This window comes from Citrus sinensis, chromosome 4 (genome assembly GCF_022201045.2).
Source record: "Citrus sinensis cultivar Valencia sweet orange chromosome 4, DVS_A1.0, whole genome shotgun sequence".
NCBI classification, from domain to species: domain Eukaryota; kingdom Viridiplantae; phylum Streptophyta; class Magnoliopsida; order Sapindales; family Rutaceae; genus Citrus; species Citrus sinensis.
This window is the reverse complement of record NC_068559.1, coordinates 18,968,460-19,110,693: the sequence shown is the minus strand read 5'-3', so window position 1 is coordinate 19,110,693 and position 142,234 is coordinate 18,968,460. Positions and strand designations below refer to the sequence as shown.

The 142,234-nt window shown below is 34.5% G+C and overlaps 13 protein-coding genes and 1 long non-coding RNA gene across 18 annotated transcripts in view; 6 read left to right on the top strand and 8 right to left on the bottom strand.

The window, feature by feature from the left end:
• The window catches only part of LOC102617002 (uncharacterized), a 1,597-nt gene extending 520 nt beyond the window's left edge, over window positions 1-1,077 (top strand). Inside the window, exons 2-3 of the mRNA XM_006484835.4 lie at window positions 538-609; window positions 742-1,077. Coding sequence (XP_006484898.1) covers window positions 538-609; window positions 742-1,037 — 368 coding nt within the window. The 3' untranslated portion in view covers window positions 1,038-1,077. The remainder of the gene's footprint in view (window positions 1-537; window positions 610-741) is intronic.
• Window positions 1,078-2,371: 1,294 nt separating this feature from the next.
• LOC107177778 (cytochrome b561 domain-containing protein At4g18260) lies at window positions 2,372-4,570 on the bottom strand. Its single transcript, XM_015532196.3, has 4 exons — window positions 4,425-4,570; window positions 4,160-4,321; window positions 3,380-3,528; window positions 2,372-3,017 (listed from the first exon to the last, which is right to left on the bottom strand). The coding sequence occupies exons 1-4, from the start codon at window positions 4,536-4,538 to the stop codon at window positions 2,726-2,728; spliced, it is 717 nt and encodes a 238-aa protein (XP_015387682.1). The 5' UTR covers window positions 4,539-4,570; the 3' UTR covers window positions 2,372-2,725.
• Window positions 4,571-11,131: 6,561 nt separating this feature from the next.
• Window positions 11,132-20,617, top strand: LOC102617306 (protein VACUOLELESS1). The gene is made up of 15 exons (XM_006484836.4): window positions 11,132-12,142; window positions 12,231-12,521; window positions 13,066-13,205; window positions 14,297-14,402; window positions 14,480-14,572; window positions 15,423-15,512; window positions 15,624-15,737; window positions 16,306-16,413; window positions 16,554-16,627; window positions 17,290-17,344; window positions 18,133-18,314; window positions 19,092-19,221; window positions 19,401-19,503; window positions 19,625-19,722; window positions 20,137-20,617. Exons 1-15 carry the CDS (start codon window positions 11,372-11,374, stop codon window positions 20,299-20,301), a joined length of 2,520 nt encoding a protein of 839 aa, XP_006484899.1. The 5' UTR covers window positions 11,132-11,371; the 3' UTR covers window positions 20,302-20,617.
• An 8,770-nt stretch (window positions 20,618-29,387) lies between these two features.
• On the bottom strand, window positions 29,388-34,117 carry LOC102617592 (3-hydroxyisobutyryl-CoA hydrolase-like protein 5). Its single transcript, XM_006484837.4, has 17 exons — window positions 33,927-34,117; window positions 33,697-33,771; window positions 33,469-33,552; window positions 33,292-33,360; window positions 33,046-33,109; window positions 32,868-32,941; window positions 32,697-32,780; window positions 32,501-32,585; window positions 32,042-32,127; window positions 31,440-31,561; window positions 30,988-31,048; window positions 30,769-30,867; window positions 30,393-30,494; window positions 30,265-30,306; window positions 30,063-30,169; window positions 29,937-29,979; window positions 29,388-29,578 (listed from the first exon to the last, which is right to left on the bottom strand). The coding sequence occupies exons 2-17, from the start codon at window positions 33,730-33,732 to the stop codon at window positions 29,546-29,548; spliced, it is 1,191 nt and encodes a 396-aa protein (XP_006484900.1). The 5' UTR covers window positions 33,733-33,771; window positions 33,927-34,117; the 3' UTR covers window positions 29,388-29,545.
• Window positions 34,118-36,197: 2,080 nt separating this feature from the next.
• On the bottom strand, window positions 36,198-43,614 carry LOC102625748 (aspartyl protease family protein At5g10770). The gene is given in 6 exon segments (XM_052439902.1): window positions 36,198-36,750; window positions 37,546-37,609; window positions 37,737-37,852; window positions 37,994-38,105; window positions 39,495-39,774; window positions 41,464-43,614. Coding segments are annotated over 6 exon segments (2,616 nt in total). The 5' UTR covers window positions 43,166-43,614; the 3' UTR covers window positions 36,198-36,408.
• Window positions 43,615-50,718: 7,104 nt separating this feature from the next.
• LOC102618071 (rRNA (cytosine-C(5))-methyltransferase NOP2C) lies at window positions 50,719-59,865 on the top strand. Of its 2 annotated transcripts, XM_006484839.4 has the most exons (14): window positions 50,720-51,269; window positions 51,341-51,459; window positions 51,628-51,722; window positions 51,813-52,021; window positions 52,985-53,132; window positions 53,594-53,731; window positions 54,085-54,147; window positions 54,643-54,764; window positions 55,662-55,899; window positions 56,158-56,369; window positions 56,954-57,054; window positions 57,720-57,801; window positions 58,013-58,074; window positions 59,485-59,865. In XM_006484839.4, exons 1-14 carry the CDS (start codon window positions 51,183-51,185, stop codon window positions 59,591-59,593), a joined length of 1,785 nt encoding a protein of 594 aa, XP_006484902.1. In that variant the 5' UTR covers window positions 50,720-51,182; the 3' UTR covers window positions 59,594-59,865. The 2 variants fall into 2 exon arrangements, with proteins under 2 accessions (XP_006484903.1, XP_006484902.1); XM_006484840.4 differs by lacking the exon at window positions 53,594-53,731 and having other exon boundaries at window positions 50,719-51,269.
• Window positions 59,866-64,921: 5,056 nt separating this feature from the next.
• LOC107176464 (uncharacterized) lies at window positions 64,922-72,637 on the top strand. The gene has a single exon (XM_015528984.3). It carries the CDS (start codon window positions 65,950-65,952, stop codon window positions 71,866-71,868), a length of 5,919 nt encoding a protein of 1,972 aa, XP_015384470.2. The 5' UTR covers window positions 64,922-65,949; the 3' UTR covers window positions 71,869-72,637.
• A 152-nt stretch (window positions 72,638-72,789) lies between these two features.
• On the bottom strand, window positions 72,790-76,567 carry LOC102615108 (uncharacterized). The gene is made up of 6 exons (XM_052439652.1): window positions 76,129-76,567; window positions 75,568-75,684; window positions 74,493-75,333; window positions 74,215-74,388; window positions 73,625-73,998; window positions 72,790-73,539 (listed from the first exon to the last, which is right to left on the bottom strand). Exons 3-6 carry the CDS (start codon window positions 75,322-75,324, stop codon window positions 72,994-72,996), a joined length of 1,926 nt encoding a protein of 641 aa, XP_052295612.1. The 5' UTR covers window positions 75,325-75,333; window positions 75,568-75,684; window positions 76,129-76,567; the 3' UTR covers window positions 72,790-72,993.
• Window positions 76,568-84,709: 8,142 nt separating this feature from the next.
• On the top strand, window positions 84,710-86,228 carry LOC102618547 (GDSL esterase/lipase At2g42990). Its single transcript, XM_006484841.4, has 3 exons — window positions 84,710-85,190; window positions 85,285-85,780; window positions 85,879-86,228. Exons 1-3 carry the CDS (start codon window positions 84,825-84,827, stop codon window positions 86,064-86,066), a joined length of 1,050 nt encoding a protein of 349 aa, XP_006484904.1. The 5' UTR covers window positions 84,710-84,824; the 3' UTR covers window positions 86,067-86,228.
• A 1,169-nt stretch (window positions 86,229-87,397) lies between these two features.
• LOC102618830 (4-hydroxyphenylpyruvate dioxygenase) lies at window positions 87,398-89,840 on the bottom strand. The gene is made up of 2 exons (XM_006484842.4): window positions 88,291-89,840; window positions 87,398-87,884 (listed from the first exon to the last, which is right to left on the bottom strand). The coding sequence occupies exons 1-2, from the start codon at window positions 89,406-89,408 to the stop codon at window positions 87,698-87,700; spliced, it is 1,305 nt and encodes a 434-aa protein (XP_006484905.1). The 5' UTR covers window positions 89,409-89,840; the 3' UTR covers window positions 87,398-87,697.
• Window positions 89,841-90,546: 706 nt separating this feature from the next.
• LOC112498855 (uncharacterized) lies at window positions 90,547-91,603 on the bottom strand. The gene is made up of 2 exons (XR_003066277.2): window positions 91,458-91,603; window positions 90,547-91,132 (listed from the first exon to the last, which is right to left on the bottom strand). It is a non-coding gene; the product is annotated as an uncharacterized LOC112498855 (long non-coding RNA).
• Window positions 91,604-95,468: 3,865 nt separating this feature from the next.
• Window positions 95,469-110,656, bottom strand: LOC102619130 (anaphase-promoting complex subunit 5). Of its 2 annotated transcripts, XM_006484843.4 has the most exons (21): window positions 110,287-110,656; window positions 110,040-110,199; window positions 109,814-109,935; window positions 109,016-109,265; window positions 107,479-107,656; window positions 107,311-107,389; window positions 107,037-107,122; window positions 106,568-106,697; window positions 106,428-106,460; window positions 104,171-104,419; window positions 102,645-102,722; window positions 102,275-102,537; window positions 100,813-100,872; window positions 100,612-100,679; window positions 99,724-99,829; window positions 99,480-99,621; window positions 98,496-98,594; window positions 97,915-98,179; window positions 97,155-97,222; window positions 96,466-96,606; window positions 95,469-95,969 (listed from the first exon to the last, which is right to left on the bottom strand). In XM_006484843.4, the coding sequence occupies exons 1-21, from the start codon at window positions 110,455-110,457 to the stop codon at window positions 95,946-95,948; spliced, it is 2,772 nt and encodes a 923-aa protein (XP_006484906.1). In that variant the 5' UTR covers window positions 110,458-110,656; the 3' UTR covers window positions 95,469-95,945. The 2 variants fall into 2 exon arrangements, with proteins under 2 accessions (XP_006484906.1, XP_015387693.1); XM_015532207.3 differs by lacking the exon at window positions 95,469-95,969 and having other exon boundaries at window positions 96,364-96,606.
• Window positions 110,657-122,161: 11,505 nt separating this feature from the next.
• LOC102619420 (uncharacterized) lies at window positions 122,162-129,500 on the top strand. 2 transcript variants are annotated; one of them, XM_006484844.3, is made up of 10 exons: window positions 122,162-122,328; window positions 122,425-122,529; window positions 122,837-122,898; window positions 122,998-123,081; window positions 123,195-123,226; window positions 123,352-123,433; window positions 124,141-124,369; window positions 125,040-125,267; window positions 127,201-127,493; window positions 128,894-129,500. In XM_006484844.3, the coding sequence occupies exons 1-10, from the start codon at window positions 122,302-122,304 to the stop codon at window positions 129,252-129,254; spliced, it is 1,503 nt and encodes a 500-aa protein (XP_006484907.1). In that variant the 5' UTR covers window positions 122,162-122,301; the 3' UTR covers window positions 129,255-129,500. The 2 variants fall into 2 exon arrangements, with proteins under 2 accessions (XP_006484907.1, XP_006484908.1); XM_006484845.4 differs by having other exon boundaries at window positions 122,405-122,529.
• An 11,366-nt stretch (window positions 129,501-140,866) lies between these two features.
• The window catches only part of LOC102620096 (transcription factor JUNGBRUNNEN 1), a 3,189-nt gene continuing 1,821 nt past the window's right edge, over window positions 140,867-142,234 (bottom strand). For both annotated transcript variants that reach the window (XM_006484847.4, XM_006484846.4), the window contains exon 3: window positions 140,867-141,427. In XM_006484847.4, the coding sequence (XP_006484910.1) occupies window positions 141,020-141,427 (408 nt within the window). In that variant the 3' untranslated portion in view covers window positions 140,867-141,019. The remainder of the gene's footprint in view (window positions 141,428-142,234) is intronic.

Here is a 142,234-nt window from a genome sequence, read left to right as displayed (position 1 = left end):
CGCCAGAGCTTACATCAAACATCTGATAGGCATACAAATATGAAAATTTTGCATTGGGATTGAGATAAATTACATTCAAAAGCTTTCAGCTTCTGAGCTATTTACACGTCGGGGCAGTAATGATCAATATCTTGTAAAATTTAGCGTGTGTTGTTGGTGGAGAGGGAATTATCCCACATTGCTTTGAGTTGAGGATGGTCTTGTGCCTTGTTTTGGGATGCTATGAGGCTCTTTTTGTGGGAAAAATCATAAACGGACAGTGCCTCATGGCGACAGAGCAAACTGTTTTCATCAACAGTTGTCATACTAGATTAAATTGCTTGAAGCGTTTGATTCATTGTGCTTGAAAATTGACAGTGACATCCTTATCTTTTACATGTCTTTTGCACGCCTTTCATAACGAACCAGATTCTATGACAACAATCATAATATATTGTGTGATGCAAGTGATTTGTAGCTTCGGCTGTATATTGATTATGCAATTTTTTTTTTTAAATTACAGAATCTAATTGTCTTTAAACTTTTTTTTTATCATAGGGTCTTCATCTTCAGCACAGACACAGCTGGATCTCTTGGAACAACTCACTTCCACTAGCTCATCGCTAGAGGGTATGTAAATATTATTCATGCCTTACTTCGAAAGTATTATACATTTCCCTCTTGAGACAATAACAATAATAATAATTGAAATGAGTGAAGCCCCTTTTTACATAGCTGAGCCAAGGTCTACTTGATGAATAGGTTATGAGAGTGATGGCAGCTCTCGGAAACTTACAATTCGTGATCAGCTTGCCCAGTTGATTGGGGATAGAGATGATGAATTCAGTATTCCATTGGGTAAAAATTTAAAGAAGGTTAGTGAAAAGTTCTTAACTATCTCACAGAAGCGAAACATCAGAAGACAAGCTTACTTGAACGAGGTGTCTGAGAGGAATGATTCAGTTTTCTTCGCCACTATTGGGGCATTTGTTATTCTTCCACCTTTTATTATACTAGGAATTGCTGTATTAACTGGTTATGTTCAACTTTTTCCATGACAGATCTTTTTATTTATTGTATAGAATTTGCGTTTACTTATGACTTATGAGCTGCTAAATATTAGATAGCAAGTAGGATACTTTTCTCCCAAAATTTGCCATACACTTTGTCTGTGTGAGTTAATTACACTTGATGGCAAGTTGGCAGCATAATGACTTTTCTGAGATTGCTCCAAAAGAATTATGCTCTTCGAAGTGTCGTTTTCCAAGTAATTCACAACAGTTGAGAACTTAATCTCTTTGAGCTGTTGATCTTATGTGAAAGGTCATCAGACTATACAAATGGGTCTTTTCCTTTTTCCCAATATTAGATCTACTTCTCTAGGTTTCCCCGAGAGATTCGGATCTACTTCTCAAGGCAATAGTTAGTAGGTTCTGTTTTTAGTATTTACTGCCATGATATAAACATGTCAACCTTCCTCCCTATCGCCATCCCCATCCGTCAAAAACCTACATAGTTGCATCAACAATTGAAGCAATTTATGTATAAAAAATTATGATATTGGTAGTACTATATTGTTTATTATCTACAAGATTTAATAATTAACTAGTATTATTTTCCAACATTTCACCTGCGGCTGAAGTTTGCGGTGTTCTAGAATGTAGGATTGAGGGATTAGTGGGTTGTTGAAGCTAGTAGCTGTAGTGGAAAATGTTGACTTAGGATTGGCTATGTACTGAAACTCTGATACTGTGATACACTTTCAAAACTTTATGATGGGATAGTCTCTTACATATACGAATTTCTTGAGGCAAAATGATTCAATGTAAGTTCAATAATAGAAATCAGAGACCCCCAGAGGTGACTTCCTGGTTGAATCATTCTTCTTATTCCCCAGCACTTGAATCTACAACCGAAAATTTTGACAATATTTTTTGACTACTTTGATTTTACTCACCAATTTACTCTCTCTAGAGCCTCTCCTAGTCAACCATAGGGTGCACTTAGAACAGGATGAAACTATTTATCGTAAACCCATGTTTTGAATAGATTTACTGAGATGTTAAATATTTAAAAAAGCAAGTGCCGTTGTTATTATTTATGAAAGTGACTCTTGCTCTGATAAATGGTTGATTATAGGAAACCCCGTAAACTGATGCATGAATTTTCAATTCAGTTTTCTCTTTTAACTTAAAAGAAAAACATGTTTTGCATTGAGATATGGATTGGTGAGTAAACCAAGAAGCTGAAAGGTTATGCCATAAGTTGAAATCTGTCAAGCTTATTTATGTTTCCTTTTCTAGGCAAAAAAAAAAAAGCTTCGTGGAATCAACATTTCATGAATAAGTTTCTATAAATTGGAAAAATGCAGGTCAAAAATTATATGCACAGCTTTACTACAACAAGATAGAACTTCACTGTCATATATGTTACAAGACACTGAGTTCCTATATGTGCATTTTTTAACCACAAAAATATGATCCAGTTTAATTACAATCTTCAAACAAATAGCTGCTTTACAGAAGACAATAAAAAAAAAGGAAGAAAAAAAGAAATCAGCAAAACACTTTTAACTCATATTATTGATGGTAATCTCAGCCAAAATGCCAATGCCTTGACGAGGTCCTTCTGAAGAATAAAAATTCTGAAAAATAGTAAGTATAAGAAAGGCGAAGGGAGAATCCCATGTTAGTTTAAAGTAGTCTTTAATTCATATGCTTTTTCAACAAGTCGCTGTTGTCAATTCTTATGGCTTGTCTTGTTGTGAAACCTCTTTATCATGGCCATGGGGCCTTCTTGGTTCATTTCCTAAAATCACTCCCTGCTTTTGCATATACACCCACTTGTCTTGCAACAGGTAGAAGAATACAATGAAAGAGATCTCAGTAGTGAAAATTATTGTCCAAAGTCTTATGCTTCTTGATGTCTTTTGATGGTAGGCTTGTAATCCAGTATATATGTTGAGAATTCCCAGCAGTGATACTGCAGTTCCTAGAACCCAGTGTGCAAAGAACCATACACTTCTTCCTTTGGATCCCCTGTAGAGAAAATTTAATTAATAACAATTTTCATGGATACTAAAAAACATTCATACTCGCATCGATGTTTTTCTCTCGCCTCATACACATCACAAATAATTCTGAATGCGGGCAATGCAAAAATTTACCTAAAGTTCTCTCACTAAAGATTGTTTTGACTTCATAGAATTGAAGAAATTGTTGGTAGGATTGTGAAAGGTTCAAAGATGGATGATGGGGATTGTCACAGAACACATGGATTGTACAAGCCAATAATATGTGGTGTCTTAATTGTATTATAGCTGATACAGATTGAAATAAAAAATGAATACAGATTGGAACAGAAAAATGAAGGATCTTATACACAGAGAATATCAATTTACCTTTGTGGCCTTAAGATTCCAATTAGGGCTTGCAGCCATATGATACCGTATAATGCCACACCTATTTTCTGGTGATGATTATTGAAAGTATTGTTGAAGTTTTTGATTGATAGTACAGCTCCTGCTGTCGCTAGAAGTAAGGCAAGTGTCTGTTATAAACAAAGACAAAAACTGATTCAGTACACATTTGAAAAAAAAAAAAAAATGCATATCTATCATGAGGTAAAAGTTTTAGTAAGCTATATTCTCTTATGTTTAATTTATATTTTCATGTTCAGATTTGTGATTTATAAGTGGATAAATGAAACACCTAACGTTATTATTATGTCTCATGATATGAATAGGATAAGATAAAAAAATATGAGTTGCTAATTAATCAGCTATTAGTTTATAATCTGTCTTTTCTTGCCTCTCAAGTATTCATGAATCATGATAATCCCTTTAATCAAACTTCTGTTATAGAGGAGTTACTTAGATATTCAACAAACTATGGGTTATTGGGTTTTATATAAAATAATTGCAAATCAGGGGGCATTTTACTTTATTATCAACCTTAGCTTTATGAAAAGCTAAAGGGTTTTGCAGCGACTTGTACTAAATAATGTTGAAATTTTAAGTGAAATCTTGCACTTACACTGTAGAGATACGATTTATGCCAATGAATGGAAACGGAAGTGTTAATGAACAATTTAAAAAGACTTAATTGTTGTATTATCCGAATTTGTTGAAAATGATAAAGACTGCAACAGGAGACGAACAAGAACAAACAGACAAACTTGCCTGTGAAATTGCATGAGCATAGTAGATGATTCTGAGTCTTCTGCCACACTCCTCTCTGTTTGACATTCTGATAATGAGTATTCCAACAGGCATGAGGAACCCCATTGAAACCCAAAGAAGGAATGCATGGACTGTAATCTGAGACAGCAGTTTAGGACTCATCTGTAATGATCGGGAAATTTCACCAGATCTTTTCATTAGAATCACAGCAACAGAACTTGTTTGTATATGTATACATGTGAAGTAGAATATTTAAACCAAATACCTTCTGATTGTTGCTTTGTTCAGGTTGTAGAGAAGAAGAAAGAGATGGTGGAAGAAGAAACATAATGATACTTGCACAAAAGATGGAAGAAACCGGTTTCTGCAGGACTTGCATAATTCTTCCTTAAGCTTTTCTAGAAGCTTGAAATTTCACTTAACAGGCAATCGGCAAAAGAAATGTAACAGCCTCAGATGGAAGGTACTGTTGTTAAAGGCTCACTATGCTGCATGATCTTTGCTCCAGAACAGCAATACTCAATTGCATTTCTTTCCAACAGCAGGAAAAAGCTAAGCTGAGAACCCACTTGAATACTTGAAGGGTTTTATTTATTTATCTATTTCAACAACATGAAGTCATTAACATTGATTTGAGGAACAAATATATTTATAATCTTTATGTGTTGAAGAAAGCCAAAAATGAGATCATTGCAATGTATGTATGTGTTGCATGAAGCAACTTGATGCTTTAGGTGAAGAGATTAAAGATTTTCAGTAAGAAATTAGAAAGGAAGTGGGGAATGGGCATGGATTACCATTTCAACCAAGTGGGGTTCACTTTTTCAGGCTTTTTCTGGTTGATGGAATGTCAAGAAATGAACAGATTTCAAAGATTTTGAATAAAGAGTTATGGAATTGGAAAGTGGATTTTGGCAGGTTACACACTAGGCCTTGTAAACATTATCTTATGCCTCCCACTACTTTGTACTGGGTACCACTACCATATTTTGGTTTGAAAGAATCCAGATAGACAGGTCAAAAGAAAAACCAAGATGTCTCATTCATACATTATGCAGTATTTAATTGTAGTTTTTGCAAACAGAATTTCAAGGCCCGAAGTGGAGAATATTTTTTTTGGGAAAATAATGAAAAGACAAACTGTTGGATTTCAATGGAGCACAAATTTTATGACAATCAACCATATATATTTCTGTTTGAATGTTACATTAGAGAGTATAATATTAATATCAATCGAGATCTGAAGTTTAGCTCAATGTCTATTGGAATCTACCTAATGTATTAAAGTTAACATTTACAAAGATCTAAAGTTTAACCTGATACTTATAAAGATCTATCTCGATATATCAAAGTTGAAATCTAACTCAAAATATAAAATTAAAGATAATGAATAAATAAATTAGCTCTCTCGCTGAGACTCAAACTCTAAACCTCAAAAATAAGATAAGGAGGCGTCTACCGACTCAACTAAACAGTTTGATGACATAATATCTATAAAATTTGAGAATGTTTTTTTCATGCAGATATCTGCATATAATGTGGATTTAACTTATACACCTCATTTAGCACTTATATACGGTTGTCTAGACTTTAAGAAAAACCCCCATTTCTCTTCAAATGTATTTTCTTTAATGTTTTATATATGATATAATTACTATGATTTTCAAGTTTTTTTTTTAATTTAAAAAATAAATTTTATTCATTGGTTTAATTTCTTCTAGAGATTGAGGGTACAGACAATATAATATCATAGTCTCGTAGACTTCATTTACGTAGTCAATTACATCCAGTCAAAATTTGCAAATCCATTAGTTCGTGTTCATCAAAAGGTGGAATAATACCATCACTATAATGGATTACACAACATCATTTTCAACTTTTTTTCCCCTTTTCCTAATGGTCTTAATTATCATCATCTCATCCAAAAACCCAAAAAAAAAAAAAAAAAAAACTCTTTACAAGCTTTACCCACTTAATGAAATTGGACTCGATTTTCATGGATACTTATAATTTATACACTTGTATATAAGATCCATAAGTAAAGAATATTGGAATATTTTTGCACGGTAAACAAACAAGACAGGTGGATCTATACAACTTTTTAGCTGTGGAAACTTTTTTTCATTTTTATTTTTATTTTTCTTTTTCCCCCCTCGAAAGCTGAATCAACGTGGTCCTTTCTTCCATTATCAAATACAATGATTATCATTTGGAAGAATTTGGTTGGCCTTTTATTTACAAGCCAATGGCTAAACAAAGGTTTTAGTCCAATGGGGTTAAAATGAAGAATCTTTAAATTTAAGGAGGCGAGAATAAAAAGATATTTAAAATAAAGACTCCACTTGTTTCAGCTTCAAAGCCTCGGCCCTTTCAGCTCACAAAATTGGCCCGCCGCATTATTGATTTTGACTGCTAAACCCCTCCCTCCCCCAACTCAGGTGATTTAGTTAAAAATCGCTCTTTAAAAATTACTCGATCAAACTCACGAGAGATATTACCGTCTAGAATTGTCTTGTGTAATATTAATGTGTTTAATGTAGGGGTGGAAGTTGAAAACTTAGATTACAAGGGCCGTGTGAACATTATAAAAATAAAATAAAATTAAGATCGTCGAAGAATGAAATAATACAAATATAGAAATGAGTTAAAAAAAATAAGTCTTTGAATTGATTATTACGTTAGAGAAGAGAATTATGACATGTTATATTTAGAGTGAATTTTAATTGGTTTAGCGATATTTTTAACTTCTATTATAATTTAAGACATATCATGTGTATTAAAAAAAGAAATTGAAATTTTTTTCAGCGAGACATAGGTGGCGTTTGTTTTTTAACTAAATAATTTAAAGTGACTTAACTTATTTAATTAAGTTAATTAGAGGTGTTTGTTTTTATAACTTAATGAGACTTTTTAGATAATTTTGACTTAATAAAATAAGCCAATTTTTTTGGCCTTTTACTTAATGGAAAAATCTAAATTAAGTCAATTACTTACTAATGTAAAAAATATTCCTACTTTATAATTTATTTTTCATGTCTATCCCAAAACTCACCCATAGACATTTACCCCACATAAAAATATCCATGTTTTTTCTTTCTTATATTATATACGATAAAATTTGAAATTTATGGTATTTTATATATTAAAATTCTAAAATAATTATGTATTCACTTGAATATAATTTTACTTATAAATGTTAAAATATTGTGGTATTTAATATATTATTTATTTGACATTCAAATTTAATAAGGATACAAATGTAAAAATACATACTTTCAACTTTTTAAGTTAAAAAAAATAAACAACGTAATACTTATTTTCCGAGATTCAGACGAAAAAATAAATATATTATTCAGATTTAGACATTTAGATATATTCAGAATTCAGACTAATTCATATCTATTCAAATTTCAAATAAAAAAACAAACACCACCATAATATGGTCTCCATGATGTTCCGCCCCTGGTTTAATGCGAATTTGATGTAAAAATAACTATTGTTGATTTTTTATCCAAAAGTCGAAAAAGTAAGGTGCTAGTTTTTAATTAATTCAAATGATTCTAGAAAGATTGACAGTTGGAGGGTAAATTAAATCCGAAAGTGTGTTATATGATTACCACAAATTTTAAAAAAAAGTTTGCAAACAAACAAGGATAAGAAAGTCCCAAAAGCAAAAGGAAATTATTATTCAATTGAATGATTGTGGTTGCCATAATACAATGAGTTCAGTGTAATTATAAGGTTACATTAATTAGGAATTGATCAATTAACTGCCCAAGAGCATAGTCTACGTGGGAAGAATTATCAATAATTATCCCAAAAATTAAGGTCCTCAAATGGGTCCAGAATGTGAGCCAATGATAACGTTTGTTTTTTGGAACGTTTGTTGACATGTCACATGTGATCTAACAGCTGTGTGGCCACAATCTAATTATGGACCATGAAAGGAAATCATGATGCATTAGAAATTATGAATGGAAATTGGTACGATCTCATCTAATTTGGTCGACAAAGTCGTGCTAAAGATGGTAAATGGTGATTATCTACTAGAAATTCTATAATTGGTAGCTGTTTAAATTGATGGAATGAGTAGATATTTTGACACCCCTCAAGATTCTTCTTAGGGTAAGACTATTTAAATCCACAATAGTACTCTTGACAACCATATTTTTATAATTTTTTTATTACTTTAATAGCTTTAAGTGAAATTACTAAAAAGTTAAAAGGACAAATTGATTAAAATAATATATATACCCAACCTATCACAATACATAAATCTGCCTATTTTCTTTTCATAAATTTTTATTTAAAGTAAGATAGAAAGTTTCATGGTATTAAACTTGCTAATTAATTATGTATTCAAGTATAATCTCTGCGTTTCTGGTAACTAGTTATTGATAATCAGTGTCCCTAATTGTGCATTTGGTGTAAAGATATATATACAAGAGGAAAGACTATCCAAATACAGTCCTTTGCTCTTTCCATGCTTTTAAAGTTACAAAATTTATACACGCATTGATAAAGAATGAATTTTTCTCTTTTTTAGTATTTACATCACATCATTGTTGTTTCTTGTCAAATCTTACTATTGTGCAGCTCGACATGAATAATTTTTCCTTTGTTTTTTTCTCTTCAATCAAATGATGGCAAGCAACTCAAAGTTCTGTTGATTTTTCGGATGATTTGGAAGAGTTTTATGGCCATTTTTACTTTGAACTTTTTGTAAACAGCAATTTGTCTTAATGGCAAGGGGAAAAAAATAATTCTTCATGCGTGAGTTTGAGAAGAAAGAAGAAATATGAATAACAGATTAAATTTGAATTACATTTAAAATTTAATGGATCTTAAAAGTAAAAATGTAATTTTTAAAATTTTTGAACTTTTTGTAAACAGCAATTAACGTCAAGATGGAACAGTCCGAATGACTTTTAAACCACCTCCAAGTGCTCCACAAGAGCCTCCTCGGCTCTCCTTTACCTATTCTTCAATGATTACAGCTGTCCAGACAGTCCAAGAAGATCTGCCCATTACAAGGTTCAATTCTGACGGCTACCCTATATATCCAGCAAAGCAAAATGGACATTTCCTATGGGATGTTTCAGGCTCAGGCATGTGTGACCCAAATTGTCCCTGCTGGGATGATTGGGACGAGGACGATGATTATGCCACCAAGGGGAAAAAAGAATTCTTCATGCATGAGTTTGAGAAGAAAGAAGAAATATGAATAACAGAGTAAATTTGAATTACATTTAAAAATTTAATGGATCTTAAAAGTAAAAATGTAATTTTTAAAATTTTACGATGGGTGTATTGAGAAATCGGGTGGAGAGAGTATTTTTTGTGGATTCAAATAACCCCACCCTTCTTCTTAAAGCTCCTGTTCAGTTGAAATTATTTAGATAATCTAATGCAATTTAATTCATTTCTTATTTTGAATGAAAATTCAGTAAAATATAAATTTTTAGTTTGCATTTATATAAATTTTAATTGAAAAACACTATTTTTGGGGGAAAATTATAAGAGTTAAAATTATGAAGATAAAAATTATATAATAATAAGAAGAAAAATGTTTAAGATAAATTTAATATTTTAGGATTTGTATGTAATTTTAAAAAAAAATTTGGGTGAAATTTTATGAGAAAATGGTTATTTTTAATATATAAATCTGTATTTTATCAATTAAATAAGGATATTCCAAGAAATATCATTCGAATGGGGTGTTATAAGGATTCTTGAGGGGTGTTAGAAGTTCGACTCATGTGGATTTGTTAATATCTCAAAGTAGGGGACAAGTAGTGTAGTGACTGTCCAAATGGTTGGCCCAAAAAGGATTAGACCAAATGGCTTCGGCTTAAATTGTGGGCAATAACAGGCCCAAATGTATAAGTTAAATTAGGGACTTATAACACCCCTTTTAAACTCAAATCCCACTTTTTATTTTTCTCTCTTTCTTTTGCGAAATTACAAAAAAGGACGTAAAAATTATATTTTTAATTCAATTTCACTTTCATTTAGAATAAATTTTGTAAACATACTTTTTTCACAATAAAATTATTGTTATTAGATAATTTATTTCTTTATTATTTGATAATTATTTAAATTCCATCAACAAAATTAATTATATCATATATTAGGATTAAAAAATAATTAGGATTCATGATTTGTAAAGATATTTTTAGTGTAATTATGTTCATATTTGCCCTTTTATATAATATTAAGTAACAATAAAACTATGATTACAAAAGTGGAATGATATAAGGATATTGAAGAGATGTGTAAAGCATTATTCTTACTATTTACTAACTAGCTAATTGCAGCAAATAATCCATAATCGCCCATGTGAGTAGGATAAATATACATTCACTCGTGGATAAAACCCATAATTCAATAAACGTTTGTATTTTTTTTTTTTTTTTAAAAAAAACTATGAGTTGGGATAGAAAGCTAATAAAAGTCAACAAATTTTAATTACATGTAATACTTAAACTGTGGATACGAAACCCCCACGATACTATATTCGCTCACTAAAAAATTGTTATGTGACTATAAGAATTTTTTTGAGAATTAACATCAGCTTTGTTCATGTGATTAGGAGTTACAAGAAATCTTGCTAAGAACTAATAAAAGATTTTTTTTTTCAAATATTAATATAATTTTTTATTTATAACAAGGCCTATAAGAAATTTTTGTCATTCAATGTTCATCATCCTTTTTTAATTGTGTGAAGTAGAAGGGAGAATAAAAAACAACTCCAAAATGCATCAAGGGCATTTTTTAAAATTAAGAAGTAGATTATTCTTGAATCAAGTGGTGGGTACTTTAAAAAATTATATATATTTCAGGTTAACAAGCAGATATTTTAATAAATTATTATAATTCTGAAAAACGCTTAATATGTCATAATACAACAACCGTAAAATTTTAAATTAATATAAAATAAATTTCTAATAATAATAATAGAGTCTTGACGAAAATAATAAAAATATTAAACGATGTACAGTTCAGTTGGCAGTCGATCAAAAAATATTTTTACTCGATCGGAATTTCGGAGCTTCTTGTAAACGATAACTGAATCATCATCCTCTTCCCGGCAATTTAGAACAGAAACACAAATACAAATTGGAATGCCAGAGTCTAATCCGAAGTAAAAAGTTTTAGCTTTTCGATTTTTATCGAAGGTTAATCCCTAAATTCAGTCCAACACCAATCGCCATGGCCAACGTTTCGGTGGCCGCGGAGTGGCAGCTCGTCTACAACCGGTACTACCGTAAGCCCGAGCTCTACCAAATGAGATGGAAACACATCGACTTGAGCCGCAACAAAGTCGCCTGCGCCCCGTTCGGCGGTCCGATCGCCGTCATCCGCGACGACTCCAAGATCGTCCAGCTCTACGCCGAATCCGCCCTCCGCAAGCTCCGCATTTTCAACTCTGCCGGCGTCCTCATCTCCGAAACCGTCTGGAAAAACCCCGGCGGACGCCTGATCGGCATGTCCTGGTCCGAGGACCAAACCCTGATCTGCGTCGTCCAGGACGGCACAGTCTACCGCTACAACATCCACGCGGAGCTCATCGAGCCGAACGCGTCCATGGGGAAAGAGTGCTTCGAGGAGAACGTGGTGGAGTGCGTGTTCTGGGGGAACGGCGTCGTTTGCGTGACGGAGGCGAATAGGTACTTCTGCATGGCGGATTTTGCGACGATGAAGGTTTGCGAGCTGGCGAGGCCGGAGGTCGAGGAGCTGCCGCATTGCGTGGCCGTGATCGAGCCCAAGTACACGATGACTGGCAGTGTGGAGGTGCTGATCGGAACTGATGCTGGGATATTGATGCTGGATGAAGACGGCGTGCAGAAAGTCGATGATACGCTGTCGCAAAAGATGGCCGTTTCCCCCAATGGGAATTTCGTAGCTTGTTTCACTCACGATGGTCGCCTTGTCGTTAACAATACCAACTTCAGCTCCCCTGTTATCGACGAGTCTTGTGAGGTTGTATTCATTTACAACAACTCTTTTCAAATTCTAACATTTTTGTTCATTATCAGAAAACTGGTATCTGAAATTTTGTCTATTTCAGTCAGCACTCCCTCCGGAGCAGATAGCGTGGTGTGGGATGGACAGCGTACTTCTTTATTGGAATGATATGTTGGTGATGGTGGCTCCTCAAGCAGAGCCTGTGCAGTACTTTTATGACGAGCCACTAGTTCTCATCCCAGAGTGTGATGGAGTGAGGATATTGTCCAACTCGAGTATGGAATTTCTGCAACGGGTTCCTGCTTCTACCGAACAAATCTTTGCAATTGGAAGCACGTCACCCGCAGCTTTACTTCATGATGCCTTGGATCATTTTGACAGGAGAAGTGCCAAGGTAGTTTGGTCTTCTTTTCCTGTCCCACTTCATCTTTGTGAAATCATAATTTGCAGTATTCACTGGTATATATGTTCAAATTGCATAATTTTTGCTCATTGTTTCGGTCATTGGGTTTTTATGAACAACCTATTGCTGAACGTATGAAGCTTGTGATATTGCGAGCTAATCAAACTATGATCGTATCTTGTTTATCAATTGGCTGCTGTTGCATATCAAGCATAGTATCTGTTGCTACCGTTAGGAATCTGTTATTAATCTTATTTTTTAAAAAAATAAATATCACCGTAGAGCTTTAAGGTGGTCAGAATTCAAGTTCCTTTTCTTTTCATTATTCTTGCTACAGCACTTATTTCAACATGGGGAATCCACATATGCATCTAAAGAAAGGAGACTTCGATTTTGACTGCCGCTACTATGCCTGCCTTAAATTAAAAAGAATCAAACAAAAATATATATCTTATTAGAGCAGTGTGTACTATCTGTAATTTCTCTAAAGGGAGAAAAAAACAATAATAATAATAAATCTGTTGTTGTTTACTAGGCAGATGAAAATTTGAGGTTAATACGTGCGTCCTTGCCCAAGGCCGTTGAAGCATGTATCGATGCTGCTGGTCATGAATTTGATATTTCTCGTCAAAGGACACTGTTGAGAGCCGCAAGCTATGGCCAAGCCTTTTGCAGGTTAGTTTGGCACATATTCTTGACAATAAAATTTAAAATCTCTAGAAGCTATTTGATGAAAGATTAAGATTTGGATTTTGATTCTTTGCTTTGCCTATGGCATTTGTTCTTTGTTGCTAGCTAGTTCATATTGAAGTCCTTATTCTTTGTTTTTCTTATCAATCAAAAGCAGAAGTCCTTATGCCTTACGATCTTTTGAAATGAGACCAAGCCCTTGCTCTTGCTTGTATCTTTTTATGTGGGCCAACATTGTCAATAAAGCTAACTATATTAGGATTCAACTTTTCTACACTATGAAAGTTTAATATCATTTTGGTGAAGAGGAAACCTTCTATAGTAAAACTCAGAAGCTGGATTCATAACATGACGTTTTCTGTGTCTCAAACTATCTAGAGTGCTTACATGCTTACCACTTTTCTTGCCTATTACATGAATAAGTTTGGATGCATAATTGACCTGTATTCTACTAATGAAACCAATAAATAGCAGCCTAACCCAAAATGACCCCAGATGCACTTGACATTTCTTGTTTTTGCTTAATAATTTGTTTGAAAGCCTTGTTGGCATTCGTTTGGTTTTGTATTTTCTTTTTTGTATTATGTTGGGTTTGGAGAAAGCTTTTCTTCTATCTCTTTATATTCCTCATAATTGGTGACATACAACTAAATTTGGATAACATGCAAATGAAGGATGATCATTGGATATAGCTCTCTTGTGGTCACATTCTGTAGAATTGATTGTATTATAGTGCACGGACATCTTCTTAATGTTTTTTCTCCTCAATATTTCCTTGTAAAAATTGAGGTTGGATTTCAGACACATGGTGTACTATTCTAGCAATATTTTGGCCCTAAAATATATACTTTTCTCTCTACATGTTGTTTGAGTTTTGTGGTACATTGGTGGTACTTTCTAGTTGGTTTATCTTATAGACATGTTACAGGTTTCTGTCTATGGTTTAACCATGTACAGCAGTTTGTTTGATGCCATCTAGATGATTGGCTCATATTATTGATGTTTCAGCAGCAAGATTTATCTTTTCTTCTTTCTGATTTTGGCTCTCGTTAATGATATCCAGTTGGCTTTGACAGCAATTTTCAACGCGATCGTATTCAAGAGATGTGCAAAACTTTGCGGGTTTTGAATGCTGCGCGTGACCCGGAGATTGGCATCCCTCTCAGTATCCAGCAGTATAAGGTCTTCAATTTTTGCCTAGATCAATGCTGATTTACATGCTATTTCTTGAATTTGTATTGATGAAATTGTTGCCTCAGTCACTTACAGCATCAGTGTTGATTGGTCGTTTGATTAATGCCAATTGCCACCTCCTTGCACTGCGTATATCAGAGTACCTTGGGATGAACCAAGTAAGTTTGAGTTTACCAAATAATAAGGATTTGCACTAGGCCAATATATTCATTTCTTGCTTTTATTGTTTTTCACCTTGCTATTTGTGTCCCATCTACAGTCACTTTCTGATGTTTGAAGCTTAGCAATGGCCGAGTTTTCTTAGGCTGGCATCTTTGTTGGTTTCTTCTTTGTTCTAAGCCTGTCTAGTAGATAGTTTATGGTGTATACGCATTCAACTCAATAGTCTGTGGCTATTTACAGGCTAGAAATATAATGTTGACGGAAGTAAGGTGTTCAACATAAAACATCGACAATAAAAAATTAGAGAAACTCTAACAGACACTTTGGTGAATAAATGACTTGTGAAATTTAAAAGCCGAACTCCTGTAGAAGCAGTTACAACTGCTGACCTGTCTAGGATGCTTATTTTAGATGTTGACCAAGAACTCGTGGGGTTGTCATCATCAATAGAAAGTCAGCTAATGATGCTCGAAATTTAGTGTTCTACCTCTTTCAATTTTTTGTAATTTTTTTAATTTAATTTTCTTTTTTTGTTTAACAAAAATAACGTATTTTGTTGAATTGAAAATTGGGATCATTCACTACCCTTGCTTACTTGTCTGTCTTCTGGTTGACGTTCTGATATAATATCTCGTTTAAAAATAAAAAATTTGTGTAGGAAATCACATGTCTTGTTTTTTATCTACATCTCCATTCTCTATATATAAGTAATCAGATCCATTTCTAGACTGCTTTTAATGGGGCCCTGACAAAGTTTGTGCTCACTTTTATTATTTTGATGGTTACCACTTCAAATTTCAGGTAGTAGAAGGCCTGACATTTATCTTATCTTTCTGTATATCTCAGGAGGTGGTGATTATGCACTGGGCTTGTTCCAAGATAACAGCTTCATTAGCAATTCCTGATGTCACTCTCCTGGAAATCTTGCTTGACAAGGTTTTATTTTCTTTTTGATTGATGTTTATGTTAGCCCTCAAATTTACAAGTTATTTGGTCATTTAGTTTCACGGAAATGTGATATCTGAAATCATGGTTCTGGAGTTTCAGCTTAAACTATGCAAAGGCATATCCTATGCAGCAGTTGCTGCTCATGCAGATAAGAGTGGTCGCCGGAAGTTAGCTGCTATGCTTGTTGAACATGAACCTCGATCTTCCAAACAGGTTACCTTTGTCCTTATTCTTTTCTAATTTGTGGCTAAAGGTTATTTCCAGTGATGTAAAGTAGACTATCCTAGGTGCAAAGTATGACACGGGACCTTGCAGAGGTTAAACATTTGGGCACAAAAGCACGACAATCGTTATGAAGCAAGGTCCAAGTGAAATACATAATAATTATGATTAAAAAAAGAATAATTGTATGGCATGTGTAGTCAGAAGTGCATTTCGAACTAGTTATTTCAAGCAATTTTAGGAAATTTGATAGTTTTAATGGATCAAGAAATAACAAGTGAAAAAGGCAATGTGGAGCCCTGCCATAAGCCTGTCCCAGCGGAATTCATACAGTGCCTGGCCCATGCCAAGCTTCCATATTGCAAACTAGTCTGGCCAAAAGTGTGGCTTGACATGAAGCACAAAGGTCTTCTTAGCTCAGACTGCCGGATTTACAGCTCTAATTTATTTCTCTGCCATCAAGTTTTCTCGTTCATAGCCTAAATTTTCAACCTTCTCAAAACAAAGTTCTTTTCTATGTTACTTATGGTTGTTTTGCTAATTTTGATTCTTCCTTCAGGTTCCTCTCTTGTTAAGCATAGGAGAGGAAGATACCGCTTTGGTGAAGGCAACTGAAAGTGGAGATACTGATCTTGTATATCTTGTTATATTTCACATTTGGCAAAAGGTACTAGTTTTAGTAATAAATCCTTTATCATATAGGAATATTCAGAAACTATTAGACAATATATAGGCTGCATAAACAAGAGCTCAATGTGATCTGTTAATTAAATAATTCATCTTAATCACATTTTTCTGTTATTGCAGAGGCCTGCCCTGGAGTTTTTTGGGATGATACAAACAAGATCGCTAGCATGCGATTTATTTACAGTTTATGCACGGTAAATGCCATTATTAGTTGAATATAATAAATCTATTTTGTTATAATCTTCAATTAAGCTATCGAATTTTCCAGTAAATATCAAAATAATAATTATTAAAGGCTCAAGTATATTTGTGGAATGTTGCGGTCTCCTAGAGCGTAAAGCCAGGGTGCAATGGAAGGCATACACTTAGTTAAAGAAAGGTACATAATTGAGTGTGATAATATTACATCAAAGAAAAAGGATATAAAAGTGTATATACAAAGTTATATTTGACTTGAAAATTTGATGAAAAAATCCAACATTTCAATGATAAGGAAATCGAGCTGGTGATTGCAGAAAAACTGGAAGTTTCTCAGTGGGAATTTTGAAGATGAAAATTTAGCGGTTTTGGACACTTTTCTCATGTCTTTCATCATGTTAGGCTTAATACAAAAAAGGTGACATTGTGCTGCTGATTAAAAGAAATGTTACTTTAAAGAGTTATGCCTTCTGCCTTGGGGGCTGTGTGTGTGTCAAGTAGAGGAGTCTGAGCTTGATGTCTGATTAAGTGCATAGGCTGCATCTGACATGATTCCGTGCTTAGAGTACTCATTGAATAACAATGGTCAAAATGAAGCTCAATGATTCAGTTTTTTCACTTCATTTCTCCAATGGTATTCATTATCTCTCCATTTCAGGTGTTATAAGCATGAATTCCTCAAGGATTTCTTCCTATCAACAGGACAGCTTCAGGTAGGTTTAAACTATTAGCATTTCTGTTTTTCCATTTTGTCAGTGTGTTCTTGTGGGAGCAGAAAATCAGACTTTCTCATATGCTTTGTGATCTTGTTATTAGATAGTCTATTTTGTTTCTGTAAGTAATCAAATATTAAGTTTTCTCATATTCTCTGACATTTAATATTTTTACTACTTTGATCTTCAAAATATGGCTGGGTTGTAGATGGGACATAAATGCTGTCGTGTATTTCCTATGCATAAAGACATATCTTGGGTGTTTAGGATTTGGGTTGTGTTACAAGTGTTTGTACAGTGCCTGATATGTGCTCAAAGGAGGTGGTTTACAAAGTGTGTGTAGTATGGTCTCCATTACAAGAGTTCGGAGATGTACTGCTTATCAGATAGCCCATGCCCTTTATTTCAACGGTTTTCATTGGAAAAGTGTTATGGCCTTGACTTCTAATGCTTCCCTTAGTAGAGAGTTTTCTATTTTAATGCTTAATATTATATGGCTAATTTTTAGCAGGCCATTAATTTTGTGGATTGTGAAATGTAACAATTATTTCTAAACTTGTATCATAAAGGGATTTCTCTCCTTCTCTCCCTTCATGTGTGCATGTGTGCGCATATGGTGCATGGACATTAAAATTTCGGCAGGTTCTATTTCATAATACTTTATAAAATGTTTTTGCGGTCAACTTGCCTTAGCTTGTCCAAATTTGGATGAATCTTGTGATTTCTTGTTACTGCTCTCCTTTTAATGGTTGAGTTATATTTAATATGAAGTTTATTTGGTTTTGTAGGAGGTGGCTTTTCTTCTCTGGAAAGAATCATGGGAACTCGGAAAAAATCCTATGGCAAGCAATGGATCTGCCCTTCATGGTCCACGCATAAAACGAATTGAGAAGGCGCATAGTCTCTTCTCAGAGACCAAGGAGCACACTTTTGAGTCAAAAGCAGCTGAAGAACATGCAAAATTGTTGAGGTGAGAAATCTTGATTATGGTGCCATCTGTTCATATAAAGTTTCAAAGCGCTCAATGCTTGTTGTTTTAAATGATTTGACGTCCATAGAGGGAGGGGATACTAAAACAAATTGCTGGGATATGTGGTCACCTGTAGATATAAAATAAACTGTTTCCTCTTATGTATCAGTTAACAAATTCTATGTCTTGAACCTTAAATTTTCATGCTCTAATTTTAAGGGTACAAAAGAGTATGCCTTATTTGGAATTCTACGTTTGTGCAGTGTTATTCAAGAAGCAAACAAGAGATGTTGTGTTTTTCTATTTCCCTATTGAAATGCTGAATTTACTGTCTTAGGTAATATATCAAATAATGCTCCTACTTGTCAAAGTAACAGCAGAGAGTTGTCTATCTTAAAATTGGTAACATAAATTGTATGTTGCCATGTATAACATTTGAGTAGCCAAGGATACATACTTTTTTATGATGCTTTATCACATTGGATAGTGGTAGACACAAATACAGTTGTGTTACTCTGATAAGAGTATGAGAGGTGGTCACAGTCAAGTAATGAGATGTCATCTATGATGGAGACGTGGAACGGAACATTCTTTCTGTAAGCTCTAACCCCCTGTCAACCTTCAGTCCTCTCCACACACTCGCACATGTATGCACACACATAAAGAGGGAAAAAAGAAAGGTTAAAATGGAGGTGGATTGTTACCTGTTCCCGTACTTGTTCCTTTATAGATCTATACCGTAATAGATACTTACTATCATTGTATCTATTCTGACAGAATCCAACATGAGTTAGAAGTGTCTACCAAACAAGCAATATTTGTTGATTCAAGCATAAGCGACACTATTCGCACATGTATTGTGCTGGGAAATCATAGAGCTGCCATGAAAGTGAAGACAGAATTCAAGGTCTGTTGTGTTTCCTTTGTGCTCCCTCCCTAGTTAGAAGGAGGTCATTCTTGTGCCTCCTTGAAGAGGCATATCTGCATGGGTGATAGAAGATCAACCTTATTTCAGCATGACTGTTTATGGGCTTATAATTCCTAGTGATTAGGTGACTTGATACTTGCATTTTCAACATGTTCCAGGTTTCTGAGAAGAGATGGTATTGGCTTAAAGTTTTTGCTTTGGCTACAAAAAGAGATTGGGATGCCCTGGAGAGGTTCTCAAAGGAGAAGAGACCACCAATTGGTAAATTTTGATATTTCCTGTTTAGTTTCACTGAACAAGAACTTTGAATGGAGACTTTGTACTTGGCATCTTTGATAGACATGATAATCTAAGTACCTGTATGTTTTCCGGCATCAAATAGGTTACAGGCCATTTGTCGAAGCATGTGTAGATGCAGATGAGAAAGGTGAAGCACTCAAATATATTCCAAAACTTGTAGATCCTCGAGAAAGAGCTGAGGTAAGCTATACTTGGCCAGTCAGTTTTCTGAATTCAGTTATAGGAAGTTTTTGTTCTTCAGCTTGGAAAGACCCATCATTATTTGGTGCCTGTATGATTACTGATTTCTGTGGAGACAAGCTGAGTAGAATTTGTTGTATGCAAAATATTTGGTTAGAATAATAGCTGTGCACTCCATGATTCTTTTGTTTTGCCTGCCATCCAAATGGTTACTGATTGTGACTGTATACTTATTGGGAACTGGGTACTGGTTATGCACACTTTTTTTTTTCATTTTAAGCATAGTGTTGGTCGATAACATAATTGGTAGTTAAATTCTCTCTCCATCCATGTCATGAGAGCTGGTTTCTCTTGTATCAAGTCAAGGGATTTTGCTATGCATTGATGATCATGCCTGTCTCTTACTTTGAGCAGGCTTATGCCCGGATTGGTATGGCCAAAGAAGCTGCTGATGCTGCTTCACAAGCAAAGGATGGTGAATTGCTTGGTCGATTGAAATTGACATTTGCACAAAATGCTGCAGCTTCATCAATTTTTGATACTCTTCGAGATAGATTGTCCTTCCAAGGTGTTTCTTAGCCCTGTCAATTCAATATATTTTTTTTTCTTTTAAATATTTTTTGTTATATATATAAATATTGTAAGTTATTGTCTGTTGTGTGCATAGATCATGTTGAATGAGTGTAAAGGCAGATAGTGATATTGTAATAGTTTGTGATTATTTTGTAAGTTATCTTGTATGAGAGAGAAAGGTTGAATTTTCATTCCCCTCGAAGGGAATGCATAAAACTTATTATTTTCCTTGTTTTGCTTGGACTATAAAATGATAACAATTAAGGAACAGTTATTTAAATTATATGATTACCTTAAATAGGAGAAAAATGTTTCATTCATAGTTAAGTTTGTGGATGATGAATTCATGCTGCGTTTATTTTTTGGATTGTAGTGGGAATCCTGAAGAGTGAGAATCCTTGGATTAGGAGTGTGGAGTGGGAGTGGGAGTAGGGTGTTTACTTAGACTAAATGAAAGCATGAATTGTCAATCAGAATTCTAATTATTTGTTTACTTTATCTTGGATTGGGAGTAAATTTTTTTAAATTACAATTTTATCCTTATGTACAGAATTATAATTTGTAATTAAAAAATTAATAAAAAATATTTGGAAAATAAAATAAATATTTTATTATATTTCTAAATTAATAATAATTACTAATATTCTTAATCATGTAAATCATAATTTTTTATTAATTTTAATTTAAATTATGTGAATAAAAATGATTAATAATAGCAACACAAATGAAATATTATTATTGATAATATAGTACAAAATTAATATTTTTTTAGAATAAAATATTTATTATTATTAATTAAATAAATAATTAATATTTATTAAAATTAATGTTTAATATTATTAATTTAAATATAATATTTATTTATTTTTATTTTATTAAATTTAATAAAATAAATATGATAGAATTATTATTTTTAATAAATATGATATTATTTATTTATTTTATTAAATATTATTTATTTATTTATTTAATTATATGGATAAAATGAGAAGATGGGGGAGTGGATTCCCACTCCCACCTCCCTCCATGGGAGTGGGAATCCCACTTCCCACTCCAAAATGAAGTGGGACTTACGGATTCCCACTCCCACTCTCTCCTTTATTAAGGTAAGTAAACACTGGAGTGGGAGGAATCCACACTCCACACTCCTACTCCAGAAAGTAAACACTACCTCAGTGGAGTCGATCTAGATGAAGGGTTTGGTCTCATGATGGTTTGATCCTCAATTGATTTTTAGTTTCTTGGCAGCCATAGTTCGGCGCGGGATTAGATTCTTTAGACATTCAAAAAGGCTCTACATTTTCTCAACCCAAATCTCGTGTTAAAAAAAGAAAAAAAAAAGACTTGTGTTTAGGGATGGCAAAAACCCTTACGAGGACGGGTACCCTCGGGGATTTTTCCCATTCGGAGAGGGTATGGGGATAATTTCATACCCAATTTCTTATTCGGGGAGGGGACATGGATGAGGTGAAATTCACATTCCCTACTTATTTTTTCATTTTAATTTTTAATTTTATTTTTATTTTTTAAAATTACTAGTAAATAAATAATAAATTTTGAATTATAACATTATAAATATTGGTAAAAATAACAAATATCAAAATATTTATATTATTAAATTTTTAGGTTTAATTAATTAATTAAAGTCCTAAATTTTTATTTAGGACATTAAAAAAACCGAATAAATCCTATTAGCCCAAAAATTTTATTTTAATTTTAATATTCATTAAATGTTTTAAACTTAAATCTATTATTTATTTATTTTTAGATGTTATAATTGACCACAGCAAATCACAATTTTAATATCTAATTTAATCTAATCTAATCTAATCTAATCTAATCTAATATTTGTTCTTGATTTGCTCTGATTTAACTATTGTGCTGTAAAGGGAATAGTCCACATTTATAAAGTGCCCACGCCACCATTGAAAAAGTTAATTTTGAATCTAAATTCGATTTTATTTGTAACAATTTTGTATTAGACTATTGATTTATTCACGATATTTTGTAAAAGAAGTTTGTATCCCTTACATGCTGCGTTACTTACTAATTTAATGTATGTGATTTTTATAATGGATATTAATATAAGATATATTTCAAATTTTACTTTTATTTGAATTTTTTATTTTAATATGATTAACTCAAAATCAAAAATAAAAAATTTATTAGTTATTCAGGGATTGGGGACCCTTGGGGATCCCCTGTTATTATTCGGGGAGGGGATGAGAATTCTCTCAAGTAATTCTGACGGGGACGGGGACATACGCAAAATATCAGGGATAGGTACAGAAAGATTGGTCCCCTCCCCTCCCCTCCCCTCCCCATCCCTACCTGTGTTTGGTTGGAGGTTTATGTAAAAAAAAAAAAATACCCCCAAAACTTTGCTCGAGGAACCTGTGTGGGAAAAGAGATTGTATGAATATTTCTGTAAAAGCAATTGCTAGAAATAGTGCGGTTAATTAAAGAAAAAAAGACACGTACGCTCTCAAGGTTAGGGAAAATAGCGATAAAAATCTGTAAGTTCTTGATAAGGGGCACTAGAAGTTCTTTTTAACTAAAATATATTTGGCTTTATAAATATAAAAAAAATTGACCTCAAAATTTTATAATAAATAAAAATAGGAAAATTATTATTACACTATTTTTATTTTGTCTTATATTCTTTCAATCACTATAAAATTTTAACATGTATTTTACACCACATTTCTTTTCATATTTGTATCAACTAGCTATTTTTATATTAACATTATTAAATAATTTTAATAAAATGATAATTTTACCTTCAAATAAATTAAAAGATTATTTTTTCTTATAAAAACTTTTAAAATAAAAAATTATAATAATAAAAATATCCTTAAATTTAATAAAAATAAATTCCAAATAGAGGTGCTCAACTGATTTTTACTAAATTTAGATTTTATAAAATTTTAATAATTATTTTATTAAAATTAAAATTTTACAAAGTTTTAATAAAAATAAATGAATTTATTTATTAAAAAATAATAATTTTGTAAAATTTTATTAAAATAACTGAATTTATTTCTTAAAATAATAAATCCTAAAATTTTAATAATTTAGAGGATTTTTATTAAATTCCAAAATTTTGTAATTATTTTTATAATTATAAATTTATATTAAAATCATTTTTATTAAAAATAAAAAATTTCTAATTTTGGGATTTATTTTATTAAATTTTGGGATTTTTTATCATTATATATTTTTTATTTTTTAAAGTTTTTATAAAATAAAATGGTCTTTTAATTTATTTGGGGGTAAAATTATCATTTTATTAAAATTATTTAATAGTGTTAATGTAAAAGTGGCTAGTTAATATAAATGTGAAACGAAAGGTGGTGCAAAGTACATTTTAGAATTTTGTAGTGGTTGGATGAACATAAGGCAAAATAAAAGTGGTGCAATGATAATTTTTCATAAAAATATGACATTAAAATAAATATAATAATATATACATTTTAAAATATTTTTAATATTAAAAAATATTTTTTATTTTACAATCTACTAAACTTATTTTATTATATTAAATTAATTTTTAATAATACATAGAAATGTAATATTAAAATAAATAAATTAATTTAAATTATTTTGACTATTATGTAAAAATAATCTTAATATTGTTAATAGTGATATATTTTGTTAATTATAAAATCTATTTAATCCAAAAATTTATATAAATTTTTTTAATAAATACAAATATATTATTAAAATAAATATAATAATTTAAAATTTTATTTTAACTGTAAAATAATTTAATATTGTTAGTTTACTTGATAGATTATATTACTTATATTAAATTTGCACTAATTAAAAATTTAAAGTCAATTTTCTAATTTACTTAATATTGGGCTTCTACTTTTTAAAATTTTTTTAGATTATTGTAAACTTAAAATGAGTTAAAAATTAAAAAATTGTTATAATCAATAATGAATTAAAAGAATAAATATTTCAAAATAAAATAATAAATAAAGAAAATTAAGCACATAAAATGTTAGAGATTTCATTTTTTATTACTAAAATCTCTTATTCAAACAACCTCTTAATTAATAAAAGATTGAGTGAGTGTTTAGTATTATAATTTTAAGTTATTTCAATCATTATTGATTTTCTTTTTCTATTTTTCTTTTATTTTTAAAATTTTGATTCATTACTCTAATCTATAAAATTATTTTTTTAAAAAAATGAGGGTTAGATCTAGCCTGAGCTCTTTTCTTAAACTCTTATTTAAGTCCTCACGTGGAGGGATGGACCAAAAAACCATGAGCTTGGGCTGGGCCGACCTGAACTTTTTGTCTCTAGCCCATCACTAAGAAGTTTTGATATCTTTTTTTAAAACTTAAGAATTTTTATAACTATTTTTTCAAAATTTAGAACTATAAGTGTCTTTTCCCCTTAATTAAATAATGATAACAAGTGTAAATGCTCATGAATCACGCAACAAGTGTAAATGCTCATCAATAATAAGTTTTGATGTCCTTTTTTTAAAACTTAAAGAATTTTTATAACTATTTTTTCAAATTTTAGAAGTATACGCGCCTTTTCCCCTTAATTAAATAATGATAACAAGTGTAAATGTTCATGAATCACGCAACAAGGCTGAACACTTAGAATGTGTTTGGGATTGAGGTTGGGCAGTTGTAACTTTTAAGCTACAATATTAAAGTATTTGATAAACACTATCTGTTGTAGTTTGTAAGCTATGACAATATGGATTTTTACTTGTATAATAAAAAAATTTATTATATCTTTAATAATTTTGTCAAAATTTATATTTACTACATATTATTAACTTTTATTTAATAGTTACATTTTTTTTTCACAGCAACTATATCTTAAAAATTATAGTACCTCAATATCAAACGGTACCTTAGACGCACTTTCCCCAACCCCTCGGTCCCCTCCCCCCTCCAAAAGAAAAGACAAGACAACTTGAATTTCATCGAATCGAGAAAATAATTCTTTAAAATAGACTTTATAAATTAAAAAACTCAAAAACCTATCAAAAGGAGCCTATCAACGGCTCTCAAATCACACGATGAAAGGAAACCTAACAAGCTGAGGTCTCTTATTTATTTATTTCACAAAAACGACAACCTGAATTTGATCAAAACATCAAATAATTCTTTCGAATAGAGTTTATAAAAAAAAATGAAAAATATCAAAAGGAACCTACGTGGGAGGAAGGACTATTTGAACTGTTTTATCAACTGCTCTAAAGCCAAGAATCAAGTAGTTACGCAATAAAACGAAACCCTAAGACGATAAGGTTTCCTTTTTCATTGGCAACTTAATTGAGTTCCTTCAGATCATCAAATCATTCTTCAGAATAGAACTGCCAACGGAATCAACAGTTTCATTATTGCCACCACATTATTCCTTAAGCAGCTTCCCAAAGCAACCGTTAAAAATGGCCCCCACCGCAATTGCCACCGACGATGCCGGCAGCCAACTCTCCGATGCCATTCTTCTTAAGTCAACTCAAGATGACTCGTCGTCCGTCTCTAATCCCCCCTCTGACAATAACAAAGATTCGATAACAAAGGAGTCTAATTGTCATCTTGCGGCTGATCAAAAGAAAGCAACGTCAACGCCATGCAAACGTCCCAGAATCGTGTTAAAGTTCAGTTCGGAGAGCAAAGAGAATACTGATCATAACGTGACGTCAGGAAAAACCCTAGTCCCAGCAAACCGTCAAGAATCAGCAGAAGGCAAGACTTGGGATGAAAAAGACACCACTGATTGTCATGACACTTGGTTAGGGTTGGAGTTTGTTCCTCCGCCAAAAGACAAGGCACAGGAAAAGAAGATAATATTCTCTAATAAATTCTCATTTTCTCTTGCAAGAGACGAGATTGAAGCTGATTTACTAGCCATGTCGCCAGGGTTTGTTCCTCCGCCTAAAGAAAAGGCGCAGAAAAAGAAGATAACGTTCACTAATAAATTATCGGTTTCTCTTACAAGAGACCAGATTAAAGCTGATTTATCAGCCATGTCAATGTGCGGTTCGAGTTCGACAAAACGGAACAACAAGAGATCCAAGAAAAGGATTTTAAGTGTGCGGAGACAACTCGATCATCTGTTTCCAGGTCTGCATTTGAAGTTCATAACGCCTCGTGATTACAAAATTCTGTGATTCATCTTAAGACATAAACGTTACTACCATAGGATTAGTGAATCTTTTGATTACATTTGTTCATCAACTACGATTATTTTCCTTGTAATACATTGAAAATTTCGACAGAACGTTTGAAATATCAATTAAGTGCACAATTTATTTTTTTGGTTGTATCACGAATACAAAATTCTTTTATGATCTGTTAGAATAATTATGAAGTTATTTGTGTCGTAATAAAGTTCAAGTAATTTGGTACGTACGTATAATCCACGTTGCAACGGACAGAGGTGAATGGGACTTCTATTCTAAGTGTTTCAATGTGTATTCGTTGTCTAATCAACTTTTATGCTCAAGAACTTGAAGGCCATAACTTTCAAGGATCTTCTGAAATGGGATTTTAACAATTCATTTTGTTATTGCAATGAAACTTAATATAAGGACTTATGGTTTTCATTGTGCCAAGCAAGATAAAAGCCCTATTACGATGGTATTAATAGTTAATATACGACAGGGAAACAACGGGGCAGTTTAATTTTTCTGTCTCATAAAACTTCAGTTCTGATTATCGTTGATTGGTAAAGAAAATTGCATTCGACAAAGCCAGCTTCATCAACGGGGTTGAGGAGTAGATTACGGAACCTATCGAAAGGAACCCGTATGGGAAAGAGAATGTTTTGAATATTTCTGTCAAAAGCCATTGATAGAAATCGGGCGGTTAATTATTAGAAGCTTGAGAATATATATGTACACAATAAATTAAAACGAAACCTTAACATAGCTAGGTGTACTTTTTTTCATCTTTTAAATCTAAAAGGGCATTCTGAGTTTGTTCAAATTATTCTTCAAAATAAAATCTATTAAAAAAAAATTGAAACCTATCAAAGAAATCTCCTGGAGAATGATTCCGACTTTCTATCGCATCGCTGAAAATCGTGCAGTCTATTAAACGCTTTCGATCCACGCAATAAAATGAAACCCAGACAAGCATAGGTCTCTTTGTTTTTGCTAAAAAGACAGCCTGAATTTGATCAGATCACCAATTAATTCTTCATAATCAGATATATAAAATAAAATGAAAACCTTGAAAATAATAGGAACTTTCCTAGAAGGGAGACTATTTGTATTTTTTTTGTCGATGGGTATTGCTACAAGGATCAGGATCATTGGGTTAGTGTTGATATGAGTATTTGCTGGCACTGAATCAATAGTTGTTAGGCAAAAAAAAAAAAAAAATCAAAATAAATCTTAACCATTGATTCAGTGTTCAGCAAAAACTCAGCTCAACACTGAATTTTAATCCCAAATTCTTACGCATCACGCAGTATAAAATCGTAACATGATTAGGTCTTCTGTTCTCTAAAAGGGTAACCTACACAATGGCGAAGCCATGCGTTGGCTGGGACGGGCTGTAATCCATCCGAAATTTGGGAAAGATTTTCAGTTTCATTTATACCAATGCCATTACATACATAATTGCTGCTATTATATTATATTCACAAGTTTGTCATTCTCGAAATTTATTTAGTTTGAACGAACAAGCCATATAAATTTAATTCAAAACCTAATAACCCATCACACCCACTAAAGGTGCTTTTGATTTCCCACCTTCAATTTTTCTTCTTTTTGATTTATAAATCTGCCGTATCGCATCTTAAACTAAATATTTTAAATCTTAATATCTAAAACCCAATAATTACATGATTACAAAAACAAAATTTGTGACCTTAGTCAAACAGTAATTAAAGTAAATTGAACAAAAATTAGCCGCATTAGAAAATAAAGTACACATTTTTCTTATTAACTATTCAAATAAGTATAACAACACATTATTATTATTATTATTATTATTATTATTATTATTATTATTATGATGATGATGATGATGATGAAAGAAAACCATTTCTAGCTAGGACTAGAAACTTGTGAATCACGCGAAAAAACCAAAATCCTAACAAGCTAAGGTCTCTCTTTATTTCTCTCTAGAAAGGCAACTTGAATATCTATGATCAAGTCATCAGATCATTCTTCTAAGCAGAATTGCGAATGGTATCAACAGTTTTATTATTGCCATCACATTATACTCTTTAAACAGCTGCTCATAGCAGCCGTTAGAATGGCCCCCACTGCCACCGATATTCAACCCAGCATCCAACTCTCCGATATCACTTCTCTTAAATAAACTCAAGCTGACTTATCGTCGGTTTCCAATTCCACCTCTGGCAGTAACAAAGATTCAATGACAAAAGAGTCTCATTGTCATCATAAAGCAACATCAACGACATGCAAACGTCCCAGAATCGTGTCGAAGTTCAGTTCGGAGAGCAAGAACGAGACCGATGATAACGTAGCATCAAGTAAAACCCTAGTCCCAACAAAAGTTGAATCGGCAGAAGGCAAAACTTGGGATGAAAAAGACAGTTCTGATCGTCATGACACTCGGTTAGGGTTAGGGTCGGAATTTGTTCCTCCGCCAAAGGACAAGGCACAGAAAAAGAAGATAATATTCTCTAATAAATTCTCATTTTCTCTTACAAGAGAACAGATTGAAGCTGATTTATTAGCCATGTCAATCTGTGGTTCGAATTCGACAAAACGGAGCAATAAGAGATCCAAAAAGAGGCCTTTGAATGTGCGGAGACAACAAGACCATCTGTTTCCAGATATGCGTTTGAAATTCATAATGCCTTCTGATTATAGAGTTCATGATTCGGCTTAAGCTATGAAAGTTACCGCCACAAGATTTGAGACTCTTTTTTATTTTATTGTTGTCAGAAGCTTTAGGTTTTTGTCTACGATCATTTCTCACTGAAAATTTTGTCGGAAAGTTGAAAATATGTCAATCAACTGTAGAGTTGTTTTTGTTCACAGAATTCTTTTTCTTATTGTTGGAATAGCTGTCAAAGTTGTTTATGTTGTCATAAAGTTCAAGACATTGGTCTGCAATTCACATTTGCAATGGACAGAGGTGAAAGGAATTTCATTCTAAATGTTTGAATGTGCATTCATTCTGCAGTCAACTTCTATGCTCAGGAATTTGAAGGCCATAACTTTCAAGTTTCTTCTGAAATGGGATTTAACTGGTCCTCTGCAAGCATCACTTACCATCTACCTTCATATCCATTAGCCATCACTGGATTGTTGACGGACTAGCTCCTGCACCAATTATTAACCAAGCAACAATTCATCTTGTTGTTGCAATACTTTATGTCAAGGTTTTGGTTTTTATTCTGTCAACCATGTTAAATTCCTTACTACAATGGTTCTAATAGATTAATATATGACAGGGAAACAACATGGTATTAATAGACTGATATATGACGGAACGAACGGGGCAGTTAATTTTTCTATCCCAAGAAACTTCAGTTCTGATTATTGTTGAGTGTAACTACTAGTGACTTTTATTTCAAATGAAAGCATCTAGTACCATGATGATACTACATACTTGGTGTTCATAACATAGAACGCCAGTAGAAACATGCAGACCAAAAATCTATTTAGCTTCGGCTGTCACCTGTGAAGTTGCATATGCTGAATTCTCATATTTTCCATCCCACCTATATATTTGATTCAGAATATATTAGGAAGAAAAACAATGAACTTATGCTAACAATTTGATTAGATCGTAAGGCAAATCAACCTGCAGTTTTCATTCTCTGGAATCTGGAGCTCTAAATCCTCTCCAAATGGCTGGAAAACCAGATCCACTTTGTCATCGTCAACTTTATCAAGCGTCGGTGGATCCCACTGTAACAAGTTGCCCGAATTATTCAGACAGAGAGATAATCTCTATGATTTTTTGTAAAGATACATTCCAATATTCTTTGTGAGAAAGAGTGTACCTTTGGAGCATTATCCTTCTCAATGGTGAGAGCTCTAATACCCTGTTCATATACAAGAGATTCATTTCAAGGGTTAAGCAGCAATTTTGAGTTTCAGATAGAGTTGCCTTTTATTTAACTGATGTTACCTCATAGATATCTGCAGATATTATTGCTCGTAGTATGTTTATTGTCAGCCTAAATTCCTTCTTCAGACATTCAGCCAGTGATTGCTCTCTGCCTTCACGCACCTGCAGATATTTTGAGAACAAAATTTAGGGCCAAAAAGACACATGTCTATAGAGAAAATATGGAGTAAATTATAACCACATTGTAACCTAACTAATCATAATCAATTGTCGTGGTTTAGCTTTATCTCAACAAGTCATTTCTTTGAACATCATTATAGCTAAATTCAATTGACAAAACAGATATCATGTACAAACCCATAGGTACATGGGGGTCAATCATCAATTCATGTAAGAAAATCAATTATGACACACACATGCAACAAAAGTTTATTACCGATCTTAGTGTTATTTTCAATCCTGTTGGCGATGACTTCTTTAATCCCTTCAGCACTGGACCTATCCATCCATTTCCTTCTTTGCCTGCCTCTGCTTCCTGGAAAGTAAAGTATCATCTAATGTAATTTTGCAGGTAATTGAAGACACACATATCAAATAATGGTAAACATTTTCAATGGAAAATTTCAATCTCAAAAAGACAGATAAAGAAACTTACAAATGATTTTATAATCTCGGCTACAGTCTCCTTTGAGAAACACTCATCAATTATAGACTGCCTGAGAAGCAAAGAAATGGGTATAATTTAAAAGGGTAATAGTAACCTCCAACCATTTAGCCACTGAAAAACCTCATTAGCTGAAGTAGCTGGTGATGCAGAACAAGTAATCTAAAACTTATTCTGCATAAGGAAGTATTTTAGTATTAACGATTTTTTTTTTTTAATTTTGATAAAAATAAAATGATTCCAAATTGAAATTCCTTAAAAGAAAAGCATTGCCTAGCATAGACAATAAAGTTTCAGATTCTCACACTAAACACGGCAAGCACACCAAATAACAATAAAGTTTCAGGTTTTCTTATTCAATATCAAACTAAACAACGAAAACACACCAACGCAAAAACTGAAAGAGAGAGAGAATCAATGCATTGATAGTGAAGATTACTTACTTATTTAAGACACTTTGTCCATCAAGCTGAACATCCTCAGAGAACTCTTCAATTGCAGATTTGACTGCAATTTCATCACCAGTGTTTAAGCCTATCAGACGCTTTTCTAGCTCGGGCAATTTCTGATATGGAATGACGTGTAAAATGTTTCATAAGTCAATCTTCCGCTTTGGAAAGTAAAATTGGAAAACGAGGACTGAGCAACAATGAAAATGCAGTCCACATATTTTCTATACCAGTTTACCTCCCTGCCTTCTAGCAATTGTAGACAGTAGATTAAGTCATTTAAACTACTTTAAATATGAGCTCATATTAATTTGATAAAATATGGACATAACAAATGAATTTGGATCAGAAAACTTTTATGACCAAACCTAGCTTGGGAAAAAACAGTAAAAAACCTAGAAACCTTCTCAGCAGTCTTGATTCACTAGCATGCATCACTGCGTATGCAAGCTTTTGGGAGTTTTTAAACAGGAAAACTTGCATCTATCTAGGGAACTAACCAGAAACTCTGTGCTAATCTGGATGCTAATCTTGAGAAAATAGTTTCCAAATAGGGTTTACAGAGGATACTCGTGTTTTACTCTGTTCAAACTCACCTCAGAAGGGACAAAATGGGTAGCTAGCCCAGCTGCAACCAGTTCCTTGCCATTTAGCCTTGCCCCAGTTAAGGCCAGGAATTCCCCTGCATTGTACCCCTATTATGTTAATCATATAACAGGAAACATGACATAAAAGCTTTTTATTATCTATGTAAGAAATATTGAAAAGTTTTCAGATAGGAAACAGGACATTCATCATTTTTATCTTTTCTTATTGGAAACACTTTAACCTAGAGTACAGCCAATCTTCACTTTGGTTATTCACTACATAATCCCAACCAGCAGTAAAAACAATTTCATTTTCACAACAGATGAAACAATTTCCCATGGGATAGAAGTTGAAGAAGGGACACATTATTCTCTTAATTTTTTGAAAAAAATTAAAAAAGAAAGAAAGAAAGACATGGAAACACACGATACATATATGCCAATGCTATTTCGCTTGTACAGGCTTACCTAAATGTCCAGGGAGACGAGAATGGATGAATGAGAAACCACAATCAGTATGAAACCCAATACTTGCTTCTGGAGTGGAAAAAACCTATGAAAAATTTTATACATAATAACCGCCATTTAAGTTCTGCAATAAGGAGTTAAATATCAACCAATTAGATTTGGGCAAATTATTCGAAAAGTGAGAAAGAGAACCCACAGTTTTTTCCGTGACAACTGAGAATTTCAGAGGAACCATCAAAGACGCGCCTCCTCCCATTGTAATTCCATGAGCAAGAGCTACCTATTACCATTAAAAGTTCCTCGTCATTTTGAACCATACGAAAATCTGAAACAATTTTCTTCTCGGAGGTTTACAAGCAAACAGTACCTGGGTTTTCTTATAGGTATGAATGTGATGGCAAAGCCAATACATTCTATAGACCACTTCGAGGCAGGAATCCTCTGCCAAAAGTACTTGATCAATCACTTTGCTAAATACATAAACAGCATATAACTTTATAAAAAGTGAATAAATTCAAATTTCAGAGTATTTATTATTTATTTACTTGAGTTCCTCCCATCATAAAACATTTTCAAATCCCCACCAGCAGAAAAAGCTCGGCCAACTCCCTGCATAAGATATGTTAGCAGTGAGTATTTGACATTTAAAGAGAGTACGCAATCAGAGGAAATAAGAAATCTAAAATTAACTTAATGACTAAGTAACAGTTAATCTGGAACCAGATTAATTGAAAAGAATAGATAAGCAAGATAAATGGCAGCCTAAAACTCCCAAAAGTACTTGAACAAACCTTGACTATTACAAGCTTAGCTCGGTCATCTTTTTCCCATTTTTCCAAGTATTCTGCCAATAGAGACACCTGACTCCAGTAACAAAAAATAATGTTTTAAACTCATAAATGATTTCAAGGACCTGATCAAACAGCAGCTGTAATGCCGAAATTTCAGATTGAATTGGTTGCACAAACCACTTTAGATGAGATGACATTCAATTGGCGAGGCCGGTTTAAGGTGACCAGTCTCACATTGCCTATTTCTTCTCCAAGAACAACCTAAAAGTATATAATTGCAACAACAGCCCATTTAGCTAGTAAGAGACATAATTTAACAATAAGAGAAAAAAAAATTAAATACAATCATAATTTAAGATTTTTAAAACAGATATTAATTACTACAACTGAAGAGCAGAAAGTTACCTGCTCATCTGGGTTCTTAACAACACCTTGCGCCATTTAGTCAATTAGTAGGTTAGCTGATTCAAAGCTAAGAAACTGCACCAGGAATGGATTGAATCATTGTTCATTTACAATGTCACAACACGAAATTGAGTGTACATATAACCAAAATGAATGTATTACATGAAGAAGAATGAAAAAATAATACACTTGGTTTATCTAAAAGATCATAAAAGTAAGAAAGAACTTACAAGAACAGAGAGGAACTTGCAGGTTTTGTTAAACAACAGTCTGTCCAATGAAGAGAGAGACAAGATGAAGTCAACTGGTCAGTTTGCTAGCTTTATTACACATGGCGGGGTATTTCATATTTTGGTCTACCTACCTACCCCTCTCCCTCCGTTATGAGTAGGCTTTTTTTATTTTTTTATTTTTGGCTTCGCTTGCGGCCACCTAACCCCCCATTTCTGAAAATTTAATTCATTTTCCTTTTACAGTTAAACCCATCTTTTTTGGATGGCGATTTTAACTTTTAAGTCAATACATGCATAGCCACTGCTGCCCCCACAAATATATTTTGGGGGTATTTTTTATTTGTGAAAAAATTTTTTAATTAAAAATTAAATAAAGGTAGTCTATTTTTTTGTTTAAGAGTGAAGAGTAGACATCCTTTAAATATTTATGAGAATTAAAATTTAGGCAGAGCTTCATTAATATTGATGTAAGTTGGTCCTAATAATAATCTGATTTATAAATATCGATTATAATATCATGTAATATGAATAAAAAAATAATAAAAAGTCGATACATGCATAGAATTGGGGATTGAGAATTGAGAGAATATGGGGTCATTGGGCACCATGTGGGGTAATTTTTAAAAACCTCCCCTGAAGTTTGAATTTGTTGCAAGTAGATGGCGAAAATTTGTTTATTTGTAAAAAACCTCCTACCGTCAGTTAACTTTAACATTGACCGTTAGTTGACTGTGCAAAGATAATATTACCCTTAACAACAGTTTGTAGACAGAAATAACTAAAAAAAAATTAAAATTGTTGGCGCAAAAAGTACAAACCCTATTTTTTGACAATTTTATCTTTGTCAATTCTAAAGATTTACAATATCATAGGTAAAGATTATAACTATTTCATTTTTAAGTTTTTAATTTTATCTTTTTTGTATGAACGTTAAGAAAATATCAATAATTTAAAGAGAATTTTTTAAATTTTAAATTTTATTTTTTTAGAAACTTTAAGAAAATATCAATAATTTAAAGAGGGTAAAATAGCCAACAATTTTAATTTTTTTTTAGTTATTTCTGTCTACAAACTGTTGTTAAGGGTAATATTATCTTTGTATAGTCAACTAACGGTCAATATTAAAATTAATTGACGGTAGGAGATTTTTTATAAATAAATAAATTCTCACCGTCTACTTGCAACAAGCCCAAACCTCAGGAAAGATTTTTAAAAATTACCCGCAGCATGTGTAAGATGATCACGAAGGATGGGACTTTATAACCACTTATTTTAGAGAAGGAAAATGATGCTTGGGGAGGGGTAATTGAAGGATGCTTGGACTTTATAACCACTTATATTTTACACGAAGGATGCTTGGACTTTATCCACTTATTTATGTGTCAGATGAACTACAATTTTTTTTTCTTTTTCTTTTTCTTTATGAAGTAGTTTATTTATGGGTAATTTGAATATACAATAATACAATCCAAAAAATACTATAAAAATGTAAAATATAAATTATTTTTGCATCTGTATATACGTAATTATTTGCTGGTTTGTAGCAATGGCCATCAATTAAAACATTGAAGAGAAGGGGAAAAAAAAAACATCATCATACTTTGATAGTTTTGACATAAATATATTACGCCACATTGCTTTCAAATTAATTTTTAATTACATTCATTCAGTTTTTACTTTTGATCAAATAAAATAAATTTATGATTATCATTAAATATTATTTTTTATAATTTGATAATTAAAAATCGGACATATTGTGTAAATTATTCTTATTCATGGGAATTTTCTTTTAGGGAGCTTGCAGAGAGAGGGAGAGGATTTTAATAAAGAAAGAAAGAAAGAAAGAAAGAAAATTAAATGTGATCTGGGTCTCTGAAAAGACAAATAATTGATACACCTCTCTTTTAAGTCGTTTTTCAACATTTTATTTTTACCCCTCTATTTTCTTTATTTTTAATTTAAAGTTACATACATGACTGTCTACCAAACATATTTTCTTAATTTTTATTCTTGAAAAACCAAAAAACTCATGAGTAAAGAAGATCACCAAACACGCTTTCATTTCTTTTTTTGACGTTTCTTTCTCTGTTTATTAAGACGCTTTCATTTCTTTTTCTGAACGTTTCTCTCTTTGTTTATTTTTAATTTTGTAGAGTCCGGCAAACCCACATGTAGCAGTTTGAGTTTGTTACTATAATATTAGCCAAAAATGTCGCACCAAATTAGCAATCAAATCCACCAAACTTCTTTTCTTCTTTTTACTTTAAAAAATAAAAAAAGATAATATATCAAAAACACCAAGTTCAACAAGCTCGTCATCAATGAACCAAATCAAACAATCATCAAAATTTGAAAGATTGATTTTGCGGAATGTTTGGGCTCACATGTAAGGTAAAATTTGTCTTGCCTGCTCTCTGCTTAACAAACCAGTCAAAACAACCAGGCTTTCAGATGACAAAACCAGCAGGCAATAAGCCGGTTACATGAACAAGTTAGGCCTGGATGCCTTGTATGTCGTCCTGAGCTTCCTTGTTGGGGGCCTCACCTTCCGGAACACCAAGGGGAATTTGATTTTGGAGTTGTGGAACTGCTTGGTGCTCTCCCTCTTGCAGAGCTTTGCTGGGATGGTAGCGGTCTTAATGATTTGAATGCAAGGAGACCTCACCCTATGGCGGGAGGCCATCTCATTGTACATTTGTTCAACAGCCCCATTAAGAGTTGTGTCCCTGTATTCCTTATACATGTTGTGATAACCAGTTCGGCTCTGATACCGAAGCCAGATCCCGTAATTCTTTATCTTTGTTGGGTTCTTTTCAAAAATCTGCAATAACAGATCCAGTACCATAAGTAGTTAAAATTATAAAATAAATCAATATTCAAAATAAGAATATGCAACATTTAAACATCACAAGGTCACAATAAACTCATTTTCTTTGCTCGGAAGAACTAAATAATTATTAGAACTCCTGAGCCTTGCATCATACAGCAAAATATGTACTTCTTTGTGAAAAAATTCCCAGCTGTGATACAGGACAAAACCTCAGCCTCTTTCATTCTCTTTGTTCGGTTTTTGGAGGGAAGAGGCCTAGTCATTGCTGGTGAAAACAAGTAACAAATAGATTGTTTCCTATCCTATGTACAATTAGCGTAATCTATTCTATCGTACCTTATTCCCCATAAATTTGTTATTTTTTAAAGAATATGACAAGTACAATGTAGCATGAGTTAAATGAGTGACGGCAGGTTGTGCATTCCTAAGTTAATAGCAGCAAGCTGAGACAATTTCTGAAGGAAAAATTTAAGCAACCCCTTGGAAACAAATGGGATATTCTAAGGAAAATTATATAATTTCTATTAACCTATGTACAAAACTTGAACTTCGTAACCATTCTTCTCACATTATAGACTAGAAAGATCCCTAATCAAGGTACATTCACATTTTATCTTTATTAGTTTACTTCACATGAATTTTCACATTAAAAGTTCAAAAAACCTGTTTAGCCCCAGAATTAAACCTATCATTATCAATACAAATTTCAAAACTTATGGCATCTTTATGTCAATCAAATTGGAAGAGAGATACGCAATACAACACAAGGAGATGCAAGAAAATAACCTCATTGATGGCCAAAACCTGCCCATTGCTCTTCTTCACTTTCTTCAGCTTCCTCAAGTAATACCTTCAACAAGTCAACCCAAAAAAAATCCCAACTAAAATTATTCAAAAATAAATAAAAGAGGCACTGAATTTACAAAGTCAAAGATATTTCAAATGAATAAATGAGCAAGAGTAAATTCAACACATACCAGAACTTAGATTTGGCACGGACCTCATTGGTGGCCCAAAGCTTCATGCGGTAGATCTTGGGATGCTCATCCGTCTCCGTCGGCAAAGCTCTTCCCACAACTTGGTACTGGTGAAACTGTTTTATTATTATTAAAAATTAATATTTTTTTTTGGTGGCAATGTCACAGTAACAACGGGAACAACATTATGTTAAAATAACACACATAATTATTAAAAAAAAGAAAAGCAAATGCAGTGAAACCAACTACTCACTCACCCTGAAAGTAACCATTCTCATACGAGATTAGAGAGAGAGGCTGCTGCCGATTGTTGTACAACAATAACAAACAGACAAGAAAACCACTGCTCTCTCACTCCGTCCTTGAACGCTTTACTGGGGATGGTTTGGTTTAAAACCCTAACTCTTCATTATTTGAATGGGCTTTGATGATTCATCTGGGCCCATATAAAGCGGCTCAGCTCAATTGGGTCTTATTTTAAATCTTTGTTGTTCATGTTTAGCCCAACACTAAAACCCTACTAGGATAGAATAACAATAAGGGAAAGGGAAAATATACACCATCCACCTATTTTTTATATTTTTTTAAAAAATATATAATTTTTTTTGGCTGGAATCCACCTAAAATTACATTTTGTTTCACTTTTCCACTTCCATTTGGAATTCATTAAGAAAACTAACGGAAACTTAAAAAAATGATCATTTTACCCCTAAAATAAAAATTACAATTTCACCCTAAAAATGTCAAAAATAATCAGATTTAATGATGAATATCATTATTGGTACGTTAATGAGGTACAATAAAATCTTAACTACTAGAGATTATAACTCAATGAATAATAAAACTCTACTTATCTTAAATTTAATTGATGGTTTGTGAGATTGGGCTATTTTTAATATTACTGTTATAATTTAGCATTCTAATTACAGATATATTTAAAAAAAAAATTTGCATTTGATGGTTGTGGAATTAATTTCTTTATTGACCGATGGGGAAAAAATTAGATTTAATAAGATTATTTTTGGTAATTTTTAAGGTGAAATTGTAATTTTCGTTTTGAGGGGTAAAATAGTCATTTTTTTAAGTTTCCGTTAGTTTTCTTAACGGATTCCAAACGAAAGTGAAACAAAATGTAACTTTAGGTGGATTCCAGCCAAAAAAAGAAAGAAATTGTGTATTTTTAAAAAAATTGAAAAAAAACGAGTGGACGGTGAATATTTTCCCTAAGGGAAAAACCTAAAAAAAAAAAGGACATTATGATTTAATAAAATAGTCAAGTAAGTCCACTTATTTTTATAAATTGTTAAACAGACATCTTTGTGGACCTACAAACTCCTTCCATGTTCATAAGCAGTCACATGAATCCTAAAAGTTTGCCCCAAAAAAGGGGCTCAATATGTGTTATAGAAATAGGGTTTATGAGTGGTCTTGGCCTTCTTTTTCTAATAAGTTTATGCCTTTGCTAGCAGCAAAGTCCTTTGAAAAAGCAACCTGAATTTGATCAAATCATCAAATCATTCTTCAGAATAGAATTTATAAAATAAAAATGAATATAAAAAATTTTGAAAACTATGAAAAAGGAACTTCCCTAGAAGGGAGAATATGAATATTTACAATTTACATCTAATGTTTTTGAATCACGTGATAATAAAAAATTAAAAAAAAACCTAACACGCGTAGGTCTCCTTTGATGTAAACAGTCAACTTGAATTTGATAAAAAATTATCAAACATAGAAGTGTCTTAATGACCGTTTTACCAAAACCGAGGGCCAGTGTACAAATTCCCTAATAATACGACCAACAGTGATAACGACGGAGGCATGATCTGGTCCAAGTTTGTGCCCTTGACGGCAGGGCAAAGTTCAGAGGCGATCACGATTGACCAGTTGACCAAAACTATAACGTGGATCAATGTGACTAAGGACGCAAGCTTAACAGGCTTTGAAAATATATTTGGTCGCATTGTCGTCTTTGAATTCTTTATCCTGACCGAGATCACCCACTCGCTTGCAGGAAAAGCTATTGAAGCCCCATGTACTGCCATTGCAAAATTACGTAAAGAGCATAAATATAATGCACGTTACATACAATAAATTTGATCGTGCGTGCGAGGTGCGCGGCGAGAGGCTTGGGGCGAGTTCCCATTGGCCATTGACGGAGTTGTGTTTTGGGCCCTACAGCAAACCAATGGAGATTCGTCATGGTATGCGACACCAGATCAACCCACCCCCCTACGTAATGTGATCTCTGAAAAGTAAACTTGAAAATGCGGTGATTGAATTGAGCCCACCATCCCTTAATTTACACGTGCATGTGATGGTGTGAACATGCAAAACTTATCGGGAGAACCATATGCTGACTAAATTAAGACATTCAACAATCAACATGCGGTCTGGTCTGTGGTTTGTGTTCTTCCTGAACCAACACGAACTGCCACGGCCGTCTGATCAGCTGCCACGTCAGTGTTCATCAACGATTATAATGCAAGCAGAGGAAGATTCCGAAACGGGTGTTTGTTTGAATTGGAAACTGGCTTATGCTTTTCTGATCATATAAACTGGCTTATGTTTATATCAACACTAAGCCTTTGTAAATTGACCTATAGAAAGAATTAAGAGCCACAGCCCCGCAAAAGCAGGGCTTAGATTATGGATGGCCCCAAGAAACCAGCAAAGGACAGCTGACAGAAGGCAATTTATGTGGCATCCATTAGAATGTCTCATTTGAATCAAGCGCAAGGAATTTTCTGATTATTCAGATTTCATAGAAAGCGTGCTTGATTAATATTATATCAGTTCGTGGGGAGCACTCAAAAGGAAGCAGCAGAGAAAACGCCTTTTTAATTGTATATAGACTTGCAGGCTAATGCCATCCATATAAAAAATCTCAACATCGAAATCAACCTTGTGCCGTCTCTAAAGCTACTTTTTCACACAATACATTCAATGAAAGCCTACCAATACTGATCTTGGTGGGAAAAGAACACAGAAAGAGCAAACAGTACATAGCAAACTCAAATATTGAGGAAGGTATCTGTTAAATGTTGTGACCCTAAAAAAAGTAAATAAGTAAATTAAAAAGTGGTGATGGTGGTAGATGATAAGCATATAAATAAAAGAGAAATTTACAGGGTTATGCACCTAACTGTTGACTCACTCTTTTGGTTATATACACATCATTATCTCAGCACACCTAACAGTTGACCCATTCCTTAATCTGTATGTACAAATTAACATAGATACAATAGGGAACCAGCCAAAATAACATTCCTTAATCTTTGCAATAATGACCCTACATCTGAAACACTTCAGCGAATTGTTAAACTAAAAATGATGGTCCATGGTCAGAGTCTCATAAAGTGAGCAGAAATAATTTATGCTGTAAATGCAGGACACCTGAATGGACCCTGTCAGTATAGACATACCATTACCATAATATGAGTGATTCGTTAATCATACAACACTTTTTGAGTCAGCAAGAGAAAGGCTAACCAAAAAACTGCAAATAAGAGTGTGCAAGAATGTATTGATACATTTCAAAATAAATAGGATGATTGTCCTGAATATGTAATCACATGAACATCAAAAGAAGAAAAAACAATGAACTAATTCTTTTGTATGTTACCTCTATGTTTAAATAAAAAGTAAAAAAAAAAAAATATATGTCACCCCTGATACGCCATGTTTACAGTTCTTCTCCTACCTCTTGAATCGCTAACAAGATGTTATATGTCAGCACACCTCATTGGTGCATACCCCAGCCTAGAATTCTTTGTGTCATACAAAATGTGGAAGTTCTGCTGCTGATAGTTCCCTATTATTGAAAGAGCAGATCGAGGAGTTCCCAAAATGGCCAAGCAAACAACATCCTCCGGATCAAGCCGGATAAAGTAGTTCTCAACTGGAAAGTTCCACACCCCACCATCCGCAAACTGAATCCCGAACTCAGGCAGTTCCATCTTCTCAATTCCAGACACATTGTAACAAGGATCCAAAATCGGAAAGTCTTTGACTAATGGGTAGCCTTTCACCTTCTTCATGAATGCCTGCTTGATTATCTGATAGGCTGGTTCTGCAAAGTAACTTAGTGTGGTCCCCGAATCAATGATTGTACCACCAGCCCCTTCAGGCGATAAACGCCAGGTCTCATCCGGTATACTTAACACCTCTCCTCCAACAATGATTGATTTAATCTGAAGATAATAAAATGTATCCACTGGATTTTCTTTTCCAGAAACCAATGAGGTGAAATTCAAATTGGGGTGGTTCAAGAGGTCCTTGTCCTCACCAAAGATCAACTTGCTGCTAACATTGGTGTCACTATTTCTATCAACAAGACAATATGAAAAGGAGTGACCATATAGAGACTGAAGCTGAGAGGAGAAGGAGAGAGGACCTCTCCCAAGTCCTAACAACCCAGCAGCCCCATGAAATAGGCCTCTATTCCAATGACCACAGCCGAACATCACATTCTCCACCTGCCTAAATTCTGACTTCCCAGTAGGCGTTGAGAGATTAACTGTAAATGTTTCGAGTGCAAAGTCACCGGTAGTATTAGAACTGTCTCCATACCAATAAAAGTAAGGACATGTTTGATTCTCAGCTTGGCAAGGCCTAGGAGGATCGGGAGATGAAACCAAATGACACCTAGGATCATGGCAACTAATATTCTTAAAAGAACTAGAGTCTTTAGGATCATAATGAGGCCCATTTTGCTCAAAACAATCATAACAAGGCACACATTGAATCCAATTAAGGTCACTACCGGTATCAAGAATAAAATAATAGTGTTTAGGAGGTGTACCAACAAACACATCCATGAAGTACTCCCCAGCACCAAGACTCACCCCGGACTCCAAAGTCGCCACCAGCTGGCCCGAAACCCCACTTGCATAAGATTCCGGTGAAGCTGCCGGAGTCAACACCGGCTTAATTTGCTTCTTCGATTTCTGACTCTCTTTCTTTAGCCTTGAAACGGTGTTTTGATTCTTCTTCTCAATGATCCTCCTATGAAGTGCCTGAATTCTTGTCAAGTCCCTTATTGTGGACTCAGACACAGATTTTTTTGGCTCTGTTTCTCGATTCTTCGACCGGTGCTTTAGATGAAGCTTCACCTTTTGTTTACTGAGTTTCAATGTTAACAAATCATCTCCATCATCATCATCAAGAGCAACATCACCATCTTTCTCTTGTGTGTCAATTCTTTCAGGGTGCGTTGGTTTGTTTGACTTTGAGAAGCTGCAGCCAGAGTTTGTTGAAGAAGAAACTGCATTGAAGCTCATGTGATCAGGTAACTTGATGCCGGCAAGAGAAGAGGTATTGGAATTAAAACTGTTGGTGCGACGGTGATCATGAGCTCTGGCTACCGCATCAAAACTGCCAGCAGAGATTGAGAGAAGAACCAAAACTAAAGAAACCTTGAACACCATAGCAATGAACTCTCCTTTTCTTATTATCACAGTTAAAATCCTACATGAAATTGAAATTTCAGCACAAAAAAGAACGAACAACAAATGAGGACAAATCAGAAATGTTTGTGCTTTCCACCCAAGAAACAAAAACTTTGAATAAAGACTGCAGAAGAGGAAAAGGATTCTTGGGAAAATGAAAGACCACAAAATAATGTGAAAATGTGAGAGGTCTTGAGGGGGGTGGATATAAATGTATTAATGAGAGAAAAGACCAAAAACTGTGAATCAAGAAAATATTGTAAACCGTGAAAACAGGTTTTTGATCGAGCTCAGGACTTAAGAGAGTCCTGTGTGCCTTCAACTCTTTTGATTAGAACCCAATAAAAGACTTTGAATCTGGTAAATGGTTTCATGAGAACAGAGAAAATGAAAAGGGGAATCACTATTCAAATACGCGGTTTCATATAAAAAAGAAAAAAAAAAGTGCAGAGAGATAAAGAAGTATAATAAATGCCCAGGTTCAAAGGGATGAAAGTTGACTATTTTTTTTTAAATTATTATTTTTGAGTTTTTACCTGGTCTTGATTTCTGGGACATGACTAGCTTACAGAATCTGTAAGCTACAGACTGCAGCATCAGCCGTTGGATGTGGTTGGATGTGGTGTGAGAAACTAAACAATAGAAAATCGGATGGTGGGATGACGGGAGATGTTTGTTACAGAATCTGTACCATAGACAGGTCCTGATTTCTGTTGTTGGGTTTTGTTCCTTCCTCTCTGTTTACTGTATCATTCTTGGCTCGCGAGTGAGTTGTTTGTTTCTACAGTTTATTTTTTTCATTTTCAACTATTAGATTGGCCATAGCTATTGCTTCACAAGCCTGCAACTAAATGAAGAAAATAACCCACTTAACTTGCAATTATTGCCTTTTTACTGGGCTTTTCTTGGCAAAATTCGCTGCTCTCTGGTCTTGGCTTTTAGCTTTGACATTATTTTGTCAGTTGAACTTTCTAGCTGTGAATCAGCAATAGGATACTAAATTTGACCCCAACTTATATGGAACGTGGAATCTGTAAAAAAAATTCAGAGAAATAATTAAAATATTTTTTTATTAGAAAATAAACTCAAACAAATTAATAACTTTTGTTAAATGATAATATTTTATAGTCTCAATTTAGACTAATAGGTTAAATTAATAATTTTAACGGGTCAAAAATAAAGAAATTACAAATTTGAAAAGCCCAGAATCAAGGATTTGTAAACTAAAGGGGAGAATGTAAAATTTTCAAAGAAACTGACTAAATCTTAGTTAATTCTTTTGTGAGGAAAAAAAAAAAGATTTTTATTCTTGGGGAAACCCTTGAAACCTCAAACCCTTTTACCAATCGTGTGTATCTAAAGTGGAAAAATAACAACTTGGTCATATTTCACGTATTGTTGGCTTGAATTGTCTTCATATTATAAAAGATCAGGTAATTATTTTAAACCAAAATTTTAAATTTAGGGAAGCCCACGTGAATAAAAAAAATTATACGTTTTTTCAAGTCTAATTGATGATGGTTCATTTTTATATAATGTGTTTTTATTTTTATTTTGGTTAAATTTGGTCTCTCCTCTTTGGAGTTGCGGGCAAGAAAGCTTTGGTCAATGACAATGAAGCTGCCAAATCTAATTTAAAATTTTTTTTTCAATATTTCTCTATGTATTTATTTATTTTGCACTTTACAGGTGGCATGACGTATCTCATTTGCTATTGTAAATTGCGCAGCTCATACGACCCCATACAATTTTGCTTGTCGGACCAGTTGTGAAAACACCAATAGTGACTTGAAATTTATTTATTTAAAGTGAAAAAATAACTATATATTATTTTCAAGAATTAAAAGAAAAAAACGACACCTACCGTCCAAGAATTAAAAAATCACACTTGTTTGCAGTTGACAATGGATTTTCTTGTACATAATTAGTAATATGGGTATCCATGCGTCATATATATATATATATATGTTCTAATCTAAAATTTTAAAGTGTAATAATAATTCGAGAAAAGTTTAAAACCACATGATTTTAAAGGCTAATTAACATTGTAACCCTTTAAAACCGTGCGATTTTAAAATTTTTTCAGACTTTTCTGCACTTTAAAATTTCGAACCAAAAAATTATTAATATATATAGATAGTCTTTTTTTTAGTGCAAACACCCTTATTCTTTTTAATTATGAACACCTGATTTAATAGAGTCATTTTAGTTAATTATGAAACTATACAGTTTAATAGCATATCCATACAAAAAAAAAAAGTCATTCACACCTGAGAATGATATATATATATTATAATAAATTAACATATCAATTTCCAAAAAGAAAAGAAACCCACTAAATACATTTTTTTTTTGGTATATTTAAAAGTAAATTTAATCCCTTACACATAAGTTTTATTAAGTTGCTTCCAAACACAAGGTAATGTAGGTCTCAAGACTGGACCGTACATATACTAAATCTGACACAAGAGGTCTGAACCAATACCTAATTTATTGCATATAATGTACTTGTCCTATAAATTTTAATAAATAAAAAAAACCACCACAATTAACTTATAGAAATTCAGCCGCCTGCCATGACTCAAGTTTTGATAAATAAGTTGAGTTTGAATTGGTTTGTTGAATTGGAATGGAGACTGAATGCGCCGAGTATGTAAGCGTGAATCATAATGCAAATATTTATTGATATGTACATTTTAGATGATAAATTAATTATGATACATTAATAATTAAGAAAATAAAGTTGGTGACGACTCGCCTGTGACTCCCTGAATACATATATGAACTTACAAGTCAGTTTGTTTTATAACTTTGACAATTTAGTCTTGCCGCTTGACTTTGACAGATTATTTTTCATAGCTGTTTACTGAGATAACTGTTAACTGATGTTGAAGGGTGACTTTACAAGTAACGTAACAAGGATTAATGATGTTTAATTGAGGCCTATGATTTCAAACCTTTCGATGAATTTATCAAATTTTACTATTTTTAATTAGACGGTCAGTGTTAGCTTTTGCCGACTTTACTATTTTAGACGCCAAATCAGCATTAGAAGTCATTTTCTAGAATTATTCCGAAGTTGATTTTATTTTTGAGCGGTGATAGATATTCTAAATTTTTATAGTCATTAATATGTAATTTATTTACTTGAAATTTGTAAAAATTATAAACCATTTGATGTATGTCATTTTGTAACCGGGCGTCGGGGATTGCTTTTGGTTTATCGAAATCAAATTACTTCCAAAAGCTCGTTTGTAAGGAGTTCGTTCCAAGCAAAACATCTAATTGAGGAGAAAAAAAAGAGAGACACATTTTCAAAATATTTAATTGCTATTGAAGTATGTCATAATATGAAGAGGTAAATTAAAAATATCCCTTGCTTTATTTATCTCCTATTTTTTTTCAAATATTTTATCAATCGAAGGATGAAATCGAAGAAAATAATTTTTTTTTTAAGTATATTGTAACATGCGTATGAAAATTTAAAAACTACAAGGTCAACAAAAGAATGTTAAAATTCTTCTCTGCCGTCCAAATTTAGAGGAACCAAAAAAAATAAAAATAAAAATAAAAACACACACACACATTCTTAATTAACCTACTTTTTTTGGTTGAATAGTCCGAATATCTTAATAATAACATTGAAATAATTATTTTTTGTTGCATAACTTCAATAGTCATGTATAATTGTGTTTTTTCCAGCCTTGCAATGGAATAAATAAGTAAATGAATCAATTTTCTTTCACACCAATCTTAATTAGGATTTTTTTCCTTAAAATTAATTTTTGTGGTGCATAGAGTAGAACAAGAGTAGTAGAGTACATTATGTGAAATAAATACGGTGTACAAGAAAAAAAAATACAAAATTTTGTTTTACTTCACCAAATTTACTTTTAGATTTGTTTTATTACTTGGCAATTAAGTTCCAAAATTTGTAAACACTAAACAATATTTTGAAAGAAAAGGCTTCAACATCTTTCTATTACATAAGAAAAATATTTTTCCCGTCTTTGGTACAAATACTCAGTTGTGTTCATCTAATTATGTAGACTATTATTGTCATTATAATGTGCTAATCAAAACGAGTCTCGATATATCTTTTCATATATCAATTTATAAGAATAGGAAAAAGTCCAAAAAGTCTTCAAAAGAAATTTTTACCCACGGTTTTGAAATTTAATTTATTTAGTATTGTTACCTGCAATATACCATCTAGACGCAGCTAAAAGACAAATAACATATTTTTAGTATTTCTAAAAATAGCACTTATATAACATGTTTTTAATATCTTTTTAAAGAGATTTGCTATGTACTTAGAAGATTCTAATAAAATTTAGTCTAAATGTAACGGTACAATTATGAGAATATACAAATACAACATAATTTTATTGTATGGAAAAAGAGTTGACTTAAACATAACTAATTGGATGACCGATTGTCGTATAAACATGCGTTTTCATGTGTTAAGATCTCAAAATCTAAATTCAACACGATTAGTAAGCTATACACTTATTTAATAAGGCAATGACTATCTTGGAGCTACTCTAAGGTGGAGTACAAATTACATCCACATACGCAAAAAGTAATAAATAATAAAAAAAAACACATTATAATTTTGATTGTGTGGTTATAAGAACGTACTCTACCTTAAAACGGTTCCAACATAGCTAGACTCATTTAATAACCGCGTCATTCTAAATCAATTTAGACATTCTGTGTGTCTAATTAACGAGTGTTGTTAGAATTCATCATCCTTACTCTTCTTCTTCTTATTTTTTTTCCAAAAAAAAAAAAAGAAAAAAAAGAGTTAAGAAGTCGGCTCATTATCTTTATTCTTTGATTTGCCTGTAATTAGAAGAGCAATCAGTATCGCGAAACCTCATTAAGCATAAGAGAGGGTATTGCGTGGAGGAGAGAAAATGTTTGCACAAATGACAAAACCATGAACAAAAGTGTGAATTGAAAATCTGAAATTTCAACTTTCAAAGCTCCTCTTTATCCTCATTCTAATCGTATTACTTCTTGGAGTCAAAAATAATACAAATCCTACGGTAGAAACCAACCAATACTCAACCCATTGCTTTGAAATTAAAACATCTTATTATTATTATTATTATTAGTTTATATTAATACATCATTTTTTAGAAATATAATAAAATAATAATAGTATAGTTGATAATACCAAAAAGTTCATGGCGGCAACGGCATGTATGTCTGCCTCAAATTACTGCCATTTCCCACATTTTCCTCCTTTCTCTATGTTAAATTTTATTTTTTTCCCATATTTCTACGCTGATGGCAGATATTTCCCTTTATTTTATGTCTTTCTTTTTTAGAAAAATTATTTATTTTCATTGACGTGGAAAGAATTTCAAATAAATAGGAAAATTAAGCATCAAGTATACGGAAATTAAAGTGCTTGAGATTCCTTTGAACTGAATTATTTATTGAAAATTTGAAAGAAATTAGTTGCATGTGAGCCAATAAGCCATGCATGTTAAAATCACACGCCGCACAAAAGAGAACAAAAATCTAAGTAAAAGTGATAAAAAAGAGATTTAATTACAATCTTGCTACCAATGACAAAAAAATTGACCAAGCACCGGAATACGAATACTTGATGAAACTTATATTATTTTAACATATTTATAGTACATAAAAATGTATATACTAATATAATCACAATAACTTATATATAGTTAGGGTAAAAGCTCATTTAGTCTCTATAATTTGATATTAGTGTCCGTTTAATCCTTATATTTTTAAAAGTATTTAAAAACATCTCTGTTGTTAAATTATAGACACTTCTGCCATTACTTTTGTTCATTTTGACTTATTTTTATAATGTTATTCTCTTACAATAACGTTTAGTTTTTTTTTTACATTAATAAAAAGAAAATAATTAAATTACCAATTTAATTCTAAAAAATAAAATAAAAACAAAAAGAATATATATTAATTTTTGTGAAATACTTTGTTAAGGAGTTAATATATTAGGTTTTATATTGATGTCCCAAAAAACTGGATATTTATGTCAAAAAAAAATTATTATAATAAGGTAATATTATAAAAGTAAGTCAAAAGTACAGCACGAGTATTAATAATTTAATGGTAAGAATATTTTAAAATAATTTTAAAAATATAAGAACTAAACGGATACTAATCTTAAAATATTAAGACTAAATTAACTTTTACCCCGTATAGTTATTGGCTAGGGCCTAGGGATTTTGGAAAATGAAAATTTGAAGAATTGGGACGAGTAAAGGAGTTTTCGTTTGACACACAAATGAATTAATTAAAGAAAGAGTTAGGTGGTGCGGTGAAATTCCCAACTCGCGATCACGTTAGGTTTGTTCCAACATCAAGAACTTATCTTTAATCCACCCATTTTTTTAAAATATAATATTTCAAGGATTGCTTGTTTCTTCGAGGAAGAAAAAGATTTTGAAGCATGGAAAATCTAGAGAGAACAAATTTTTTTATCTGTCCTTTTGCTTTTGTTTTGTCCCCCTAATATACAATTGCCAAAGCAAATGCATGATCCATGCGCATGCACTTTCGCAAATCGTTTGCTTGGATTGAATAAACTCTTGCACCTTTTTTCAAATATTGTCTTGTCATCCCCCCCATTTTGAAATTTTTATACTCAAACTAATCAATGATGCGTATCATCAGTGTCATCGAACAGCTTCAATCCCTAAGAAATTCTGAACATTTCTCTTCTGAATTCATTCATTTCAATAGGAAGGAAGTGGCATTGGATTTGGTCTAATCTTGTACTGAAGTGACTTTTATAAGATTTGGTTTAATATTAGATTTTTAATAAAACATTCTTTAATATAATATTTATTTGATCAGAGGAATAAAATTTAAGTAGATAACCGATGATTAATAATTCGAAATACCAAAAAAAAAAAAATTATTACCATACTCTACTACTAACAAACACAGGACGTAAGATCTATAAAAATTCATACGCGCTTAGATAATTGTGACACTATTCTTTATCTTTCCTAATTTGTTGCGATCTCAGTGAACAACTTGTTTGCATTGTACTATTTACTATATTAATATGTTCATTGCCTATAAATTTATAATAAATTAAAATTAACATAAATATTCTCGGAATATTGACATAAGGCGGCAACTGAGATGAAGGGAAAATAATATTGAGTACTTATTGGTGTATACTCCATTATTCGTTGATTTGCTAAACACCTGAATTTTTTTCCAGAAGGCAGCATGATGTCGCGGGCTCGCTTGGCACTCAAGGTGGATACACTTAGAAGTGGGGGTTAACTTAGAAATTGGGCCACCAAGACAACTAACTAGCTGGGGTGCACTTAGCAAAACCCCCACCAAGGCCCAAAGGTCTAGAACTCTCTACATATTATCCATTCACTAGAACTTTCTAGGACTCACCACTTGGGTCCCTTAGTGTTTTGCCACTTGTAATAGAATTCTCTAGAATTAGGCATTCCACCCCCTATAAATATGGGTGAGCAACCCTCATTCTCACAACCACCAACACACCCACACAACACACCTAGCACACTAGCTCTCAAGCTCTCTTATACAAATACTCTTGTAATTATTCAAAGTGTAATACAATCATCTTTGACCATTCCACTCTTACTTTCCTTAACATTTTCTCCAAGTGTATGTGCTTGGCTTGTTTAGGGAGTAATCTAGGCTTACTTGGCGACTCACACGCTAAGGTCGCTCAAGTGCCGCACGGGAACTTGCTGCGCAAAACTATCACCCCGTGACAATGAGGTGTTTTTCAATATTTACACTTGCAACTTGTTCCAGAGTGTTTCTATACCCACGTCGTTTTACTTCTTATTCCACCCCATCTTTTGCGAGATCCATTCTCGCTCTTTTAATCCAGTAAAGGGCTCAAACCGAGCCCAGCCCAGCCCAGACCCAACGAAACTTCTCATCGCTAATGAGTCGTCCAACCAAAGCACGGAAAACTGAACCGGCCTCGCTTTGAATGAAGAAAGCGAGGGACTGCCTCTGCCTCTGCCTTCTCAAAACCTTTCGCAGAAGCTTTCTCACTCTCCAAAACCCTACGCCTAAGGTCCCTTCTCTTTCACTCTCCGTATTAAATTTAACGTAATTTTCTTATTTATTATTTATTATTTTGTACAGATGGATCTATCGGGGCGGTACAGTTACAGTCCGCTACTGCGCTGGAATCCTCAAGTGGAAGAATACTTCATCAGAGCTTACGGAGCTGATCACTTCTCTCGCATTTCTAAAGCCCTAACGTACGCTTTCTTTTTGTTTTCTCATTTCTACTTTTGAGTTTAGTTTTTGCTTGCGTAAGTATGAATGAACATTGCTTCTGAACTTATTGTTAAGACCTGCATTTTAGTTGATATCCTTGTTGATTAGACATTGTTATTGAATTAGTTTTAGTTTCATGTTATAATTAGGCGTCCATCGTGTTACTCTTGTATTCGTGTGAACACGCTCAAGACAACTACTGATGATGTTATTCAGAAACTACTGGCAATAATACAGAATTCTGGTAATGCTGTGAAGCTAAAAAGATTTTTTTTTTCAATATTAGTGTGAATTAAGAATGGATAAATTGTAACAACAAAGTGGTGGGTGATAGGGAGCAGTGAAGCAGATGTGGCGAGTTCTGTGAAGGGAAGGTTACAGAATGGAACAATTTCTGAGTCTCAGATTCCTGGCTTAGAATATGTTGTATTTGTTAAAGGTTCAGGGCCGCATACGATAGATTATGGTTATGAACCTGACAAACCGCCAAAGGAGGTGATTGTAAGTAGGAAATGCGCTGAAGCAGTTCTTCGGGGAGCTCAGGTTCGCCGATTTTCAGCTTTTCATCTGCTGTCTCAGGATTTTTATGTTTTTCATTTTTGCTTGTTTTATCACTTCTTTTTGTTCTTACGGGTTCTACCGCGCTTCTTCCACTTTCTGTAGGGATTTTTGCTAGTGTCTATGAATATTATTATTTCTATATATTCTTTACTCTTATTTCCTATCTTACTTTGTTAGATTTCTTCTGCGAAAACTCCGTGCTTCTCTAATTTGTAATTATTGGCTATTTCCTTCTGTGAGAATCATCAAAAATAATCTTTTTTTGAAATATTTGTGTTGGCTGCTAGTCTGCAGACAGTTTCTGTGCATTGTCTAGTGGGAAATGAATAGATTTTAACGGTTGCATAAGAATGCACACGACTCATATATGCCTGCATACTCATTCGCGTTGCCCCCCACCCTGTTGTGGTGTGTTTGGTGTTTGGGTTGATTTTTTTTTTTTTGTTGGGGTTGGGGGGGGGGGGGGGGGGGGGGTTGTGGTGAAGAGGGAGGGAATGGGGAGGAGGATAATAGATAAATTACAATCATCAGTGCGTCAAAAGCATCAATTCTTTACACTTATGAAAGCTGATGAAGTTGTGCAGATGGTGAAGAATTTTGTTAATTCCTCAACTTCTTTCCCTTTCATTATTTCTTTTGTCGTTTTTTGATGCTAAGTTGTAATAGTCACTAGTAATTGGAACCGGGATTTCTGTTTAATCTGGATTCTTTATGCATTGCGGCTTTTGTGATGTTTTATGTTTTATTACTGATGTGTGCGAGCATGTGTTGTTTGTGAGGTTGGGGATTTGTTGGGTTTCATAGAAGTTTCACTGCAATAAGAAGTTAGTTTTAAAGGTCTATTGGTTCTTCTTTATGGGATTACCTCTTATTGTTCTGTAGACAATTGAAGTAATAATGACTATATATTCATTTTTCTCTTTTATTTCGTTAATCTTACTGTAGGTATACGTTCCGGGTGTGATGGCCTGTAGTTCCCATGTTGAGAAAGGAGATGTAGTTGCAGTGTCAGTTGCTGTTGAGCAACCCACACTTGATGGTGGATGGGGTCTTGGTATAACACGCGGGACAGTTTTACAGGGATCACAGACAGGCAAGAAGGATATTTATTCCTCAAAGTTGATTCAGTGTCTTTGAAAAAACTTTTCTGTTTCTATTCTTTGATCTTTAGTTATTGAACAAAACTTTTCATGAAACTTAATATGAAAGCCAGATGAGATTAGTTAACTTCTTTGTTTTATTGGTATAACATTTTGATTCCTTTCTTGTTACTTACGGCATTGGTACATTTTAAATGGCTTTGGTTTCTTACAGTAGTGTCTCTGCCGTATTAATGGGACCTTAGCCATGAGAATCATAAAGAGATAGAGCTTTGATGTTCGGTGCATGACTTAATGCAAAGTGTTAAGTTTGATTTACCATGAATTATCTTTCAACTACAGTGATAATTCTTTTAGATGTGTTTTATGTTTAATTGCTGCTTTCGTTTTCTTTTTTCATTGTAACTCTGTGAAAATCTTTTGAATACTGAGCGATGCTATTATAATGTTACAGATCCTTATTATTTTGAACGTAGTGGCCTGTATATTGGCCAAGGGACAGCAATGATGTCAAGGGCTGGGATCTTCCGTGCTTCAGAAGGAATTGCTGTGGACATGCATAATAGAATATTTCAACTGCTGTCATTTTATGGTATAGTTATGATCAGTGGTAGCTTTTACAACTAAAAATGGAATTATGTTTTCATTTATGTTGTTAGCAGCATAATGTCAAGCAAAGGCATCTTGCTTATGCATATTTTTAAAGTGAATATATAACTTTTTAAGTATTTTGTTTGTAATTTTTGGTCTTGGTAATTCTAGATGAATTTACGTAAAGACTTTAGGTTTGGAAGAATTTGAATTGCTTTTGCGCGTGAGTGTGGGTTGTAACTATTTGCCTCTGAAAAATCTGCTTCTTTGATATGAAACATGTTTACGGTTTTTTACATGCTTTTTGATGTTTGAAGATCTCTTACTCTTTTTTTTCTTTTAACTGGTTCTCAGATGTGCTTGAGGGGGAAATATTTCTTCAAAACCTGCCAAGTATTGTAACTGCTCACGCCCTAGGTATGTGAGTTATCACAAGTGGGGTTTCCCCCCTAGAATCTTGAAATATCTAGTTTTCAGAATTTTGCTTCATTTATAATTTGATATGTGGTTCGGTTCAGTGTTGTCAATTCTGGTAAGTACTACCGATTGCATAATAATTAGCATATATGATTTGAAATGTGAGGTATTCAATGAAGACAACTATGATAAAGAAAGTTTTACTCTTCGTGTGGTTGTCGACTGAGGCAGTGCATTATGCAGGCTTTGGAAGCAGATGCTGATTTCTAACTCCAACTTATGCCATCTACCTTATTTGCCACTAACAAATTTGGCTTTGAAAAATCTATTTGGAATCATGTCCAACCTAATTTTTTTTGGTTGGATTGTGCAATGATTAAACATCTACACTCGAACTAGATGACATTACTCTGTGTCCCATGCACATTTGTTTTGCATATCTGGTAAAAGATTTATTTGACATCTTCATCATTTTCACTTTCTTGTTTGCCTTAGATCCTCAAAAAGGTGAACGGATATTAGACATGTGTGCAGCACCCGGAGGTAAAACAACTGCAATTGCTAGCCTCCTGAGGGATGAAGGCGAGGTTGTTGCAGTTGATCGATCTCATAATAAGGTAAATTTTACTACTCCTGAATGAGAATTTGATTCATTTTACATAATATGAACCATCTTGCTTATTCTGCTAGCATAAATCTATCGGCTATCAATAGATTAAAAGGAGACATGACTTGGTGTGTCTTACCTTATTGAGTTGTGATGATCTGTTGAGTCTTTTTGGGGCTGAATTATATATGCTTAAGCAACAATTATTTAGATGCCTCACTGTATACGAATTTGGCCACTTATTGATTCTGCAAAGCTAGATGCCCCCAATTTGGATTAAGATATCACTTCCATTACTGATAAGATCATGAAACTATCCTTTAGAGGCTTTACTGACAAGTGACAAGGTCTCAATCATAAAAAGTACTTTTTGAATATCTTTGACTCAGTATCCACGCTTCCCAACAAGACCAAGCAGATTTTCTGCAAATTGCTATACATGGTCATGGAATACTATTTTTTAATTAAGGTAGCACATGGCCTATTTCTTCCTTTTTGTTGTAGTCTTTCAACATCTATCATCTTGTTTTAGCAAACGATTTGCACTTTTCTGGATTGAATATAATGTCTAATCCAGGTGGTGAAGCCCTTTGACGTCAGTACAAGTCAAAACCTTTGTTGATAATGACTCAACTGACTTTGAATTATTGTCTAGGGAAAAGGACAGATACAGAAGTTGTTATTCTATAGTTTGGTCCATAAGAGTGTCTGCAATATGTGGGGCTTAGGTCATCAATGATTGGTTTCTAGACATGCTACCTCATCTACCCTACATTTTCTGTGTAAATTGTGTCATTCTTTGGTTCCTTTAACTCATTGTCCAGTCTAGAAAGTTGTATATGATGATTTAGTTCCCAGTTTATTTCATTCTAGTGAGATCAGGCATTCAATCTCTTTGTATTAACAGGTGATGGATATTCAGAAATTGGCTGCTGAAATGGGCTTGAAATGCATAACAACATATAAACTAGATGCACTCAAAGCTGTTCGTCGGAAAAATGAGTCCAATGATGAGCCCAACATGTGTAACAGCAAGGATAATAATTACATAACTTCTCAAACTTCTGATTCGATGAAATTACACAAGGAAGTGCCATCTATTGCTGCTGAAGGGTTGAATGGTGATAAAAGTTGCAAAGAAAAAGGTAGATGAATCCTTCTTATACTTTGATTCTATACGTTCCTCTTTTTTATTATTATTATTATTTTTTATGTTCCTTAAACAGAAGAAAGCACTAAATTATGCATGACGAGTTCTGCTTTGTTTTGTAAATGCCAAATGAAAGTGGGCTACTTTGTTTTGTCCTATCATATAAAGTATACTGAATATGCATATTGTGTGGGGAACAAAATGATCCTTGCTTTACGAACTACAATATCATCTCTAATTTTCAATATTTTAGTAAGCAATGAGAAAGGGGTTGAGAGAACTTACGTTAGCAAGGCTGACACTAGGAAGAACATGCGGAGAATGCGGAATGGCCCAGGAAGAAATCAATGCCTTGGTGGTAGGGCTGAGAATTCAAAAGGTTTTAGTCCTAACAGCTTTGATCGAGTCCTTCTTGATGCTCCCTGTTCTGCTCTTGGATTGAGACCTCGACTGTTTGCTGCAGAGGTAGGAAACCCCAATTGATACTTCTTTGACCTCTTGTTTTATATGAGTTCTACACCCTAATGAAATCCGTTTGCCTCCTGATTGATCTGCCTTGGAAGATAATTGCTTCTTGTTCTCTCTTTCTAGTGCTTATTTTTTTGGTATTTGATAATTTTGAGATATTATTATTGTGCTTACCATCAATCTTTGCATTTTACTATTACGTTGAGTTACGACTTCACCCAAAAGATTATGCTAACATGTAAGACGAGAATAACATTATTTTGCTTTGATTTGTTCCTCACTTGAAATGCACATGGATCGAACTAAAAAATTAACAACAAACACATATGCCGCTTAATTGTTTAATTAATATGTGGAGTATTTGAACATGAGAGCATTTGGTCAACCGGTTCCAATACCATTATGAGCAACCACTCAGCTCAAAAGTTGGAGCTATATCCATAGTAGTATTCAAAGTTGACACATTGCATTATGTGCATGATAATTGTTAGTTTGATAACTTTCTTCTTTTTTTTTTTTTTTTAATTGCATAAAATTTATTTTTATGGGAAGGAAATTGATACAATTGTCTTCTTTTCCAGGAAACAATACAGTCTTTAAGAAACCATGGGAAGTATCAGAGGAGAATGTTTGACCAGGCTGTTCAATTAGTTCGCCCTGGTGGAATTATTGTCTATTCAACGTTGGTACCCATGCACTCTCTTATTTATCATATAGGCATGTAGCATGTATAGATACAATTGCATTTATGCTTGTATGGCTCTCTGTAAATTTTGCTTCAGTCTGATAAAGAGTTGCTTGCATTATTAGTTTGATTATATGATATTTTATCACGTGAACACAACTTCTAGTTTCTGCTATGTATCTTCTGCTTCTCTCCTTTGTTCATATATCAATTGTCGAATGGATAAATATGAATTGCTGTCTCTCAAACCAATTACTTGAGTTCATGCTGAAATTATATGTATATTATAGGTCATGTTGAAATTACACCAGGGTACATCTGTGCAGAGGAGTAGATGCCAAGTTAATAAGATGCATCATGCACCTATATTTGTGATTTTACAATTCAGAGTTTAATAGTATAATATGGAAATATAAAAGATAAATAATAGGTCTGGATATATGCTTGTTCAAGTGTCCTCTGCAAATATAAGCATGTTGTTACCGAGTACTACCATTATTATCTTTTTTTTTTTTCAATTTCATAAAATTGAATTGCCATATTTATCAAGATTGTGTCTTTGGATATGTATGTTTATCTTGGAGGACAATTTTCTACTGTGATTTTGTTGTCATATCTGACATTAAACTGAAATGTTAATTTCACTGTTCTTCTCTTGCTAGATGTACAATTAACCCTGGAGAGAATGAAGCATTGGTACGGTATGCTTTAGACAGATACAAGTTCCTCTCGTTAGCACCACAGGTACATTTTTTATTTTCTAATAAGAGTGCTATATTCTCAACATCCTATGTTGTGCAGTGCGCCTAAGGGCTTATGGAATGTGCGATGTTGAAGATGAAGGAAATGAGAATATATTTTGAATTTCTTGTTCAACATTGGTCTTTTTAAAATTTTTTTAATTGGTTCACATTTGTTTTTTGATCATGTTGTTGAGTTCACTCCTATATTTCAGCATCCAAGAATTGGAGGACCCGGTCTTGTTGGTCGCTATGAATTTCCTGATGGATATGTTGAGTAAGTGCTTCTTTCAAGTCTCATGCCATTTTTCATGCCCTTAACTAGGGATGGCAAAAATCCCCACGGGGACGGGTACCCTCGAGGATTTTCCCCATTCGGGGAGGGTATGGGGATAATTTCATACCCAATTTCTTATTCGGGGAGGGGACGGGGAAATTTTTTTACCCAATTTCTTATTCGGGGAGGGGACGGGGATGAGGTGGAATCCCCATCCCCTACCCATTTTCCCATTTTAATTTTTTAAAATTACTAGTAAATAAATATTAAAATTTAAATTATAAAATTATAAATATTGGTACAAATAAAAAATATCAAAATATTTATATTATTAAACTTTTATGCCTAATTAACTAATTAAAGTCCTAAATTTTTATTTAGGACATTAAAAAGATCGAGTAGATTCTATTAGTCAAACATTTTTTTTAATTTTAATATTCTTTAAATATTTTAAACTTAAATCTATTTTTTTATTTATTTTTAGATGTTATAATTGCCCATAGCGAATCACAATTTTAATATCTAATCTAATCTAATCTAATCTAATATTTATTTTTGATTTGCTCCGATTTAACTATTGTGTTGTAAAGGGAATAGTCCACATTTATAAAGTGCCCACGCCACCATTGAAAAAGTTAATTTTGAATCTAAATTCGATTTTATTTGTAATAATTTTGTATTAAACTATTAATTTGTTCATGATAGTTTGTAAAAGAAGTTTGTATTTCGTGCATGTTGCCTTACTTACTAATTTAATGTATGTAACTTTTGTAATAGATATTAATGTAAGATATATTTCAAACTTTATTTTTATTTGAATTTTTTATTTTAATATGATTAACTCAAAATTGAAAAAAAATGTATTAGTTATTCGGGGATCGGGGACCCTCGGGGATCTCCTGTTGTTATTCGGGGAGGGGATGGGGATTCTCTCAAGTAATTCTGACGAGGACGGGGAGGGGACGGGGACATACACAAAATATCGGGGATGGGTACGGGGAGATCGGTCCCCTCCCCTTCCCTCCCCATTGCCATCCCTACCCTTAACCGTAGTTATTACATTTTCTGTTTGGTAGATGTTTGAATTTCTGAACATTGATAATGTCAATTAATTTTGATGCTGCACGACTTAATTTCTATTCATTTAAAATTCGTTTAGCACATATTTTTTCATTCTGTTACCTTTCTTAAGAAAGTACCTTGGAGTACATTAAAGCAATAGATGTTTTTATGATAAAACACAAGATGGAGTTGTAAGTTTTGGTATATCTGTGGGAGCATGCTGATGGCAATTGGCGATCAAGAATGAACAGTTAACTAATAATGCCTTGAACTGAATCATATTCTGCTATTTAAGCTGTGTTCCTTACATATGTATGATCACTTTGTTGCAATTACTCAACTCTACAGGGAGTGGTTAAAACCTGGGGAGGAAGAATTAGTTCAAAGGTTTGATCCCTCGTCTCCACTCGATACAATCGGATTTTTCATAGCCAAGTTTACCGTTGGCCCCGCTTGACTCTGGCCACTGTAGTAATTGGTTGAAGCAGTGTCAGCAAAATATTCTCAAAGTAGATGTCATTTTTTACCATTATTTTTGTAATGTATGAAGAAATATAGTAACGTAGAAATATACTTTTACATTGTACAATATTTTATTTAGACCCCAAAAAAACAAAAAAAGTGATAGTGAGACTTTGGAATCATGAAGAAGATGACCAAAACAGTTTAGTCTACTATCGTATCATTTTTTGCATAAAAATTTCTTGCGCAATTTGCTTCCACCTACCACTTAATGCGAAGTCTAATTACTCTCAGTGCTCATTAGGTGGAATTACAATGATAATGATAAAAACGGGCTTGAAAGCTTGGAAAAAGAGCCTGGGCCCGGCCTGGCCGAGCAAAGACCCTGGCTGGGCTGGGCTAGACTTGGGCTTACCTGAGAACATTCTAGTCGGGCTAACCTTAAATATAGGCCCAAACTTTTTGTCTTTTTTTTTTAAGAAAGTCACAATGGCACAATGTAAATTTTGTTAATTAAAAATGAAAAAGAAGTTTACCTAATTAGTGAATAGGATGGTAATGGGCGTCGCTCTATTACTAAATCTCCATCCATACAAAATTTAAATTATCAAATCCCAGTCTATACCTACTGTAGGTTTTAGTTTTTTAAGAAAATTTATTCGCTGTGGGTTTTGACAATTACTAAACCCGTAATGATATTACGAATTTTTTACGGATTCTCACATTTTAAATCACAAATATTCAATATATAAATTTATATTAATAAATTAAAGTTCCACATAACATATTCAATTCTAAACTTAATCAATGTAAATAAAAAATTAAAATTTCAACATCAATCTAACACAAATTCTCAAATTTAAGTATAAAATATATAAATTCATAAAAAATAAAAACAAATGCCATGAAAAATTCATGGGTGTGCGGTTGCAACTCATAGGTGAAAGAGAAATGGGTGTATGGCTGTTGCTCATGGGTGAAAGAGAAATAATTTGGAAGGTTAGGTTTTGCGCCTATTGGCACTGCTCACTGATGAAAAAGAAATAATTTAGATTTCCTTTAGATTAGGTTATGAGTTGCAACTTGCACACACAACATGTGACATGTTTGCACTTTACATTTATTTAATTTATATATTTTTTTAGATTTAATTATTTTTTTCAATTAAAATTACATTAAAAATATTTGGAAAAAAACTACAGGTTTGGAGGATATTCATGCGGGTATTTATCGGATATTTAATTAATACTGAACCTACCAGCAACATAGTGTGGATTTCAATTTCTAATACAAAATCCGCCCACAACTTGTAAAATTACCCACAGTGGACAGATTTGGGCAAGTTTGCAGGTATCATTGCCATCCCTAAGTGAACATAATGAGCCTTCCTTAATCAAACAACAAAGATACTCAAACAATACACGCAAATATAAAGAAAAAGCTAAGCATGAATGCAAATTGAACAAGAAAGAGCTGTGAGTAGTTTTCCACCAATGTAGATCATTAATCCGAAAAGTCAAAGTTGGAGCCAATGCATTTGCCTGGCCATTACCTACACATAAGTGTGGGTCTAATACATATATAATATAATATCATAACACATCATAATATTCTCACCTAATATATAAATTAGTTTTAAGAGTATTTAATATTGATTAAACCCAGACTTAAATGACATGTGTCATAAATCTCATACCAAGTTTAGAAAATAATTGAGCCACGAGAGGATGCAGATTCTAATAATAATTATCTTCAAGAATATTGCTTCTCCCTGGAAATAATATGGACCATCTTCTTCAAGCAATTAGCATCGTATGGGACTTGGAGCAGTCCTTGTTGATGATAGCCAAACTCTTTAGCAGAGAGCTCCAATAGAGAAACTATATATGGATGATCAATTAGCTTGGTTGGTATCAGAACTCTCTCCATCACCATCTCCTCTTGCCCTACCAGCACCGGCACATGCCCTTTCCGAGCTCGGTCACCATCTTCTTTATTTAACTTGTGTCCTCTTAATCTCACATAGATTCCGGAAACTTGGAAACCTTTCTTGTTTTTCATGTACCACATTTCCTTTCAGGAATCTCTCCCCAAATATATATATATTATATACATGTCCCGGTTAATTTCCACAGGTAGCTTATGAAGTCTTTTATAGCAGCAAGTTCAAGGTGTGAATGACGATTATAATTTGATTAATTACAACTAATTATAAAATAATTTGGAGGATGTGCTTAATTTATACCTACCTTCAACTAAAATGAGTTCGTTGAAGTCGTCAAGTCAACAACTCTTATTTGACTTAAAACATGCAATTCTTATATACGTTAACTCTGAGATATTAAGGAAAAAAAATTAACTTTAAATAAAATTAAATTGGTGCCGAGGATTTTTTTAATTTCCTATTTGAAGGAGCGGAATTTGGTGCTTAGGATATGGTGTGATGACATTTCAAAGATTTTTAATCCATTAATTTATACTCAAGGCATGGCCAATCCCTTCATTGAAGGCGAATGAGATTGTTGATTTCATCAGTGTGGTTTCCTTGTCCATGTTTCATGCTGCATGCTCTTGTATTTACATATTCAGTTGTATAAATGAGTAATAATGTATGTGCGATAGGGTAGCACATAAGCAAGATTGTCAAATTGTCACAAATTACTGTCACGATCGTCATCTAAGCATGGCTTCTTTCATGCCTTTAATTTGGATTAAAATACACATGCCTACGTACGCAAAATTTTTATTTCTTATTCTCATATTTGGTAGAACCCGTCACTTTCATTCTCATTCTACAAATTTTGAAAGTAAATGCATTCAATAGGAGGAAGTAAATGCATCTTATGGCATGTTGGTTTTCAAGAAATGAAAAGGAGACGAGATGAAAAGAGAAAAGGAGAAAGGTATCTGTGTGGAACAACACAATGAAATTAAAATTGACATTTTTTTCGCTCGTTTTCTCTTTCTTCTTTCATTTCCATTCTTTTATAGAATTGAACTATAGAATTGATCTCAAAAAATTCAATTGGATCATAGGATAAGTTTTCTTCTATTCATGAAATTATTGTGCGAGTCTAGGATAAGTAATTGCAAAGCTCTTTCATGCACCATGGGACATAGTAAATGTTCTGTCAAATAGCCCAATCCCAAATTTGTTATCCTTCAGCCAAACGAGCCAGTACATGCCAATAGAATTTTAATGACAATACTCATGATGCCAAAAATACTAGAAAGGGATCATATTTAACTAGCCTTTAAAAAAAGAAAATTGAACATGGCTATGATTAAAAACACATTTACATGACATTTGAATTCAAACTAAATAAAATCCGAAAAAATATAGAAAGTCTTATGTTAAACCATTTAAATGTCTATAAATTAATTACAGAGTATCACAAATGAAGCAACAATATATAATGACAACTTAATTATTAACTAAAATTGACAAGAGAGCATATCTTAGAAACTCTCTAGCAAATTTCTTAACAAATATATATGTTTTAGCCATGGTCGCGCGCGTGTGTGTGTCTGTATATATATAGTCGCCAACAGACACACCTTACACAATACTCACAATCAGAACTTAATTACACATTGTTACAAACTTGCATTAGCCTCTTAATTTCAAACAAGAAAAAAGAAAATGAAAACTTCCTCAATCTTTGCTGTTCTTCTGTTCGTTCTCTTATTTCTTTCTACAGGTGAACGACTTTTAAATCTTCATTTGTTTTAAATTAATTCAATTATTCATTCTAGTTGTTGCATAGAATAACAATATTACATTATTAAATATTCAACAGTGCACTACCATATATAAATAACTAATTGTTCTTAGGAGTTATCTGGCTAAGTTATTTTTAAACAACTTTATTTATCTGGCCACTGTAATGTCAAATTCTCGAGAGGAATGAGGCTAAAAAATCAATTAACACCCACGCCTACTTTTTTTTTTTTTTCTCTATGTTTCATAATCTAACAAGTTGGTGCATGGGATGGCATATGCAATTGATAGGTCCCAGTCAGATGCTTGCTAACAATGATTAAAAGATGATAACGTTGTTCTGCTTTTGGTGAGAACGACTAGAGATAATTTAGTTTGATAATTGCTGACTATCTTTATTCACAACGGGAAGCTTATTTATAGTAGCTAATATCACAAGTCTTTGGTTCTTAGCCAACAATATCAGCTAGAATATAGTAAAATAAAACAAGAAAAATATTTAAAGATAAACCTAGTGACCGAATCCAAATCAAACATGACAACCACAATTTGATTCTCTTCCAAACCAGCAACGAATAGTTTGACGTGGTGATTCTCCCGCTATTGTTTTGACACTCAAACAAATTCATCCCGCACGTGAAACATGGTCTGCATGAAGTTGCATGAGCACCTCCTTGGCTCCTTATCAACAATTGACGGTTATATTACACACAAACACACACACATTTTTAAACAATTGACATTTAATTTGTGAGGGGTTTGCAGGAAATGATTGTGGGGGAATAGTGGAGGCTGAAGCTGATAAATGCAGGCAGGATTCCGAATGTATCGACTATTGTAAGCGAAAACTTGGAGACGGTGCTACCGGATTTTGCAATGATATGCTTACTTGCCAATGCAGTCGACCTCCATCCTTCTAATTTCTTCCTTTGAAATTCATGCATGCACTACTGTTTTTGCATGAACTTTTTTTTTAAAGAAATAAGCCATTTAATTAATAAAATGGCAGATCGATAGTAAGCCATTTAATTTCTCTCTCTTTTCTTTCTGTTATGTCAATTTTTTTCTTTTTAGTGGAACGATCAGGGAATTTGTTGATATCAAATAAAGAGCAATAAAGAATTAAGCAGATGATAACGAGCCTTGTCCTTTAAAATAAAGACTGCCCTATAAAAAAAATTAAAAAAAAAAATACAAGGACAATAGCAAGATAATTAATCTAATAAAATATATACTTAAAGACAAACGACCCAATGGCATCTAGAGAAAATTAAGAAATCTTCAAACTTAGTTGAAGTGTAACAAAGAAGTCCTGAATTAATTGGCCAAGCAATCTGCTGCACTATTATCCTATTTCAGCCTAGGACTCTCCCATATGTCCTGCTTTCCACAGGCAGCTTATGCAGTCCTTTATAGAAACAATTCATGATGTGAATGATAGTTAATTAAAATATGATTTGTTTCAACTAATTATAAAATAATTTTTGTCTATTCAATTGCATGAAGGTGTGTTTGACGAGTCGATGACGAGAGATTGAAAAATCTTTAGAATTTAATCTAATGTTATATCTGTAGGAGCATTAACAGAATGATAGGTGTTTGGGAAGGAAATATGAGGCTAATGATGAAGCGCCACGTGTCGATATTTAAGAGATTAATTTATTTCGGATACCTTGGGTACCTCGGGTACCCTAGGTACCCCGGCTACCCTAAGGACTCTGGGGGTACCTCAGGTACACCATGAGAGGATACAAAAATCTTCGTAAATATGTGAAGGAATATGTGGGCCCTGAATCTCAAAAAGATCGGTTTGATACGTGTCGAAAAATAAGGAAATCTTGTGCCGCGAAAGAGGAGACAGCCGCCTGTCACGCCAGCGAATCCGCCAAAAGTGTGATATTGTGACAGTTGGGACCACCAGCTTTTCCTGCTATACCTGCAAAATTACAACGGAATTGCAGAGGTACGCGGGACCACTCCACTACGCCCAACACGTGAATATGCCACATACTTGCTCTCCACTGATGTTTTTGAAACGTCTAAGCCGCCTTACGCATAAAAATAAGAATATTCCTGACATGACAGCAGGGAACGCCACTAAAATAGCGCCAGGTGGCACGGCGACCGGGGTACACCATATAAATACTCAGGTTTAATTTTTATCAAGGAAGGGAACACACTCACCAAAAAAAAACGAAGGTTTCTTCAACCTCAAAATCTCCATTACCGAGAGCTTGCAAGCTCTCTAACCTGAGATAACCCAACTCTGACTTGAGCGTCGGAGTGTGGTCGCCGGCCACCCCCGGCTCCACCTCTGACATCTTTTTGGTTGTTTCGCAGGTTTAAGGCGAGTTTCACCAGCCCTCCGCACCTGAAGTCAGACCCCCTCCATATCCACCGTCATCTCAATCCTCCTTCACTCCACAAAAATCCCAAACAGCCCGCACGTGCCGAACAAGCGAGGTACCCCGCTCCCCGACAAAAATATAAATTTATTGCTCTTGCGTTGGTTTTGTGGTTTTTTATTCATTAACCCAAAATCAGCCGAAAACAATTGGCGCCGTCTGTGGGGAGCGCGCAAAAAGCTTCCACACAGTGCTAAGCTTGTCGGTACGTGTGCTTGCACAACCATGGCACCCGACGTACCCGCTGATAACCAAATGTTAGGTCATGATGGAGCAGAGGACCACGGCGGTGATGAGAGGGGTGACTCGGCAAGGAGGGCATCCCGCCTAGAGAAAGGCAAATCAGTTAAGCAATCAGCTGGTATTCAACCCGACGAGGAGCCCGTTACTCATAAACACTTTGAGGATTTAGCTCATGCGATTCTCAGAGCAGTAGGATCTCGGGTACCCGAAGCAGCCACTTCTCCGGTAACTCAAGATGTCCCGCCTCCACGCGGTGAGAAACAGATCATACCAAGGTCTGAAATACCGGAGGGAAGTAGACCAAAGCATGGGCCATCGGGCACCCGTTCAAAGTTTCAAGCCGTCGGCTCCCGGGAAGAACGCTCCACTGCCTCTTGTTATTCCCGTAGTAACCAGGGTACCAAACGCAAACAAAAAGTCCATGAAGATCTCCGGTACAAGTTAAACGCCAAAAGAGCTTCCCAGACAACAGCGGCCTCCTCAGGTGCACCTGGGGTACCCCGCGAGTTCCTGGAAAAAATGGAGCACCTCGAAGCTCAAGTGAAGCTCCTTTCTGAAAAACAAAACCCCACCAATGCTCTAGCACCAGCAGTGCATAACTCGCCGTTCACCATGGAGATTCGGACAGCGGTTCTCCCGGAAGCGTTCACCATGCCTCAAATACAACAATACTCGGGTACCTCGGATCCCGTGGAACATGCTGAGTTATATCGTGACCAGATGATGATTAAAGGAGTGGGCGACAATGCTATGTGCCGAATTTTCCCGCATACCCTCACCGGACCAGCCAAGTCATGGTTCCGATCGTTGAAGGCAGGTAGTGTATCCTCCCTAGACCAGCTCCTAAAAGATTTTGTTCATGAGTTTGGTTATGCATCCGCCCAAGATATAACATCCTCCAAGCTTGCTTTCGTCAAGCAAGGGGATTCAGAGTCTTTAGCCGAGTACGTAACCCGCTTCCACCAAGAGGTGTTGCGTACCGGTACATTTGGTCACCAACATACTCTCACTCATTTTGAAAAGAATTTGCGTTTGGGGAAGTTATGGCGGTCATTTCAAAAACACCGCCCTCTTTCATATGGGGAAGCTCGTTCTCGAGCCCTGCAACAAATAGAAATGGATGAGAAGTGTAACCTAAAGCGGGAGGAAGATAGAGTCGAAGTTGTGAGGAACAAGGAGAAACCCAAGAGAGCCGATGTACCTCAGGTACCCTCTCGAGCACCCCGGGTACACAGCCCACCTCGTCCAACCCCACGTGGGAGAGGACTGAATATCCCTAGTGTACCCCGGGTACCCCGGGTACCTCAAGTACCCTTCCGAGCACCCCGAGTACATAGCCCACCGCTGCCGCCAGAACAACAGGAAGCACCACAAAAATCCAGATATGACTCTTTCCACCATTTGAATCAATCTCCAGAACAAATTTTTTACCATATTAGGGATACAGGGATGCTTCGCCCACCTAAGCCAATTCGGAAATACCCCAATATGAAGCGTAGCTTGAAGTATTGTGAGTTTCATGAAGATTTCGGCCATAGCACCGCTGAATGCTTTCACTTGAGGGAAGAAATTGAGTCATTGATTCTGAGTGGGTATCTCAAGGAATTTGTGGCTGATATGCGTGAGGCAAGGAAGTTCTCGGAACAAGATAAGGGTAAACAAGTTGCTAACCCTCATCCCGAAGCCGAGATACCCCAGGGATCTAAGAAAGGCGTGTATGTTCGAATGATAGCAGGGGGTCCTACCCTCGCTGGGGAATCTAGACGGGCCATCAAACGTTACAGCAAGCCACCAATTTTGGATCGCCCTGGAAAAGAAGTGAATTTCGCTTGTCAAAATCAACTTAGGGTACCTGGGGTACCCCACCATCCCCCATCTATCCTTTTCACAGAGCAAGATGCTGAAGATGTCTCGTACCCCCATGACGACGCCTTAGTAATAACGTTGAAGGTTGCTACTGGTAAGGTAGCAAGAACTCTTGTAGACACCGGCAGCTCCGTTGATATCATTTTCAAAAGCGCCTTGGATCAACTATTGATTGAATCGCCAAAGATCACCCCATGTGCTACACCTCTTATTGGGTTCGCCGGCGATATGGTTATCCCAAAGGGCATTATTACGCTGCCCGTTACACTTGGTAAGGTACCTCACCGTGTTGTTCATATGATTGATTTTCTTATTGTGGATCACCCAGGTGCCTATAATATCATCTTGGGAAGACCATTCTTAGCAACAACTAAGGCGGCAATCTCCATGCATTACCTCACCATGAAGATTCCAACCGCTGGAGAAATTATCACGATCAAAGGGGATCAGCAATCGGCTCGAGGGTGCTACTCGGTCGCATCGAAAGTGAGCTACCAAATCGCCACCAATATGTTCCTAGAAGGGTACCCCGTCAGCACAAGGCCATTTACCAGCCTATCCAAGCGGGCACTGGCTAGACGCCGGAGAGTTGCACGTAAGAAAGCTCAACGGTCCGCGAACTCCCAGGTACCCCAAGCGCCGTATGAAGCTGGGCCAATGGAAGTGGACGTGGTAGCTCCCAGGGCACCACTGGTACCCCAAAGTCCCAATTCAGCATCAATGGGAGAAGTCGAGGTACCCCTGGATCCCCGGGTACCGAAAGATGAAAAGCGAGGAACACCGGCTGAGGATCTTGTGTCTGTTATGATCTGCAATAAGGACCCAACCAAGATGGTCAAGGTAGGCTCCAACCTCCCTGACCAGCACCGAGAGCAGCTTATTGGGTTCTTAAGGAAAAACTTAGATGTGTTCGCTTGGTCTCATGCGGACATGCCGGGTATCCCGCCTTCTATCGCCTGCCACAAGCTCAATGTCGATCCACATCATAGGCCTGTCAAACAAAAACGTCGAGCTTTCAACCAGGAACGCTATGACGCCATTGAACAAGAAGTGGACCGATTGCTAGCAGCGGGGTTTATTAGGGAGGCGGTGTACCCCGATTGGGTTTCAAATGTTGTATTAGTTAAGAAGTCTAACGGGAAATGGCGCATGTGTGTAGATTTCACGGATTTAAACAAGTCTTGCCCTAAGGATAGCTTCCCGCTTCCCCGGGTAGACCAGCTGGTCGATGCTACGGCTGGGCACGAGATGCTTAGTTTCATGGATGCTTTCTCCGGGTACAACCAAATTCCAATGTACGAGCCTGATCAAGATAAAACGGCCTTCATCACCAACCGTGGGCTATACTGCTACAAGGTTATGCCTTTTGGTTTGAAGAATGCGGGCGCCACCTATCAGCGTTTGGTGAACAAGGTCTTCAAACAGCAAATCGGTCGTACCATGGAGGTGTACATCGATGATATGATAACAAAGTCGGTGTACGCCAATGACCACTCGGGGCACCTCAGAGACACCTTCAATATTTTGAGAAAGCATCAGATGCGCCTAAATCCTGAGAAATGTGCATTCGGGGTGACTTCGGGTAAATTCCTTGGATTTATGGTACAACAGCGGGGAATTGAGGCCAATCCCGACAAAATTCAGGCGGTTCTTGGGATGAAGTCACCAAGTACCATCAAGGAAGTCCAGAGCTTAGCTGGCCGGATAGCCGCCTTGAGTCGTTTCATCTCCAAGGCCACCGACAGATGCAAGCCATTTTTTAAAGCTTTGAAAGCGGGAAAGAAGCTCCAATGGACCGCCGAGTGCGAAGAGGCTTTTCAGAAGCTAAAGGAGTACCTCGTTAATTCACCATTGCTCGCCAAGCCTAAGCATGGAGAAGTGCTTCTGTTGTACCTCGCTGTTTCCGAGCACGCCACTAGCTCGGTGTTGCTTAGAGAAGATGAAGACGGGGTGCAACGGCCTATTTACTACACTAGTAGGGCAATGGTGGATGCGGAAAAGAGGTACCCCGCCACAGAGAAGCTTGTTTTGGCTTTGGTAATCTCTGCGAGGAAACTCCGGCCATATTTTCAGGCCCACACCATTGTCGTTGTAACAAACCTTCCCCTTCGACAAATCCTCCAGAAGTTAGATATGTCTGGAAGACTTCTTCGCTGGTCTCTTGAATTGAGTGAGTTCGACATCATCTTCAAGCCACGCTCAGCTATTAAAGCCCAAGCCATCGCCGATTTCATTGCAGAATTCGCCAATGACTCCGGGGGTGAGGAGATCCCGGGGTACCCGAGCGAAACTACATCAGCTATTGAAGAAGAGCAGGTCTGGGAAATTTATGTTGATGGTTCCTCCAACTCGCACGGAAGCGGTGCGGGGGTAATAATCATCGATCCAGATAAGGTGAAGCTATGCTATGCCTTGCAATTCGGGTTCAAGGCCTCAAACAACGAAGCTGAGTATGAAGCTATGATAGCGGGGCTAAGGATGTCGAAGGCCTTGGGTGCAAAAAGAGTCCACATTAAGAGTGACTCTCAATTGGTGGTCGGTCAGATCAACTCAGAATATCAGGCTAAGGAAGAAAATATGAAGGGGTACCTCGGGAGAACAAAAGAATTAATATCTCAATTTGCTGAGGTCAAGGTGGAAAGAGTTCCACGATTAGAAAATTGTGAAGCTGACAACCTTGCCAAAATGGCTTCCTTCGGTGCAACTCAGTCGGTTGGTCCAATCACTGCTGAGTACGTACCTACACCCAGTGTTAATCTACTTGAGCCAGAAGAAATAGGGTCGATAACTGCTGGGGTACCCTGGATGCAACCAATCATAGGATACCTCAGAAGTGGGGATCTGCCCTCAAATAAGAATGAAGCAAGGAAGCTAAAGTACAAAGCTGCTCGATATTGTCTCATCGAGGATACCTTATTCAGAAGAGGGTTTACCCTCCCTTACTTAAAGTGCTTGGGAAATGAACATGCCGAATATGTCATGAGAGAGATACACGAAGGGATTTGCGGTAACCACTATGGAGCACAATCATTGGCACAGAAGGCCATTCGTCAAGGATTTTATTGGCCTACGATGCGAGAGGATGCCAAAAACATAGTCAAGAGTTGTGACAAGTGCCAGAGATTTGCCAAGGTACCCCACCTTCCACCAGAAAAGTTAACTGTCATGTCTTCTCCATGGCCATTTGCTGTTTGGGGTATAGATCTCATTGGCCCACTACCAACTGGTAGAGGACAAGCTAAGTATGCAATTGTAGCCGTTGACTATTTCACAAAGTGGGTAGAAGCGGAGCCGTTGGCAAGCATTACGGAGAGAAAAACCACTGATTTTGTTTGGAGGAACCTCATATGCAGATATGGAATCCCTAATGCAATTGTCAGCGACAACGGGAAGCAATTTGATAATGAAAAATTTCGAAATTTCTGTTCGGAGCTTGGGATAGCCAACCGATTTGCTTCTCCGGCTCACCCGCAATCTAATGGACAAGTGGAAGCCATCAACAAAATCATCAAGGGTATCCTAAAAAAGAGGCTGGAGGAAAGGAAAGGAGCTTGGGTAGACGAGTTACCCGGTGTTCTTTGGGCTTATCGGACAACTCAGAATATTTCAACCAGGGAAACTCCATTTTCTCTGGCTTTCGGGACTGATGCAGTCATTCCAGCTGAAATCGGGATACCCTCTCACAGAACCGCATACTTTAATGAAGCCGAGAATGCCTCTATGATTGCGTTCAATCTTGATTTTGTTGAAGAAAAAAGGGCCAAAGCAGAATTGAAGGTTGCAATATACCAGCACCGCATTTCAGATTTATATGACAAGAGGGTACGCCCCAGATCATTCAAGAAAGGGGATTTAGTCCTACGAAGGGTAACTCAGAATACCCGGGTACCTTCGGAGGGCTCTTTCGGAGCCAATTGGGAAGGCCCATATCGCATAGACAAGCCGGTAGGTTCAGGGGCATACAGACTACTCCACATGGATGGAACAATCGTCAAGCATCCCTGGAATGCCGCAATGCTGAGGAAGTACTACTAACATGAGGACAGTGTCTTAAACCTTATCGTTCACTTTATCTATCTCTTATTTTCTTTACTATGTGTGCAATGTGGTAAAGTCATGAAAGGTACTTAGGGTACCCCACATGTGCAAGTGAAATTTTTTAATTCCCTAAGTCCTAGAGAGTGGATATCTATATGATTTCCTATTCTCATTGGGACAATGAGTCAGTCTTATGTAATGTTCTCCTTTTGATTACCGAATGTGATTATGGTTAAATTTTCGCCATTAATGTGACTTCCTCTTATTACGCCATGTCTTATTCAGCTATAATTGCTCCATTTCAAGATAATCAGGGGAACCTGAGGTATCTGACTCGATTCGATCGTGAAGATCTGTTCGAGGTCAACGCCAAAAAGAAATAATACAACAAATGTAAAGAGGGAGGGTCAGAGAAGGCCCGAGGGCGAGGTAAACCAGCATACCCTAACGCCATGAGGTTCCGTTAAGGTATGCACACGCCCACACCTCCATTCTTTTGCTTGAGCCAAGTAAAGAATAGATAAACGAAACGAGGTAGGCAAGCATGCCCCTCTATTCGCATTATTTTATTAAATATTGACTAGAAGCGGATGGCAAAACAAGCATGTTTTTTACCATTTCTGCAAGAAAGGGGGCCAAGAAGGTCCCCGAAAAAAAGAGGGTACCTGGGGTACCCGACAAACTCCACAAGTCTATCTGAGATACGCCATAATCTTTATTTTATCCTAGTTGCGCCAAATATGAATTTCGTTTTATCTTATGATGATGTGTGAATTATTAAATTATTTTGAGATGCGCCATAATCTTTATTAAGACGATCAGTGAGCACATCTACGGAAATCACCACGCAAGCGCCAAAAATACATCAGGGGGGTACCTGGGGTACCTGAGGAACCCCCGCGAGTCTACACAAATCAATTATAAGCAAGGAATTCAATGGTATGCCGAATAAAGTCTATTGCAGAAATTTAATGCGAATAAGTAGCAAGATTGCCGAGGCAACCTTCCAAAAGACAAGTATCCCAACACAACAAAAGGATGATGCCATACTACAAAGGTACAGAAGCAAAGAAAGAAAGCTGCTAAGATATCTCGAGATAAAACCCTAAATGGCAATTAAGATCAAGCAGAAGGGGGGACATCCTCTCCATCGTTCCCTTCAACGGGGGCATCAACAGGAACACTCGCAGCCAAAGAGCTGCTACCCACATGAACAGCGCTAACCGAAAGGAGATCCGCCTGGGGTACTTGGGGTACCCCTGAAGATTGAGGGGGGCTATGAGATGGGGGAGCCTGGGTAGTCCTCTTGTCCTCTATCGCTTTAAGGATGGCCGACTTGTCCACCCATTTCTCCACCCGGGGTACCACCAACTCAGGCTCGACGCTCCAGACCTCAGTCATGATAAGAGTAAAGGCCTTGTCCATCATCTCCGGTTGGCGAGATAGTAGCTCGCCGTGCTTAGACTCCGCCTCTTCCAACTTCCTGGACAATCGACTATTCTCCCGGGCGTGGTCATCCGAGCGCCCTTGCAAAGCCCTGACCTCCTCTCCTAGCTTCTCTTCCCGAGACTGGCCGAGCCTAACCTCACCTCGCAGCCTCTCTACCTCGGTCTGTACAGCCGAGATGCCACTAAGGTCTCGGAGACCGTGGCTAAGGTAGAAAGCCGCCTACACAAATAATAATAAAGAAAAGGAAAGGGAGTCAGGACGATATAAAAAAAAAGAGGAAAAGAAAAGAGTGAGAGACGCTTACGTCATGACAAGCTTTGAGCGCTCGGCTATAGCGCTCATTTAAATCTAATTTATCCGCCTCCATTGCCATGTCTGTGGAAATACTCTCAGAGGAATGAAGGAAGCAATCAGTCAGGTGCGATATCCGCTTGTTAGCCACCGGATCCAGCTCGCCCTCCATAAGGTCTCCAGGAGTCGAGAAAAGAGAGCCAAGCTTTCTCTTGTGGGTAGCCGGGGTACCCCGAGAACCCCCAAGAGAAGAGACGGGCAATTTGCCTTTGCCGCCTGGAACGACGGGAGGTCGGTCACCTTTTGCGGAGGTACCCAGGGTACCGGAGGAGCTGCCGCTCATGCGACTGAAGAAGGCGTCAAAATCTTCGCCAAAAGGGTCCATGCCTATCCAACAAAAAAAAAAGGGGTGAGACAAAGAGAAAAATAAGGAAAATAAACAACAGAGTCGTCATTGGCAAAAAGGCACATTAAGAAAAAATAAGAGATGGCCACCAAAGCAAAAAGAAAAAAAAAAAGAAGAAAAGAAGTTTGTTCAAATAATGGGGGCACCCCACAGAACCAATGAAGGCGGGGTACCCCAGCAACACCACAGAGCCATACGTGAATCGCCCCCCGAAGAAGACTGAAAACTCTCCTTAATCAGACCAGCTCTCGCCAACCGGGAAGTGCACAGAACATCACCCTCACTCTGCAAAATCTGGAACCTCTCTATGACACCATTCACTTTCCTCCCCACTTCATAAATTGGGCACGTTCCCTTGGTCCAAGTGATGTCTGTAAAAATCCCAAAAAAAAAAAAAACAACGAATAAGAAGAAAATTCATGCGAAGAGGTGTATATATACATAGAAAGGGAGAGAAGAGAAAAGAAACACATACTATCTTCATTGAAGAAGTTCCGAACTTGCACAACTTCATTTCCCGCTGGAATGCTCTTCCCCCACTCGCCCTCAGCCACAAACCACCCATATCTGTAGCCCTTTTTCAGCAAGGGATCCGGTCTCACCAAATTACCATGAACCCCCCAAGTAGCAAAATAGGCTACGGATAAACCAGCGGACTTCTTCAACTGATAAAGCCCCCTCAAATCTCCATAAGAAATATCCTCCCCAAAAATATCTAGCCACAAAACCTCCAGACCCGTGAGCAATCTCCAACCAGGTAAGGATAACTGTCCGGGAGCAATTTTCATTTCAGTGAACATTTTCCTAAAAAATGGCTGAAGAGGTAAACGGAGACCTAAGTCAAAAAGGTCGATATGAAGGGCAACACCATCAGAATGAGGGTGCTCGGGGCACTCGCCCTTGCGAGGTACCCTAAGGTGGACAGAATGAGGTATGTTGTATTTGGCTTTAACCCTTTCTAAATCTCTCGGAGTAGCCGGCCTACCCCCTAGTGCATAGAGCTTAGGAGCTACAGAGACAGATGGAGAGATCATGGGAGGTTCTGGAATGCTAACAGGAATAGGGGATTTGGGTTTGGATGTCTTTGCACGAGTTTTTCTATGGGCTGACTTGGCTGGGTGTTTGCCTTTAATCTTTGATTTTTTATTAGTTTTGGTTCGAGATAACTTGGGACTAGCCGAAGGGGACCCATCATCGTCACTAAGGGATATATGAGGGGCTGAATCAGAAAGGGGAGCCTCCTCACTCGACTCCCCCGGCTCCCCGACCACATTACGACCCTTTTTCCCAACAGTTTTTCTCCCCATCTTGCTCTCCTAAAAACACCAAACACAAGTTGAAAAAGAAAAACTCCACATCAAAACATACCCCCACAACTTCAAACCTCATCCATCACAAGCCAAACACCAACATCCACCAATAAAAGCATAAACAAAAAAAAAAAAAAATGCCAACACTTCGCATGAAAACCAGAAACAAATCCAAAAACAAAGCCACAACATTCTTCTTCAAAATAAAGAAGTCAAAAATAGGTATGAAAAATTTTATACCTAGATCTCACCAAGAGTAGCAAATTTCAGTCGCCAATAAGTAAGTTTTAGACTATAAATCGCCAAGAGAAGTCGCAAATCGCCAAAAATTGCTCAAAAGATGGAGCTGTCCAGAGGCTGTCATAGACACAATGAAACCCATTAGAGAAAAAAAAAAAAAAAGGGAAGTCTGGAGATAAAAAAAAAAAAAGAGAGGAAGAAAAAAGAAAAAAAAAGAGAAGCTTGGACGAACAGAAAAAAAAAAAGGAGAAGCCGGGAAAAAAAAAAAAAAAGGAAGAAAAAAAAAAAAAAAAAAAAAAAGGAGCCTGGAAGTCAAAAAAAAAAAATAAAGAGAAAAGGAGAAGCCTGGAGATAAAAAAAAAAGAGGAAGTAAAAAAAAAAAAAAAAAAAAGGAGCCTGGAAGTCAAAAAAAAAAAAAAAAAAAGAGAAAGAGAAAAGCCTCCAGAATGATTTAAAAGAAAACAAAAAGAGAGGAGCATGGATTAAAAAAAAAAATGAGAAGAAGAAGAAGAGGCCCCTGGAAGAAACGAAGGAGCAAAATGGGGGGAGAAGATGGCTTACCACAAGGAGATTACTGCACCACCAGCCGAACACCGTTGTCACGCCACCACTGGAAATCACGGGAGCCAAGGCCGACAAAAAAAAAAAAAAAAAAAAAAAAAAAGGGAAAAAGAAAGAAGAAAAAAGGAAGATGAAGAAAAGAGAAAGAAAATTTAATAGTGGGCTGAGAGTGAGCAAGCAAAAAAAAAAAAAAGAGAAAAAAGGAGATGGAAGACGAAAGGACAAGAAGAAAAAAGTAGAATAAAAAGAAAAAGTGGAGATGGGGTGGCGTTGGAGTTTGGAGAAGAAGATGAAAAGTGCCTGGGGATTGTAGAATAAAGGGAAAATAAAAACGTGCAGTAGGTGATTTATATATAAAAGAAAAAAAAAATGCGTGAAGCTGGAGGTTGAAATGATTTGGTTGGTTTTTGAATTTTAAAAGCCAGAGCAAGCAAGAAGCCACTGGAAGTAATTAAATTTGATGGGAGATTATGTTGGGATTTTCAAAATAAACGACAAGAGATTGACATTTACATCAGGGGTGTTAATTAAACCTGATAGAGCACACTGCACGAAAAGAAGATCAGGGATGTTTGCGTGAGTTTGATTTTTTTAATTCAAACTGCATGTCAGACGGCTGCCACTTCCCAAGAAAAAGGAGAGAGAGACATGAAGACAACTGTTCGTTCCCATCTTTAAAAAAAAAAAAAAAAAAAAAAAAATCAGGAGGATGTTCCTTCAAGAAGACATGCATCAGTTCAGTGCGTAAATATCGGCACGTGTCACGTACAGTTCCTCCAAGAGTTTCTTGTGCCTCAGTTACATTCGCCACAAAGAAACTAGGGGGATGTTGTTTGGGAAGGAAATATGAGGCTAATGATGAAGCGCCACGTGTCGATATTTAAGAGATTAATTTATTTCGGATACCTTGGGTACCTCGGGTACCCTAGGTACCCCGGCTACCCTAAGGACTCTGGGGGTACCTCAGGTACACCATGAGAGGATACAAAAATCTTCGTAAATATGTGAAGGAATATGTGGGCCCTGAATCTCAAAAAGATCGGTTTGATACGTGTCGAAAAATAAGGAAATCTTGTGCCGCGAAAGAGGAGACAGCCGCCTGTCACGCCAGCGAATCCGCCAAAAGTGTGATATTGTGACAGTTGGGACCACCAGCTTTTCCTGCTATACCTGCAAAATTACAACGGAATTGCAGAGGTACGCGGGACCACTCCACTACGCCCAACACGTGAATATGCCACATACTTGCTCTCCACTGATGTTTTTGAAACGTCTAAGCCGCCTTACGCATAAAAATAAGAATATTCCTGACATGACAGCAGGGAACGCCACTAAAATAGCGCCAGGTGGCACGGCGACCGGGGTACACCATATAAATACTCAGGTTTAATTTTTATCAAGGAAGGGAACACACTCACCAAAAAAAACGAAGGTTTCTTCAACCTCAAAATCTCCATTACCGAGAGCTTGCAAGCTCTCTAACCTGAGATAACCCAACTCTGACTTGAGCGTCGGAGTGTGGTCGCCGGCCACCCCCGGCTCCACCTCTGACATCTTTTTGGTTGTTTCGCAGGTTTAAGGCGAGTTTCACCAGCCCTCCGCACCTGAAGTCAGACCCCCTCCATATCCACCGTCATCTCAATCCTCCTTCACTCCACAAAAATCCCAAACAGCCCGCACGTGCCGAACAAGCGAGGTACCCCGCTCCCCGACAAAAATATAAATTTATTGCTCTTGCGTTGGTTTTGTGGTTTTTTATTCATTAACCCAAAATCAGCCGAAAACAATAGGTTATATATCAAACGAATAAAGGATATGCTTTATACGTACCATCAACCAAATTTAGTTTATTGAAATCAGTAATAATTAGATTAAAGTTAACACAGCACTAGTTGTTATATATGCTAATCCTTGAAGATTATTATATGAAATTACTTTTATATAAATTTCATTTGGTGCCAATTAAGGATAGGTGTGATGACTTTTCAAAGGTTTTTGTCCATTATTTTACTTGAGGCATGGGCAATATCCCTTCATTGAAGATGATAGATTGATTTCATTATTGTGTTCTTTGTCCAAGCCTTTGAGCCTTTCTCATGCTGCTTTATGTTATATTTTTAAAAAAAATCACTTAAAATTTTTTCTTGTCAATCTGTCTCCATTAAAATGTACATAATTATTCTTTATTTATGTCCTGTAGCATCAGTTTCTTTGAAATATTTACTTTATCAAACAAAAATATTACTTTACTTCTAAAAAGTAGGTCCAACAACAGTGGAAGTAATGGTTAAGGACATTTTACATAATTTTTTAAATAAAGAGACCACCTGAATAATTGACTAAGAATTACAGGTACTAAATCGAAATTACCTAATAGAAGTTTAAAGTTTGTTTTTTTGTTTTTTCCTCCTACACCAAATTTTGTATCTAGCAAATATTGGAAGCGGTCATAACAGTAAGGGCAAGGTTATTTTTTATTTTAAATTTATGGTTTGAGCTAATTACCCAGTTAGTTCTTATATTTTAAAATATTATCCAAAACATTATTTGACAAGCAACGTGTTAAAAAAATATGATGATCAGCAAAGTAGATTTTAATTAGAGACTTCCATTTTGGTTAATTTTTAGACATAATACATGGACTTACTGAGTGATATGTTCAAATTACAAGCATAAAAGAGCATTTATATGGGATATCCTATAAATTAACCAACTTTTATGTATTTTTCTTTTTAAAACCCTTAATACAGGTGGAAAGAACTTTAAGATGACCGCTTGATTTCAACTCTGTCGCTATCAATCTCATAATAAGCTGCAATGTGAACCGTGCAACTTCTTGTAAAAAATTATACATAACTTTTGAGAAAAAGTTGCTTGATTCACATTGCAGCTTATGAGATTCATAGCGAGAGAGTTTTTGACATTGGGGGAAAAAAAAAACCTAAACATGGGTTAAGTTGTAGGATGTTCAATTATTATGAACTCTACTTTCACACGAATCCAAGATCTTATATATATTTGGAAATATTTGAAGTCCAAAATCATACATTAATTTACAGTTACAAGTGGATTAGGGAATCTTAACGATGCATTTGAATGATATACCATATACAAATTGGATAATCATTGATGATTTTCCGAGTTCATATCATATTAATCTCAAGGAATTGCTTGAAAGAGTGATCAACTAGTTTGTAAGTCTTGCACCATTAAACTTTAATAATGGAGGAACGAATAGTGCATTTTCTAGCCATATATATATCAAATAACTTTAGCACCATTAATCTAATAACAAATGAACTAATAGCACTTTGTAACGGGTAAAAATAACTTTGATAACAATATATCACTTTGTAACTACCAAATAATAAATTCTGTAACATCTCTTTCAACAACCAAATAATCAAAAGCAGTTTATCAAAAACAGAAATATATTTTGAAACCTTTTACCCAACAATTAACAGCCACAACATACCTTGGTGTAAAGTTGCATTAGCCTCGTAATTTCAATCAAGAAAAGGAAAATGAAAACTTTCTCTATCTTCGTTGTTCTCATCTGGGCTCTGATCTTTGTCTCTACAGGTGAATTTTAAATTTCAGTTTGTCCTAATTAGATTTGATTATTGTTGAATAAGATAATATCACAATTGAATTTTCACCGGTGTATATTTGGAATTAAGTTACCATATTGAGCCCTCTTTAAAATGATAATTTAGTTTATGCATTTTTCCCCTTTTAAAATTTTAATTTGGACCCTTCAGAATTGTTGTATGTTTTATTAACAGTTGGTTTTAGCGATGGTTGCAGGAAATAGGCTGAAAATGGTTGAAGCTACATACGTCAGCCCAAATTCCAATCCTGAAGAAGGTAAAAAAGACTACAAATTGATTTTGGGTTTTACTCAACCATAACTTTTCTTTTTTTTTTTAAAAAAAAAAGAGGATTTAAAGTAGTTGAGAATTAGTATATATTTTATTAACAGTAGATGTTTGCGAGGGTTGCAGGAGATGAGCAGATCACAAAGGTGGAAGCTACATATTGCCGGAAAAAGTTGGGGGGTTCTCCAACATTTAATTGCTTGCTGCATCAGTGTAACAGATTATGTAAGAAAGAATTTGGAAATGATGCTAACGGGCAGTGCGATGATCTTCTTAATTGCGTTTGCCATTATCCTTGTTAATTAATTCATGAAAAATGAAAAAAGAAAAAGAAAAAAGAAACTCTGTGTGCACCTGAAGCATTGCTCATTTTTTATTCACTTCCTCTAATGTGCGTATTTCATTCTTCTATTCTTTACTCTGAGAATTTCTATACAAATAAAAATGTATCTTCAAGAATATTGCTTGTCCCTGGTAATAATATGGACCATCTTCTTCAAGCAATTAGCATCGTACGGAATTTGGAGCAATCCTTGTTGATGATAGCCAAACTCTTTAGCTGAGAGCTCCAACAGAGAAACTATATATGGATGATCGATTAGCTTGGTTGGTATCAGAACTCTCTCCATCACCATCTCCTCTTGCCCTACCAGCACCGGGACATACCCTTTTCGAGCTCGATGATCTTCGTCGTCCAACTTGTACCCTGTTAATCTCACATACATTGTGGAGGCTGAAAAAGCTTTCTTCTTTTTCATGTGTCCCATTTCATTTCAGGAAACTCTCCCATATGTGCGTGCTGGTTTCCACAGGGAGCCTATGCAGGTCTTTATAGCAGCATGTTCATGGTGTGAATGATAAATAAATTATGATTTAATCAGACCAATTATAAAATAATTTGTGTCCTTTTAATTTTCATTAGAATATAATTTAATTGTTATTTATGTAAGAACATTGATTAAATGAAAGTCTTCAGTACGTCTTAAAAAATTAATGGAATAATTTTGAAACAATCTTGTTTAGTTAGATTTCCATTCTTAGAAAAGTAATTAAGAGATTATAAAATTGATTTACACTTTCCCAGTTCCTTACCATAAAAGCGAAATAAGAACATTGGCTGACAAGTTATCATTCAAAGGATACATATGCTTTTATGCCTTCAACTAACTCCAATTCATTTAAGTCAAAGTCTTTCATCAGCATGGCTCCATAATTCATGCGGCCAAAAATAAAATTATTCGAGTTGCATTTTGAAAACAAAATTGCACACATATTTTAAAATCCATTGGTCCAGAAGTTCAAATTTTTGAATATTTCCAAGATCCAATTGTTTTTCCCAAGCCTGGAACTCACATCTATAAATTAAAATATTAATAATTAATGAGCATTCTCCAAGGAGGCTTTCTAGAATATCATTACAACCTGAGGGATTATAGCAAGTTATCAATATACCAAGTAGCCAAGCTTTCTATTTTTATTTCTTTTTTCCAATGAAGAAAAATGGTTTTCATAATAGAGTAGTATCCTCTTTGTCATGCACTATAAGTAGAGTAATTATATAGTTACAAAATATTTGTGTAAATATAAATGCAGATATGTTTTTAAATCGTATGATTTAATAGAGTTAATTTTTAATACATGCTATTAAATTGCACAATTTTAGAATTTATTAAAAAATAAGCTTATTAAACCCCACAAGTTAAGAGCACATCCATATTAAAAAAATGAGGACGCTCGCAAATGAGAATGATTATATATGAGTATTGATCTAATTTAGAATTTTGCACTTTATTAGAATCCAAAAAATCTATTAAACCATACGGTTTAATAATAGTATAATGGTATTATACTATTAAAGCGCAAGGCTTAATAACTTTTACGGTCATTACACCATCAAACCACACAGTTTAATAGCTTTTCTGGTTTTTAACAAATTCAAGATCCTGAATGGGATATTTCTTATATATATATGTGTGTGTGTGTGTGTGTGTGCAGACACTTTTTTTTTTTTTTTAATGCTGACAAACTGCTAATCCATGTAGCTTAATAGAGTTATTTTTAATTCACCATAAAGCCGTATAATTTAATAGCATTAAAACTTGATTTTATTAAACCGCACGGCTTAAAAAAATCTTCGCATGAAAAAAAAAAGAGCGTCCGTACTAGAAAAGAACTCTGTGTGTATAAACTATATTAGGAAGTATAATTATTGATTTATTACAATTATGCAGAAAATACTTAGCTAATTCCATGCGTCTAACCAAAAAATTCCTTGTTCACGAGTTGAAGATAAGCGGACTCGAGCACCTGACATCCACCATAGAGTAAATCATGGCCTCTCCCTCTCCATATGGAATGGAGGCTCCTCGACTCTAACCCAAATTTTTCGGTTTTTTTTTTCGATGATAATTGCAAATCTCTGGAATAACAATTGAGACAGGGATGATTCGTGATCTGATGTGAACGTCACGTTTTCCAGACTTTTCTAATAAAAAAATACGAGCCCACCAACATACACAAAATTGATGGTGCACCTAATTTTTTTTTTTTTTTAACCTCTTTAATTTGCTGCTGTCCGTAAATAAACACATTTCTTTTTCCTTATTTTGTCAGTTCATAATGATTTTAGATCAAGGCATGAAAGAGCCCGATCAGCTTTTACATACTAATTATTTGCTTTTCTATTTGGAGCTTGGAAATTTTATTTGTTTGGTTTAGCCCCTGAGTTTTACAAGTCAAGCAAAACTAATTTCGTGGGACAAAGCAGTTGAAATTTGTGTTTATTCATGGACTAATTCAAAATAGAGAGGCTGGCTGACTCTTTACTATTAATTCATTAGCAATTAGTTAACCAAACCCAAGCCAATAATGACTGATGAGCAATGGCGTATCTAAGAACTTTTTATATTCCAAATTAAACTAAAATAATCTTCTGTTAAATATGAAAAATTGTTAGGTTACAAATTATTATATTTGTTTAGGGGCTAATGTGAACAATGTTTATATTATCAGAATTTTAACAATTTTTGTTATCTTAATTTTTAAAAATTACTGGCTCTAAAAGAAAATTTTCAACGGTAGCCCGGGCTAAAACCGAGTTTAGCCCTCACCTTGCTAATGAAGTCATCATGATGATATTAATACAATAAAATAGACTGAATAACGAATTTCACAAATCATTTGTATTAAATTGATTTTAAGTCCATAATGACTTCACTATAAATAAATTACTCATTTTGGTGGCACAAATATTGAACTGAATCTTATTAGAACTCTCCAGATAAGTGTGCTTGATGAGAGAATGCTATGATCACGAGTGACATCTTAATAGATCTTCCTGTTTCACTCTAAAAATCTATTTATTAAACGAAAATATGACATTTGAACCCCAAAATTAGACAGGAAGGGACAAAGAATTCCGAATGTGTATTGTTATTAAAAATAAAATCAAATAAAATGACATAGACATAAACCTAAACTGTCCAAATCTGTTTAGGAAATTGTCATTCTCTTAATTTCTCTGATTGTTTGTTCCGTCACTGTCCTTGTTGGCCTTCAGATTCACAAATGCTAGCCACTCATCTAAGACATCCATATTGGCTAATTAAAACACTAGTTAATTAGGAGAACACTATGTTCCATTCAACTAGTTAAAGGAAAATTCATGAAAAAAAATTCATAAATTAGAACAAGGTAGGTGCCTTACACAATATTGTCACCTCCCTGATATGTTAAATCACATATACATGGCAAAAAAGATCACCTAGTACTCTTTCCAAATTAGAAAAATAATCAAGAGTAATTATATATGCAGTAGAATTATACTATTTTCCTCTCTTATTTATATAAACCGATGTGATATCATTATACTATATTATTGTTAGATACTTAAATTTTTAAGAGTATAAAAAAATTAAATAATATAAAACATGTGACAATTATATAAATGATAAATTAGATTTATATACACAATATTATTGTTAAAAAAAAGGTAAATAAATCTCTCATGAAATTTATCATGCCGACATATGACTTGTCTATGACTTGTATCAAATCAAATTAATTTTGCTACAATATTTTTGGGGAATGATGGTAATACAATGGCCTATTCTCCTTTGAAAAATCTGAAAATCTTATAGACATACGCTTACATTAATTGGAAAAGGATTAGGGATGCTTGTTATGGACCAAAATTATGATATAATTATAAATTCTTTTATATAATTACTTTATACAAATTAATGTGGTACTACAGGAATAATTAAATAGAAATATAATATAGCCCACGTGATATTTATTTGTTATTATATATACATTCATTCAACCAATCATACAATTAATTTATAGATGAATGTGCAGCAGGAACATTACTCAACTGTAAATTAAAATGAACCTTTTATGGCAATGAGAGAGAGATAGAGAGGTAGGATAAGGTACAACCACATATGGATCTGCACCTTCTCTTTTATGAACCAATAAATTTATTGGGCCACAATCTCAAAACAATCAAGCCGATTCACACTAAACCAAACCGTACGGCTAATAATTTCCCTCCAAGTCTTCGAAATATGCTCAGAATTCTCTGTAGATTTCCACAGAAAAACTTCAGTGTGAGCTAACATCATAACATGCACATTATATTATTTTCAGACTAATTAATTGCCCCGTACCCAACTACCCATAATTTACATTTATTACTCCCAACAAACTTTTTAAAGAAATATCGCATCTTTATTCACTCATCAATTCCTGTGCCATTAATTCGGAAATCCCATTAAATATTTCCTACTGGGTCTGAACTCTGAAACAGTCGGTAGCATGGCACACAGAGTGTACATTTTAATGCTATTCTTCATCCAAATCCTGAGAACCACAGGAGCTAATACTAAAGTTCCGGCCATGATAGTTTTCGGAGACTCTAGCGTGGATACGGGTAATAACAACTTCATACCCACGATTGCTAGATGCAATTTTGAGCCTTATGGCCGTGATTTTCCTGGAGGCATACCCACAGGACGTTTCTGCAACGGCCGCCTTAGTACGGACTTCCTTTCTGAATCATTTGGCCTCAAACCAACGATTCCTGCATACTTGGATCCAGCGTATAGTATTTCAGACTTCGCCACTGGCGTTTGCTTTGCCTCTTCTGCCACTGGATTTGACAATGCCACTGCTAATGTTTTAGTGAGTTCAGTTAAAATTAACCCTGCATCCGTTTAACTCTCAGCATGACTTGAGCTGATGATTTTTTAATTTTGATGTCTTTTTTAACTTACAGCAAGTGATACCTCTGTGGAAGGAGCTGGAGTTTTACAAGGAATACCAACTCAAATTGAGAGCGTACCTTGGTGTTGGGAAGGCAAATGAAGTAATAGGCGAAGCTTTATATACAGTGAGCTTAGGGACAAATGATTTCATTGAAAATTACTACGCAATTCCTGGAGGCCGGCAGTCCCAATTCACTGTCCAAGAATACCAGGATTTTCTTCTTGGAATTGCGGAGGATTTCTTGAAGAAACTCTATAATCTCGGAGCCCGGAAAATCTCTGTGACTGGGATTGCGCCAATGGGTTGTCTGCCTGTGGAGAGAACGACAGATTTCATGAATAATGATTATGGTTGCAACGAGGAACATAACAACGTGGCTTTGGAGTTTAATGGCAAGATGATGAGTCTATTATCAAAGCTGAACAAGGAGCTTCCAGGGTTCAGAATTGTGTTTGCAGATGGATACAATATTCTTTTGGACCTCATTAAAAAACCTTCCAAATTTGGTAAGTACAATTGGCTTTGCATTTAGCATGACTAGTTTACAAAACAACACAGAATCTTTAACTACATAATTTCTTTTATAAACCATTGCCATTGCCAGGATTTGAGGTTGCGGATATGGGATGTTGCGGTTCAGGAACATTTGAGACGGGTTTCCTGTGCACCGATCTGTTTACTTGCACAGATGCAAATAAATTTGTGTTCTGGGATTCAGTCCATCCTTCCGAAAAGGCAAACAAAATAATTGCGAATTATTTACTAACAAGATTTCTCAAAGTGTTTCTTTGATTTCATTACTATATATACTAATCCGTTTCTCAGAACTTCATTCCGTTCAGTAGATACCTTAGCTCTCAGACAATAAACTAAGGAGATGATGTAGAACAGAAGCTCCTCCACATATTTAAGATTTTTGTTATTTAATAATACAACCATCAGTCTTATATCATAGTTCTCTTATTCTTATAAACATACTTAAATCCCTTTAAAGTCATATTAGTAAATCAATAAAGTCTTAAGTGGTGCAGACACCACCACCTCACTATCTAATTAGATGTCGCCATCTCACTATCTAATTAAATGTCTCTAAATATACACAAACGCATTAGTATGATGTATTTATGATAATTTTTAATTTAATTATGTCGCTCATTCGTAAGTGCAAGAGTTATATAGAAACTTCTAACATCAATAAATAGTATCAGTTCGAGAGCAAAACCCACTAGCTTACTCCATCGATGTAATTTCTTGTACCCAAAGCCAAAGTACCTCATTAATATTTCCATTACTTGAAGAGTTATTTCCAAGTATTTTGGATATCTTTAGATTTCAATTCAATAACCATCATCTTTTGCCAAAAGCTACAAATGATAACTCTACTATGATAGAAAGTGAAGAATTTTTTACCTTCTTTTTTTTTTCCCCTTCTTTTTTCTGACAAGCTGATGGCTTCATCTAAGAAAATCAACTGATTCTAGCCTCGGTTTGCTTAGGCGCATGTGCATCTACATGAATCCTAATCAGAGAAAAACTTGGTTTCCATTGCTTGAAAAGTTATTTCCAAGTATTGTGGATATCTATAGATTTCAATTCAATAACTACCATCTTTTGCCAATAGAAGTACCGAAAGCTACAAGTGATAACTCCACTATGATAGAAAGTGAAGAATTTTTTACCTTTTTTTCTCTTTTTTTTTTCTGACGAGCTGAGGGCTTCATCTTAGAAAATCAGCTGATTCTAACCTCAGTTGGCTTAGGTGCATGTGCATCTACATGAATCCTAATCAGAGAAAACTTAGTTTTCACATACTCTACTCAAGATGGCACTAAGCTTGAAGATACTGGTTTAATTTCTAAAAAAACTGGCTGAACCAATCTTGCACCACATTCCGGAAAAGAGCAAACATCAATAAGATAGTTATCCTTAGATGGCTAGTAAGCAAAATTAGAGTATTTAGTTTCCAGAAAATATAAAACTTATGTATAACAAAAAATGACTCAACGACATGTATAATTGAAAATAATAAAAATAATAATAAATTAACTTAAAACTGGTTTTCTGTTCTCAATGATCAATTGAATCCTTGGTCCAAATATAACCATTCAAACTGCAAGTAAATCTTTGTAAAGAACAGAGAATATGATCATAGAAACTTAAATTTGCGTCCATCCTCAACAGCTGGACATGTACATATCACAGACTGCCTAAGCTGCTGAAGTCCAGCTGTTATACAATGTACATCATAATATTTACTTTTCAAGTAATTTTTTGTATGGTAGTTGTTCCAGAAAGTTTGGACAGGAACAATTACCAAGCTTTCTGATAAATTATATGATATCATATTGTAATGAATTCTCAAAGTAGCAACCTTATATAACTGCATTATGGCGCAAAGATAAGTTCAGAAATGCCGTCTCTATTCATGCAGCAGCTGTCTCGGCAACTGGTTTTGCTCCAAGTGTCTTCTCATATTCCTCAATGGACTTGAAAAGTTCCGAAAAGTTGCCCTTTCCAAATCCCCCGCATCCTCCCTTCTGGTACGTCTTTCCTTCCTCATCCTTAAGCATGCATCCTACTCTCTGAATTATCTCTATAAAAATGGTTGGCCTGCCCCCCAAAAAAAAAAGAAAAAAAAAACCCAATTAAGCCAATGAAAATTTCGATTCAAAAAACAAAAATCTTGAATATTCTTTCTGTTGTCACATTAATAGCAATCAGCATAACCACAAAAGAACAGAGAATTAATGCACCAATTGGCATCATTAACCAATTCCTGACAAGCAGCACAAGTACTATTAAAAGTTAGAAACACAAAAGAGGAGAGTGGATGAATGGCTGTATAAATTCTCAAGTTCTGTTATTTAATACATCTAAACCTGCATTCTAAGTGCTGTGATCCACAAATTGAAGTCAAAATATAGCCACAGGCTCGAAGGCATGACTTGAGTCCTAAGAAAGCCGCTACTTACTGCTGAAGCTAAATGTAGTCACAAGCATTAGCAAATGAACATACCTATCTCCAACAGGCTTAGTGAAAATCTGTAGGAGGGTACCCTGATCATCCCTGTCAACCAAAACCCCCAACTCTTCACACTGTTTAATCTGCTCATCAGTCAACACATCACCAGCACGGTTCTTCAAATTCTTGTAATAAGTTGGCGGCGGCGAAGGCATAAACTCAAAGCCACCGACTCCACTCCTCTTCCTCATTTCCCTCAGAGTCCTAAAAATGTCCTCACTCACAAGAGCCAAGTGCTGCACGCCAGCTCCCTCATTGTGCTCCAGATAGGTCTGTATCTGACTCTTACGCTTCGTCCCAAACACGGGCTCGTTCATCGGGAGCAATACCATTTCATCGTTGTTTGCTAACACCACTGAGTTGAGTCCACTCTCACTCGTGCCGACGTCTTCGGCTGTGAACTCGGCGAACTCGTGAAACCCAGTGAATGATTTCACATAAGCAACAGCCGGAGCGAGTTCCGGAACGTTACCGACGGCGTGATCGAGCCGCCTGATTCCGTAATCCAACGGAAACGATGAAATCTCATCCGTCGGTTCGAAACCCGGCAGGAAATCAAGATGATTCGCTTTATCTTTATAACTAACATAACGCAAAACGACGTCGCCGTATAACTGGACCTCGGCAATCACAGCAAGGTTATCGAGAATCACAGGAGGAGAGGAGGGCTTAGCACCGTGAGCCACGCTGGTGTTGAAAGCAACGTCGGCGTCTTCAACTTCAACAGCAATCGACCGCGCGGCGAGCCCATGAGACGCGGCGAAACTGCGGCAAGCTGCGTGGTCGAAAGTCGGGAGAGATGCTGAGGAGTTGCCAGCATCGGCGGCGTCGGAGATTGAAGGGGAATACGGCGCCGTAAAGACGAAACGGAGGTCGCCAGAACGTAAGAGGTAAGATGCATGGACAGTGTTGCCGGTAGACAAGTCCGATTTGGCGACAATGGGCATGCCGAGTCCCCAGGAGAAACGACGAGCCGTATTGGTGGCGTCAGTGCACCAGAACTCGACATGGTGGAAGCGGTTCACTCGGAACCGGTCCGATTTGGGATTCTGGCGGACGAAGTTTTTGAACCCGACGAGCTTGACCAGCAATTCAGCGGTTTCTTTGCCCATTATTCTTATTGGAGCAGTTGCTAAGAGAGAAATGAGATAAAATAAAACCAGAACCGCGAGTAGTTCTGCTTGTAGTTGTGTTGTTTTCTTTGACACGTGTCACCGTCGGCTCTGTCGATAAAATCGAAGATGGTATTTAGTATTTACTGACGTGTCAAATTTTATGGACATCAGTGCTGCATCCACTTCCAGTCGGCCCAATGAGAAATTACTGGCGTGTCAAACTAAGCCTGTTATCCCTGGGTTCTGGGCAGGTGCGTGACGCTGTCTCTGACATTAGTTCTTGGAAAGAGAGATAGCTGAGTGAAGGTGTTCAGAGCAGAGCGGGTGTTCGTGAAAATGAACTACGTGCTCGATGAAATGCCTCGATGAATCCTGCGACGGTGCAGCATCAGTTTTGGGGACTTCAAAGTTATCAAGATAAGATCAAGATCAAGATCAAGGCTCATGTGTTCATGAAAGCGACAAATCAGATTCAGTGACTGTCCTTTGTGTGAAGTACACTTATTTATAGTCTTTGGATTGAATTTGAATCATCTAGGACCCATAGGATCACGTACAACAATGAGGTGAATACATTGAGCATCAAATGAATGCACGAAGATTACGTTGCATTTTGCAATTTGTGGTGTTATATTGTGCTTGGCGTAATGTTAAAAAGTGTATTTACTGCTGCCTTATTTTAGGGATAGGGAAACAATTTTGGTATTGCAACTTCACATCACTACTCAGTTCTTAGTGCTTGATAAGACATGAAGAATTTATCAATTACAAGATACTGAATTGAGCAGGGTTGGCTTAATTTTTTATCTGCTTACAAAACCTTATTCTCAATAACTTAAATTTATAAAAATTAAAAAAAAAAATCAGAAAACAACATTGCATTATTTTGAAAATTAATCCACGAGCAATAGTATGTACAAAATTATGGACAAAAGTGATAAAAGATGAGAAAAATTTAACCAAAGGATAAATCGTTTACTTTATAACAATTTATCATAGTATATACAGTGGTTATTATTCCATCGATTCGTATCACAAATTTTGTCCCAATTTTTGTACGAATATCATTGTTCTTATGTTTACTATCTTTCTGAATTTATGTTAAAAATCAAATCACCACAATTAAAAACAAAAAAACAACATCAACTTTACGTAGAAAACTTAAATAAGTAATATAACTGTAGTCATACATCAACTTCCACTACATAGATAACGTGATTAGAACAAAAACTCTCAAGATAATATTTAGAGGCTCAAAATATCAAGTACCACACATTCCTAGCTCACAACTACACGTAATAACGATTTTTACAAGTAAAGACACAGCTAGGATTGTGCAAGTGGGGACACATGCCTCCACATGATTTAAGCCAAAAAAAAACCCATTAAAATTGCGTTCATTAATTGAGCCAATACTCCCATGAACTTAATTGAAACACTCCGATAAGTTGAAGAATTTAAGCCCCTATCTCAGTGAACTTGATTGAAATACCCCATAGGTTGACGTTGTGATCTTTTGTTAAATTTAGTATTAAGTTATCCATGTAAACTGAATTTTTCGCTCCGTCTCTGCTCACTAAGTGGGTTTCTCATTCTCAAATCACTAGAAATCAAAACTAGAAGAGATATATAGCACCACGTTGGGAACTTATTGATTTTTGGGCTTTTTCATCCTCGGCCTTTCTTCCTGCGGCTGGAACAATGCATCAAAATTCCAGAAGCTGCCAATTGACAAACACACATCTTAATATTAATTCGAGTGCTTACTATTATTTACTAATTTTAAACAGTAAGTTGCAAACAGTTAAATACTTTGAAAGTTGAAAACAGTCAAATACTTTGACAAGAAAAAAAATCAGAACATAAAATGCAATGACTCATCCAACAGATTAGCAATACAGCTTTAGTCCAATCATCTAACAATACCAAATTAATAAAATAAAAATATTAAAAAAAGCATGTAAAATTAGCAGTCTTTAAGTTCTTTCCTTTCAATAACTAAAATATCATGTCAAATGTTCAAAAGGAGCAGGTAAGAAGATCTACCTGCTTTCCACAAAATTGTTTGTTGGCATCTCCTCAAAACTGCAACCAGCACAGGACAAGATATAAAACTGTCAGCATCAAAATAACAACATTATGACAAAACAGATAAATATCCTGAACTATTACAAACTAAAGATTAGAACTCATCCCATCTGGAGAAATATGTCCTTCAATTGCTTCCGCACCTGAAATTGAAAACATGTTAAGCAGAAATCATGCGAAATTTTGCAACATCTGGGATGTGATGCTTGAGCTATCATCAAGATTTCAGGCACTGGCAAGTTTCATACAAAGCTCACGTAATTCCTGTTTAAGTCATCATCATCTACTACAGGGTATACTTGCATGCGCAAAACAGTGTGTATTAACATATGTAACATGTCAACCACTTACAGTGGCCCCAGCCATCAAAGTATGTACGTTTTCACATTGTTGCTTCCCAGAAAATATAGTGCAGCAACAGGCTGAAACTTTTCGAAAATTGAATAATTGTAATGGATGTGAGGAGAGAAGAATTTAACCTTACCTTGAGCAGCGGGTCGGCAGGCTGTGCTTTAGCATTGAAGTTGTACTCTTTGAACTCCAATTCCTTCCAGTCACCCTTCTGAAGGGTTTCTCAAGTCAAATCAGTAGCAAACTTTCTTCCTTTTTGAGAGCATTACTCACTGAGTAACCCTTGCACATCTGGATAACTATAAGCTTCCGTGCTTTCAGACCACCGTTGATATCCTCTTTGCTAATTGCACGCCCATCTTGTACTCGTACGAGCAGATCTTTGAACTTGTCTTCCACATGTTATACCTTCCTCGACACTTGCTGCCCCATCTCCACCCACTTGTTTCTACCAGACTGGGAGCAACCTATTTCGAAAAGTGCAGAATCAGGCTTTTTCTGCAGTTCATCTTTCAAGATACTACACTCTGCAGGTACTGCCAAGAACAATTGAATCTCGGAAGACCCTTCAGCAGCATACTTCTTACCCTCATCAGTAAGCACCCTCGTCTCCCTCTTAATGTCCTGTGCAGGCAATCCCACAAATAATCCAAATTTTTTAATCACAGATTCGTTTAACTACACACACTCATACAATCCAAAGCTGGAATCAACAAATTAGAGTTTATGCTCTGTTTTAAGGCTATTAAATTTACCCCAAAAAAAAAAGATAATATTTCGCTTTTTTTTCTTCCTTTTTTTTTTTTACTTGGCTTCTATTTTTTTTTTTTTTGTTTTGACCACAAGGTATCTTGGGGAGGGCTCCAATTATGGGAGGCACCTTTAAGCCCGTACCACAACTCAGACTAGAAATCTTTGCTCGAACCGAGAGGCACAAGTTCTCCCAACAAAGGCGACTTCCCTACGACTCGAACTGGGGAGCAAACCCAATCAAGTCACTTAAGTGAACTCCATTACCAATGGAGCCAATACTTTGTTGGTTTTATTTAGCTTCTATTAGTACTCAGTTCTTATTAGCAGGCAGACAGAGTACAATAAATGTGTGTTTTAGCAGAAACGAAAAAGTAGAACAACACCTGAGCATCGACGGTAACAGAAACCGTGGATGCACTTGATGACATTAACGACATATATAATATTATTATTATGAACACTTATTCAGGCACCGAAATAAATGTTTAGTTTTCTTATCATTTTAAATTTTAAATTTTTTCTTCCAAATACCTTAAATTTTTACAGAGAAAACTCAGTCTGTCTGAATTTTTTTTTTAATTTTAATCAGGTATGAGTGATCCTTTTGATTTTCTAGTTTACAACACAGAGAATTTTTAATGGTTAAAGACATGACAATCATCAACCATCTTTCTTGTTCTTCTCCCTTCCGATTTTCTCAAATTCGAATGAATGAGTAGTTCATGACATTGTCCTCTTTGTCATAAGTGGTTTTATAAGCACATGGCTTCAATGGTTAGGTAGTTAAATTGGACTTTTTATTTACAACACATGGCTTTAACTCAAAACTTTCAATGTTAATTCACAATGCGTAATGGATTATACTAATGAATTTGTTAATCATGAGATGAGTTTCATTTTACAATTCAATATTGAATAAATATTTTACAATTTGTTACCTTAATTAGACTTTGATAGCAAAAATAGAATCTGAATACTATCGGCACTGGAATCTTCAAACTTTGCCTATCTTCTGGTTTCGAGGTGGTGCTTTATTAACTGATTATAAAGAGGAAAAATTTTCTGCAGATACAAAATTGTGAATAATGCAATGTGCACTTATTCTTTGCCGAATCTATCAACCATGAGGTGACATCCTATCCCACAAGTAGCAATCAATTGGCAAAGATTTCATATTTTTTGTTCTGAAGGATGGGAGACGATAAACATTCCTCATGCAACATTTCAAGGAAATAATTGGTGGCAATGTAGCTAAGAAAAAAAAATATAATAGATATTGATAGTAGTTCTCATAAGTTTCTTGATATATTTTTGTTTGGAAGATTAATTTTTTTTTGTATGAATATAGTTACTTCTTTCTCAGTTATATTAATTATGATGATATTAAACAAGTTTATATTGGTTAACTGATTTATTTATTTGATTTATAATGTTTATTTCTCATGACTTTTTCATTGGTAAAATATTTTGATGAATTTTGTTAACTGTTCTTATTTTGTTATTTATCATTCTTCATGTATAGGCAAAAATTATTGTATAACCAAATAATTAAATTTTAATAATAAGAGTGTTTAGAGAAATTTTTTGACCGTGTATAGCATTTTCATGTGTGTAGGCAGTAAATAAAGATAATTAATTTAAAGAAGACTAAGTGAGGACTTTTTTAACATTTTAAATATTGTATAAACTATAATTCATTATTTTAAAATTAATTTATGAGTGTACATAATAATAGAGTGTTTAAAAGAATTTTTATGAGTACATATAAACCCACCCTTAAGTAAATTGATTCTATTCAAGAATATCTTTCATATTTATTTCCATGCAAAATATATTTGATATCAAACCTTATAAGACTTTAGTTTAATTTTCAATTACAAAGAATTTGCTAATTTGATCACATTCATCTTGTGGTTGTGGGCTCTAATCGAAATTTTGAGTTTTATGGTGACCAACTTGGGCATAATACTTAATGATTTTCAAGTAACTTAATTTGATTGGTAATGTGAGTTTAAATTTTGAAGAGATTGGAGGGTAAACAATTAATAACCTTTTAACTTAAAAGAATGAAAAGTAAAATTTAGTTGTAACTTCGAAAATGTAAGTTTGAACCTAATTGTGTATATATGTACACTATATTTAATCTTAATTAAGTTGTTATGTTTAATTACAATAATTTTGTTTTAGTTTAGAGGATTACTTCTTAAACTCAGATTGTTTTAATGATAATAAAAATTTTTATATTGTGCAAAGAAAATAAAATTGAAGAGAGAAAGAAAATATATTAGCTTAATTCTATTTGTATTTGTCCTTAAATGTAATTGTAATATAGGATCCAGCTACAATACAGCAGTGATACCATACAACAGCTTTTGTCCGTATTATGAAATCTCGTTGGATGAAACGTGAGGCAATCTAACGGCTGAAATTATTTAGGGATACAACTAGGCAAGCACGGGAAACCATTGGAGGAGGTAAAATTTCAGCTAACCTTTCAAAACGAAGTTTGCTTCAGGCGAAGGGAAAAATTTAGGGTTTTAAGCGATTTTCAATTGACAAATCATCGAGAGACACCAAAATCAAAGGAAGACGAGTGCAAGATATTGGAGGGGAAAACATTTGGATGCGTCATATAGAAACATGGGGTCCCAGCCGTAGTAAGTGGATGGGGAATTTATTTCTGTAGGTGAATCCAGTTGAGAAATAATCTTCATACAGCAAAATCGAAATAAGACATCAGAATTTGTTGTTGGGGGGGAGTGGGAAGATCTGGAAGAGATGTATACGAACATGGGGCCGAGCAGTGCGAAACCGATGTCGAAATTGTGACGATAGCGGCAAAATGCAACCCATATTGAGAGGTGGTGGAATCATCTTGTTGTTTTCTTTCTCAATCTATAAATACATCACTGACCTCTTATCATATGTTTCTTCACAACTTACAAACCCAGAATGCAGAGCATTCAAATTCTATATTTCATTGGTTTTCCAAATAAACACTTCCACACCGATCTTGGAGTTCCCCATTTTCCTATTCTATGCTAATCTTGTCTTAGTAAAATTGCTGAGTTTCAGTTGCATACCAAAAAGCTAAGACACAGTCTCACTTTGTGCTACGAATTCCCCTCTCTCTAATTGACAAATTTGTCTTCTGTTGCTTCCCCATTCGAACCTTATAAATAGCTAAGCTAAAGTCACTTATCACAGCGCCTCGGTTTTGACCTTTTTTAACCGATTTGCCCCGTTTCCTTCAATACGTACGTGGCGATCTCTAATACGTTCGATAAGTTACCTTGAAATCCAATGGTCACATCGCAAAAAGACAAAAACCGTGATACAATATCACAGTTGTACAATAGCTGAGTCCTGTAATATAATAAGAATTTTATAAGATTAATAAAAAGGTGCTAATAATCCAACTCAAAGTAAAATTTATTTGTAACTTCGAAAATGTGAGTTTGAACCTATTTGTGTTTATATGTAAGCTATATTTTTCTTCCACATATTTGAAACAGACTTATTTTGAATCTAGCTGTCGAGGTATAAAATAAGAGTAATGATATAACCATAAATTTTTGTATAAATTGATGTGACATAATAAAATTAATTGAATTAAATATCTTTTGACCCACATGATTTATTTATATTATTTTATATTTTCATTCAACCAATAAATTAATATCACAATAATTTATATACAATAAGTTTATACAAAAACTTATGACTGTATCATCACTCATAAAATATATGTACCATGCAATTTCAATAAAAACCAACAGGTTTATTTTATAAATAAATAATTATGTTATTTTACACGAGCAAATTATAGTATTTTTCACGGCGTACTTGGGAGAGGATCTACCTCATCCTGACGATTTTCATTCTCAAGAGCCAACACATGCTCCTTGAATAAAGCTGCAGCTTCTTCCCTCTCTGCCAGCCGGCCCAGTTTGTCAGATACGATAGCAATCAAATAGAAAGCTTCGGCCGCCAATTCATGATACTGTGCAACAAATGCAATGTTTAAGCTCTAAAACAATCATAAGGCGAGCACCTAGAAGCTTATGCATAAAAATAAATTGAAACAAAAGAACAACTCTCAGGGCACACACCAAGGAGCACAATAAAGCAAAAATGTGAGAACAGGGGGACTAAAACTATAGGGCTGTATTAAGTCTTTCTCACTACTACAAAATACTACAAAATAATTAAGATTTCAAGTTAGATAAAGAGCACCCACAAGCATCCATGCAAAGAGTAATTATCACAAGGCTGTTGTACCAGATCCGTGATTTATCAGGTAAACAAAGATTCCCCAGCCTGCATCACCTAGTCCATGGAATAGAACTACAACATACATTGTAATTTTAGACTAACCAGTAACCACTAAGAAGAATAATTACTGAATTTTCAAGAAACCCAAGAATATCAGACCTAACAATGCTTTAAGGTACCATGTAAATTTATTCAGTATTCAGACAAAAATACCCAGTTTTCTCCGATGAATGAAATGCCTAATATTCACATACACATACTCGGAAGCGAAGTTACCTCCAAAACTTGAAGTTCCTCTGAAGCTTGCCTTAAAGGATCTAGCACCGCTTCAGGATTTTGAGAAACTGCAGAAATATTTGAGGTGAAGATATAAAAACACCATCAATTTGGTACAGAAAACACTTTCATCAAATAATCCCCCCCAAAACCAAAAAAAAAGAGAGAAAAATAAAATATATATATAGAGAGAGGGGGGATGGGGGAAGGGAAGGAGAAGATGCAGTATAATTTATTTTTATATATAGATGAGCCTTAAAACACTTCTAATTGAAACACTTACAATTCTGTTTTAAACATTATCTAAATAATTATCCAATGGCAAGAAAATGGTAATATATTATATTGCCTCTATCAGCTAACTTTTGCAATACTTTGGGGATAAAAATCACATATACATCATGTTACAACTGCTATAAATGAGAATAAACAGGATGTTAATTAAGATTCTCCCTGGACAACATTCAATCCAAAAAAATTTCAAGATCCAATCTAGCACTTGGAAGATGAAAAAACAGAACAAAATTTATCCTCCTCACATATGCAAGTTCCTTTATCCTATCTAAATTTTAGTGATGGGAGGATAAAATAGGTCACATAATTAAACATTTCAATGCACACACCAGTGCCCCATATCTGTCATTCCCAAGAAAAGGAACTTGCATATATTTCCTACATCTGAAGTACGAAATTTATGTTTTTCACTTGGCTCTTTTGAAAGAAATGTGTCGTACTGAAAACATAAGGTGAAAAAGATAACCTGAAAAACTTGGATCAGATAGAAGGCATTTTGCTTCAGCAATGAAAGCCCGAGCACGGAGCTCCAGACCTCCGTGACCAAGAATCAGTGGAAGAGCTTGTTGAATAAGATTTGAAGCCATTTTTGCGTGGTTTGGACCAAAACTCAGCCATAACTCAGCCAACGTTAAAGTAGCCGATGCTTTCAGAAGATCCAAGTTAAGTAACTGGCAAAACGATAGGCTTGCCAATGCATATGGGATGCCTAAAACAGCATTGCCTGATTTCTGAGGACAGCATATAACAGAAGAAACCATGCTTAAAGAACTTCAAATTATAAAGAAACCACCAACATGCACATATCATCAAGTTTTACTCAACTTATTTCTTATTTGTAAACCCTATACATATTAGATTGCAATTTCAAGTTTTCATAAAATGTGAGCTTGCAATTTCTAGTTACAAAAAAATTATTGACTTGCACTTTGAAGTTGATTGGCGTTGTAATGTTTTCATAAAAGAGATGTACAACAAACCCTTGTAAATGTAAGCAGTATGCTATCTAGACAATTATCAAACATACAAGTAAGTCAATTGTTGTACCTTGTGAATTTCAGCGAGCAGCAGTAGAACAGATGCATTCTCAACTTGTAGATTAAATTTGTAACACATGCAAAAGAGAGAGTGTGCGACAGCTGCTGCCTGCAAAGAATCTGATGTGAAGAAGCAGATAAAAACTTGGGAAACAAAAAAAAAATTGTCTTTTATTGGGTTAGGAAACCATCTTTGATAACAACTTATTATGGCACCTTTGTAATCTCTAATGTGAATTCATTAATATACTGTGTTCCATTATGATTGTAACAATACAAAGTATAAAATGAAAGATTAAAAACAAGTTAGGAAGTCAACTTTCTTTATTACAGCTGACGATACTAGTGCAGTATAAATAATTCAACAATTTATTAAATCATGAGATGTCATGGTTTTCTTTCAGCTAAAACTCCTGGCTCTGAACCTCAGAAATTCACAACTCCAGATACCCCAAGCATGAACCATAGTTCCAATAAGCAAACAAATATATTGATACATACACTTGTAAGAACATGCATAACGGAATAGCAGATTCAACACCTCTGTTGACAACCCTAAGTAGGAAAAAATTATATATACTATTTCCAACTTACAAGAAAGGATGTTAGGTACCTTGTACTGCTCATAATATAAGAAAATACTTGAAAAATGTTAGTCAACCCTTATATGTTTACAATAAATAGCCCTAGAAACAATAGCATCATGTTTTCGGATTGAGTAAACAAGGAAAACCTGATAGTAAATTGAGTTGGTAAAAAATACATAATCTAAAACCATGCTATAAGAAGATGAATTAGCAATTTTCAACTTGCCCAAACAAACATCTAATGAAGCAGACTTTTCAGACTTTTTCTTCTCATGCAAATAGAGATTATTATTCTTCACTTCTATCACAGCCAAAATATATATATCACATCGCAAGATATGAAAGATTTTGCAAATAGAGCAAAATTAGATAAAAGAGAAGAATTTGAAGCGGCAAAAATATCCAACCTCGCTGAACTGGTTTGCTGCAAGCAATGTTCGAGCGTGGCGAAGGCTTGCTTCTGTTTTCAGATCCATATCCACACCAGTCACTGATGATGCCATGACCCCGAGCTCATCACATACTTTTTGGGCTAGCTTCAGATGTCCTCTGAGTAATTTATGATGTTGAACATAATTGAAAAACACAGTAAGTGTTAACAGTAAACTGCAAAAATTAGAGTTATACAATTTTAGCTGTCAGTAACACTACCGATGTAAAGAACGCTCATGGAGCAGCTGCAACTTTAGCAGCAATATTCGTGATTTTGAGACTGATAGAAACTTCTCTTCTGCTATTTTAAGAGCGGAAAAGGCCTCTGAAAGTAGAGAGAGAAAACAATAAAACCCAGTGTCACAGATGAACGACTTGCATCTCTGTGTAGAAGAGAAACACTTCTATTCTTCTATTTTAAGAGCTGAAAAGGCCTCTGAAAGTAGAGAGAGAAAACAATATGGAAGAATATGGTAACTTTGCAATCAATATTAAATTCGTACAAGTTTGTGATTGTATTAACAATAGGCAAATACTCATCCCTGTTTTATCTACTCAGGAGTGAAAAAGTGAAAACTGTCTTTCCCCGCCCGCGGGGGGTGGTGGTGGTGGGAGCGAAGGGACTCTCACCATCGGGATTACTTTCTGTTAAAGGTTTTCAAACAGCATAAAATTGATTTTCACAACAAATGTTCATTTTGATTTCAACTCAGAATCAATTTTTTTCCCTTTTCTTTCTTTTAAAAAGTTATTTCATGTAAAGCATAATCAAACAATAATCCTACTTCTCTCTGAAATCAAAAGCAATTTTGCTTTTTCTTAGAGGAATAGACGATGTCCAAATATCTCAACCCAACCAATAAACCCTCACAAGCCTAAATGCATAATTAAGACTTTTGAGAAAAAGACTGGTTGCTCAAAAGAATATCTTAAGCTGCTTTCAAAACTTTTCCCAAACAGTAATTCTGAATATTGGCACAGCACAAGAAAAACAAAAGCATTTTTAGAGGAAAAAAAATACTGAGAAAGAGATTTTTCTGTTAAAAAATAAAAGAATGTTTTCAACATCGATGGACTAATAATAAAGTATTCAAGCATTCACTAGACCTTTGTATCCTTTAAATACCGCCAAATGTTGGATGAGCTTCATGTGAGCTAATGCCACATCAGATAAACTGGGATGGCCAACCAAAGGTGAAACTCATGTTAATAAGGATTAAATAGAAATAAAGAACCAGAAATAAAAGAAAAGGGCAAAGAGCAATTAGCAGTAGGATAAGTAAATTATGGCATTTTCCACTGCAATACCTTGAACCATCAGAGAAGCAGGTTGCATAAATTAGTGTATTCACTCGAGTAAGAGGGGCACTGGTGGTAGTAAAAAGGAAAAAAAATAGCATTAATCAAACAAGACAACTATTAAACTGTAGAAAATTTAGTCAACTTTAACACCAGTATAACAAATAAAACCAGGATTCCATAAATTCTCAAACAACTTAAAATAGTAAGGGATAGTACAAGATGCTGCAAAGACTGATTTACTGTTCATGATTTCCATATCCATAGCAAAATGAGCACTCTGACAGCCCCTTTTAATATACAACACCCACAAGTTGCCACATATCTTCAAACAAACAGAGTACTAATTGGAGAAGACCTAAATTAGGGGGTGTCTGTTTTTTCCAATTGAAGCCTTAATGTCGGGTATTTGCCTGTTTTGAGTTGTTTGTTTTTCAACTCAACACTGAAAATAAGATACTTTCATCCAAATAGATTAAGTAGAATTTTTCAACTTGACAATTAATACAAATGTCTGCATAAGTCTTTAAATAGTAACAGTACAAATTCCACTATCAATATTATTTATTGACTTCCCATAAAAGTTAAAGGGTAGAATATGTCAAATAATGAATTTTCAGAGATGTTAAAAATGCACAACATACCATTCAAATCTATTCAAATTTGGGGTTTATCCAAATTTTAGATTAAACAAACAAACAGTCTCATCCAGCGTACGGATTCTCAAACTCTAAGCACTTCAGTTTAACAAGGTAATTTAAAACATATTGAAATGTTGATGCCAATTTGATACAGCCATTGCTGACAGCAGTGAAATACACAAGCTCATAATTCTCAAATTAGCATCTTAGAAATAAATGTTCACTATGTCTCATTACATTCAACTCTATGTAATACATTGTTCTCAGGTAAAATGTGCCACAACACGGTATGAGGACCTAATTGTAAGCTGATTGGCACTGCTCAAATTGAAGAAACTGCCAGACAAGAGTTCCCTCCTTATATGAAATGCTGCCATGCATTTTATGCTAGGACAATCTTCATCACTTAGAAGTCTAGTAAGAAAATAAAGAAAGACTATCTGATAAAGAGCCTTTGAGCAATCCTAAAGTGTGTGTTTCAAATTATGCAAAACTAAGATGATCATCGCCCAGTACATAAATAGATAAACAGTTAAGACTATCACATTTAAACATTCTAACTGAACATCTAGAGTGACACTCCCTAAAAAGCTTAACCTTGTTAACGTAGAATAGGTTTTGTCTCATTAGGTCAATCAACTAACTAGAAATCACAAAACTCAGTTACTAAGGGTTTTTTGATGCATCCTTTATCAATAAATAATTTACTTCCAATAAGAAACAGAATGCATTACAAATAGAAGTGTCAAATAATGATTAACAAAAGCCATATTAATATGATTTGGCATAACAAAGAACAAGTGCAACTTCAAGGTCCTTGTTAAGATCACCTGCCATATGCCTCCCAAGCTGTAGCACGGAGCAAATATGAAGAACCCACTAATTGCAATACCGAACCTGGAATAGAACTTGGTTGTGCACAGAATTGGAAAGCATTAGAATCTTTTCCAGAGACATTCTCTTGGGTCAATACTAGTGAACCCATTGGCTTTTGCAAATTCTTGAGCCAAGAAGTACTAAAAGCCCCATCAGTTGTCATTGTAGAGCTCTCAGAGACAAAATCGCTAATTAAATGAGAAGCTAATCTCAGTTCCTGCAGTAATTATATATATAGGATACAATCCTCTACTAGTAAGAAACAAAAAAAATCAGCAAGCTAACTAATATGAGCTTCAGATATAAACAAAGACACTACATTACCTTACAAACATTAGTCGGGCAAGTTCTAAGCCTCATAGCAGTTTTGGGCCCAAATGACAGAAGTGGTCTTTGGACATGCTGCACAGATAATGTGACAATCACAATCCACATATGAAAGTGTTAAAGACATAGAAAACTTTTCCCTGTAGTCACTTTATCAAAGATGCAAGTAAAATCCACAAAAAATGTAAAAATAAAAATCAGATTTGTTTCAACCATATCTTAGGAGAAAAGGTGACTTCCACAAAAGTTCTTAAAACGATGTTATCATGCAAAAATACAGATTGGTTCCATTGTTAGAATAGCATTTCACATGAAAACTCCCCCTGGGGAACAGCGGAAACGAACATATTGAGTACTACAGAATATGCATCCTAACATTATAAGTTACAAAGAGTACAAGATCAAATTGGATGGCATACAATTCATATTACTTTTTCAATTAAAAAAAAAATGAAACATACAATTCTTTATATTACCAAAGTGATGGCAAGCATATATGCACAAAGATGATTAAAAAAAAAAAAAAGAAGCGTGAAAACTTCAAAGATGTTTGCGTAACTGATTAAGCAGGCCATCATTATGAGACGCAAGCCTGCATGTGTATGCGACAGAGAGAAGTTATACATACATATGGTTACTAATAAATTAAGACTCGTGTACTGACCACCAAGAACAATAAGTTCAACATGTATCAAGAGATAATAGATTTCCAATTAATTAAACTTGAAGGATGGTCACCAAAAATCTGTTTATATTTTGTATAATTTCCATTTAAGCACCCATACTAATTTGATCAAATAATTTAGCCAACATTCTGCTTGTTTTCGCTCACCTATTAGCCACCATGCTCTTGTGGTTCTGTCCTTAATGGGATTTTTACTTTTCCTTTATTTTTTTAAGCTTCTATTGTATTTGTATAAGTAATAAAGATTGGTAAAAAGGCTAAAATGCTACAAAAAAATAAAATAGCTCTATCATGGTCAGTTAACTTCTATATTCAGTCCATACTAAATTATAAACATACCTACACCAAATTAAGTTCCCTCTCCAAAGTCAGTATTCCTACTGCTGTTAAAGATGGCAAAAATCCCAAATATTCTACTATAAATGTTAACTTGATGATACAGGAATTATATTATCCAAAATGGAGCCAAAACTAGACTTTTATAATGCAAGAAAATGTTCCTATAGATTGAGTAGTTAAAGTATATCCAATACGCAATATTTGCTATAATTTGAAAACTCAAAGGTAATTTGATTTGATGGTGCCCCCTCATGGCATCTTAGAACTGAGTCATTAAATTAGCAAAATACCATATTCCAAAAGAGATGCTAGAGAATTAAGTAGCTAAAACTACTAAAACAAGAAAGCCACTGTCGACACTCAACTGTAGTGAAAAATATCTATTTCCAATTAATGCAGAATGACTACTCAGAAAACTGCCAATGATATGTTCATTGAAAGGAAATAAACTAAGTTTACAAACAGAAATGACAATGTATATAGTGAGTTGCAACATTACTGTTAAATCAAATTTGGCCATGGCAAGATGATTGGCAGCCACCAATCGCTTTAACTTTAAGCTCTCTGCTCTCCTGAAAGACTCTTTCAAAAGAACAAACAATTGTTGCTGGACAGACAACGTTGTGCCTATGCTCGTTATAGGTGAGTAAGATGATCCAAGGATCCCAGTGGTAGTTGAGATGCCAATTTCAGACAACAAGTTGCTAATAGCTGCTAAAGTGTATGCAAGACAAGTGTCATTACTGTGCTGCATAAATAGGAAAAACTATCAGGCCTTTCTGCAGAAGAAAATAAATGGAACTAGAAACAGATATACTGTTGTAATTAAAAAGGTCAACATATATAGACAGAATAACATCAGCAGACTTCATTATAAGATAAACATGACATTGTGTTCAATAAAAAGAAAAATAGTAAGATTGAAACATAAATTAGAACCCAGGCCATGCTGTTCAACACAAGACATAGGTGGTTGACAATGTGATCCCTCTAAAAATACAAGACCTTAAAGATACAAGTATGACGAGTATATTTGATGAGGTTTTGGCCCCATGGGGGCGTAGCCCAGCCGGCGATGAATGTGCTTTGCATGTACAGCCATCCGAGTTCAAGAACTAAGAGGGAGCATGGGTTGATTTTTAGTGGGTGAGGTTTCTCATCCCAATCCAAACCTTTTGAAAATTAAAAAAATAATAACAATCTTTGATGAGATCTAATTGGTTTTCTTTTTTCTAGTTAAGTCAAAATTAATAATAACACTTCTATAGAAAGAGAAGAATTTTTTAATGCACGTGAGCGTTGTATAAAACAAAATCGAGTATTTAATTCAAACATTCAGAATCCAATTGGCCAAATATTTTCTTCTTATTTTTTCTTAATTATTTTTATAAGAAACAAAAAATAATATATAAAAGATGCTGTAACACCAAAAAAAAAGAAAAAGAAAGAAAAAGGGAAAAAAAAGTGAAGAAACACGGCAACAACTAAAAAATCCAATAAGGCACCACAAGATGTAAAAATAAAAACAACACTCAAGAGATTAATACAAACAGAAACCTAATTGGTGAGAATAGACAAAGGGAGGTATCCTGAAACTCTCATTTTTGCAACGTTGAAGTAAAGGCAAAACTGAAAAGATAAACGGACTATGTTTTCTCACCTCATTTTTGCACAACGCATACCAATTTTTTGGCAAACACACATTAAGACACCTTATTCAGATAATATCACAAGTATTATTTTTTTCCCTTGGGCTAAGGCAAAGCCCAAACAAGGAAAATATCATGCAAGAATTTTGGCATCCGTAATCATCCGAGCTAGCAGAAAAGAGGAAACTGATAAGTCAATTAAGTTAAAAATTCCAAAAGAAAACCAATGATGCAAGACTACCAGCTTTACAGTCCCTCCTAGAATAATTAATTGAGACACTCTCAAGCAATGAAAGGCCAGAAGAAATGCTCTCGTTATAACCTATCTTCAAATTTATTAAAAGTTAAAGTTCCAACGCAAAGAAGATGAAGATGAAACCACCGTGAAAATCACAAAAAGTCGATAGTCTATAAACCTTAGGACATAACATACAAACCAAAGTATCACCAATCCATAAAACCTCCCACAAAGATATTTTTCCCCAACTCCCTACGAACAAATAAAATGAAAATAAATCAGCCCCTGTATCATGTTACTCCCTCCTATTGGAAAGTTTTTCTTGCTTACAAGGGACAAAAAAAGCAAGGGTTCTATGGGACTGTGCAGTCTTGTCTATTTTTTGGGTTGTGTGGAATAAAAGAAACCAAAGAATCTTTGATAACAAAGCTGGGGAAGATCCTTCACACCTATGAGACAAAGTGAAGTTCTGGGCTTCCCTCTGGGCATCTATTACTACTGAATTCAAAGACATCTCTTTCTTTTTTATTTTGCTTAATTGGGAAGCTTCTGTATCTTAACAGGGATGCACTCTTAGTAAGCTAGTGTTTTTGGGTTTTGGGATATTCTTATCTTTGCAGTTTTTAAGTGTTTTGTTTATATTGGGACTTCTCGTCCTTTTTTTGGGGATTTGTAGTCCCCCTAATCCTTGTACATATTTCTTATAGTTTTATTTAATCTCTTGTTTCTTAGCAAAAAAAAATAAAATGAAAATATAGGAAACCTTGAGGAATAGATTTTCAAGGATTCAATTAACTCCTTAACACCATATTTGAATCCCATATATTATAATTTAAACAAAAGTTAAAACACAGAATAAAGAAGATTACCTGTTGAGAGAGACAAACAGCTTCAGTTAAGACCTGAACACCATCAAGTAAATAGTCAACAAACAAGAACATTCCTAGAATAGTTCAAAGACGTAAGGTGGGCTTTGAGGGAGGAATAGAAAACTCTTTCTTGTGCTTACATCTAAAGCTTGCTTCGGATGCCCAAAGTGGAAATGCATCATGCCCAAACATAACAAGGCAATTTCATATCTTCCAAAACTATTACAACCAATTGAAGGTTGAGCAAAATCAAATCCCTCTGTCCCTGCACTTTTGATTTCATAATTAACAGATCAGTTCTTTTGCTTAAAACAATGTCTTTCTCTAACAATACTTTTCATGACAAGAATCCTTACGAAAGCTAATTAAATTTATAAAAGAAAAAAAAATGTGCTAGAGCTCAGGAGCTATCAGAAGAACAAGATCGAAATAGTTAAATAGCATGACAAAATCAAGATGCTTTTAATAGTGCAACTAGCATCTTCAACTAGAGCAATTTAATAAACTGAGGACACTGTCAATAAAAAGTTATTTAATGCAGGAAATGACAATAAAACAGAAACATCAATGCATGAAGTAATATTCTCAAAGGGTTAAATTTTTATTCACCTATAATCAAAGTAGCGGTGAAGATTCTCTAAAGCAGCAAAATAATCATCATGATAAAGGCTATTCAAGTAACGCAAGAAGTGAACCTGCATTGTGGTTCAGCAGAGATGAAAAAGAGAATAGGAATAGAAAAGTTTAAATAATACAAAAATAAAACAGAACAATTTAAATTCAAATAATACGAGACACTAAACCAAAAAGAATAATTGAAATATATATCTATAGATATATATAGAGTTTATAGACCCACTATCCATATAAGCAAGTTACTTACACGATGTAGTTCAGGTGCCAATTTTTGGAGCTGCCTTAGAATAAGTTCAAAAGCATTTAGTGAGAAAGAACTGCCATGCCTGCCACAAGAAATTATTTCAGCATCATTGAAGCATAAACTACAATAGACAAATAAACAACAAAGAGAGACAAGAATTTAACCACTTACTTTTCAATTGCATCAGCTTGCTCCATTAAGTACCCTTGCATCTGCCAGTTTGTACGTAGGAATGCCCCACTAATGGAATCAAACTCTCTCATTGCATCATTTGGTGCATGTGCAGATGGAGAAGCTTCTCTACATTTGTCACCACCTTGGGATTTTGAGACAGCTGAAACCTTGATATCTGCACATTTAATTGTCAATGTGACGTGCCAGTAATTATCTCAACATGCCAGAAAATATATCTAAACAGGAGCATGTATTCGGAACATCCATAGTAGGAAGGTGCTAGTGTAATGACATATATTAATATTTCAAGCAAGGAAAAGAGGAAATAAACTGGCTTTGGCTAGAATAGAATGGAGATCAGTTCAGATGAGCAAGGTGGAAATCGGTCGTATACAAATCGGTGAAAATAGGTTGACCTTGTAACTATGATTGATATCTTTGGAATTCTGAGCTCTAGGAGATGTTTGAAAAGTGGAGATTTTGCTGCAGCTCAGGGCATGGGTAATGTTGGGACTGTAAATAATTTGAAAATCCTAAAGCTCAATCAACATTTATTCCTTTTCAGGAAAAAGAAACAATAAAGTTAAGACTTCCAATTATAAATTTCTTGAGACATCACTTATACAAAAAAATAGAAAATAAAAGATAAGACACATAAGATTCTTAAAATAAAAAAGAAGAATAATCATTCTAGGGCAGAACAAACTTAGAGGTAACAAATATAAACCCCAATCAATTTATCAATCTACACATCAAACTAACTCCTCATGAGAATGAAGAAAAAAAAAGAGAAAAAAGACTTGCATACGTTTGCTAATAAATAACTAGAGAAGTATGCCATGCAATAGTGAGATGGAATAATACAAGCTACAACACACGACGAGACATCTGAAAATACTGAAAAAATAAATAGCAATCGTGCTACTTTTTCTTTGCCCAAAATTGTCAAAAAATACCTAAAACCCATTTGTAATCTAAATGTATGAAGAACTAAGTTCTTGAAAATCCTTACAAACAGAAGCCATAATGATGCTAGTAAATAGAAACTATGCCACAAAAGATCAATATCTCAGTCTAAATTTTCTTTCAAAATCCTTCTATTTCTTTCTTGCCAATACACAGAGAGAAGCTAAAACTTATAAACACAATTCAAGCTATGGAAGGTACTTATAACAGATAGAAATATTTAAAAGCAAAAGAAATAACTATAAAGTCATGGACTAAGGAAATAATGCAAAGGAAAGGTATTGATACAACCAAAGATATATGATTAGCAGTTAATCATTCTCTCCATTGGAATTGAATGATTTTTCACTCCTTTAATAAAAAAAAATGAATATATTGCCCATCATTTGTTTTCCACTATCAGTTTTGTGGAAACTTTGAAATCCCTCTGCTCTTAGACGAATAATAGTAACAAGATTTCGTGGACTTAATCCACAAGTTGCAAACTAACTACAATTCCATGAAACCAAAAGTGCTAACATGATTCCATAACATTAATGCATCTTTGATAAGAATGAAGAAATTATACCTTCAACCAGCCCAAAAAGTGCTTTTGGCGCATGAAGGTGAAAAGAAACTTCTTCACTAGCCTTTTTTCTTGCTTCAATTTCTTTATTAACTTTTTCAAAGACAATATTCTCCAAATCCATGTTTTCGTATTCTGATAATGCCTCCAACTCATTGCTAGAATCATCCAAACAAGGTAACTCATAAGCCGAACAACTTGAGAGGGCTTCTTTGCAATAGATCCCTATACTTGTCAAAAGATGACACACACCCTGCATTAAATTTCCAAAATCAAACAAGTTGAATTGATCTAGCAATGGTGAAGAGTATGTATGTACTCATCCTTTATTCAATGACAAACATTGAAACTTTTAGTCAAATGAGGGGATGTGCGAGGGGATGCAAGTTGAGGGGGAAAAGAAAAGCAAAGTGATAAATGTTACAATATGGGAATAAAGAGAGAATAGAATTACTGGTAAGGTGATAAATAGCTTCACAGACTACTCATCATTAAAATCAGTACCTGTGCAGAACCTAGGGAGGGGAGACAAAACTAAACAGATAACCTTCTACAAACAGTCCATGACTGATGTATAGTAACTAACCAAGCATCCATATACTCATCTGTGCAAATCAGATAATAAGACACTTCCACAATCATGCGTGGCAATAATTTCAACAGAAGTAGAAACATTAAATCTTTGCAGCTGAGCACAATATGAAATTTTTGGAAGAACCTGAAGTTTACCTTTCATACATATGATGCCAATACTCATCCTAAGGACTTAAAAAAACAAGAAATAAATAAATAAATACATACCTCAAAGCATAAGAGATTAAAAGCAAGTAGACAACGACGGACAAACATTCCAAGGTTGCTATTTGGATCCAAAACAACTTGTTCGTCGTCTACAGCACTCAGGTCAGCTCCTCCAAGAATGGCTAAGCAAAATTATCAAAATTAATAAACATCAAATAAACTTAAAACAAACACAAAAAGAAATTCAAAATCCAAAACCAGGTTACATAATTAACGATAAACTAACCACGCAAATCACTAAATAAGTTGAACAAATCGTCAGGTGAAGACAATGACGATAGCCTACTAATTAACTGATCAGTTAACCACTGATACAACACATCCCCAATTTCTCGCAACTGGTTTATAAGTTCATCCAGTTTCGGCTCCATGATATCATCACAAGACTATTGTATAGCAACAAAAAAGAAGCATTAGAACATTAACTTATTTTCAATTTTTTAAAAAAAATTGAAAATGAAATGAATACTGACCTTAGTGAGAGCGAACAAGTAGAGACCAAAGCGGTTGTGCTGAGCGACGGAAGAGAAAGGGAAAGGCACTGACATCATCGCCGGCGGGGCGTACATCTGAATGAGTATGCAAACAGATACTTTGTGAGGCGTTACCGCAAATGCGCCTGGTGGCTTCAATATCCCTGCCATTTTTCATCAATTGGAAACAGGAATTGCTATTGCTGTTTAGATAAGGATTCGATTATCATCAGCTGAAGCTCGAGCTCAGTTCACTGAAGAACGATTATGTCTAGGGTTTTGGCCTTTGTCTAACCTAATTTGGGGTTTCAAAAAAGTGCCGGGAAATGGCCGTTTGTTAAAAAATACGAATTTTAAGACCTTTCTGAAGTTTGGGTATTTAAAAATTAAATAGTTATAACTTATAAGTACGAATACCTCTCTTATTGTTAGTATTAAAATATATATGACGTCAGTAGAAATGAATAAATATGTAAAAGTTTATTTAAAATTTAAAATAGTACAAAATTGAAGTTGGTTTGTATTGATTGTGTAAGGGTGCTTGTTAAGTTATATAATAATATAATTTATATTAACCCAACATTTACTACAACTAACATAAAAATATAAACAACAAAAATTAAATGTGTATAATATTGAGTTGATGTAAGTTACATAATTATATAACTTAACAACTACCTTGTTTGAGAAATATTGATTGCTACAACCTTATTAACCAATGCCTTACAATAGCAAGTAGATAAAAAAAAAAAAGAAAAACAAATGAAGCATCCACTTAGATTTATCTTTCACATCATCAAAACCCAACATCAATTTCGTCTTTTTAAAGCTGTGAATAGGTAGCTTCTTTGCTGAAGCTTTTATTAAGATTAAAATAGATTTTAGCCTAGGGTATTTTTGTGCAGCTGTGCTGCCAATAGCGTAGCTTCTCCCCCCATACATTTTGGAATAGGATCCTCTCCTGATCTGAACTATATTGTGTTGGGAAAATATGCTCTTTAAAAGCATATGTGTTTATTTAATTGTAATAAACAATTTTTCTGATTAATAAAATATATGAGGTATTTTATTCAAATATCTTAATTGCATTAATATTTGTATTAAAGTCCATTTAATCATATTATACGTATTTATGTGATCACCATGTGGATTCACAGAAGACATAAATACAAGTTATCTTATGATTAAATAAATTCAGTTCGCAGTTGATAAATAAAGTTGGGCACTTTATTTAGGTATAGACTGTAATAAATTCATTGAATGATTTGTCTTAATCATGTATGAATTTATTGATGTAGTACGACTACATTGAACAGGATCACATATGAGATTTAATTAACTTTGTAATAACTGTCAGACTTATTAAATCTCATAGGCATTGATTTTACTGTAATCTTAATCTTGAGTTAATTATGATTTCATGATTGTAATTGTTATTCCATTTGAGTTACCAATGGGCACGACACATCCTTGTGGTCAAGAATACCCGGTATCTTGGTGGGAGCAATTATGAGTATTGGAGTTATGGATTAACAATAAAGAACTTGTACAACACATCTCTTGATAGGTTTTCGGCACTTGATCATAGAATTCTCTGGCCAGAGTGTGTCAACATATTTAGTATGTTGAAAATGATCATTAGAGAAAACCAGTAATGATCAAGAAATAAGATGTTATTAAATTGATTGGACAGTTGAGATATCAATTTAATTAACGATGTGGTACAAAGGATTGTGCAGTAAAGAAATCAATGTGGCTTGGGACGAATTATTATTCGAGCATACAATTATGAAAGTCAGTTCCAATCTTTTAGTGGAGTAGATTTGGAATTAAATAATTAGGCTAGTTTAATTACAGGCCTAATTGTTATAGCCACTATTGTATGTTCCCAAATGATACCTGGGTTAGCTCATTTAATTGACTGCACCACTACTGGACTAATAAGCAAGATAACTAGCTATTTGGGTCAAAAGCCTAAATATATCATTTAGTGGGAGGCTCCATTTAATTAGCTTATGTGTAAGGGGCCTTATGTTATTTTACATGGTGGGTCCCCTATTAAATGAAAAGTAACGTGAGTTTTATTTTGGGCATTATTTGGAGCCTAGGGTTTTCACTAAAGGGAGATATATAAGGCTTATTTTTTTAAAAGAAAAAATAAGAAGCCACTTTATACAGATCAGAGAAAAAGATTTTTCTCTCTATTATTGAGAGAACAATTTTCTCGTACTAGTTGTTTTGGTAGTGATAAAGGCGCCCACACGTCAAGTGCAGATCGAACCTGAGTCATAACCTGGAAGATCATTGGTGACAGTTCGTGATCTAGCAAGCGTGGTGGTGACGGATCGAGATCTAACAGGAGGTGTGGTGGCGGATCGTGATCTAGGAGCCTAAATCACTTCAACGGAAAAAGTCCAATCGGATTTTCAAGGTACGATTTCTAGAATACAAATTCTTATATATTATATGAGAGCGATCTTCAAAAGGTTTTATAAAAACTAAAAACCTGAATTTTTCCCAACAATTGGTATTAGAGCCATATCATATTAATATATAAGAATTTCGTATGAAATTAATCTTGAAATTTATGTATTAGAGTGGCACATTTTATTCAGATATCTATTATTTGATTAATATATGAATAAAGCATGTTTATGGTTTGTCTTAATTCATGGTTAGATATTCTTCTGTATTTTTCGTTTGGATCTGTAACAAGAGGGGTGGTTTATTATCACCATGTTTCCCTCTTGATTTAGTTTATTGTAATAGAAATTTTGTAAGCAAAAATTAGCATCGGAAATTTGTAAATCGCTGGAAATTTCACTCGCTGCAATCGCATAACAGAAGCACGCACTGCAGACAGCAACGAGGCCCGCAATGAATGTGCACGCGAAGCCAGCTGCTTGCGCGCGTGAGTCCAGCAGCTAGCGCGCGCGCAGGGGCAGCCATGCCAGCACGCGCGGTCGCGCTGCACAAGCAGCAAGTTGCGCGCGGGTTTGGTCGGCTTCCGGTGACGCGGCGATGGTGGCTCCTCGTCGGAGATGTGTCGGAGACCGGCTGGCGTCTCTGAACAGCGGCGGCTAACTGGAAACAGCAGCTGGTGCTTTGTGGACATGGCGGCTGGGGAAGAAGAAAGAAAGAAAAATATGATTTTAGGGTTTTATGGTCTTTATCATGAAGGTCCCTATGGTTTCATAATTTTTCCTTCGGGCAGAAAAGGTTCAATGTTTTGCAATTAAATCCAAAAATGTTTTTGGGCTTAAAGAATCCTAGTTTTAGGCCCAATTAAAATTTGGGCTTAATGGATTATAATGCATAGATAAATTGAACACATTAAATCTATTTTTGGTCCAAAAGTTTTATTTCAATAAAAAAATTTTTAATTATTTATTTCTTTTTAAAATTAAAAATTGGACCAATTATAAATTTAAAAGCCCAATTTTCCCTAGTCCATTAACAAAAACAAGATTATAGAAGATGGACATTGACAAGAAGCCCAATGAAGATTAGGCTTAGAGTTAATGTTTTTTTTTTCATTATTAGGAAAGCCATGAATTAAGATTATTTAATTGTTTTTCTATATGTTATGTTTTGGATGATAACATGCCATGATAACATGTTATATAGAATAGGTAGTGCCACTCTATGCATAATGATACATGTCATTCATTAATAATGAATTTCATTATATTGTTTGAAATTTGCATATGCTTAATAATATTTGATATCATCTAGATAATATTATAGGAAGCATGCAATTAACAATATGTATGTTTTAAAAGGAAAAAAAACCAATTTTAAAATATTGAGTGGGAGAGGAAAAATTCAAGATAATTTTTCCACGGGCTCCATTGTTAGTTCAATAATAAAATTATATATATACCTCGACTTCATGATACGGTGATGCTCCCTTCGGAGGGTATATATATTAGGTATTTTATTTGATGAACTTCTTTAAAGATAAAATTGAAATATTTTTTAATCGATTGTTCACCCCAACGGTGACTATTGATATGAAAAATATCTAGATTGAAACAATGGTTATACACTCAACTAAAATTTGTTATTAACCTTCCCAACGAAGCTCTGTTAACAAATTTAGGCCCAAAAGGATAACAATAATTCTTTATCATGTCTCTACAAGAAAGTAAATAATCCAATGGGTAATTAGGTCTAGTAAGTATAGACATGACTTCCCCACCAGATAGCTTGTCAAAGCGGAACTAGATTATCGTTACAATAAATTAAAATACATTTATGGTTTTATGCATTTTTGTCATTTATTGTGAATATTATTTCAAATTATTTATGCATGGATGTTTTATTTTTCAGAAAATGTCTTCCCTGAGCCCACTTACTATTATTCTGAGTCAAAACAAACTCACTGGAGAGAACTATATAGATTGGAAAAGAAATCTATTCATTGTCCTGACTGCTGAAAATTATAAATATGTCTTAACCCAGCCATGCCCCCCAGTTCCAGCGGATGATGCTCATAGGAATCAGAGGAGGCTTTATGAGAAATGACAAAAGGCCAATGAAATGACAAAGTGCTACATTTTAGCCTCGATTTCTAATATTCTGCAGACCAAACATCAGAACTTGGAGACTGCCACTGAAATAATGGATAGTCTCCAACAGATGTTCGGGCAGAGTACTCGCTTAGTGAGACAAGCAGCGCTGAAAGGAATTATGAACAGTAAAATGGGGAAGGGCACAAGAGTTCGTGATCATGTCCTCAAAATGATAGACTATTTGAATGAGGCTGAAATTCAGGGAGCACAAATCGATGATAACTCAAAGATTGACATGGTGCTAGAATCTCTACCAGAAACATTCAAGGAGTTTAAGGTCAATTATAACATGAACAAAAGAAACATGACCTTAACTGAATTGATGAACGAACTCCATTCTGCTGAAGAGATCTATCGTGCTGAGAAATCTCTGGGAAGCATAAATATTACTGAAAAAAGTTCATCTTCTGGGCCTAAGCCGAAAGGCAAAGGTAAGAAGAAAGCTAGGAAAAAGAAACTGTCTACCAAGCAAGATGGCAAGCTGAAAGGTAAATGCTTTAAGTGTGGATAGAAAGGTCACTGGAAAAAGGATTGCCCTAAGATTGTGAAATCAGGTATGGGAAATCTTTTTGTAATTGAGGCCTGTTTAGTTCAGAATCCTATTGACACTTGGGTGTTGGATTTAGGAGCAACTAATCATATTTGTAATTCACTTTATTGGTTTCAGGAAACTAGGAAAATAAGTGAAGGAAGCGTCAAGCTGCAGTTAGGGACAGGACAGTTTATGTCAGCAGTGAAGACTGGATCTGTTTTATTATCTTTTAATAATGAGACTTTAGTTTTGAATAATTGTCTTTATGTTCCAGACATTAAGAGGAATTTAATTTCAGTAGCTTGTTTGTCAAAGCAATGGTACACTGTAAATTTTGGATCCTCTGTTTCTATTTTTCATAGTAAGAGACTTATTTGTTCTGGTACATTGGAAGATAATTTATATCATTTAAGTCCAATGATCCATTCTATGCATGACACAGTGATCAATAATGATGAGCATACATATTTATCTAAGAAAAGAAATATTTCTTCCAACCAATGTTACCTCTGGCATTTACGCTTGGGTCATATAAACCAAAATATGATACAGAGAATGATTAAAGATGGGCTTTTGGGTCCATTAGAAAATGAATCATTGTCACTCTGTGAATCCTGTTTAGAAGGGAAAATGACCAAAAGGCCATTCTCGGCCAAAAGAGTATGTGCAACAGTACCACTTGAATTGGTACATACAGATGTATGTGGACCAATCAATGTACAAGCTCGAGGAGGTTATGAGTATTTCATTACTTTCACATATGATTACTCAAGATACGGTTATGTTTATCTTATGCGTCACAAGTCTGAAGCTCTTGAGAAATTCAAAGAGTATAGGGCTGAGACAGAAAAGCAATTAGATAAGAACATAAAGAAACTTCGATCTGATCGAGGTGGTGAATTTCTCTCAGGAGATTTCAAAGAGTATCTGGTTGAAAATGGGATTATATCTCAGTTGACTGCCCCGGGAACACCACAACAAAATGGGGTAGCTGAAAGAAGAAATAGAACTCTTTTGGATATAGTGAGATCTATGCTTAGTTATTCGTCATTACCAATCTCTTTTTGGGGACTAGCACTGCAAACTGCGGTTTATCTCTTGAACTTAGTTCCATCCAAGTCAGTGCCTAAAACCCCAATAGAATTATGGTTAGGTCGCAAACCAAGTTTACGACATGTCTGTATTTGGAGATCACCAGCACATGTGCTGAAACCAAAGGCAGACAAAATGGATTCACGTTTTGAGGTTTGTATATTTGTGGGGTATCCCAAAAGAACAAGGGGAGGTTTATTTTATAGTCCTCAAGATAGGAAAGTGATCGTGAGCACACATTTCACTTTCCTTGAGGAAAACTATATGAATAACTTCAAACCTAAGAGTAAGGTAATACTTGAAAAACCGTCAGTGATCAGGTTGATGCTCAGCTTTCAACGCCTGTTATAGAACAGGAAGAACAACAACAACCAGATGATCAACACAGGATTAACTCCGAACAACCATCACTTTTAGAATCTCGTCGTAGTGGAAGGGTAACTAGGTTACCTGCGAGATACATGCTTTTAGGAGAAGCCTATACGGCTATCTCAGATGAACATGTACAAGATCCCACTAGTTACAACGAAGCTCTAATAGATAGAGATGTTGAATTTTGGAAAAAGGCCATGAATCAATAAATGGAATCTATGTATTCCAATAAAGTCTGGGAACTTGTAGAGGCACCAAATGGGGTAAAACCTATAGGGTGCAAGTGGATCTATAAGAGAAAAAGAGGAGTAGACGGAAGGGTGGAAACATTTAAAGCAAGATTAGTAGCCAAATGGTTTACTCAGAAAGAGGGAATCGATTATGAGAAAACTTTTTCTCTGGTTGCTATGCTTAAATCCATCAGGATTCTGCTCTCCATTGCTGCAATGCTAGATTATGAAATTTGGCAAATGGATGTCAAGACTGCCTTTCTTAACGGGCATCTTGAAGAAAACATCTACATGCAGCAACCAGATGAATTTATACAAAAAGGCCAAGAACACATGGTATGTAAGTTGCAGAAATCCATTTATAGATTGAAGCAAGCATCCTGGTCATGGAACATCAGATTTGATCAAGCGATTAAATCGTTTGGATTCATTCAGAACATTGATGAACCATGTGTGTACAAGAAAATTCAAGAAAAATCTATAGCCTTCCTAATTCTTTATGTAGACGATATTCTCCTAATTGGAAACGATATAGGAGTATTGACTACAATAAAGAGTTGGTTAGCAAAACAATTTGATATGAAAGACCTGGGAGAGGTAAGTTATATTCTTGGTATCAAGTTACTACGAGACCGGAAGAATAAAACTTTAGCCTTGTCTCAAGCGGTCTATATCGATAAGATATTGGCTAGATTTAGCATGGAAAATTCCAAGACTGGTTTATTACCATTTAGACATGGAATTACATTCACTAAGGATCAATCACTTAAAACATCTGAAGAGATAAAGAGAATGTGACGAGTTCCCTATGCAGAAGCTGTGGGAAGTCTCATGTATGCCATGCTTTGCACTAGATCAGACATCTGTTTTGCGGTAGGGATGGTTAGTAAATATCAATCTAATCTTGGACCTGAACACTGGACTGCGGTCAAGCATATAATGAAGTATCTGAAAAGAACTAAAAATTATATGCTTGTGTATTCTGATGATGAACTCATTCCAGTGGGTTATACTGATTCTGACTTTATGTCAGATAAGGATTCCAGAAAATCAATTTCCGACTATGTGTTTACATTGGGAAGTGGAGCTATTAGTTGGAGGAGTGTGAAACAATCTTGTATCGCAGACTCCACAACTGAAGCTGAATATGTGGCTGCATCCGAAGCTGCAAAAGAAGCTGTATGGCTCCGCAAGTTCCTACAAGATCTTGAGGTGGTACCTGTTGTAACTGCACCCCTTAAACTATTTTGCGATAATAGTGGTGCGGTAGCTCAATCTAAGAAACCAAGGAACCACAAGAAACAAAAACATATTGAGAGGAAGTATCATCTTATAAGGGATATAGTGCAGAGAGGTGATGTGGAGGTTACTCAGATTGCGTCACAGCAAAACTTGGCAGATCCTTTTACTAAGGCCATACCTGGGAAACCTTTTAACTTGCACTTAGAATCCATGGGCATGCGTGAGATGCAAAATATGCTTTGAGAGCTAGTGGGAGATTGTTGGGAAAATATGCTCTTTAAAAGCATATGTGTTTATTTAATTGTAATAAACAATTTTTCTGATTAATAAAATAAATGAGGTATTTTATTCAAATATCTTAATTGCATTAATATTTGTATTAAAGTCCATTTAATCATATTATATGTATTTATGTGATCACCATGTGGATTCACAGAAGACATAAATACAAGTTATCTTATGATTAAATAAATTCAGTTCGCAGTTGATAAATAAAGTTGGGCACTTTATTTAGGTATAAACTGTAATAAATTCATTGAATGATTTGTCTTAATCATGTATGAATTTATTGGTGTAGTACGACTACATTGAACAGGATCACATATGAGATTTAATTAACTTTGTAATAACTGTCAAACTTATTAAATCTCATAGGCATTGATTTTACTGTAATCTTAATCTTGAGTTAATTATGATTTCATGATTGTAATTGTTAACATATTTAGTATGTTGAAAATGATCATTAGAGAAAACCAGTAAGGATCAAGGAATAAGATGTTATTAAATTGATTGGACAGTTGAGATATCAATTTAATTAACGATGTGGTACAAAGGATTGTGCAGTAAAGAAATCAATGTGGCTTGGGACGAATTATTATTCGAGCATACAATTATGGAAGTCAGTTCCAATCTTTTAGTGGAGTAGATTTGGAATTAAATAATTAGGCTAGTTTAATTACAGGCCTAATTGTTATAGCCACTATTGTATGTTCCCAAATGATCCCCGGGTTAGCTCATTTAATTGATTGCACCACTACTGGACTAATAAGCAAGATAACTAGCTATTTGGGTCAAAAGTCTAAATATATCATTTAGTGGGAGGCTCTATTTAATTAGCTTATGTGTAAGGGGCCTTATGTTATTTTATATGGTGGGTCCCCTATTAAATGAAAAGTAACGTGAGTTTTATTTTGGGCATTATTTGGAGCCTATGGTTTTCACTAAAGGGAGATATATAAGGCTTATTTTCTCTAAAGAAAAAATAATGCAGCGGAAGTTTAATGTTCAAAATATTCCGTTGATTCTAGAGAATACCGGAACAAAAGAACAACTAAATTCATGTTGATTCAAAAGAATACCGTGAATTTAGGGATTAAGACTCGTTGATTCCGTAGAATACCAAGAATTAACTGTTCAAATACTCACAAAGAGATTTGAAAATTGAAATATTATTAAACTCAAAATTCTCTCCTTCAAAGGTTACAAGAGGGAGCTATTTATAGTTGTAGTAATTATCCTAATTCATGAAGGAAAAACAAAATCCTAAATTGAAAGGGAAACAAAATTCTAAATTAGAAAGAAATTTAAAAGTCTTAAACTTTAGTTAATAAGGAAACTAATCCTAGTATAATATGGATTCCTACTCTTCATCAAAAAATAAGAAGCCACTTTATACAGATCAGAGAAAAAGATTTTTCTCTCTATTATTGAGAGAAAAATTTTCTCGTACTAGTTGCTTTGGTAGTGATAAAGGCGCCCACACGTCAAGTGCAGATCGAACCTGAGTCATAACTTGGAAGATCATTGGTGACAGTTCGTGATCTAGCAAACGTGGTGGTGACGGATCGAGATCTAACAGGAGGTGTGGTGGCGGATCGTGATCTAGGAGCCTAAATCACTTCAACGGAAAAAGTCCAATCGGATTTTCAAGTTACGATTTCTAGAATACAAATTCTTATATATTATATGAGAGCGATCTTCAAAAGGTTTTATAAAAACTGAAAACCTGAATTTTTCCCAACATATTGATATTTTAAAATTTTTTTATCATGTGTTTTTTAGTGGTAGTGTATAGGTAAAATTTAACTTCTTTTATTTTTTTATTTGTTAACAACTAATCAGCAATTAATTAGTTTGCTCAAATCATGATCAAATCAGGAGAGAATCCTAATCTATACATTTTTAAGAGAATTCTCATAAAAATGTATGGGTGGAGCAGTTGGGCCTCCCTAAACACATCTTTAGTTATGAACAAGATGAATTTTGGTGGTGGCATAAGTCTTTCAAAAAGCGATATCGATGGTGAATGGCTTCAGCTGCGACTGGAATTGCAGCGAGAAAGAGGTTTATCCTCATTTATCATAGTTGGAAGATGCAAATAAGATGTAGTTAATCATTTTGTGGATTCTAAGGTACTTACAAATGAAAATGGGTTAATGCATTTTTAGTTTTTTTTTTTAATGCATTTTTAGTTTTTTTTTTAATGCATGTTGATTTCTCTGGGTTGATGGGCTTATGGTCTAAAATTTTTATTCGATTTTAGTCAATTATTATCCATTTTCAATTTCTAGTTTTTGATCATTTTCAATGATTGGTTGGGATTTTCTTCATGGGTTTGTTTTAAACTTGATTTTGGTATCTGGGTTTGTTTATGATATGATAAATCTGTTTGTTTTGATTCGATATGGTTCATTGTTTGATGTTCGTTTATTAAAGATTTTATTTTTTAAGTTGTGTAGATCAGTTAATTTTATCAGTTATGGAAATCTTTGTACTTAATTTAAATTAAAGAGTGGTGATTAGTGGAAGAATTGAGTGGGATTTTGGTCTCTGTTAAGAATCTAAATAGAATTATTATATTTATTAAGTTATTTTAGATCATTATTTAGTTAATTATTTTCACTATGTAATTAATTGAATTTAAAATAGTTGATTATTTTTATGTGTGTGTTTTATTTTTTTTACAATTACAATTATAATGATTATAATGGTGGATTTATATGGCCAAAATTTATTATCTCAATATTTTAGTACAATCACAATTATAGTTTTAATTATAATAAATAGTTGTATTTGTAATTGGAATTATTATTATAATTCTATTAAAATTGAGTAACCCATCTATTGGATGGTAAAATAAGTAATTTTATAAATTATAAAATTTATCAATTTTAATTCTATTTTCTTTTAATATTTATTTGACATGAAATTTTTCAAGAACACTCTAGATTTAAGAGAAAACTAAGTCATGTGACGTATTTAATTGAAAATTATTGGTAAAAAAATGCTTATTAATTAACTGGGGATAATTTTGGGGGTCGAAATGAAAAAAGAAAAAAGTATAAAATCCTTTTGAGCGCTAAAAAAAATATGCTTATCAAGAACATTTTCTCTTGGATTCAAGCTATTAACACCACTATAAAATTTGTATCAAACCCAATTTGTTACGTATATAGTTCCTACTTTGCTAAAATTACAAAAAAGGGCAAAAAATACAAGAGAGTTAATTAGGTTCCAAACATATCTTTTTATATTAAAAATCTTATTATTATATAATTTATTTCTTCATTGCCTCAAAATTATTTTAATTTTACAAAAAAAAATTGATTATATTATTTAAAGATGGCAGGGTTCATAATTTCTAGGTGAAAAAATATTTTAATTTAGTTAAATTCAAATTTGTCAATTGTTATGTAATTTCCTTAACAATAGAGCTCCCATTCGAAAAATGTCGGGTTTTATAAGAATTTAAAAGGGTGTGAAAAGCACAATGCGGCCCGTTTTGTGAAAAACTGGAATCTGTGCAAGTTAAACAATAAATGACGATGACGTGGTCATCATCAACAGCTAGTCCACGAAACAACCTAATAGCCTTCTTGTTAGAAATACGAACAACGCACGCACTGAAATAATATTAATAGTTATTAATTTAAAATATTAAGAAAAGCTTTTTTGATCGAGTAATCGATCTACCATGGCTTCTACTAATGGTGCTACTACGGTCAGTCTCTTTCTTTCTGTACATGTGATTAATGTAAATTTTCAATTTTTTATTTCATTTTAATTATTGATTTCAGTGATTGTGATGATGGAGCAGAGAGTCGGTGATCCAGAGAATAGCTTGGAGAAGATCAAACGGCAGCTTGCTTCTGGTTCTGGTCGCAGCTTGTTGCAGGGCCCACTTCTCAAGCGATCCGAAACTGTAATCATCTTCTCTTGGTCTCTTGATTTGATGATTTCCAATTTTCGTGAATTTTTTTAACTTTGTTATAATTTCTAAGGTCGGAATCCTAATTCCCTTAATAGGCATGAATTCTTTTACAATTTTATGTGAATTTTCTTTAATCTGGAAAACACATGTTCACTTGTGATTGGATATGGATAGAAAGTCAGGTAGTTATTTAATTTGTCAATGAAATGAATGGATTAGGGTTTGTTCAAGTTCAATTTGCCCTGCAAAATCTGTTTTTTTGTGACAATTATAACTTTAATCTGTACTTTTCTAATAGCTGAGGAAATGGAACGAAAGGTGGGTGATCTTAGACCCAACCACGGGAAAAATGGAATACAAGTAAGTGCATTTTGTGTGTAATTTCATTATGGGCTCTGATCATTTCAGTTGGAACACATTAAACTTGATATTTTTCACTTGCTGGCTGACTGATTTTAGGACAAGGAGAAATGAGCCAACCGTCAAGGGAACAATTACATTTGATGAAAATAGCACTATTGCAATATCTCCCGTGAACTTCCAGTAAGACTGATTTTCTATGGTTATGCTTGCTTCATTGCCTGCACTGCTACTTGTTGTCTGATTGGAACTATTTTGAATGGTTATTAATATCAGTTCTCTTTGTGTTGTTGTAGTGGACTACCCAAGTATGATGGCTGCTGTTTCTGTATCCTTATTAACCTAATTATTTCTTCTAAAAGAAATGAGTTTGCATGTTTTTGGTTTAGTAAAATCTTTGCATGGCTAAATTGGTTTTGCTTTATGTTTGGGCCTCTTAATGATATGTTTTAGATATTGGGACTCCACAGAAGAAAGATTATTTCCTTTGTGCAGAGACTCCTGGTGCAGCTAGAGCTTGGGTTTCAACTCTACAGTAAGTATTTAGATCTTGTTCTACAAATTACTACACTGGATATGTTTTGTTATTTCTACACTGGTATGATAACTTGTTTCTAGGTATCTGCTATGTATGAAGATTAAAAAGCTGTTACTATAGAACTTGAAAATCTAGAATGCATCAGTATCTGGTCATTCAATGTTGGAAACAGCAATAGAGAAAACATTTTGGGAGCTATAAATGTGGATTATGACTTTAATACAATGCAAATTTTAAGGTTTTCTGAAGAACCTGGATTTTTCTTAAAACTATAATGTCACAAATTCTTTAGCACGAGATTATCCTACCATGCCTTGCCTTGTCGAGGAAACCACTAGTTGTTTATTTTCATCCTATGTTCTGCTGTAACGGACAATTGTTAATTTCATTTTGGTTTAAATAAGTTCTGTAGTGCAAATGGTCTAACTTGCACATGGTGGAGAGGCAAGAAAGAATGAATGGATCAAAATTTGTATAAATAAATGGAAAACAGCCTTGCGTTCAGTTGGTTATTATGATATTCAGTTAAACCATTTTCATTTGGCTGATCGTGTTTTGTACTATAATTGATGTATTCCCTGCCTTTAAGGTCCATGTACAAGTCAGCTGTTTTCCCTTTTCAATATGGATATTGGAGCTAGCATTATCTTAATGTTGATTTTCTTATCTCACTTCCCCCTGTTTTGTTGCCTTCCAATAACCAGTGCAGCACAGTTGGTTCTGAAAGCCCATAAAGAAGCAGTAAACTCCTTAAGTGGAAATGGTTCTGCAAAATTAGGAACAGTTGCAACAGTAGTTGCTGCTGCGAATTCAACGGCCCAGGAATGTTCTAAAGAAATTGAAGCAGCGATGCAGATCTCTTTGAGAAATGCTCTGGGAACAATGACAAATAGAATAACTGATGGTCCCATGGATGATCTATCCATTATGAAGGTACGTTGCCTGTTTCAGTATTTCTTTTACTTTAAGGAATTTTGGTACCCTAATAGTTTTTAGTTTGAGTTATTAGGTCTTCATTTGTTCTTCATTTAATTTATTTGGTTAATTTGAGATCTAAAGATCGTGTGTGCAGGAATTATTGTCTATATTGGGGACATCTAAGAGTTTTATAAATACAGTATTGCCTGTATACTAGATAAACTACTCTTTAAACTCTAAGAGCTGTTTGTTGAATCTGACTTCTTTATACTCTTTCAGACTTCGCCAAGCTTCTCTTTCTTGATTCTTATTTATTCTTACAATCCACAACACAATTATAGATTGCATGTAATGCCTTACTGCTCTATTTTCTCAACAATTAATTTGAAAATATCTAATTCTCATAGCTGTCCTATGCGTGAGAGTTTCTAATCATAGAACTCGGACAGGTTTCAATGTGCTGCTGGTCCTTGGATGAAATTTTGATGTTGGGGTTAGAATGTGGGGGCCAAAAATTGATCCAGTTTCTTGACAAGATAAATGTAACTCATGTCCTGTCCAATATAGCCTTGCTTGGCATGTGGCCACCTTACATGGCCAAAATTTAATCTTATGATGCCAGTATTAAGTCCATCTAGATATTTGCTTTACTAGCTTCACTATAGTGAGATTATGCTTATTGCAGGAGACACTAAGAGTCAAGGATGAGGAATTACAAAATTTGGCTAGGGACCTCCGTGCTCGTGATTCAACGATAAGAGATATAGCAGATAAACTATCTGAGACTGCTGAAGCTGCTGAGGCTGCAGCATCTGCGGCTCATACAATGGATGAACAAAGGAGAATTGCATGTGCAGAAATTGAGCGTATAAACAAAGAATCTACGAAGCAGCTGGAGACTTGCGTTTTGAAGGTAAATTTTTCTCAGTTATTCTGTGGTTTATTGCACAATCCAATTTATACTCTGTGATGATAAATCAAGTTAGAATAAAATCCCTTTTTTAGCACACGCATAATTAACTATCTTCTGCTGTGGGGTGTAAGAGTGATGATTGGCCTTTGAAATACTTAGGATTACCTCTAGGGGGGAATCCTAAGGCTGTAGAATTTGGCTTCCTGTGTTAGAAAAAGTTGAGAAGAGATTGGATGGGTGGAAAAAGCTTGTCTCTCTTGAGGTGGGAGGTTAACATTGATTCAATCAGTTCTCTCTATCTTGCCAACTTACTTTATGTCTCTTTTTTGCATTCCTATCTCAATTGCTAAAAGAATAGAGAAGGCCATGTGGGATTTTTTGTGGGAAGGAGTTGGGATCATTTGGTGAAGTGGAGTGTGGTCTCAACCTATCTGTAAAGGAAGTTTAGGATTGGGTAATTTGGTTAAAGTGATAGAGCCTTGCTTGGTTAGAGCCTTACTTGGTTAGTGGCCATGGAGATTTCCTTTGGAAGTTTACTCTTTTTGGGATCTGGTCATTAAAGTATGGCATGCATGAAAATGGGTGGGATACTGCTGATGTTAATAGAGGATCCAATAGTTGTCCTTGGGCGTATATATCGAAGAGTAGAGCTGGTTTTTTGTCAAATATTAAGTTAGTTATTGGTGGTGGGCAGAAAATTAGATTCTGGGAGGACGTTTGGGTGGGAGAGAGGATGCTTAGCTAGTCTTTTCCTCGGTTGTATAGTCTTTCTTTAGGTCATAATTGTTCTATAGCTAGTATGATGAGGACTTTCATCAATGCAGTGGAGTTGGGACTTTAGATTCTTTAGAAATTTGAGTGACAGAGAGCTTCAACACTGGCTGACTTGCTTGGGATTTTAAAGGGAGTTCATATTGATACCGTAAAAGAAGATAAGAGAGCTTGGACTCTAGAAAAATCAGGGATCTTTTCTATTAAATTGTACTTTCTCAAGCTTATAGATGACTCTACCCCCATTTTTGTCCTTTCTAATCTGATTTGGAAAACTAAAGTTCCCTCAAAGGTGAAGATGATGGTGTGGGGCTGTTGGTCAGCGGAAGATTAATACTAATGATGTGATTCAGAAGAGAGGACCAAGTATGGCTTTATCTCTGGATTGGTGTATCTTATATAAAAATGCTTCAGAAAGTAGTAACCACTTATCTCTTCCGCCCAACGGCTTTCTTCTTATGCTCCAAGTTGGTTAGGACTTTTAAATTGAGTTGGGTAGCACTTCTAACAAGCTTCTCTGTTCTCTCGGAAAAATTTTGAGACTTCGAGGTAGGGTTAAGGCTTCTGTCTTATGGGATTGTGCAGTTATGGCTATATTTTGGGTCCTATGGATTGAAATAAAGTTAAGAATTTTTTTGAACAAAGTGATGGAGGATTACATGTTTCTTTGGGACACAGTTAAGTTCTGGGCTTCCTTATGGCTTCTATGTCTCTGGAGTTTAAAGATTTGTGTTCTGGGCTTCCTTATGGCTTCTATGTCTCTGGAGTTTAAAGATTTGTCTTTCTTCTTTATTTTGATTAATTAGAAGCAGCTATGGTGTAAGTTCATTACTTAGAATTTTTATCTTATAGGATTTACAGTTCTTGGGCTTGGGGATTTTGACATTTGTCTTAATGGACTTCTTTTCCCTCCTCTATGTAAATTTCCTACATCCAATACACTTATTTTGTTTCTGAGCAAAAAATAAAAATAAAAACAAAATCCTCTGCTGTTTGATCAAATTTACTTAATAAAACGACAATATGCAGTGTTCAGATGCTATTTTTTCTTATTTTGCTTGTGACTTATTGGGATAAATAACAACAAATGTTAATACTTGATACTGAATAACACTTGAATTATAACAGTTGTAGTTTATTTGGACTTCTATAATATTTGCAGCTGAAAGAGTATGAAGAAAAAGTCTCGGTGCTAAGTAAAGAAAGAGATCAATTGATTAAACAGAGGGACTCTTCTATTCAAGAGGCACACCTATGGCGTTCTGAGCTTGCTAAAGCTAGAGAGCGTGTAGTAATATTAGAGGCAGCTGTTGTGAGAGGAGAGGAGAAGGTCAGGGTTGCTGAAGCAGATGCTGAAGCTCGAATAAAGGAAGCTGCTCAGAAAGAGGCAGCTGCTATAAAAGGCAAGGAAGAGCTCCTTGCATACGTGAATATTTTACAGGCACAACTCCAAAGGTATGACTTTTAACTACTGTCTTAGACAATATTGGTGTCATTTTGCTTTAAATGCAATTCTTGCTTTTCATCAGCGTACATTGGACACAAGTTAACTGTAAAATAAGGAACTTATCTTACAAATTTACTTTGATGTATCTTAAGAAAATAAATCAGGCTGTCAAAGATGATGTCAGTCAAGCCTCTACTTCAGTGAATTTTGGAACTAACTTGTGGAATAATTTCACTGAGAGATTCCTGAAATATTTAAACCCAAAAGGGAAAAAAAAATTGAATATACTTGAGATTGCATGGACAAAAATGTGTTTCTATGCAATATTAGGCTGTCTTCCAGTGTTTGTCATGCGTCTTAAGGCCAAAATCAAGTTATAATGAAATTAGATGATGATAGCAAATGGATCTGCTGGTTTCTTGTTATGTTAATTTTGTGGTGGTCAGCATTAGGGGTGTCAAAAAAGCCCGCCCGGACCGGACCCGGCCCGGACCCGGCCAATCCGGTCCGGGTAAAACCCGGACCGCATGCATATAAAAACCGGATCCGGGTTTGAAATTCTCAAACCCGGACATTTCCGGGCCCGGGTCCGGGTTCAACACAAAAAACCCGGAACCCGGACCGGACCCGGTTTTTTAATAAATTTAAAAAATAAATATATTATATATAAATATATAATTATGAATTTATGATATGTTAGATGTTATTTAAATTTATTGTGTTGTTGAATTTAATTTATTTATTTTATATATAGATTGAATGAGTTTAAGTTAGAAATTAGATGAATTTAGGTATTAGAAAGTAGATTGAAATAATTTTTATTTATCATTTGTGCAAAATTTGCATTGTTAATGTGTTATATATTTGTATTTGACTATTTTCTTTTTTAAAGTTTGAGATTGAATGAGTTTATTTGATTATTTTCTTTTTTAAAATTTACATTGTTAGAGAAATGAAAAAAAAAATTAAAGAAAAAAATTGAAAAAAAATTGAAGTTATCACATGCGGGTTTTAAAAACCCGGATCAAAACCCGGACCCGGAAGGTGCCGGGCTCAAGCCCGGACCGCACCCGGAAAAACCGGGTTTTAACCCGGGTCCGGGCTTGCATTTCTCTCATCCGGTCCGGTCCCGGGCAACACCAAAACCCGGACCGGACCCGGATTTTGCCAAGTCTAGTCAGCATTGTGGAATACTCCACTGTTTCATGATGATGCAGTGATGAGCTGTTCCTCCTCATTTTTGGAGGTGCTCTCCAATTGCCAATATGTATGCTACTTCGACCTTTAAGTTCTTTTGCCTAATCATAGGTGCACATATCAGCTCATAAAATTTGGGCCGTTTAGGTCCTTGAGGACAAGTGTTGAGAGGAATTAAGTTTGACACCCCAATCTCTTTTTCTGTTAACAGACAACAGATCGACACGAAGCAAGTTTTCGAGGAGAAGACAGAGTCATCAAATATGGATAACTCCCTTCCACAAACAAAAGATGTAGATTTGTCAGACGAGAATGTTGATAAAGCATGTCTTAGTGTTTCTCGAGCAGTACCAGAACCGGGGGAGAGTGTGGTCCACATGACAGTAGATCAGGTCAACCTCCAGCCTATTGGAGATGGTGAGTGGAGTGATATTCAGGCGACAGAAGCAAGAATAGCCGATGTGAGAGAAGTCGCCCCTGAAACTGAAGGAAGCAGTCTGGATATTCCAGTTGTGAGCCCACCTGTTAATAATCACCATGAGCAAGGAACAAATTCTTTTCATCAGCCTTGACTCTTTTTTCTTTCCTTTTTTTTGTGGTTATTTATTCGTTTTTGTTTAAAATTGAGTATATTTACAGAACCACAGTCTTTTCATGTAAACTAAAAGCTCGCTTACAGAAGAAACGCAAACTTGCCTGGTGTATCATTTTTTTTTTTCCATTTCTATAGTGAAACTGTAGAGAGAGTGAATGATGTGAATTGACGGTCAGTTGCATTGTTAATGACTGAATTTGTTTTACAGTCATTGATCTTGGATCTCTCTCTCTGGCCGGCTGTGGCAAGTTTTTGTTTTTATTTTTTATCGATTAAACACTCGTGCATATTACATAAGATTTGAACCCCAAAAAACTTTAGTCTTCCCGCTTGCCGGTGGAGTGAGGCGTTGGTCTCAGTGTGAACAATATCTTACTGACAAATAAAACCATTGAAACTTGTGTGGATATAAAATTAAGTAATGTTTTAACTATAAATTCTTCTATAAATTGTAATCGTGGAAACTAATGTCACATTTCATGATTTGAGTGGGAGCTGCATTGGATACCCTCCTGTTATGCAAGTCTTTTAAGTGTTTTGGACAAGACATCGCGCACTTGGCGCATGTCCGGTGCTTCCAAAATGTTCGAGAAGATTTTAGCTATTTTTTAAAATTATCCTTTACCACCAACTGATAACACCTGTGCTAACAGATCTGATTTAATATAATGACTGATTTATTTGTTTTGACAAGATAATGACTGATGTATTTTGAACATTTTACATATGGCGTATGTAGATTTCTCAAATGTCGAAGAAGAACGCTTAAGTAACAAATACAAACGACAAAAGGTAATCATAGTTGTTAAAAAGACTAATCAAAATGAAACATCATGTTGTTGTAGTAATAGAAATAGAGGGAACAAAGAAAAGAAGAGACTAGATTATAGAGAATGTTTCTTTATTCAATCTAAAAAATGTTGTACATAAACAAGAAGGTAATTAAAATCCTTATTTTATAGTCTCCTAATTATAAATTGTAGCTATGGATCGCGACTTATTGAATGAGAGTGGTGGGAGGTAAAAATGGAGTTTCCTTTTTTTAATGAACGTTCCCGTATATTTTGATAATCATCTCATAACAAATTTTAGATGGAGGATATAGATAAATCAAGAATATGGTGACATGCTTTCACACAAAGTAACGATGGAACTAGAAAAATGAAGTAACTAGTAAAAGATTTTGGACCAAGAATTTTTTTTCTATTTATCCGAGTTTTTTAACCCAAAAAAAAAAAATGATTGATGGCTCATAAATAAAAATATATAAATAATTAAATCTTAACTGTATACTATTAATCACACTTGCTGACTGATAAATAAAAATATAAAAATAGTTAAATCTTTACTGTACACTATTATGTAAACTTGAAAGTATTTCATAACATGGAAAGATATCAATTCAAAAATTTTTTCCAATGAATTGATAGAGATTTTTCGGTAGAGAGGCATAGAGTTTTTTAGAAAAATAAAAAGGGGATTATTTAATTGATCACAATTTCTTTCATATAATATGAACTTTTTCTAAATAAAATTTATATAAGTAATTGAAAGATAATAAATAAAAATTAAAATAATTAAATAATAATCATTCACTCGTACTAACCTATACCTAACACAAGATATTAAAACATTTAGAAGAGCTCAATCCAGAAAATATCCTAATTCTAGTCAATCCATTCATAGTTTGAACACGTCAAGGATTGTACTTCTTTTCAAACCAGATTTGACTGAAAACTCGAATTCTTCAACCTTAGACCAAGAAATTGTAAACGACATGATTGCGACAGCCAACCACCAATTAGTTTTTGCTCTTTGACTAACCAAACGTAAGTATTAACATCACATCACCAGTAGTTTTTGCCCTGGACCTACCTGTACCCAGTGCCGGATTAAAAAATTGGTTACGGTAATGATGACGTATCAAAAACTAAAATTTTATGGATTGATGAGTTTGTACGAGTCATTTTAATAGATTTAATTATGTTAAATTAAATAACAGTAAAATTATTTATATAGATTATTATAATTCTTTATTTTTTAAATTAAAGTGTGAGCTTTTATTATTCTTAAAATCAAAAGTTTAAATTTTATGGGCGTATAGAGCTATTTTTTTAAATTTAATGGATTATTTTAATACATTTAACAGAGATTAATAGGTAATTTTTTTTTGAATTATACGAGATTATTACTCATATTACAACTCATATTTCATGAGATTACTATACTTATATTTACAATCTCATATTTGATGAGATTACTAAATTATAAACCTTATATAGTATAACCTAGATTTTTATCCTTTATAATATTCGAGGAACGTCTATTTCACTCACATTTTGAACTCACATTTCGAAAGCTCTTCACTCAAATTGAGGAAGGAAATTAAATTCTCACAATACATTGTGGCAGCTCGAACTGTGAGGGCTCGAATATAAGGGTAGGGTTCTGGCTGAGTGGCTGATGCTAATAAGTAACTTAAGTAACTTTCTCTTTTTAAGTTTTTTAAAATTAGTTTCTCTATTATGAGCTCACCACTGATCGTTAGGTACATTCGTCTCTGCATGTATTTTCATGAAAATCAATTTAGAAAAAATAAATAAATTAAAGTCGTACGTTCTATGCTAGAGTTGAGGAAATATACAACAATGTAACGCAAATACGTAATCAAGTGCCATCTAATGGGAATGGGAACCGCAAAATTTATTTTTTAATTTGTAGTCATCAACAAACATGAAAAGATTTAAGCAAGCAACAATGTCATTAAAAAGCATTTAGCAGATACGATGGGGTCAGCTTAGGATTATGGTAGTCGATTAAATAAATTATTTCTGTTATTAGATAAAATAAGTTATTGACTAAAAAAGTAGTTTTGATAGTTATTAAATATAGGGAAATTATTAGCCATATACCCTTAAATGACACTAGTATCAAACGTGCTACAACACTTTTTAAGTGTATCACTCATATATCCTAAGTTGACAAAAGAGTTTTGGCGTCCACCTTTCCGTTTACTACTGTTAAGAACTTAACAGAATTTGAACAAAATGACTATTCTACCCTTTAAACTCAAAATGAGGAAAAAAAATAAATTTACCTTGAAAATTAATGTAAATTTTCAATATACAATTTTTTTTTATTTTGTTATTAACAATACATTTTTTTATTAAAAAATATGAATTATTAATGGTACATATTATTAACAATTATCCATAAAAAATATTCATCTTATTCTATAAAATTTTTTTAACAACATATTATTTACAATTATACATATTATACCATAAAAAATTCAAGTTTGAGCTTGGAGGAGTAGATCTTCAATAATTTAGGTTAAATTTTGAAGGAATAGATTCGGTTGTAAAGCAGCTTTTTTTTTAGCAATTATTAACAATTATCCGATAAATGGGATGACATGACATTTTTATCAAAATATATCATATGACATGTCGTTTTTTACTAGGTAAATGGGATGACATGTCGTTTTTTTAAAAAGACTAGATTACCCTTATGATGTCAGCGCTCGCAAACGGCAGTTAACGGATTGGTGGACATCATAAGTGTTTTGTCAACTTAGGGTATACGAGTGATACACTTGAAAAGTGTTGTAGCACGTTTGATACTGGTGTCATTTAAGGGTATATGGCTGATAATTTCCCTTAAATATATCCTAATTCCCTCTTAATCTCAATTTTTAATAATTTCTTGAAGAGCCAATGACATGTGACAAATAAGATATTGTAGGATCAAAATTTCTTCATTTATATTTTCCGTTACAAACCACTAAAACATATCGATTCCAAGGATTTGATTATTTCTCTTATTTTAAAACAACTTTATCTGGTGTTCTGTTCTAACTTATTCAATTTAGTTGCTTTTTCCTTCGTTTCTTCAAATCTCTAACTCTTTTAATCTTGAAATTAACTCAAAGGGAAATCTATTTTTCTGTAACAATACTTGAGGAGAACTAAATTCAGATAGGTTGTTCTTCTTTCAATAATTTGAATCACGCTTTTTTAACTCTTCTACTATCATGAAAAAAGATTTTTAAGTAAGATATATTGAAAAATCTGTGAGAGATTTATAATAATCAAAATCATTTACTGTGTTGAGATGGAGGGTATATTAGTTATAAGGGAGATTAACATTTTTCTCCTACTGAAATCGATATATACTACTTATTTCTTATTATTTTCTTAATATCTAATAACTCCTCTAGTACCAAAAAAATTTAAAGGAAAAGAGAGGTAAAAGAGGCATACACTTGATATTTGATATTGAGAATATAAAATATATATTTATTATAAAAATATTTAAAAAATAAAAAAATACAAGAAAAATATCTTATTGTTAGTTTCTTATTCATATCGAAGCCTATATTTCTTATTTTTAATATTTCAATTTTTAAAATTTAATTTATATGATTAATTTAATTTATAATGATAAAATGTAATTGAAAATAAGGGTAATATTGTAAAATGATGGCACTAGAGGATTATTGGATATTATAAAAACTGTGAGGGAGTAAGTGGTATATATTTATTTCAGTAAGGGAAAAATTGATAATCTCCTTAGTTATAATAAAGCGATTGTGGATTAAATACTTAATAGAATAGTAAAAATTAATTCTAAGTTCTGATAGTTAATTTGTACACTAAATAAGGAAGAAGCCTTTATAAATAGTGAGTCTAAAGCCAAACAAAACTACGAGATTTATTGTTTATAAGGTAAAATATAAATGAAGAAATCTTGACCCTAGAATATCTTATTTGCCATTTGTCAATGGATCCTCAAGAGATTAGGATTGACAAATTGCAGTGGTTGTTATAAGTTTGAAAAGTAGAGTACATGCATTTGATAAATTTTATTACAAAATTGTTGTTTTATTATATAATGACCAAAATAAACACAGTTTAAATTACATTCTATTTATATATAATGACTTATGAAATAATAAGAAATAATTATCTTTTTGTTAAATTATTAAGATTATAATAGGAACTTTAAAAAGATATCATAACTTATGTAATAAGCTACTTTTAAAAAATAACTCCTACTTACTTTTAAAAGTTGTTGTCAAAATACAGAAATTTAAAAAATTTACCAAATATTATTTTTGTTAAAACTTATGAAAAACCACTTATAGTATCCCAATTAGGGCCTTAGTGCAATTCATCCTCTCAACAAATGTTAAGCAAGTGGATTCGAATCCTTGCAATTGCGGAGACTCTCATTCACCTCCTATAGTTGAGTTGGGATTAAATTCTCCCATAAAAGTAGAAATATTGGTTATGATACTGTTTAGAGGTAAATTTGGAAGGATATTTATAAACTAGTTGCAAGCTAATAAGTGGCAAAGTAATAATACAGAAGAAGTTGATTGGTGGAAAAAGTTATACCTCAGGGACCCTACACGAGCTAATCAGGGATGAGGACAGTCTTAGTAAATTTAAATCACTTAGAAAGGCAAAGTTAGAATAAGATAAGAGATACTTAGGTCTTACATGTGCTTTCTAAATGTCACATCAATGAGAAAAATTCTTTGCTTTAGTCGAAGAACATAGAACCAATAGGAAATCCAATCCACAGAAGTACCTGCCAGCGAAGGTAACCTCAACATCTCTATAATGGCCTTCACACGGGCAGCTCTCAACAAGCTCCACTTGGAAAAAGGTCCAAATGATAAATACCAATTATAGCTTGGCTAGCAAGTTAAAAGCCATAGAATACCTTCATCTAAAGAAGATCTAGCTAGTAGAGAGGTTCAACATGGCATAAAAGATCAAAGTGCTCATTAGGCACTCAACCTATATATATTCACTTAAAAGCATATAGATTGTACCCCGTTTTAGTTCTCTTCATCTCTCGAAACTAAAGGGGCGCTTCATCTTCTTCTTCTCCCTCAATTTTCTAGGGTTTTTCTCTCCATTTTATGCTTTAATGGAAGATCTTAACCACCTTAGCTTTTAAAGGACTTTTCCCTCACTCTTCTGTCGAAAAATTCTCTTTTCTCTACAAAATTTGTATTCTTCATCATGTTACCATTCACTATAAACAACCTTTACTAAGATTTTACTTACACTATAATAAAAATAATGTAATACTACATTATATAGTGGATTACAGATGAGTTACTCCCATATATGTAGGCTAAAGTGCCAAACAGTGTAAATCTTATTTAGGCTAAAGTGCCGAACTGTATAAATCTTGTGTCTTTTATATTTATGCTTATTTTCACTTATTTTCACTTATTATGGTGATTTTGATGCCCATATCATATTTCGTATATGAGCTCATCTGAGTTACCTCAGTTATGTTGAATATCCCCACTACTAGAAAAATGGTCTTTACTGATACTTGTGTTCTGACACTTTATTTAAAAATATCAGTATATACATATATTTGGATTATTTTCCGCGTTTAACAAATATGTATTACTAATTACTAATACTGAAGTATCAATAGCTTTAGTAATAGCGATCAATGACGCTTAGGTATCAGCAATTAAAAATTATCATTTTAATTTTGTTTTAGTCTAAATTCGAACCCAAGACCTCTTAAACCTAGAGCTTCTACATTGAATCAAAAGACCACTAGGCTACGAATTATTTTTAATTTTTTTAGAGTTATACTTTTTGAGTGGATAAAAACAAAACAAATGCACAAGACTTACCTTATCCAAAATACAACTTTTCAACTCCCTCTAACAAAGTATTCGTTCCCTCCTAAGCTCCCCAGATCTGAAAAATCCCTAACATCCAAATTGTCAAAAAGTGCTCAGGTCTTACCTTTTTGTTTGGCCGGCATGGTGCGCGAAATCAAAGGTCAGTAAGCAGTAATGGAAGATAACGAGTGCAGAGATGGCAGGAAGAAGGTAAGACTGGCTGTAATGGAGCTGGCCAACATGATAAGTGTTCCCATGTCTCTAACCGCTGCCATCCGTCTCCACGTACCAGATGCCATCTGGCAAGTTGGGGCCAACACCCCTCTCTCCGCCTCCTAGATCTTGACACGTATCCTCCCATCCGGCAGTGGGGACGCCGAGAACTTGCAACATATCTTTCGCTTGTTCACCAGCTACGACATGTTCTCGGAGCATCGCGAATTTAGAGGCGAAAAGAGAATGAATGTGATAAGGATGATGATTGAGAATATGTTGAAGAAGGGCCTGCAGAAATTATATGGCAAGGAAATGAGATTATTATCAGGAAGAAAAAGGTCAGAGTTCCGAAGAAGGATGCGAACCCACTAAGTAAAAAAGAGGTAATTTTGACTCTATTGACAACTATGTTAGGCTTGTTTCTACTTTACTTTAGGATGCCCATTCTCTTCGGTTATGGTAAAAATTAAACTTTCTACGTTATTACTTCCTTTTGCAGGATGTTGATAGGCCTACATCAAATCCTCTGCCCCCACAATCAGAAGCCTTTGCTGATCACCAGAATGCACAACAGGCGTTGGAGACTGTTGCTCAACAAGTGCCTAATTTTGGAACTGAACAGGCATGTCTTTTCTTTCAATCTGTCTATCTGAAATTTTCAATTTGCAATTACTGTATTATATTTCATTTCTATTATATTTGCCTATTTATCATGGTCAATCATGTTTTTATTATATATGGCAGGATAAAGCTTATTGTCCTTTCCATTTGAAGACTGGAGCTTGTCGGTTTGGTCAGAGATGCAGCATAGTTCATTTTTACCCTGATAAATCGTGCACTCTGCTCATCAAGAATATGTATAATGGTCTCGGGCTTGCTTGGGAGCAAGATGAGAGGCTCGAGGTATGTAATTGCTGATTCTTGTATCCTGATAAGGACTCTTCCAAACTTCTATACTTTTGTGCAATTTGTTGGATCATTTTATATACGCATTGTCCTTGCTATATATAAGATGCTTTTTATACAGAAAAATATTTTTCCAGTTGATATATTGTAATATGTTTATAACTATTCTAGATAGTATCACTGGTGAGTTCTTTTGAGTTCACATTTTATTTCTTTTCTTTGACTATGTGAAATCAGAGATTTATGTTTTCATAATGATGGAGATTCATGGTGTTGGCCTTGATTGGGTAAGAGTGAAGGCTATGAGCTATTATGTATCCTACATGCTGCAAATGATTTTAGCTATTATGAAATTTCTTGTTTATATGTTTGGCTTATTTCTCTTTCTTTCTTTCTTTCTTTCTCTCTCTCACTAGTCACATAACTGTACAACTCTGTTTGAGTTAAAAATTTCTCCTTAACAACTAGTAGTTTCTTGTGGAATATACTATATATCGTCGATTGTCAGAGCTGGTCATCTAACAATGGTCATTACTTTGGAAGGTTTGGGATTGTTTGCCACAACACCTATTTACTGACACATGTTGTTGGTGTTCTTCATTTACTAACTAACAAATATGTGCAGGTGTGTAGAAATGGTTCTTCCCACTTAAGAGGAAATGTCTATGTTCACTATAAGTCGCTGGAATCAGCTGTTCTCGCTTACCATTCTGTCAATGGCCGTTACTTTACTGGGAAACAGGTCTTTGTGAAAAATTGTTGGAGCTTACTTTCTACTTTATATTTATTTGTTTTATATAAAGTAACTACTATTTAAAAAATGTTTGGCTCTCAGTGAATAGGCCTTGCCACTTTTCATGTTTCTGATAGAAATTCCAGAATACTAATATCCTGTCATTTTGATCCTCTTTGTCTGCCTGCATTCCTGGTAATTGGTGCCTGTTAAAATGGATTGAATTAAAGCTCTTGGCATTGGGTATAAGATTTGGTTTATCCGACAGACTTCAGTTGTAAAGCTTACAGCATGTCTTCTTGGAGGCTGTATTTGAATGTCCCAACATGTTGATAGGATTTGGATAGTCTTAAATACTAGGGCATCTTTCTTAGCAAAGGGAGATTGAAAAGGCATGATCTAGGAGAAGCTTCTACTTTCTTAAGAGAAGCTTCTACTTTCTTAAGTCATTGTTTAAGGGTTGTTTTTGCAGTATTCGTTGGGGTTTAGTTGTTCCGTAATTGTTCCAATTGTCCATTCAGCTTAAATTGCTGTGCATTGTACTAAAATTGCTTCACTTGTTTAATTGGTCTGAAAGTTGAAGAAAAATATTAAAATAATTTCATTTTATTGCTATGAGAACAGTTGTTTCACTATTTATTTACTTTACAGAAGATTCCTAAGTAGTTTCCTTTAGACTTGACACTGGTAAAATTGCAATGGGTTAAGCTGTGAAAAATTATATGCTTAGTGAACGCCAGCACATTCTCCCATCTTTTAACTATCTATGGACACTGTTGACATAGTCTAATCTGAAATTTTTCTCCATACTTAAATTGTAATCAACACATTACTGTTTACTGAATTTTACAGCATGTCATTTTCTGGATGGTGATGGTTTATTTATTTGTGTGTTTCTTGACAGATCACATGTGAATTTATTAATGTGACTAGATGGAAGATTGCCATATGTGGGGAATATATGAAGTCAAGACTAAAGGTACAGCCAATTGTCTCATTTTTCAGAGTTATAATTGTGCGGCTTATACACTTGCTTTTTTCTTTGCCATTTTGCTTTTGATACGAAATGAGTTTGTTTCTTTTCTTCTTTTTTTTACACTCTTGTTATCTTTGTTGGGCATATTTTAACAGACATGCTCTCGTGGAATGGCTTGCAATTTTATCCACTATTTTCGCAACCCTAGCGGAGACTATGAATGGGCTGATTGGGATAAACCACCTCCGAGATATTGGGTGAAAAAGATGGCTGCTTTATTTGGTTATTCTGATGAATCTGGGACCTGGAATCAAGAACGCTTAGGATAAACGAGGAACAAGATAGATTCAACTAATGCCGACAGGTATGCTTTTATTACTAGTCATAGACACTAAAAACTGTACTTGGTATATATGAACTCTTGTTTATTTAATTCACTTTCTGTTATTTGAATTTTTTAGTTTAAACTTCCATGTTTGACTGATGATTTTGAGAGGTTTCTTCATAGTATCGTTCTCTTCATTTGTGTTTTCTTCGAGTCTCCTAACTCGGTTTTCTTAGAAGCAATGAATAATGAAAAGATGTTCTCACAATGCAAGATTTAAAGAAAGTTATTCTGTTGGTTTTTTTGGTCTATTGTTCGAGTTTAAAACCTACTTTCAAAAATGTATGATTAGTATGTGGTGTAATGACCATGTTGCAAGCATGACAAGAAAATAATTAGATTCAACAAGAAGCCTTTGGTGATGTAGCATTGCAATCTTATGTACAAGGGATGATGATCCAAACTATGATCAAATTTCATTAGTTAATGTATTTACTGCTGATGTTAGAAATCTTCTGGTTATTTATGGTTTTGTAATTTCTTATGCAGGCATCATTACAGAAGGTCCAGATCAAGGGAGACTGATATTGTGAAAAGTGGTTCTGGCAGAAGCCATGATGATGAACGTTAAGTTCATGAAACAACTTGGAGTCGGAGGCGCTCCAATTATTACAGTGAAAGCATAAGTGATGAGGCTAATTCTGATGGAAGTTGGTCAGATAGGGACAGAGACTAATTTTTATGTATTGAATTTGGATTATTTAGTTATGAGAGTAGGATATCTCATATTTTGGCTATTGAAGTTCAATTTGTAATATATACTAATAATATTTAAATGTGAAATGAAAGATTTTGTGATATAAATCAATTTCTTTTTGTTATTTTGTGGTGCTTTTAATTTTACAAATAAATCAATAGGCAATGATCCAATTTAATTTTTTACTTTTTAAAAAATAAATTAACTAGTGATACCATGGTAACAGTAATCATAGACACTAATAAAATATCAATAACTACTAACACTATGGTGCCATAATATCGATGATACTGTAGTAATAGTAATCATTGACACCACTTACAAGTGTCACTATTTTTCTGACTCCCAGATTACTGACACAATTAACAAGTGTCAGTAAAAGTAATTTCTGACACTATTCTAAAGTCAGTAAATACCATTTTTCTAGTAGTGCCCCTAACTTAAAACTAAACTATTCTTAAACTTACTTGAGCTCCCCATATCAACTTTCTATGTTAACTCTTAAGAACTTCACTAAACTCTCCTTATTGTCCCCTATACAACCATATCGGGCTTACAAACTAGATCACCATAGCTAACTACTTGCCTTAAACATCAAAATAATGCACCTAAGTCTTATTACCCAATCTAACCTTAAATATAAATTTACTTTTTTGGATTGGATTAGAACCAGATCCTGTGCAAGCAATTGAGTTATTCAAATCGGATCCTAATGAAAATCTGGTGAAAACAGCCACAATAAAACTGATTTGGGCTGGTTCCAGTAAATTTTTATCTATCATGTATTACGTGGGTGTTAACTGTGACACAAGCTTTTTATTAATGATTCATAGATTTTTTCTTATTAATAACAAGTTCTTTTCCTTAGTAGTAACTCTTTTTCCTTGTATTTACAGATTAATGTGTGTTTATGGAACATTTATTATCCTGTAACGAAAAAGATGGTTATCATTTTTGGGGGAGGAAAAAAAAAAGTCTTGCGCTTGACAAGTGACAGCCATTGCAAAATAGGTAGACCATGAATACGGCGTCAACATTATTCGTATATAAAGCTGTTGATATATCACTCATTATTTATGAAAATTTCTAACTATATAGGTCCTGTCAGTGGGAAAATTAATAAAAAAAACCTTTAAAATACAGCATGCAAATTTGGCTTAAACATTTATCTACAGTCATAAACATGAGGGGGATCAACGGCAAGCTCAACAACTGATCTCAATTCATCCCAGTTCCCATTCGTAAAGAAATCATCGCCATTTAGATTCCAAAGGCTTGAATAATAAGAAGCCGGATATGGAGATAATTGGGACTGAGTAGTTAGCGGATGGTTTCTTTGGTCAACGTGGTTGATGATGAAGGGTTTTGTTTCTTTTTGTTGATGCATGTACTGCTGCTGCTCACAGCTGGTTTCAGATTCCAAGCTGCTGCTGCAGGTTTTGGAGCTTGAATCAGTGGGGTTGTGTAATTTGGTGGCATTGGCAGCAGCAACAGTGCTACTGTCTTTCCAATTTGGTGTGTACTTTTTGTAAGATGGAGTTCGTTTGAATATTCGGCACAGTGTCCATACTTCCTGCAAATCATTCGGAAAAAAATGATTACTCATTTGGTTTTCTCTTTCTGGACTTTTAAAATTCTTGTTCTACATGTACCTTCTTAGAAATTGAAGCTCATATTACATTAATTTCGTAAGCTAGAAACAAATTTAATTTAGCTTTCATTTGAGAAATGAAAGTTAGACAAAATTCTATATTAACTGTAGAATGGTTTAAGAATTTCCTCAACGGTGCATTTATATTTTATTTGTCGATTTCATTATTAAACATGAATGAAATGAGGAGTCGTTTTCAGTATAAATATATCTCTCAAGCATGAAAAATGTATAAAACTAATTCTATAAGCACGCATAAGTGAAGGCTGTAAAAGCGACTGAAAGATAATTCCACATCGGTTGAGAATAGTTCTTAATTAAATATATAGTTTATAGTAACCCTTCGTCCAAAATTAAATATGAATTAAGGATCCTAATCTAATTAGTTATACATATGACTAGAGTTAATTTGTGGAGCCCACACTACTTTAATTTCTATCTAACAAAGACTAGGCTATAACGTGATGGAGGGTCACACATCCATTAGAAAACACTAATGAGGAGCTAGTTTTACCTCTGAATTACTAAAAAGGAAAAAGAAATTGATAAAATTTGTAGATTGAGATGTGTATTATTTATTAACTTAGACATAAACAATGACGACCGAGTGCAAAATGAGATCTTAACAGATGGTTCAATGACAGTAATATTTGTTCTTAATTAAACAGCACAGGTAAGTTTCTAATTTGAGGTAAGCTTAACTTTTGGTACATTGATAAAATTGTTTCA

What these genes read in the sequence shown, in the direction of transcription:
- LOC102619420 (XM_006484844.3), top strand. Translation starts at nt 122,302, where the DNA reads ATGGCTTCTACTAATGGTGCTACTACG. An exon ending in CTACTAATGGTGCTACTACG is followed by an intron (nt 122,329 to 122,424) that starts GTCAGTCTCTTT and finishes ATGATGGAGCAG; the next exon opens with AGAGTCGGTGATCCAGAGAA. An exon ending in GCTTGGGTTTCAACTCTACA is followed by an intron (nt 123,434 to 124,140) that starts GTAAGTATTTAG and finishes TCCAATAACCAG; the next exon opens with TGCAGCACAGTTGGTTCTGA.
- LOC107176464 (XM_015528984.3), top strand. Translation starts at nt 65,950, where the DNA reads ATGGCACCCGACGTACCCGCTGATAACCAAATGTTAGGTCATGATGGA.
- LOC102618547 (XM_006484841.4), top strand. Translation starts at nt 84,825, where the DNA reads ATGGCACACAGAGTGTACATTTTAATGCTATTCTTCATCCAAATCCTG. An exon ending in ATGCCACTGCTAATGTTTTA is followed by an intron (nt 85,191 to 85,284) that starts GTGAGTTCAGTT and finishes TTTAACTTACAG; the next exon opens with CAAGTGATACCTCTGTGGAA. An exon ending in TAAAAAACCTTCCAAATTTG is followed by an intron (nt 85,781 to 85,878) that starts GTAAGTACAATT and finishes TGCCATTGCCAG; the next exon opens with GATTTGAGGTTGCGGATATG.
- LOC107177778 (XM_015532196.3), bottom strand. Translation starts at nt 4,538, where the DNA reads ATGCAAGTCCTGCAGAAACCGGTTTCTTCCATCTTTTGTGCAAGTATC. An exon ending in AACAAAGCAACAATCAGAAG is followed by an intron (nt 4,322 to 4,424) that starts GTATTTGGTTTA and finishes CGATCATTACAG; the next exon opens with ATGAGTCCTAAACTGCTGTC. An exon ending in GGAATCTTAAGGCCACAAAG is followed by an intron (nt 3,018 to 3,379) that starts GTAAATTGATAT and finishes TTTTCTCTACAG; the next exon opens with GGGATCCAAAGGAAGAAGTG.
- LOC102618830 (XM_006484842.4), bottom strand. Translation starts at nt 89,408, where the DNA reads ATGGGCAAAGAAACCGCTGAATTGCTGGTCAAGCTCGTCGGGTTCAAA. An exon ending in ACTAAGCCTGTTGGAGATAG is followed by an intron (nt 87,885 to 88,290) that starts GTATGTTCATTT and finishes TTTGGGGGGCAG; the next exon opens with GCCAACCATTTTTATAGAGA.
- LOC102617306 (XM_006484836.4), top strand. Translation starts at nt 11,372, where the DNA reads ATGGCCAACGTTTCGGTGGCCGCGGAGTGGCAGCTCGTCTACAACCGG. An exon ending in TTATCGACGAGTCTTGTGAG is followed by an intron (nt 12,143 to 12,230) that starts GTTGTATTCATT and finishes TGTCTATTTCAG; the next exon opens with TCAGCACTCCCTCCGGAGCA. An exon ending in ATCCTCGAGAAAGAGCTGAG is followed by an intron (nt 19,723 to 20,136) that starts GTAAGCTATACT and finishes TACTTTGAGCAG; the next exon opens with GCTTATGCCCGGATTGGTAT.
- LOC102615108 (XM_052439652.1), bottom strand. Translation starts at nt 75,324, where the DNA reads ATGGGGAGAAAAACTGTTGGGAAAAAGGGTCGTAATGTGGTCGGGGAG. An exon ending in GAACTTCTTCAATGAAGATA is followed by an intron (nt 74,389 to 74,492) that starts GTATGTGTTTCT and finishes GGATTTTTACAG; the next exon opens with ACATCACTTGGACCAAGGGA. An exon ending in TTCTTCGGGGGGCGATTCAC is followed by an intron (nt 73,999 to 74,214) that starts GTATGGCTCTGT and finishes TTTGTTGGATAG; the next exon opens with GCATGGACCCTTTTGGCGAA.
- LOC102617592 (XM_006484837.4), bottom strand. Translation starts at nt 33,732, where the DNA reads ATGGCGCAAGGTGTTGTTAAGAACCCAGATGAGCAG. An exon ending in TCGTCTCCCTGGACATTTAG is followed by an intron (nt 32,128 to 32,500) that starts GTAAGCCTGTAC and finishes GGTACAATGCAG; the next exon opens with GGGAATTCCTGGCCTTAACT. An exon ending in AGAAGGATAATGCTCCAAAG is followed by an intron (nt 30,170 to 30,264) that starts GTACACTCTTTC and finishes AACTTGTTACAG; the next exon opens with TGGGATCCACCGACGCTTGA.
- LOC102618071 (XM_006484839.4), top strand. Translation starts at nt 51,183, where the DNA reads ATGAAGAAAGCGAGGGACTGCCTCTGCCTCTGCCTTCTCAAAACCTTT. An exon ending in CAGTTCTTCGGGGAGCTCAG is followed by an intron (nt 52,022 to 52,984) that starts GTTCGCCGATTT and finishes ATCTTACTGTAG; the next exon opens with GTATACGTTCCGGGTGTGAT. An exon ending in TCAACTGCTGTCATTTTATG is followed by an intron (nt 53,732 to 54,084) that starts GTATAGTTATGA and finishes ACTGGTTCTCAG; the next exon opens with ATGTGCTTGAGGGGGAAATA.
- LOC102619130 (XM_015532207.3), bottom strand. Translation starts at nt 110,457, where the DNA reads ATGGCAGGGATATTGAAGCCACCAGGCGCATTTGCGGTAACGCCTCAC. An exon ending in ATCCGAAGCAAGCTTTAGAT is followed by an intron (nt 106,461 to 106,567) that starts GTAAGCACAAGA and finishes GATGGTGTTCAG; the next exon opens with GTCTTAACTGAAGCTGTTTG. An exon ending in TGGCCAAATTTGATTTAACA is followed by an intron (nt 102,723 to 104,170) that starts GTAATGTTGCAA and finishes TTATCTGTGCAG; the next exon opens with CATGTCCAAAGACCACTTCT.